This window comes from Rhinatrema bivittatum, chromosome 1, assembly GCF_901001135.1.
Source record: "Rhinatrema bivittatum chromosome 1, aRhiBiv1.1, whole genome shotgun sequence".
Classification (NCBI taxonomy): Eukaryota; Metazoa; Chordata; class Amphibia; order Gymnophiona; family Rhinatrematidae; genus Rhinatrema; species Rhinatrema bivittatum.
The window spans coordinates 593,755,738-593,877,633 of record NC_042615.1 but is presented as its reverse complement, the minus strand read 5'-3'; the positions used below and the strand labels follow the sequence as shown (position 1 = coordinate 593,877,633).

Below are 121,896 nucleotides of genomic sequence, written 5' to 3'. Positions count from 1 at the left end.
CATGGAAATCAGTTTTATAATATCAAAGAACGATCCAATAATTACTGTAAAGAATGTTTATATTGTAGCTTCAAGCAATAAAGTCATCATATCAAATCCATCAACAGGAAAGCTACCGCTGAAGTTTTTAACAAAATCCTTGAAACAGGGTGCAGGTAACTCAGCACTAAAAAAAACTCACTTCAGGGAGAAATCGCAAAGGTCAATAAACACAAAATAAGGTATTCCTTTTTGAGCACTGTAAAGTCCAACCGAGGGCAAACGACCAAACGTGTATAGTTGAACAAGCATACCAAAGTATTCCACTGATCACCATAATAATAGGTGAAGCAATTCAAGAAAGATTTATAGAATAAGGTCTCCAGGATCAGCATAAAGCAAACATTTCTTCCTTTTTTTGTGAAGATCACAGGTCTCCCTATGCAAAAGATTTGTAATTTTGCAGGGAACAAAACAGCAAATGTTATCCCTTTTCGTATAAACTCTTTGCAGATTGGATTTAGGGCCCTTCATTTAGAGGAGACACGTGCTGAATAATCATATAATAAGAGTTTATTCCCTTGATCTCCTAAACTGCCTTTTTTATAGGCTTGCATTAATTTAGCTTTAAGTGTATAGTTTAAAATTCTAGCCACTACCAGCCTGGGACAGGAGCCCAAATCACTGGCTTGGCCTACTCTGTGAATGCTTTCCATGAGAACCTGTCTTCAAAGAGAATCCGAAGATTTCTGGCAGCCAGATTTGAATTTAAATGCATCAAATCAGAGTCCTTAATCTGCCCAGAAAGTCCGATATTATTTCTTCTACCTCAATTCTCTTGATCTTCAGCTCAGGTGAGTAATGCTGCATTTTCTTGTTTCAGCGCATCCATTTGAGTAACGTTTCTGTCATTTCTTGTGGTACCATCAATTCTGGTAGTATGCCATTCCACATTTCCTTTTATTTCCTCCAAGGAAGTCTGGAATTTATTTAGCCAGCAGTCCATAATTGCTGAAACATTTTTTGAAATGTCTCTAATTAATCAATCTTTGAATGCCAACAACATGAGATCGTTTTCTGCTGCCATTTTGGTGTCAGCAATCTTTGTCTAGTCTCGAAGACCTCTTGCAGATTTAATGGCTATGCTAGGACACCACAACTTGATGTTGACGCTAGATGTATAGAGCGTTTCAGCTAGATCCTACGCTTGAGGAAAACAAATAATCATTGGAGATGTAGAAAAAATGACTTGTATAAACAACGGACCCCAGGAGTATCTGCGTCCTGCGACTTCTCAGGCAGCCTTCTTCGCCAGAAGGCAAAGATATTTATTAGTTTTTGCCTCTTTGGCAAGTTTCTTCTCAAATTCTCTCTTGACCTGCCTTTTTACTGCTTTACATATATCTTGAATGTGTTTATTGTCCTCATTTGGAAAATTGTTTTGGCTTCCACAGCTTCTTTTATCTCATTTAACCATGCAGGCAGTTTCTTTCAATTGTTTTTAGTATGTGGAATACATTTTCTCTGAGCACCAGGGATGGTATTTTTAAACAAACTGCTAACCTTTATAACTGCTCCTTATGATTTTAAATACTACACTGTATCATAGACTTTTTTTTTTTAAAGAGTTAAATGCACTACATCCGTCACCAGAGATATCTTACTAACTTGACTTTTAATTAGACAAGTGAAGCTGGGATATCAGAGATCTGGGAATTCTATCTAGATAAATTAGTACTGGGGAGTGGGAAGAGACTTTCTCTTATGAAAACATTACTGCTCTATACATCCCGTTACACGATTCTACCCACCTCCTATTCTTCTACATTACAAACACACCTCAGGACGTAATCCTGCCGTGCCCCGTCCACTCCCACACGCCGCAGTGTTACGTGGCAAGTTCCTACGTCATCAAGCCGCGGCCATCTTGCCTCCCGGCTGGAAGTCGTGTGTACCTGCCTTTTCTGTTCCAGAGTGAGCTGAGTCGTTCTTTGCGTGTGAGGTACGTGAAACCCTGGGGTCGGCAGCGAAACTGTACTTTAATTTTTGTCAACGTTATAAATAATGAGGTCAGGGCAAGGTAAGCGAAGCCTTCTCCCCCCCTCAGTGTAATGGACTGTGCCGCCGCCAGGGTGCGTGCGTTGGGACTCCGGCTCTGTCAGTTAGTTTGGGGGGGGCTAATATTGCCTGAGAGTTTTCGGTTAGCAGCTAAGCCCGGGCTTTTGCTTTGTCTTCCTTTAGAATGCGGTTGTGAGCCACACGGAGGAGATGAGCCTGTTCTTGGGAAGTAGCAGGGACTGAGTGTGAGGCTGACAGGTTGCTGTAGTGGTGGGGACTCGTACATGCGCGTTTCTTTCACTCGTTCGCTATGTCTGTGGGGGGGATGTGGTGTATTCTCTCGGTGGGTGCACCCGTGCTGTGGCGGTGTTTCTGTAACCGATGTCTGTTTTCGGAGCCGCTTATCTCAGGGCTGGGGGGACGTGGCAGACCGTTTGGCGCGCAGGCGCAAGGGTTGTGTTTGCAAGCTGGCAGATGAAGTCGGGAAAGGGTGCTGAGGCGGCGGCGGCGGCTTTGTCTGTGTTTTAATTGTTTCGGGGGGATCTCTTGCCTACTGTTCATCGCTCGCAAGCTTGTCGCCGCGAATTCTCGTGCGTCATGGGAAGTAAACGTAGCCCTCGATATTTAGTAGCGGCGTTTCACGTTCCTGAGAAAAACCGTTCGACGTCACCTGGTGGCGCTGAGGTCACGGAATGCTGCATCTCGGGGTGCCGCGTGAGCGGGCTCGCTCCGTATGACGTGGCGGATTCTGTGGTCCCGTATCAACAAACCTAATGAGTTGATAGATCAGGGCTTCCCAAACATTTAGGCCCATTTAAGCATTTAAAAGTTGCATGCCCCTCTAAAATCGACCAAAACAAATTGGCAGGGGTGTAGTCCCGTTTAATTACACACCATTCTCACTCTCCCTACTTTCCAGCCGATCCCTTCTCTCAATCTCCATTCTTTCTTTACATTTGATTCTTTCTCTCAACATTTATCCCCCTCCAGAGTTTCTCCTCCTTCAGTGGACCCCTCTCTCTCTTAATCTCCAACTGAGCCCCTCTTAAATCGTCCACTAAATCTCACCTAACTAGCCTATCTCCATCTTTTTTTTGCATCTCCCCAGTTGACCCTCTCACCCCAAGCCCTAACCCCAACTGATCCTTTGACATTCCCTCTTTCTTCCACTCCAGCCCTTCTTTTACATTCCTCAACAGAATTCTTTCACCCTAGCTCCTTTCTTAACATTCCCAGTTGACTTTCTGTCTTTACCCCATCTCCATAGCCAGTCCCTCTCCACCTGACCCGCCCCTAAAGCCACACTTGTATCTATTCCCTTTCAACAGCCCCTCCAAACATCTCCCTGGTCAGGGTCAGCAGCCATATTTTCCTTTGGGCCCCAGAACAAAGGTGAATGACAACTGGTGGGAAGAGAGGGCAGGCTGAGAACTGGGGCAGCATTTTTCCCTTGGGTAAGATCTGAGGTGGGTGAGGGAAGGATTAATGGCAGTCTGCCATCCCTTCCTCTCATGGCTGGTCCCAAACCTTGCGGTGAACTGCAAGCAGCAGCATCATTAGTGGGGTAGTACAAGTTTACAGGCCTTGCAGTGGCCCCGATATCTCCTATGTTCTTTCCACAGAAAGCAGGAGAGTAGCCCACTGTAGGGCCTGTGTGAGTGCATTCTAGTTCATAGGCCCCATGCAGATTTCTACTAGTACTTCATTTTGCTGGTGCCTGAAAACTGCAACTGTTTGAGGCACTTGTGACCCCAATTAAAAATTCTGTGGCCCCATTTGAGGTCCCAATCTACAGTTGAGGAAGCCCTGTCTTAACCTTTTCCTCTCTGGCGAACCCCCTCTTTCGGTCTGTGTACTCCATATCATCCCTTTTTACATCCCCTCTGTCACACCTCCAAGCTTTTTTGCATTATTCCATATGTTCCTTCCTCACCCTCAACCCCTTTTTATAATCCCCAACTGATCCTTAGTTATTCCCTGACTTTCACCTCGTGTCTCATTGCCTCCTCACTTTCATCTCCCATCCACTCACTCTTGCCTCCACCCCTTATCTTTCACACCCACAGATGATCCAATCTCACCCCTAGCTTCTCTTAAATCCCACAGTTTGACCTTCTGTCATTCCCCTTCTTATCCTCCACAGCTAATCTGTCTCCACGTAATCCAACCCTTAAGTCTCTCCTGCATCGGATCCCTTCCTTAACCAGAGTAGAATCAGACTACTGGCACTAACCTTTAAAAAGAATAGGGCAGCTTTTAAAGTAGATGATGTGAGCCAATAGTCGCGCAAAAACCCATGTTTTGGAATGATGTATCTTTGAAAGTTACTAGCAAAACAGGGAAGTTAAGGTATCCCTGTAGGTTGCAATAAATATTAATGTAACGCAGTTGCCTTTAAGTAACGGGCAAACAGAGTTGAAAGATTCCAAATTACTCCTGTCAACTGATAAGCAGCTTATTAATACAAACAAACATACTTTGAAATGTCTGTATACAAATACTGAAGTCTAAAAAATAAGATGGGAGAGTTTGAATGTATAGCACTGAATGAAGAGGTAGATATAATTGGCAGCTCCAAGATCTGGTGGCAGGAGGATATCTCATAGTATACTAATAACAGGATACAAATTAAATTACAGTGATTAAATTGATCAGATTGGTGCAGGGTGGCGCTGTATTTTAAAGAGGGTATAGAGTCAGACAGGTTAAAAATTCTGTGTGACACAAATTGCGCTGTAGAATCTTTATGGTTAGAAATTCCATGTGAGGGAGGTGAGGAGGAGAAAAAAGAACTTTTCCTGCAGCCAGTTAAAGATTTTGTTACCTGCTTCCTGCTTTGCTGTTCCGGGGGTGAAGAGGTGCCTTACCCCGACGGCTCGGAGTTGCTGCTTCCGGTTGGTGATGTCATCTGGGAGGGACCGGTAGGGTTTAAAACTGGACCCTCCTGCGGTGCACAGCTGCTGCCGGCGCACTGCCCAAGCCGCGCATGCCTAAGGGGCGCTCGGCTTTGACTGATTCTTATTGAATATAGAAGGACAAGATAATACTTTGAAGGAACAAATCAAACTACATTGGATATGTAGTTTCATACAACCAACAACTGTGCCGTTCCCTCCGAGGCAGGCTGCGCAGCTCGGTGCGCGCAGGCTGCCGATTTTGCGCAGCCTTGCATGCACCGACCCCGGATTTTATAAGATACGCGCGTATCTTTTAAAATCTGGTGTACTTTTGTTCGCGCGCGCGCGTATGTTTTTAAAATCTACCTCATAATGAAATGCTAACCAAAATTAGGTGAGCTAACTGACAGGCCAACGCAGAAAGGTGCATTCAGCCAAACGCACAGCTTTACCCTCATTTAAATGCCGATCAGCAAGGAGTTTTAGGTTCACAAATTGTGTTAAAAAAGAGTCCTGTTTAGCTCCCTTGCATAGAAATCCCATGCAAATGAGGGCATTAAGCCGTACTCCCTGATGCAGGGAGGTGCGCTGGCTTAACCTGTATTTTCTTAATGCTGGAAACTTTACTCCTGGTCAGAGGTGGAGTAGTTTCCACTGTTGAAGGAAAACAGGCTGTTTACACCCAAATTGTCATCATTTACTTAAAATATGTGGAAGCAAATAGCAACAGATCAACAGATAATGCCCTGATTCAGCAGCAAGTATTGCTTTAAATTTTAAGAGGGGCGGTGGAGCGCTGGGAGGCTCCGCTGCTGCTCTCATTTCCTCTGGTAGTGCAAGGGAGGGAGGCAACTGAACAGTTATTGCTGAGCTGGCTGGGAGATGCAATCTGCAGCCAAGTCCTCCCTGTGTATCCACTCACTCTGCTCACTAACGGGCTGATACAGTAAAAGTTGCGGGAGAGCGGGCGAACGCACAGGCCACTCTCCTGTGCGTGCGATTCTGTATTTAAATGAGGGCCTGCGGCAAAAAGAACAACTCTCCTCAAATACCACCGCTCAACTTCATGAACCAAAATTCGATCATATCTCCAATCAACCATGCCCGCAACCTCGGAGTAATAATGGACAGAGAACTTTCGTTCAAATACCATATATCAACAAAAATCAAAGACTGTTAACATAAACTACTTACACTCCGTCATCTCTCCAACAATGACTTCAGATCAATCCTCCAATTACTAATTTTCTCCAACATAGACTACTGCAACTCTCTTCTTCTCAACTTACCTCTAAACACCATTCGCCCACTCCAGATCCTGCAGAACGCAGCTGCAAGAATCCTCACAGGAGCAAAAAAGCATGACCACATCACCCCAACACTTATTTCATTTCATTGGTACCAATAAGATACAGGATTGAATACAAAGTCCTATCCATCCTACATAAAATTATATATGAAGAACAAGAAAATTGGCCAAGCCCCTACATACAACTACATACCCTAAGCAGAAACCTTAGATCAGCAAATAAGGGACTCCTAAAAACACCACCCACGCACTCAAATCAACTCACCTCAACCCAAAAAAGAGCAATCTCCCGTGGTAGCCCAAAACTTTGGAACTCCCTACCGACTAAGCTCAGAACTCAAGAAAACCTAAAAACCTTCAAAAAGGAGTTAAAAACGTGGTTGTTCAACAAAGCATATCAACTCACTCAATGAACAACACAACATCATCGCCTTCCAATCCAACCTCATGAATAAATAAATGAAATTCATCACATCTAGGTTTTCATAAATAAGAAATGAAATAAAAAAGTGAACTAAATCCTTACACATGTTATCCCCTATGCTTAATAACAGTTTGTACTTTGCATCCCTTGTTTAAACCCCCTTATCCCTGTAAACCGTTATGATGGCATTATTTTGACGTTTCCGAATGACTGTACATAAAACTCATTAAATAAATAAATAAAAAAAGAGGTGCTAAGGACACTAGCACATCCCTAGCGATTCTTTTTGGACAGGAGTGGCGGCTGTCAGCGGGTTTGACAGCCGATGCTCAATTTTGCCAGTGTCTGTTCTCAAACCCGCTCACAGCCACGAGTTTGGAAACTGGACGCTGGCAAAATTGAGCATCCGGTTTTCGAGCCGCGAGCCGATTTCAAATTTATTTTTTTTTAACTTTCGGGACGTCCAACTTAATATCACCATGATATTGAGTCGGAGGGTGCACAGAAAAGCAGTTTTTACTGGTTTTATGTGCACTTTCCCAGTGCCCGGAGAAATTAATGCCTACCTTTGGGTAGGCGCTAATTTCTGAAAGTAAAATGTGCGGCTTGGCTGCACATTTTGCTTTCTGAATCGTGCGGGAATACCTAATAGGGCCATCAACATGGATTTGCATGTTGCGGGCGCTATTGGGGGGGGGGGGGGGGGGGTTGGACGCCCGTTTTCGATGCGCTATTACCCCTTACTGAATACACTGTACTGTATCGGCCTGTAAGTTGTGCAGGATACCTGCTGCTTCTCAGCATGCAGTGAACTGGTTTTTGTCTCCTCCCCTCCCTGCTTCTGAGTTAAAATGTACATTTTCCATCGATAAGCAGGGCTGAATTAGCCATGATGTCTGGTAGTGCAACTCCTGGCAGCACTGGACAGAAAACTCTCAAAGCTGTTAGAGCTTTTTGCTCCACTGTGCATGTGTGTGTGAGTTCCCATGCGCAGGTGTCGTCGGCATCCCCTCAGTCTTTTTAGTGTAAAACGTTTTTATTAAACAAACAATTGGGCATACAATTGGATCTGAGATGCAGTTTTTCTGATATCCCGGATCACAAGCATATACAACACTTAGAAAGAAAGTCCACTTCTCCCTCTTCCCCCAAGCCAAACCCCCACTCCCCCCCACCCCAAGTCACCAAAATATAAATATAATATAGTCACCAAATATAAAATACTCCCATTTTATATCCACGGGCACCAGGGCACGTCCAGGTCCATTCAAAGGTTAAAAAAACAACAAGGAGGCAACCTTATATCATGGAAGGAATTTTATTTCAAAGCCCGACTCCGGCCGAGTTTTGCCAAACAAGGCTGCATCAGGGGCTCAAACCACAGTTGTTGGTTGTATGAAACTACATATCCAATGTAGTAAAGAAAGACGGCAAACCAAGACCTTGATTGTTCTCTCACTGCTACATAATCTAGTAGGTCAACCTGGGTATAGTATTCCCACCGTCTTCAGTTTTAAAATTTAAAGAAACTTTTAAAACCGCAAAGATTTACCACAAGCAAAGACTTGCTTAGAGTGTCTGGAGACAGAAAGAAACTCTTGCTTATAGTGTCTGGAGACAGACACTATAAGCAAGTCTTTGCGGTTTTAAGAGTTTCTTTAAATTTTAAAACTGAAGACGGTGGGAATACTGTACCTAGGTTGACCTACTAGATTATGTAGCAGTGAGAGAACAATCAAGGTCTTGGTTTGCCGTCTTCCTTTACTACATTGGATATGTAGTTTCATACAACCAACAACTGTGGTTTGAGCCCCTGATGCAGCCTTGTTTGGCGAAACTCGGCCGGAGTCGGGCTTTGAAATAAAATTCCTTCCACGATATAAGGTTGTCCCCTTGTTTTTTTGCCTTGGCTACGTGGGACCGCCTCCCGATTTGTTTTATTGGCCATTCAAAGGTTAGTCATTCAATACCAGGCTTCTTGCGCGATGTGGTAGCGCTTGCAAATACGCATCCCAAATTTGCAAGAACTTACGTCGGCGTACTGGAGACGATCTCGAGGCCAGATTGTCCATTTGCATCATACGATGGAGGTGTAGGCACCAGGTCCAAAAGGATGGAGGAGTTGGCTCTCGCCACTGCAGCAAAATAACCTTCTTTCCCACTGCACCATTTTTTTTAAGAAATAGATGCAGACCCAGACCTCGAACCAGCGGACGAGGAATGCAATCAAATAAAAACATATACGGAGACAGGGGGAGATGTAGATTTAAAAGCCCCCGCAAATACCCCACAATCTTCCCCCAGTATCTTTGGATAACCGGACAGGCCCAAAAAGCATGTGACAAGGTGCCTATGGAAATATGACAACGTAGACAAGTCGCTGTCGTGACCAATTTAGCTTGAAAGGCAATGTGTAGGGACACAAATGCACGCCTCAGGAATTTTAATTGCATTTCTCTATAGTACATATTACCTGTGAGATCAGGCAGGTTCCTCATACAGGCAGCAAAGGCCGCTACAGGTACTGTGACCCTCAGTCTTTTTATCTGCGCTCTGCATGGATGGGATTCTCTTCTCTCTCTCAGGCATTACACCCCTGTTTTTGATGTTCAGTGAGCCCCAAAATAGCACTTTTCAGTGCTAATTCCCAGCTGGGAAGAGGAATCTGTCATGGCAGAAAGAGCAGCCAGTGGTATCAAGACCTGCCTGTGGGGCCAGATCATATCACTCTCAGATGGCCATGACCAGTGTTATTTATCCCGGGCCCCAACCATGATCAGGAATTGTGGTCCATGTGGACGGATGATTCTGCAGGCGAGGAGAACTAGGGCGGTGAAGATTAAATCCTTGAAATTACAAGCACAGTCTCGGGCTCCATCGATGTCTGGGAGCACCCACAGTAAGTCATACAGCATGGTGATGCTCCAGGTTAGGTATAAAGACCGTTCCCGATGCCACATCGAGATGCATCGGAAACAGTGTTGGAATGACCTGAAGTTGAAGCATAGAGAGGCCTTGACACATTTGACACATGTGGCTTTGGTACCAGCTAGAAAAGCAAAACCATTGAAACAGCTGTGGTTGAAAGACTCTGTAATCCCTGTCGTCATCCTCATCAATGCAAAAACATGAGGGATTGACGTGCCCAATACACTGAAAGCATCGAAAGCCCATGTGCGCTGCACCGAAGTTGATGCACTCATTGAAGCAGTTGATGCAGAAGCCCAAGACACACACTTCCATCAAGTCCATCGAACAGTATTGCAGCTTATGACTCCTACTAGGCAAATCATTGAAACTGCATAGTGGCCTGAACTGCCTCTGATCCATCTCCATGAGTTCAGATGACCAGGACCTGCTCCCTCTGTCACCTTGTTCTTGAAGCCTCAGAGAGATCAAGGAGCGGAGATCACCACTACTGTCTTACCATGTTACTCAAATGAGGCTGAGGGAAATTCTTTGGACTTTCCTTACCCATCAAAGGGTTTACTGCCCAATTGCCACGGGACCCATCTCTGCACCTTCCACCACTGATCACCAGGGCCGTGTCTGTGCCACAGCTTTTTTTCACAAGGTTTCTGCCTGAAGACTTCGGTCCCCTTATGTTCTCTTCTGCTACTCCCATCTTTCGAGGGGGAGCCAATACTGGTCTCTGAGGAGTATGCCCTGCCCTTAACTCCAGAACTACGCTCTTGGCAAGCTGTGGACAAGATCACAGATGCAGTCTTCACATTCTTCTCCTCTCTGTTTCCAGTCCTGGAACCTCTCACTTTTCCTCCAGCCTGTTCCATTTGGCTAACTGTTCTGGAAAGTGTAAAACTGGGAGTGCCTCCATGGTCACTCGCCCCCTGCTCAGACCCCCCCCCCCCCCCCCCCCGCCATCCAGGGGCAAGAGCCTAACCTCACATCCCTTCTCTGTGAAGCCCACCAAAATCACCTTTGACCTCGTGGTTGATTCCTGTATCACCAAGGGAGTCCCAAGCAGCTCTACTGGCAGCTCTACTGGCATCCCTTCAGTCACAACTCTGGAACTGCCGAATTTCTCATCTCCGCCAGAGGATCTCATCTGCTCTTGTTTTATTAAGAAGATGGAAGCTGTGCTAAGTGGATATTCAAAAAAACCCACACCCTAGGTCGGAGGTCCTAGGTATTCTAAAAATTTTGGGTATCCCCTCTGAACTGTTGGCGCTGCCCACATACTAAGTGCTTGATGCAGTACTGCTAAAAATGTGGGCAACACCCTTCATGGGACTTCGAGTGGCTTGGAAGACTGATTTAAAATTCTGCATGCAGAAATTGCCTGGATATGGGGTTGTCCAACTTCCCCGTAGTTAAGTTGTTGTTGAGTCTGTGATGAAGCGGGCAAAGAAGGCCCACCATCGTTCTAACACGCCTCTGGGGAAGAATAATTGATTGCTGGAAGAGTTTGGCAAGAAATTGTTCCAGGGTTCTATGCTTACGGCCTGGGTAACCCAGGATCAATTTTATATGGTCCTGTATATATATGAATGCATTCAGAGTCTCAAGCTTCAGGAGGGAGTTGGGCAAACCACTACCGGTAACTCCCACAGCCCTATATGACCTGGAAGAGAGAGTTCGCTATTTGCTGCAATCGGTGTATGAAGCCTTTGACACATGCATGTATGTCATGGGCCTCCATAAATGCTCATTGCATGGCTAGGCTGCGGGCCAGCACCATCTGTGTCAATGTCCATGAAAATTGGCTGACCTACCTTGCTTGAGGAATAACCTCTTCGGCAAGAAACTCAAGGAGACAGTATTCCAAATAAAGGAGCAAATGTTTTTCGTCCAGTCCTTATCAGCCTCTGGTGACTTTCAGCCTGCACCTAGACGGCCATACTTCTCATACAAAAGGCCTTATTACCCCAGGAAATTGTACAGGCCTTAGCACTATAGATTTCCTCCTTTGCTGTAATTCAGACAACATTAGCAAACCTCATCTTCCTACGCCTTCAATAAAGGCTACCATCATAATAACAACTTGCAATGCCAACACCCACTTTTTGACTCCTTCCCACCAGCTCCATTCTCTTGACTGTGGAGAAGGATCCAATTCTTCCTTCAAGCTTGGAAGCAAATCACAAGTGACCAATGGGTATTGAGCATTGTGGAGCAAGGCTACACCTGGATTTCATGGTGTTCCTGTCAGCACCTTCTAGTCCTCGAGGTTCAGAAGCTCCTACTACAGGATGCAATCCCCTGTTTGGATGCACATTTTGGACATGTGTTCACAAGCCCACCAGTCACAGGGATCCTCTGCACAAACTATTGTTAAGATGTCCGCAAAATGCAACGACATAGACATAACACAGTGCTTTGTCTTCCCTAGCTGGGGACTCCCAGACAGCATGGCTAATTCAGCCTGCTTATCTGCGGGGTAAAAAGCAAGTTTGCTTGCTGTAAACGGTGTTTTCTGTAGATAGGATGAAATAGCCATGCGTCCCCACCCTCCTCCCTGGACAGTCTCTGTCTTTCTGCCTGTACTTATTCTTTCTTGCGGTTTGCTACTTGGCCGTACTTTCTCAACAACTGAAGCGATGCAGGCAGTCACGCAGGAACAGCCGTGCAGGAGCACAGCTCTAAATATTCTAAGAGACGTTCCCGCCTTTGGCTACCGGGTAATTTTCCCAGGCAGCATGGCTATTTCATCCTGCTATCCTCGGAAAACACAGTTTACTGTAAGCAAATTTGCTTTTTTGTTTATCATGGTAAATGGCTCACAAACTCAGCATGTAGTCTATTAACCTAGAAACCATTTAGAGAAAGAATGAAGGCAGATAAAGACCACAAGACCTACCTATTCTGCCCATTTTCCCTTCTGGATTAATGCTGCAGACTACTTGAACTCCATCTTTCACTAAGGCGCAGAAAATCCTGTCTCATGCACTCTCTCAAATTTTCCTTCCACCACCATTCAAAAGTTTGCTCTGAGGTATTAATTGATTTAATTAGTCAGACGTTACCCCTTTTAACAGCATTTATCACCCTTCCCTTTTTTATGACCCAGCAGAGTTCTGGAAGGTACTCTCATGCATAGCCCCTGGCTGAGGACAGTCACTATAATGAACTAAAGGGGATATAAAATAGGGAAAAAATCCCCAGGCATTTTTGAATGAAGGTTCATGGTGTCAAATCCCAGGCCTTGTTCTCATTAAATTGGAAGCCCAAAGAAGCAGGTGGGCACTGCTTAAAAGTTGATTCTCTGGGGATGCGGGTTCAGTAGCGCTGCTTAGGCTTAGCGTGCTCTTGTGAGTCATCATTTCTTCTCCCAACACACACACACACACACACGTGCACATTTGTTTCTGTAGGGAATAATATTGAAATCCTTTAGGTTATATATAGTGCAGTCATTACGGGCATGCTTTTAATATGTTCGGTTGGTAAGTGTAAACAGTCTTTTTTTTTTTGTTTTGTATTTTAAACTGGAAGTTTGTCTTTTAATTTGGCAATAGTTGTGTAACATGCCCTGATGGGTTCAGGTGGCGCAGGACATTATCCTCCTCCCAATAATGTACAGGTACTTTAATCTCAGCCACAAGGCAAATAAAAATCCATCTCTCTGCTCATAAATAGACATTGCACTTGGATTATAGCCAAAAACGGAACAGGAAGTGTAAACAGACTTGCACATGAACAGGACACTGTGTAGTAAATCATTAAAGTAAGTTTCAGGTTTGGTAGGTATGCTGGAAGGCCATATTTCACATGGTTTTAGCTTTTTGAGACCTTTAACTTCTCCAAGGACAAGCAGGATGGCAGTCTTCACATTCATGGGCGATATCATCTGATGGAGCCCGGCACAGAAAACTTATGGCAAAGTTTCTAGAACTTTGACTGAGCATACTCTGGCATGCGATTATACCACACTGGGTCCTCTCAATCTCTTCTTTTTTGCGGAGCCCAGTGTCTTACGGCAAAGTTTAGTCTCTCTAAATCAGGGATGGTGAACTCCAGAGGCCGCAAACAGGCCAGGTTTTCAGGATATCCACAATGAATACCATGGATATACCGTGGATATCCACAATGAATACCATGAACCGGTATGATGTACCCACTAATGCCGGTATATAAAAGTTTCTAAATAAATAATGTTTCCCTGAAAATAAGCCCTAGCTTGATTTTCAGGATTTTTGGAGTAGGGCCTATTCCAAAAATAAGCCCTAGTTATAGGTGGACGCACGGTTGCACCCCAAGACTTGCCTGACCCCCCTCCCCCAAGACTTACCGAAAGTTCCTGGGGGGGGGCCCGAAACCCAGAGGGGGCAGACGGGGGGTTGTAAAAAAAAAATAAAACCCCAACTCTTCAAATTTACTTCATTGCAACCCACTCCCCCCACCCTCCTGACCTCCCGCCAAAACTTGCTGAAATTCCCTGGTGGTCCAGCGGGGGTCCCGGGAGCGATCTCCCGCTCTCGGGCCGTCGGCTGCCAGTAATCAAAATGGCACCGATGGCCCTTTTCCCTTTCATGTGTCAGGCTATCGGTGCCAATGCTCCTACCATGTGACAGAGGCCAGTCAATGGCACCGATAGCCTGTCACATGAAAGGGCAAAGGGCCATCGGCGCCATTTTGATTACTGGCAGCCGACGGCCCGAGAGCGGGAGATCGCTCCCGGGACCCCCGCTGGACCACCAGGGAATTTCGGCAAGTTTTGGCGGGGGGTGGGGGGTTTGCAATGAAGTAAATTTGAAGGGTTGGGGTGGGTTTCGGGTATCGTTTCGGGGGGCAGCTGAAATCAGCTCGAACTGCGGGAAAACGAAATTTCCTGCGGCGGGCCAATAACAAAGGCCGAACCAAAAGGTTCGGCCGAAAATTGAATCTGATCGGTGAATGAAAGAGGAGGCGGGCTTAGCCTTGTCCTCATTCGCCAATCATGGAAAAAAATAAGACATCCCCTGAAAATAAGCCCTAACTTTTTTTCGGAACAAAAATTAAATATAAGACCTGTCTTGTTTTCAGAGAAACACGGTATGCATGAGAAAGATCTCCATGTACTGCCTCCACTGGATGCAAATCTTTCTCATGCATGCTCACTGTGGATATCCTGAAAACCTGGCCTATTTGCGGCCCTCGAGGACTAGAGTTCGCCACCCCTGCTCTAATTATTCTCCTTTTGGAGTACTTTTTGCTGTGTGTTTACACTATTTGCATTGAGGGATTGTGCGATCAATGCTGGGTACCCCTGGTTCTCCCCTCTCGTTTCATCAGTTTTTTCAACATTTTGGTAAGTTTCCTTTCGTAGTCAATCCCCCGGGGTGGCAGTGCACTCAGTGTCCATGGGCCGTCAGTTGCGCCACCATCAATTTTGACATTGTGTCTCCCTTTTTTTTCGTGACAGCATATTATTGACTGGTTTTAAGCAATAAACTCTCTGTGCGAAGACTATATCTATCATGGATTTCCATCATGGATGTATATTCTGCCGGGGGGGTGTCACATAATGTCTGGGGTTGCAGCAAGTGTGCACAAATGACCCCAAAAGGACACCGGGCCAGGCTAGACAAGATGGACAGTCCACCTAGCTTCTTGTTTCTTTTGACCAGAATAGGCTGGGGATCACCGTTGGCTAGCAGATTTCTTCTCCTTCTGTAATACCCAAGCTGGATTGCATCTTGGCTCATTCTATTCAAGCCATTGCAGCATAGGTGGTCCACTTGCAAGCAGTTCCCATGGAAGAGATCTGTAGAGCTGTGATGATGGCGTTCCATCTACTCATTCACATCATATTACTGTTTGGACAGGGATCTCTGACATGCAGCAGATTTAGCCAATCTGTCCTTTGGAAATTGAGGTTTAGAAACCAACTCTGTTACTGCCTAGGGCCTGTCATTTCTGTTCAGGCTGCCACCCCCCCCTCCTGTTCCAACAAAACATTGTTGCTGTTGTGCCCATAGGCACCTGTTTTATTTGAATTAGTTTGAATTAGTTTTGTTATGTAGAAAAACATTCTTTTAGGGGACTGTAAATTGAATAAATCCCACATAAAGGCATCATCATTACTGAACACATATCTACTATAATGCAACAGAAACCTTCCATCTACCTCATTACTCCAACTGGCTTGAAGAGCCTCCACAATCCAAATGGTCAAAGCGCCTCACTAGAGCATCCAACAAGGGGACCCTGCAGGTGCCTTCGCTAAAAAATGCACACCTTACATCCACTAGGGAACGCACCTTTTCTATAGCCGGACCAACACAATGGAACTCGCTACCGACCAACCTACGGCTAGAAACATGTCCGTCCAAATTCAGAGCCAACCTAAAAACATGGCTCTTTAAACAAGCCTACTCTCAATAACCTTTATCCTCCGCCCACTCCCCTACCTCTCCTGACTGTTCTTACTAGAATCCTTGTACATGGTCCTGTTATCATCATTCAGGTGATTTTCACTTTAATATGTAAGCATTTTAAGTTTCTGTTTACTTTATATATTCTGACTTGCACATGTATTATGTTTTGAAGTTTTCTGTTACTAATTTTTTACCTCTTCTGTGCTTTTCTCTGTTCCTATTTCGTCCCTTCCCTCTACCTGTTCAATGTACTTTCCTTCTCTTGTTACACTGTAAACCGATATGATGTCCCCACGAATATTGGTATAAAAAAAGTTATAAATAAAAATAAATAAATTACCAAATACCGCATTTTTCGCTCCATAAGACGCACTTCCCCCCCCAAATGGGGGGAAAATGTCTGTGCGTCTTATGGAGCGAATGTAGCATCTCTCCCTCTCGCGCGCCGTTCACCGCCTCCTCCCAACTCAGCCCAATCAGCATGGTGGCGCAGGTGTGTCATCTTGAGCTCCCTGCTGGTCTGCTGTTCCCCAGGTGCATCTTGCTGCGAAGGTCGGCGTGGCATAGGTCAGACATCAACTGTTTGAATCACGTGGGCTACGGAGGCCCCTCCAGTTCAGATGGCTGGCATTTGACCTGTGCTGCGCCGGCCTTCGCAGTGGGATGCACCCTGGGAACAGGAGACCGGCAGGGAGCTGTTTGAACTGGAGGGGCCTCCGTAGCCCACGCGGTTCAAACAGGTGATGACTGACCTGCGCCACGCCGATCTTCGCAGTGAGATGCACCCCGGGACCGGCGGGGAGCTCGGGCTCTGCCGGCGGAGGGCGATACATGGTCAATTGTTGACCTCACTTGCAGTCCAAAGTAAGAACTTCACTGTTTGTGGTTTGTGGTTGGTGCCATTTCCTTCTAATTTGTTTGGATGTATTGGAGGGTCATGGGGGTGGTATACTGCCTGGGATGGAGGACACAGACCAGCAAATAGAATTACTGCCTGTGCTGTGGCTACCTGTTGAAATATTAGGAGCAAGTTGCTCTCCTAATCAATGTAATATAGCCCTGACTATTTATTATTGAACTTTGGAGCAGTCATGAAAGTTTAAAATAACTGGTGTGAAAGAGCTGTGTGTATGAGGGAGAGTCTGAGTGTGTGATTGTCTGTGGGTATGTGTATATGTGAGGGAGAGCCAATGACTTGAGTGGGGGAGAGAGCTGGTGAGTGTGAAAGAGCTTATGTATGTATGTATGTGAGGGAGAGAAAACCAGTGAGTGTGAGTACCTGTGTGGATGTTCTCTGCCTTACTATAAAAAACAAAACCAAAAAAATATCCCACGGATGGCCACTAGGGGGGAGCTCCTCCGTACAGAGCCCATCACGTGGACAGAATTTTTTTTTCTTAATTTTCCTCCTCTAAATCCTAGGTGCGTCCTATGGTCAGGTGCGTCTTATAGTGCGAAAAATACGGTATGTAAAATCTGTCATCAAACGTACCTCGAACATGGAAGCAAGGTCTCTGGGTCCAGTCAGATATAGAGTAAAGTAAGGGAAACGATCCTAACTCTAAGCCAGGATCCAAGATGTGGCAACTAAGGAGCTGATTAATCCATGAGTGTGGTCGCAGGGAATGAGTCTGTACCACATAAGGTTTTTCTCAGGATACCAGTTCATTTAATTGCGAAAATAGCTCCACAGGATATATATATTTTTTTTTTTGCATTGAAGTTCGCACAAAATTGCAAACGTCAGCAAATAAAATACACAACTTAGCCACATCTCAAGGAGGAATAGTTAAGTATTGTGGGAAATCACCACTTTCCCTGAATGTACCAGGATCAGTCCAGACCGTGGGTAAAGCCCCTGTTCCAGCAGGTGGAGACAGACCAGAGTTCTGAGGCTTGTCCATATAAGGACGGAACCCACCCAGGAACCCTCAGTATTTGTCTGTCTCCAGCAGGTGGAACAGCTCACCCTTTGGTTCCCTGTTTAGCTTGCCCTCTGTAGTCTTTCTTCTTCTTTCTCTGGGGCAAGCTTACGCAAATACATTTTTAGTTTACTTCTTAATTATTATAATAAAAAAAAAAAGAAATTCTTTTTGTCAGTTTTCTCTAATTAACTGTGTCAGGGCAGACAGTTTTGTCTCCCTCGCTCTTGGGGTTCCTAGGGGAGCGAGTATAGCTAGGTTCCCTTCCCGGTGACCTAGTGTGGGTGATACTGGTGGTGCCAGTCCCTCTCCCCACGTTTACTGCTACCGTGCCCCGAGATGCACATGCCTCGGTTGAGCCTTCAGGGATGACTTTCATGCCCCTGCTTCTGTGAATTATTTATTTACAAAAAAAAAGAAAACTCACTTTCATAAAATATACATTTTATATACTTTATTTAATCAAATAAAAGGCAGCAGTTTATTTTGTGAGGAGGGAGTGGGGTTCAATCTCCCGCCCAGCTCCTCAGGGGCTCCCTGCTCAGCTGTTTTTAATTACCTTAGCGGCTGCTTCCCTGCTCTATGCCGCGGCCATCTTGCTGTTTAGTCTGTGGAGAGTCGGCCTCCCGACTCTCCCGCGAAGGGGTATGTTCAAGGTGCATTTCAAGGGTTGAGGGCTCCTCTATTGAACTGCCACCTTTTAGACCTCGGGGAAGGGCTCCCCGACGAATTTCAAAGCCGTTCCCATCCCGGGAACGCGCGTCAGCAGCGGCCGTTTTGGGTGTTTCAGATGAAACACTTCCTGCTTCTCCGGGGGCTGGGGATCCGATTTTTTTTCCCCCCGATTTGAGCCCAGTTTGCTCTCGGGGGGGGGGGGGGGTGACTCGGACCCCCCCCTCACCTCTCCCGCCCCCTCCCCCCCCCCCCTTCCACCAAAAAATCAGCATGGACCCGTTTTTCATTGGATTTTTTGCTTTTATTACATGTCTTATTTAGCAAGTTTACAAAGGGAGGTAGACCCCCCTCAGTGGTTTCCCTCCCCCCTGTGCGGTCTCCTGATATGGTTCCAGACCCATAGGGTCCGGTTAGGGTTCGGGTGGTTCCGGGTGTCGTCCCCCCCCCCGCCTCCCTCTGACCCGCTTGATTTAGGGGATATTGATACTACGACCCAAGCTGCGGTAGACAGAGTTTTAGCCCTTCAAACATCTCTCGGCTGGATAGTCAACTACTCCAAAAGCACTCTTCGGCCCTCACAAGAGCTAGAATTCCTGGGCGCTCTTTTCAACACTCGGGTTGGGAAAGTTTTTTTTCTTTCGGACTCATGAACACTCAACTTGATCGATCAGTTGAACACTTTCGTCACTCTTCCGCTTCCCACGGCGTGGGATTACCTGCAGGTTCTAGGGACCATGGCATCCACGATCGATCTCGTCCGCTGGGCGTTTGCTCATACGCATCCCTTACAGAGAGCATTGTAGTCCCGTTGGAAGCCGAAGTCGGAACAGTATCAGGAGATTCTCCCTCTCTTCAACTCTTCCATCGCCAATATACAATGGTGGTTCTCCCCGGCTCACCTTCTCAAGGGGATGCCTCTTTTGACTCCCTCCTGGGTCATAGTAACGACGGATGCCAGCCTCTCCGGATGGGGGGCTGTCTACCAATCCCATGTGACTCAATGTTTCTGGTCCCTGTCCCAGTCTCGGTGGCACATCAATTGTCTAGAAGCCCGAGCGGTTCGCCTGGCCCTCAAGTTTTTTCTTCCTCTGATTCGCCACAAAGCAGTCCGAGTGCTATCAGACAATTCCACCACGGTGGCTTACATAAATCGACAAGGGGGGACTCGAAGTCGTCTAATGGTGCTAGAGGCCAGCAAGCTTTTTCTCTGGGCAGAGAGGCACTTGGATCGCCTGGCGGCTTCCCACATAGCAGGCAAGGAGAATGTCCAAGCCGACTTCCTCAGTCGACAACATCTCGATGCCGGCGAGTGGGAGTTGTCTGACGTAGCGATGGATCTAATCGTGCGCAGGTGGGGTCCCCCTCACCTAGACCTCATGGCAACGCTAGCCAACGCCAAGGCTCCCCGGTTCTTCAGCCAGTGGAGGGAGCATTGCTCAGAGGGAGTGGATGCGCTGGTTCTTCCCTGGCCCTCCGATGTTCTTCTTTATGTGTTCCCACCGTGGCCGTTGGTGGGGAAGGTTCTTCAGAGAATAGAGCTCCATCGCGGACCAGTCATTCTCGTGGCCCCCGAATGGCCCCGACGGCCGTGGTTCGCGGACCTAGTGAATCTCACTGCGGACGGCCCTCTTCGTCTCGGTCATCTGCCCCATCTCCTGCGTCAGGGTCCCGTATTTTTCAACCAGGTGGATCGCTTTTGTCCAGCGTTATGGCTTTTGAACGGAGACATTTGAGACGCAGAGGATATAAGGAAGAGGTCATTGCTACCCTCCTTAGGGCTCGTAAGCAGTCAGCTTCGCTTACCTATGTCCGGGTCTGGAAGGATTTTGAAAACATCTGCGAGGATTTGGGCGTTTCCGCTCGTTCTCCTTCTGTTCCGGTGATACTCTCTTTTCTTCAGCGAGGTTTCTCCAAGGGTCTTTTGGTCAGCTCCCTGCGTGTTCAAGTCTCGGCGCTTGGTTCCCTCCTGGGTTCCATTGAAGGTCGGCCGGCAGCCTCTCATCTGAATGTTGTTCGTTTTCTCAGAGGCGCTAAGCATCTAAAGCCGCCTATCCGGTCTATTTGTCCTTCGTGGAATTTAAATTTGGTTCTTCGAGCTCTTTGTACGGCTCCGTTCGAACCTCTTCGTCGTGCCACTCTCAAAGACTTGACTCTCAAGACTGTTTTCCTGGTTGCTATCTGTTCAGCCAGGAGAGTGTCCGAGCTTCAAGCTCTATCTTGTAGAGACCCCTTTCTTGCGTTTTTCGGACTCTGGCATCTCTCTCAAGACCCTACCTTCTTTCTTACCTAAGGTTGTTTCGTCTTTTCATATTAACCAGTCCGTTGAACTTCCCGCTTTTTCTCCAGAGGATATCGCAGCCTTTGGTGGTGGTGATCTTCGTCATCTAGATCTTAAGCGAGCCTTATTGCTTTATCTTGAGGTCACCAATGATTTTCGTGTCTCTGATCATCTTTTTGTCCTGTGGAGTGGACCCAACAGGGGGAAGCAAGCTTCTAAAGCTACGATCGCTCGCTGGTTGAAGGATGCGATTTCCTCTGCTTATATTTGCAAGGGCCGAGCAGTTCCTGAAGGCCTAAAAGCTCATTCTTTGCATTCTCAAGCGACCTCTTGGGCGGAGTCTCAATCTGTGTCGCCGCAGGAAATTTGTAGGGCGGCTATATGGAAATCCCTTCATACTTTTGCTCGTCACAACCGCCTCGATGTTCAGGCTCCAGTCTTTGGTTCCTTTGGTCAGCAGGTTCTTCTAGCGGGAGTAACTGGGTCCCACCCTTTGTAGGGAAGCTTTGGGACATCTCACGGTCTGGATTGATCCTGGTACGTACAGGGAAAGGAAAATTAGTTCTTACCTGATAATTTTCGTTCCTGTAGTACCAAGGATCAGTCCAGACACCCGCCCGTTCTTTTCTGTCCGCTCGAATCTTTTTCCAGGTATTTTTTGTCTCTTTCCTTCTTATAGGATTTCTTTGATTCCTGCATCGTCTTCCTGGATTTTGTTATAGGTACCGGAAGCATCGTTACGATGATCAAGGGTAATTATACAAGAGCGTTTAGTTTACACAGTTCATTCAATTGTACTATTATTTGTTGGTTTAAATTACATTTATAGTTATCCTGTTACTTGCTTGATATTATACCTTTCTGCTTTGACAATGGTTATATTGAGGGTTCCTGGGTGGGTTCCGTCCTTATATGGACAAGCCTCAGAACTCTGGTCTGTCTCCACCTGCTGGAACGGGGGCTTTACCCATGGTCTGGACTGATCCTTGGTACTACAGGAACGAAAATTATCAGGTAAGAACTAATTTTCATTTGTGTGATTTTCTGCACATAATTTTGCTCTGTGAAAATCAGAACTGATTTGCGTGACTGCACACACACACACACACACACACACACACAGAGGTTAAAATTAAGGTCCTGATTCCTCTAAGGAATTTTTCGTGTTCTGTATCTGGGGTGGGGGGAAGAAAACTTAGTAAATGGGATCCCTGTCCCTGGTTTATTTGTAGCATCCGCTTAACGCTCTGCTCATTTAATGGCTGCGTCTTGCCACTAGACTGGGAAGTCCGAGGTAACTGCCTGCCACATTGCGCCTCGAATCATGCCAGCTGTGTTGTAGTCTTCACCATTTTTTTTTAATCATATCTGTTAACTGAAAAACATTTATGTAACAACATAAAAGGTTTTATATTTGGACTAGGAAGGGCCCTTTTTTTGTTTGTTTTGTTTTTAAAGTGCAAAACAAGCAGATATGTGAGTAGACTCACTATCTCGGCCGCCCCAGTTCCGCGCCATCTCCCAGGTGTGGAACTGGGGCCGGAGGGTACAAGTGCTGTTAACATAGCTTGCAAGCTTTAACCCGCAGGGAGGCAGGGCTGTGTCCCGAAGCGCAGTTTGGGAAATGTGTAAAAGTTTTGATGAGTGAATCAAATTTGATTTTTATTGTATTTTTCCTTTACATCCTGATTTACTAAGGCTTTTTTCCCAGTCCCTGCCAATGGGGAAAAAAGGTTTAGTAAATAAGACACTTCATACAATTCCTAAAGGATCATTTTGGGTGGGACATGAAAAGGAGAGCCTAAGAAACTGGAATCAAGCATCAAATGGCTCAGAAAGACAGCATAAATATGCATTTGTGCGTGTTAGGGCCTCACTTGCTAGCTTTTCCCCTTTTGGGATTGGTTTTGTAAGGAGTTTTTATGTTAACTTTATCACTGTTATATTTCTTACATTTAGTGCTAATTCTTATTTGGTATTTGATTACAGTACTCAATTTTGAGCCTGTAGGAACAGTGGGTTATAAACTAATAAAAAAAAAAAATATATATATATATATTGCTTTATGTTGTCAAACCATGTGCCAGGAATGGTATCATATAAGGCTGTATAATTAAAGAAAAACCAGTAACATTTGGTGCTAGTCTTCTAATTATGCTTTACCTTACTATGCAAGTCTGGGGATATATATGGAGTCCCACATCCATGGGTTTGAGCCTCATAACGCTGCCAAAGAGTGTTGAAGGACCCGGACTAACCTGAGCTCTTTAGACCTTTAAACCTAATCGAGTGCAACACTATCCACTATTTCACAGCCCTCCCCCACTCCCTAGTTTCTGCTGTCTTTGTGATGAGCCATGTGGATCTCTCTGAGATCTATACCTCTGTACATTTTCAGCTCTATTTCTGAAGACTTTTGAATAAACAAATATCCCCGACTACTTCTCTTCACAGTGGCAGCTGATCGACTATAATGATGGAAGAGAGCGGCATAGAGACAACTCCACCCAGTACTCCCCCACCAACCACTGTGGGCTCCGGTGCCGGCATTGCTGCTACCACTGCCCCAGCGCCCATCCCACCAGGTATGGATCACAGCGCGTCTCCAGATAGCTCTGTCACAGTTTACCTGGATTTATGCAGTATGTAATATTTCATTTTTCCAAGGTGCTTGCCTTACATACCCAGTTTCCATTTCCTGCTGATTGTTTCGATATGGACCAAGAGTGATTTTCTGTTCGGCTACTTCAGGGGTGGCCACAAAGAGGCTTGATTTTCAGGATATCCCCAATGAATATGCACATGATCTATTTGCATTCAGTGGAGGCAGTGCATGCAAATCTATATTATGTGTATTCTTTATGGATATCCTGAAAACCAGGCCTGTTTATGGCTGCTGAGGACCGGAGGAGCCTAAAGCAGTTTTCAGGGGCAGCCTTATAAAACAACATGGAGTCAATTTTCAGTGGTAAGCTGTCCAGCAAAGCTATCCAGATAAGTTTATCTGCATAAACTTAACTGGGATATTAAGCTGTGCAGGAATTTCAAGTGCCTGAAAAGCAGACTATAAGTAAAAGAAATATACCCACTGGTGTCAAAGTTAGCTGCATAAGTTTATCCAGCTAACTTTAGCACTGCTCTTCGGCAATCTCAAAGTTAGTTGGATAAGCTCACTCTGCCCTAGACCATCCCTGACTTTTTAGTTGGTTTGTCTGGTTGAATCTATAGCTTAGTTGGACATGCTGCTTTCAGTATCAACCTCCGTGTCTTTAGTCTATGGTACCACCCTGATCACCAGAAAATCTCCCAAAAAATGGAATTCCATACTGTGGTTCTGAAGAACATAGTGTTATATACAGAGGTTGCCAGATTGCGATGCGCAATTATTCATTGAATTCACTTCTCTTTTCTCTTCCAGTGTTGTCCAGTCCGCTCCTTAGGCCTAACATACCCAACATGCAGCCCTTCCCACCTCCAGTTTTCTCTTCTGCTGCACCTCCCACCTCTCTCCTTCCTCAGATATCTTCAGCCCCTTTGCAGTTTGCCTCACCTCGGACAGTTTCCGACTCCCATGCTCCTATCAACACTTCACCTGCTGCAGCTTTCGGTAGTCCTGTCCCCTTCTCATCCCCTCCTCCTCCTCCTCCTTCTCTTCTTCCTCCTCCTCCACCTCTTTCGAGCTCTACACCTGGCTGTGCTCTTACTGCACCTCCCCCAGGCCCTCCCATAGGAGGATTTTCCATGGCATCGACATATGACATCACCAGAGGTCACGCGGGACGAGCACCACAGACCCCGCTCATGCCATCCTTTTCTGCACCTGCAGTCACAGGTGGTATTTCTATGTTTTTCAGTCTTCTTTCATTGTCTTGTACTTAACATTGATGAAAATGTGAGACTCAATTCCCAAGGCGTGTGTTCACTTCAAGCCTGCCTCCAACTTAAATACTATGATAAATCAACATGTCCATAAATTCCTAAGTCAGTTTAGTAGACTACTTAGCCAGGCAAATATTTATGAAATATAAAAAGTTTATTAACTACAATTTCTTGCACGAGTTGTTAAAATTAAATGTCTGCAACCACCAGATGGCAGGAGGTGGTTAATTTAAAGGAACAAGTTTGTTTTATTTTAAATTGAGATTTTATTTCTAGAAGATTTATAGGTTAAATATTCCATCAGTAATAATAAGATTTATCTATCACAGTCTCTTTGATATGAAGAACAATTATACTAGTTAAATACCTGCAACTTTTGTTTCAGAATCTTTTTTAGAAGAAATATACTAATGAGAAAACAATGTTTTTCTTTTTTCTAGTTTTTAAACTGAACTTACCGATAACAGGAATTTTTCTGTGTTGTGGGGTGTCTGGTCTTTCTGCACTCTGTGGAGCCTTTGTGCTGGTCATGATCTCTGTATCTTGCTGGTGGTTTCTTTTACAGGTGTCTGTGTGTGGAGCTCAATCAGTCTGCATCGTGTGTGTGTGTCTGTGTGTGTCTGTGTCTGTCTATCTATCTTCTGGAGCATTTTAGTCTTGTGGGATTGTAGGGACATAAGTCATGTGCAGTGACCCAGTCGCATAGGAGGAAGACAAGAAACTAGCTTTCTCTGGTTTTTGATGTGAAGGAGAGGTAGAACTAGTCTTGACTGCTCAAGTTGGTTATGCGTTTCCTTGCAGGTGAGATGGTCGTTGGCTGGCTGCGTCATTTCCAGAAACGTCATGTGATTACATCAAAGATTATCCTTACTTGACTCTTGGTTGTACGCTATTGGCAGGAAAGATGCATGGGCATGATAGGGAAATTGGTCTGTTCTGGTAAACGCCCAATCTCTCTCTGTTTAGGTCAATAACTGATCATTTGGATCTTTTATTGATGGTATCTGTCCAAGAGATTGTTCTTTCAATATTAATTTCTTCAACTGACAGGCTTTGCTTTGGGTGGGGGAAGTTTACAGTATCACATGAATAAATGTACTTATTTATAAGACCTTGCTATTTGTACTGTAAACCGGTGTGAAGCTACCACGAACACCGGTATACAAAAATAAATAAATAAAATAAAAAATCCCATAGTTTTCAATATTCCTTATTAATTTCTTCAGCCATTTCTGTTATATCTGGAGCATGCAATATTTGTTCATTAGTAAAATTAATAATTCAGCACAAAATATGTCACTCACCCTACATCTTTTTTTTTTTTTTTTTTCTTTCCTTGAAACTATAAGGAGCAGTTTTTGTCAGATGACTGCATCTTACAAGGGCTCTCTGGAATTACACAGTGCCATTGACTGGAGGGCACTTCTGTTTTGTGGGAAATGCTTGAGTCCCATATTTTCTTTCCGCGACTAATGAGTTTTTATTTTAGTTTAAGATATCTATAAACTACTCTTCCAAATCAATACTGCCCACAGCGGTGTACAGAATGGCTTGCAAACAATGAAAAAACCAAGGAAAAACCATAATTACATATTGAAATACATAAATTAAAATGAATTCTGTATAGGATACAGACTTCTCAAGAACTCAGTTTTGAAAGTCCTTAATGAAAAAATGGCACTACAAACCTGTGAAGGATGAAAAATACAACTTAAAACTAGAGCTGTTGTAGCATTATTTATAAAACACCATCAGTTTGGATTGTGTTGTGTGAAAGAAAGGAAAGGTGATGTGAATTTTATATAAAGCAGACAAAAATGAACAAGTTGAAAGTTATAGGACCCCACCCTGAAACATTGATTACCCTAATGGAAAGATGATCGTGACCTAAAAGATCTGGGGAGGTGAGGATGGGAAACAAGGGGCAATATCTAACTAGGAATTGGGGAACCAGGGACTGGCAGGCACTAGCAGATAACTGTAGAGCCTTGCATCCTTATTCTGGTATTATCCTGACTTTAGTATCTTTGTTGCCATTGCACAAATAGCGCAAGCTGTTTGCTAATGATAAATTGGTAATGTGCTAGGATTTGATATATGTGGGTTCCATAGAGACCTTCCTGAGCTGGAGGTTATACCAGCTACACAGGTTCCTGTGTGGTGTTCTATTGGATTTGGGGAGAGATTGCTTTGATTAGCATGACTTTCAAATAACCAGATAACATTGTAGAATTGGGGATGTGCATTCATTAGGCTATTCGTATCGTGGGTACGTGCGTACCTCGTTAATAAAATATACACGTACCATCCGTTCTTGTGCATGTACCAGTGAAATGAATGGCCCAACGAATGCACATCCCTATTAAATATGCAAATAAATGACTTTTCTCTCATCAGGAGTTTTGTCGAGTCCCGTCACTCAGCAGATCTCTGTGCCACATGCAGCAGGGAGTGGGTCTACTATCACCTTTCCTGAACAACATGAGGACCCCAGGATTGCTGTCGGGCAGAGTGAAGGACCAGGGGGAGGACTCTGGGGTTTTATTAAGGTAAGTAATGCTGTGTTTCATGTCTTAGCAGGAAAAGAAGTTGGTGAATTGCTTATTACTCTGTTTGGTTTGTTGGTAACTTTCAGGACAGACAATTTATTTGAGATGACAATACCAATGTCCAAATGATGATATAGTCCAGAGACTGTCAGTGTCTGAGCTACCACTCGATTTTCTGCTTTGGTAAAACTTGATTTTGGCATAATTGCCAAAGTTTTTTATTGCGAGCCTTGAACAATGGTAAAGCAGCTCCCATTCATCTCTTGGGTTAATATTTAGCTGTATGCTAGTGATAAATCTTTCTCATCTTGTGGCCAAATTGTTGAGCTGTCTTGAGTGTGATTTAGAGAGTTTCTATTGTTTTGGGGCTTTTTTGTCCCCTCCCACTACTTTGGTCTCCCAGCTCAATCAGAATCGGCCTCTGTGGTGCTACAGTACCATGAGCATTCATTTGTGGCTAGCCAGGGATTTTCTCCCCTATTTGTATAACACACCTAGCCCCCTCTCTCCCTTCCCCAGTCTAACCTAGTCATCACAGTGACAGCCTTCCACCAGGGTCCACAAACTGGCTCCTTCCAAAAGCTGGAACCATGTGCCTTCTGAGTCCTGGCCACTATGTGTCATTGCTGTGTGGTGGATGAGACGCCCATCCCTTGTGATCTATTAGTGCTGCCTCAGCAGCATCCCCAGTCTGGCTATATCTGCCTGGGGAGCAGAAACCTGGCCTGGAAATTAAACCCAAGGCTTCTACATGGTAGCGCACAGCTCTTGACCCACCAAGCCCAGCCCAGAGTTTTATTTGTGCATTATAGTTAACGGGGGGGGGGCTTCTGACAAACCTACCACAAAGTAGAAAAAAAGTTCTCGTAGGATTTTTGCTCCTCCTCAGCTCATCAAGAGGTGTTTCTGGAACCATTTCACTGAAACATAAGAGACACGTGGAACTTTCTGTAGCATATTTAAAGGTAATGTGCAGTGAGAAAGGGAAGGAATACACTTAAGATAAGCATAGTGGTTATGCACAAGGTTTTCAAGCTGACAGTTTGGGTGAACTGTTGGAGGTGATATTGAAAGGGCAGTTTCTCAGCGTCCAAGCAGATGAATCCAGAACAAGTGGGTTTTAGACGCCAAGGTGTCAGATGCCTAGGCTTTTTTGGTATATTACAAAAGAAAAGCTAGGCGCATGCCCCTGACCGCTGCTCACGCGCTCTGTCAACCATATTGGCGCCTGTGCCTAAGAAACCTAAGCGCCTTTCTGTTTCCACTGCCTGTCGTATTTGGGCATTTCAGCCAGGAGTGCCCACTAACTTGTGTCAGCGCTGTTTGGAGGCTCAGGGAGAATTATGCTCCTCTGATTTCACTAAGTCTGGTTCTTCCCAGTTGGATGTAGCTCTGGGTTAGGATGGCTCAGGTTGGGCGCCTGAATTTGGAACTCCCTAACTGGTTCCTCAGCAGGGGATGTTGCTTAGTGATTACAGCTCAAGTGCCTCCAGGATTGGAAGCGCCTACTTTTTATGGGTAGAGTTTTTCCAGGGATTGCAATCATTTTTTTCTAGTAGATAAGCAGCATGAATTAGCCATGCTGTCTGCTGGGAACATCCTCCGTGCCATTAGGTGGTGGAGGTCTCAAAGCTGAAAACTTATCTTTCATAGTTAGGCGCGCATTCTTGCATGATCCCGTGCTGCCTCAAGTCCCCTCAGTCTGGTTTTTTTTTTCTGCACGGCTGAGTGCGCAGAGCTCTCTTCACGTTTTTTGGTTTTTAAATAATAATACAAAAAAAAAAAAAGGAAATAGAAGAAAATCAAAAGAACAGATTCTTCAGGAACAACATAGAAGAGCTGCCCTTAGGAGAAGTGAATAATCTTCTCTGGGCATTCCCCCCCCCCCCCCTTCCCAGTCGTTTAGGGGCCTTCATATTGAGTATCCTCGGTGGACCTCCTGGTTCGCCGGGGCCAGTGCCAAGGAGAGCTCTGGGGGGGGCGCTACGAGTCAAGTCAATCGATCCACCGGCACGTCGAGGCACCGACACGAACTTCACATTGAAGCATGCGCCGGTGCGCGGGCACCCCGAAGTACCGAGTGCGCAGGGGCGCCAAGGTACTGACGTGGGCTCGGGGGCATTGAAGCTCCAAAGTGGGCGCACCGAAGCCCTGATGCGGGCTCGGGCGCGTTGAAGCACCGACTCGTGCGCAGAGCACTGAGACACCGTCGCCTCCGCGGCAAGCCGAAGCATGAGCGCATCCGGAGGCTTGCCGGCACACTCACAACGGCACCGACATGTCTGCAGACACTAAGACGCGTTCACCGGCACGCCAGCATGCTGCCGTGTACGTCGACTACCCGGCCAATCGGCGGCGCTCGGACGTGTGACTCTACAGTGTTGACTGGTCGGCCCTACATTGCGATGCCAGCGCACGTGCCATCGGACGACCAAGCGGCTTGCTGCCAAAGTTGTCGCATCGTGAGCAATGCCTCTGGACTGCCCAGAGATCATGGGTCAGGGTGTGGGCACTGCGGATCCTTCTTCCAGTGGGTTGGTTAAAAAAAAAAGGGGGGGTCCTTCTTCTTCAGACACTGGCGCAGGGTTCAAGACTCAAGGACCCTTCTATGAGGACATGCTTGGCTTCGGGACACATCCTGACCCAGAATACTACACAGCGATATTCAGCTGACGTCATTGCACCTAATGGGCACTGCAGCTCAGCTGTGGTACTACATTCAGCAGACAGGATCCCTCAAGAAGTTTCCATCTACCAGGGCTCTGGCAGCTTGTAACGTTTGTAGAGCGCAAAGTTCAACAGCCACCCGAAGGGACTTGATCACCCTGTGGTTGCCATCTGGCAGCCTTCTACGATGCTGTCTCTCCTCCGCTGTCTTCCCATACAGCAATCTTCTCTGAGCACTCCTATTCATAGGGCTAGTTTTCCACGGAGTGCTTCTCACACCCTGCTGCACTACGCTGTGACAGGTCTCTCCTTCAGCGAATCCGTCTCCTTGACTTCTGAAAAAAAAAAAGAGGGATACAGTCTCAACGTGGGAACTCGTAGAGTCCGTGACCCACACAGCAGATGTTTGGAATACTACAGAGTATTCCCGACACCCATGAATCGCCTTCTATAAGAACCAGGTCGGGGGCATCCCCCTCCTGAGGATGGCCGGCTTCCTATCAAGTAGACCTAAAAAAAAAAAGAGGGGGAAGGGAGATGTGGGTCAAGAACGTACAAAATCTGACCTTCATCCAGTCCCCCGGCAGGGAAAGTGTATGTCTTGGCCCTTTCGATGGAAGGGCACTCCAATACACAGTGCTAAATACGACAATGGAAAATCACATGGTTTGTGTGATGCAGTCTTCCACATATGTCTCCAGTCTCTGAAGCCTCTGTCCCAGGACACTCAATTTCAGCACTACATGTCATAGCCAAAACTTCATGATATCTTCTTTAATTAATTATGTGAAGATTTAGATGTTTTCAGAGAAATCCACTGCCAACACCATGACTGCTGGTCGCTGATCTTCCTTTACAGACAAGCACAGCTGTGCTATTAAATACAGAACCATCCTTATCTTTCCGACCATTTTTATTGGTGACAAGCTGACGGAAACAATCAAGGTTCTAGTGTAAAGTCACACCTAGCGATCAGAACAATGAGCCCTAAGTAAAAAAATAAAAAATAAAAATCTAAGTTTCAATCTCCACTCGAAAATCACCAAAGGCAAATTGCCTCTCCCTCTCGCAAATTACATGCGGTGAGCAACCTTTTCCACCTATGGAAACGGAAAGTAAAGGTCATGTCTCTGTCCGTGGATGATTCATCAAAATCATATTACTGGAAGACTTTTTTCTACATCATCTTACCGACCATATTGGGTTTACTGACCCACTGGTGTTGACTTCAACCTTCACATTCGCAGGGGAAGTGGTGGCGTTCTCAAGCCCCCTGCCAGCCTCCACGAACCATCAAGTTTTCTAGGACTCCCTATTCCCACCATCTTTAGTAGGAAGCAGGCTCTCCCACTTCATTCTATCCCGGGGCACAGGTCAATTGACCTTTACTCTCGGCGTTATACAGAGGCACTCTCTCTCTCTCTCAGCTTCTTTCTTGCTGCACATGTACTGCCTGCCCCACAGCAATCCGCACGACAGGCTTCTGTTACAGGAGATCAATCCTCTTCTCCCACCCCCTCCAACCTTCACTGGTGCTACTCCCAAACCTTTGTTCTCTCAGAAGGTACCCAATGAGGAACGGATCCTCGGAACCACAAGTTTTGTCACCAAGGATTCCGCGGTGGTACTGCTGCACCCTTTTCGTCGACATGGGATCCGAATATATTTCCTACCTGAATGACTACCTGCAGGTGGCCGCTAGCCAATCCACCCTGCGACCAATCTTCTTCTGGCCTGATCCACACTTCTCGCATTCGCAGAATCCCATCTGCGACATACACAGGCCTTGCAGTTCATTGTGACCCCCTTTCTTTCGATCGTTCAGATCAGAATCCTCCTCCTTCAGCCCAAATGCAGGCCCTGCAAAGCGTATTGATCGCACTACAAGTGACCACCTCAGCCTGACGAGTCCTCACCATTCTCTGTCACAGGACATCCTCATTCTATCTCGCACCTCATACACGACCGCATGTGCCATTCACACTGGACCCAATAAAGTCAGTTCTTCATCTTCCCGCTGCTGCTGGCTCACTCCCTCCCAGAAGCCGCAGAAACTCGAAGAGATAGCAGGACACATCGGCGTTACCTGCAGGCATACCCCATCCCACATGATACCCATTACATTGGACAACAATTCCTATTTCACCTACTTACAGATTCACAGATTGTACCCACTTACAGCAGGTGCGATACATCACCCACCCGGAGCTTCGGGGCCTAACCCGCTCTTCAGACATTCGAGCGGACCCTTCATACGCTCATCCTTATGCTCCGCCTAAACAATCATGGTTTCCCATTCTGCTTCTCCAAAGCAGGATGGCCAAGTTCCAGATTCCCTGCAGAACTCCGGTGGGAATCCTGGAACAAGTAGGAAGCAGATCCATCTCCCTGTGTTCCTATTTTCTACCTGAAGTTAATAATTTCTAGGCATTCACCTTTACTTTTTCATACCCTCGACTGGTATTTTCAAGTGGCGTCAACTAAAAAAAAACCCAAAAAACAAACAAGGAATGGAAAGATGCACTAGGCAGTTTGTTTTTTTTCTCCATCTCGACCTCTTCGCATCTGAGCAGCACAATATACTCGACCTATTTTGCTAACGCTGCCCAACCGCCCGTCCTCTCTCACAGGTCGCAGTCCTCATAGACTGAGAGAGTCTACTCCCATTACTGGCCTTCTAGAACTACATCGCAAATTGCGTGAACCTAATTTTAATGTCAAACCAAGCAGTCATGATGCGCCTCCCTAAAGCAGTTATCGTTGGCCCACCGATCCCTTGGGGGAAAAAACATCTAACACCTTCTCGCCCAAGCGGTAATTGCTACACCGCTTCACCCATTTAAATTGAACGGCTCAGATCCCAGATCCGGGGTTCTTTCCCTAAGCTTGGAGTTCTTCTGCTCTTGTCGCAGAACACACTCTCCTTCGCATAAACTACCAAAAAGAAAAAAAAAACCCACACTGCACCTTCGGGTGTTTTTTGCTATCACACCGTCTCCAGTCTTCCTGCACCTCCTTTGCTGGAGCCCTCTGACCAGCATCGACTTGGGCATACCTCAGTGCCATGGACCTTGCCATTCCCCCTTCAATCTGTGTCTGCTCTCTGCCCCGCTCACCTCCAAGTTCATGTCGGGGATCTTGGGTTTCCGGTTACGGCCCGACAGCCTATAATTCCATGGGACATAAACAGAGTGCCAAAGCACATTCATGCTCCGACCTCGGGGACCCCTACATACTTATCACCCATGTTCCCTCGCCTGAACTCAGCCTTTTCGATCGCCTCCACCTCCCCATGGCACATTGGCGAACTGCAGCCCATGTTGGGCTAATCACCCTGTCAGTTTTTCACCAGGACAGGGTTGTACTGCGTCACATCCCGCCTTCCGCACACAAATGCTTGTCTGCTTCTACATCAACCAATCCACCGCCTCCTGGTTTTTCCCAAACACCTCAAGTCTACCATGGCGAGCTTACCCTCCATACTCTATTTTTGTACCCAAACATTCGCTTTTTCACAACGTCACAATCCTTCTGACTACAGAGCCCCACAGGTCTATGTCTTCTTTAACCTGAATACCCAAGACCGCCTATCTTCAATGACACTCTCTTGACTTGGATCTCGGACTACTTTCTTCTCTGCTGTCAGCAGCATTCAAAGACCTGTTTATAACCTATTTCATACATCACGTCCATACTGTACTTGCTTCACTGGACCATCTCCATGAATGACCTACCCTGGTGCTTGCAACACAACCCCAGGATCCTCGCTATATCTGATAAACTCCCGGTACTGCTTCAAGAGCAGACTGTGGATGACGCACACGGGACAGACACAATCCTCGGGTTACACATATCTAAACCACTACAACAGCACCATCATAAAACTGTCAGCCTATGGTCTAAGCCTTGAATACATTTTCCTGGTTACATCAGGGCACATGATATGGGCTATACGCGCTCAATACATTAGCTGGGGACTCCCAGACAGCATGGCTAATTCATGCTGCTTATCTACGAGAAAAAAGCAAGTTTGCTCGCCGTAAACGGTGTTTTCCATAGATAGCAGATGAATTAGCCATGCTGACCCTCCCGCCTCCCCAGACAGTTTGTCACTTTGCATTTCATCTTGCTTTGATACAGACTGAGGAGACTTGAGGCAGCACGGGATCATGCAAGCAGGCGCACCTCACTATCAAAGATAAGTTTTCAGCTTTGAGAGCTCTGCCACCTAGTGGCACAGAGTACTTTCCCAGCAGACAGCATGGCTAATTCATCTGCTATCTACGGAAAACACCGTTTACGGTGAGCAAACTTGCTCATCCAGATGCAATCTTCAGCCCTCTCTCTAAAACACCTAGAGCAGATTCGCAAGTAGGATCCTTGCCAGGACATACTGTTAAATGTTGGAGTACTCCCTAGAGTAGCGGTGGGACTTGACTATGGAGGTCCGGATGGTATGGATGATGACGCCGATCCTGACTCTCTTGAGGATGGTGAGCTTCCTCCAGGATTAGAACTGTATAGAACTATACTACGGTTTCATAGAGATGAACTGACAGCTGTGGTTTCCCAGACCTTGAAAATGATCGGAGTTCCTAGGTGTCTGAGCCAAAGAGATGGAGGCTATTCAAGAATTGATTGATCTTGAGTGGGGCGCTCCAGAGTCTAATTTCAAAGGGGGTCAGGTTTTAGAAGGCCTGTATTCTCTGGATCCAGTGGCAAGAGAGTGTTTAATGTTTTTCAAGGTAGCTGCACTTGGGTGTGCTGTCTCCAAGCGGACCACTATTCCTGTGAAAGGAAGAGCGGCCTTGAAGCATGCGCATGATAGAAGAATTGAGACTATCCTTAAGCAAGTATTTAATGCAGTGGCAATGACCTTGCAGATCATTTCTTGTTGTTCCCTGGTGGCTTGCTCTTGTTTGCTTCACTCCCAGGAGGTTGATGAATTCCAGGGCAGTTATGGAGCCAGCTGCAGCTTTTTTAGGCAAATTTGAGCTGTGATTTGGTTTGCTCTTCAGCCAGAGGAGTGGCTTCCATAGTAGCGATCAGGCGTCCATTATGGCTGAGAAATTGGTGGGCTGATGTAATCTCCAAGGATAATCTCACCAAATTGCCCTTTAAAGGCCTGCTCTTATTTGGGAGTGAATTAGAGAAACTGGCCAGTAAGTGGCGAATCTCCGGTTCCTTGTTTGCCAGAGGATAAGAAGCAGACACCACACTCTTAACATGAGAGGTCGTACTAGAGGATCCAGGCGCTTTTGTCCCTAGAGAGGAAAGACACTTCAGAGGATTCAACCTTTTGGTGGGTCTCAGTTCTTTCGTCTCCAACAGCCAAGAAGGGGCATGGGTTCGGGTAGTGGAACCTCTCGACCCTCCCAATGAAGGTTTGCCGACCCACCCCCAGGAACAGGAGATAGAAGAGAGAGAGGCACCCCCTTATCAGGTGGGTCGAGATCACATGGGATCAATGGATCCTGGAAGTGATACGAGAAGGATATGCACTGGAGTTTCGCAGTGTTCTTCGGGGTGTGTTCATGGTGTCTCCCTGCCACTCGCCACAGAAGAAGCAGGCAGTGGAAACTACATTGGCAAGGCTCCTCAGTCTGAGGGCTGTGGTTTCAGTGCCCCTGTCTCAAGAAAATATGGCTCGATATTCCATTTATTTCATTTTGCCAAAGAAAGATGGCTCCTTTCATTCCATCCTGGATCTCAAAGGTATCAACAGTCATCTGTGGGTGACGCATTTTTGCATGGAAACATTGTGCTTGGTAATAATAGCCTTACAGTCGGAGACGTTTTGATCTCTTTGGATCTGTCCAAGGCATATCTTCATATTCCCATCCAACTAGAGCATCAATGCTTTCTGCAGTTTGCAGTTCTGGGATGCCATTATCAGTTTTGAGCCCTGCCCTTTGTGCTGGCCACCGCCCCAATGACCTTTTCCAAGGTAATGGAGGAATTGGCACCAGAATTGAGAGAGGATGGGATCCTTGTACACCCGTATTTGGACAACTGGCTGATTTGAGCCAAGTCATTGGAAGAGAGCTGTAGAGTGATTCGCAAAGTGATCTCCCTGTTGCAGGAGCTTGGCCGGGGGTGTGAACCTCGCCAAGAGCAGTCTTCAGCCTGCTCAATCATTGGAATATCTTGGGGTTCGGTTTGACACGAAGCAGGGTGAGGTTTTCCCGCCGGAAGCTCAAATTCAGAAACTTGATGACACAGCGAGTACTTGGCTTAATGGCATCAGCCCTGGAAGTGGTCCCTTGGGCGAGGATGTATATGCGTCCTCTTCAGCGCTCCCTGCTGTCTTGGTGGAACCAACAGTCTCAGGTCTATTCGATTGGGCTCCTTCTGCTGATGGAAACTTCTCCCAACTGCAGTGGTTTCTGCAGGCGGATCATCTAAGGAAAGGAGTTTCCCTAGCACTTTTGGACTGGCTAGCACTGACCACAGATGCCAGCCTCCTTGGTTCGTGTGCTCACTATCATGAGCTGATGGCACAAGCGCTCTGGAATATTAGGCAGCTGGAAGCCAGGGTGGTCCTATTGGTATGTTTGCAGTTCAGTGACAGGCTGCAGGGTCATTCGGTCAGGATAATGTCTGACAATGCAACGACTGTGGCTTACATCAGTTGGCAGGGAGAAATCAAGAGCTAGCAAGTTTTGCTGGAAATAGATCAGAACAGAATGTTGGGAATTATGCAAACAGAATGTTGGGAATTATTAGAAAGGGAATGGTGAATAAAACGGAAAATGTCATAATGCCTCTGTATCGCTCCATGCATCGCTCCATGGTGAGACCGCACCTTGAATACTGTGTACAATTCAGGTCGCTGCATCTCAAAAAAGATATAATTGCGATGGAGAAGGTACAGAGAATGGCTACCAAAATGATAAGGGGAATGGAACAGCTCCCCTATGAGGAAAGACTAAAGAGGTTAGGACTTTTCAGCTTGGAGAAGAGACGGCTGAGGGGGGATATGATAGAGATGTTTAAAATTATGAGAGGTCTAGAATGGGTAGATGTGAATTGATTATTTACTCTTTCGGATAGTAGAAAGACTAGGGGGCACTCCATGAAGTTAGCATGGGGCACATTAAAACTAATCTGAGAAAGTTCTTTTTTACTCAACACACAATTAAACTCTGGAATTTGTTGCCAGAGGATGTGGTTCGTGCAGTTAGTATAGCTGTGTTTAAAAAAGGATTGGGTAAGTTCTTGGAGGAGAAGTTCATTACCTGCTATTAAGTTCACTTAGAGAATAGCCACTGCCATTAGCAATAGTAACATGGAATAGACTTAGTTTTTGGGTACTTGCCAGGTTCTTATGGCCTGGATTGGCCACTGTTGGAAACAGGATGCTGGGCTTGATGGACCCTTGGTCTAACCCAGTATGGCATTTTCTTATGTTCTTAGTTTATGGAATGGGCAGAAGTGTATCTCTAGATGATCTCAGCCTCACACATAGCAGGAAAAAACAATGTAAGAACAGAAGGGAGAGTTTGGACCCGGGAGAATGGGAATTGTCAGACGAGGCATTTCAACTGATTCTGGATCACTGGGGTCCCCCATTTCTAGATCTGCTGGTGACTTCTCGGAATGCAAAAGTTCCGTGATTCTTCAGTTGCAGGAGAGATCCAAAGTCGTCTGAGATCAATGCCGTGGTGCAGGAGTAGCCAGAAGACAAGTTGCTTTATGCTTTTCCTCCATGGCCCATGTTGGGCTGATTGATCTGAAGGATAGTGCGCCATAGAGGAATGGTGCTCTTGGTTGCTCCAGATTGGCCCAGGAGGCCATGGTATGTGGATTTGCGGCATCTCCTGGGGGGGACTCATCCTTTGATTTCCGGTGCACAGGAACCTGTTAAGACAGGGTCCGGTTCTTCACAAAGATCAAACTCTGTTGTGTCTTGCGGTTATGGCCCTTGAGAGGTCTCTCTTGCTGAAACATGGATTCTCAGTGGCTGTGATTTCCACTTTGCTTAGAGTTAGAAAGTTCTCCACTTCCTTGGCCTATGTGCGGGTTTGGTGAGTGTTTGATGCCTTATGTGAGGATCGAGGTACTCTTCCTCATTCGACCAAGATCCCACTCAGTTTGGAATTTTTGCAGAAAGGCTTCGTCTAAAGGTTTGGCCCTTAATTCCTTAAAGATACAAGTAGCGGCTCTTGCCTGTTTCAGGAGCCAGATAAATGGTGGTTCCTTGTTGGCTCATCCTGATGTGGCCTGTTTCCTGAAAGGAGTAAAACATCTTCGTCTTCCCTTACGGTTTCCTGTACCCTTATGGAGTCTTAACTTGGTCTTGGATTTATTAGTGGGTCCTATGTTTAGACCAATGTGTAACTTGTCCTTGCAGTTACTGACCTTGAAAACTGTTTCTTATGGCAATTTGTTCTGTGTGGAGAGATTCTGAGCTGCAGGCCTCGCCTTGCCGGGAGCCATTCCTTTAGGTGACTCCAGGGGCGATACAGCTGCGTGCTGTTCCTTCCTTTTTGCCGAAGGTGGTCATGAATTCCACTTGAATCAGTCCATCTCCCTGCTGTCTCTGGACAGAGAGAGAATTGTTGAGGAATATCGTCTGTTGTGACCCTTGGATGTCAAGAGACATATCGTCCGGTATCTGTAGGTTACTGAGCCTTTACGGAAAACAGATCGCCTGTTTGTCCTTCACGGAGTACTAAACAAAGAGAGCTGGCCTCGCGAGCTACAATAGCTGGCTGGATTAAGGAGGTAGTCATGGCAGCATACGTTGATGCTGGCAAGCAGTTTCCTAGTCAGTTTAGGGTTCATTCCATTAGGGCTCAGGCGGTGTCATGGGCAAAAGCTAGGTTGCTATCTCCTTTCGACATTTACCGAACTGTGATGTGGTCCTCCTTACACATCTTTTCCAGGTGTTATCGTCTGGATGTGCAAGCCCAGGACAGGGCGCAGCCTTTGCACGAGCGGTTTTGACACAACTGTGGGCAGCCTCCTGCCCTATTCAGGAGTAGCTTCGGGACATCCCACTTGCTTCTGGATTCATGTGACTAGACTCTTAAGAAATGAGAAATTACTACTTACCTGATAATTTCCTTTTCTTTAGGACAGTCAGATGAATCCAGCTCCCCTCCCTTGGCTGCCGAATGATCGTGATATGGTCTTTTTGTGTGACTATGTGTTACAGGGATTACAGATAAGTGTTAGCCCAGTCCCTAGACTAGTGTTAATACATTTCTTATCCGAGCTCAGTGTTTGCTGTTGGCTGAGTATTGACATGGTTATCTGTTTTTAAATAAGTTTTTTTGCTAGTCTGTCCACAGTTGGCTTTTGAAGAGAATATTGGCAGGCTGGTGTCACTGCAGGGGTGTATATACTGTGACGTCAGTTTGCTCCATCTCCATCTGCTGGTAGAGGTGCATAACCCACTTGTTCTAGATTCATCTGACTGTCCTAAAGAAAAGGAAATTATCAGGTAAGTAGTAATTTCTCCCTTTTATTGTAGCAGATGATCTTCTGCTTTAGCTTTAGTATCACTAGGTAGAGTTGCATAGAATGGGCACTCCAAAACACTTATATACTGTATGACATCTAGTTTATGGATAAATGTATTGCACCCTGCCCTGAACTACGGAAGGACGGGTAATAAATATTTTAAATAAAATAAATAAAGTGCAGTATTCCTGCTGCCACCATTAGGAGAGCTGTTTAGGAATGAAAATGGAACCCATTTCCTTTTTTTGGACTCTTTTTTTTTTTTTTTTTTTTTTAATAATTTTCAAAATTACAATTCCCGGCACTTTGCCACAAGAAATATATCATCTTGAACATTAGTTCACAATTTGGGGATGGGCAATGGGTGAAGTTAGCATTAAAAAGAAAAGGGAAAAAGACAGAAGAAAAGTTGGCAGCTAGCTACCGAGGTAGCAAATCTGTTCCTGTGTCCTTGACAGTGGCTTCCCAAATACGAAAGAAGAAAGTTGTGAAGGTTCAAAGAAACTATACTTCACCCCATGAGATATCTCAGCCCATTTGCATGGGTACATAACACAGAAGTTTGCCCCCTTTTGCAATACCTATGATGTCAAAATGTTTTCTCTTTTTTTTTTTTTGTGTTGCAAAGGCAACATTGGAAATATTCTTATTTTATGATTCTTGAATAAAAAAAGTCATGATGTTTAAAGAAATATCTCAAAAGGAAGTCTCTATCAGTATCAAAGGCCAGTTGTAGAAGTAAAGGAGCAGTCATCAAACTATCCAAGTCCGATTTTTCCAAGATTTGTAAAATATCAAATTTAGCATTTGATGAGGGATTCTATCAATCTCCAGAGATCAACTTCTTATCCTGGGAAGGTGGAAGGTAAATCCTGGAAATTGGAGGAAACGCTGCCTCTGGAACCTTCAATACTGCCAAACATTTCTTAAACATAACATAGGTGGTGGTACTGCAATTTCTTTAGGAAAAATTTTCAAGGTTATGTAGCGACCAAAAATAGGGAGATCGGTAAAAGAAAATATTCTTTATTCTCACAGTATGTAGGCCCGACTCTGGCCGAGTTTCGCTCTGTTCGTTGAGCTGCCTCAGCGCTATTGTGTGGAGTATTCAGCTTTTCTCAAAACGAACAACGAATGTCACATCCAATTTTCTCATAATTCCTCGACAATAGGCCGTGTTGAGTGCTCGCCTGTCAGCACATTTCATCCTCTATTTGCACATGTTTCTTTAACGTTAACAAGCTTCATGTAGTTGTTTGCACTTATTCTCTTAATTTCGGAGTCGCCGAGAGTGTGCTTGTCAGGTTTACTGTCTTTATGTCAACACCCACTGGTGATACTTAAGGATCTAAACAAAGTTGCGTCGAGATAAAAAAGTATACTTTTCAGCGTCTTTCCTGCTGACATTCTGGAGCTAGGGCCAGCTGCCTCTTTTTGATTCGTTGGCTCAATGTTTATTTTGTACTTCATGTATAAAGATATTCCTCTCACATTTTAACTTTTCCTATCCTTTCTGCAAAGAGCAGTCTGTTATGTTTACCTGCCAGTTCTGATTCTGTTATAACTAGAGCAGTATTCTCTTCCAGGGACTCTACTGATGAGCTAAATATTTTAATCATAAGAACACAAAAACATAAGAATGATCAAGCTGGGTCAGAGCAATGATCCTTTTGCTGAAATGCCAATTTCCTGTACCTGTTCTTCTCTGATCCAATAACACTCACCCACTTATTCTTTCCCTCGCTACTAAAATCTTACAGGATCGGAGTCTTACCCCCCTTATTAAGATTACCATTAACTATGGAATATGATTATCATTAGTTTAATTGTTAGATATACTTAATATTTGTACTTAATGTTGTTCTTAATTTATTGTTAATAGATTTATTATGTACACATTATTTCATTTTGATTGTAAAGCTTGTTGCTGGTTTATCGTTTACTGTAAACCGAGGTGATGTTATTAACGTGCCGCGGTATATAAAAAACTACGAAATAAATAAATAAATAAATAAAGGAGCAGCTCCCCTAGCTGTACTAGTAGGAGAACCCTGTCAATTTGTCAAGTTCCTCATACCCATCCCCTTTTTACTTAGCGCTGTCACAGTAACTGTACACCAGCCCTTTTCCAATACTTCATTGCCATTATTACCATGTTTCCTAGTTACTTAGGCTTTCATCACTTTCCCCTGATGAACCAAGCTTAAAGCCCTCCTCACTGGGTAGATAAATCTATGAGCAAAGATACCACTTTCAAGAAATGGAAAGAGTATCCCATCATAACACTCCATTTTCTTGAAGTATGATACTGGGATCCAAGAAATTAAAGTCTGGTCATCAATGCCATCCCTGCAGCTCAAGCTTTCCATTGCTATTCCTTTCCCCTTGACTTGGAAGGACTGATGAAATCACCACCTATACTCTCAGTGCCATGTAGTCCTTCTGATCTGCTCAGGGTGATATCATTGGTGCTTGCTTAGATGTGGTGGTCGGAGAACTTGAGTTCCAGCAAGCTTTCTGTTGTGTCTTGAATTTGGGCTTCTGATAGGTAGCACAGTGTCTCTGGGTCCCTGTGCCATTTGGAAGGTGGACACCAATAGCAACAAGTCTCCTATTGTGTTCTATTTCTGTACTTTTGCATGTTGTGTCTTCCTGCTTTGGTTATTCTAGGTCTGCATATAAGTCTTGTAACTGATGGATTCTCAAAGGTGGCTTGCTCTTTGCTCTTAGAAGAGGCTGTCTTCTAGTTTTTGTGTAAATGGGATGGTTTATTCCTTCTCCATTAGTTGCTCTTCTCTAACTGGCTGTTAATCATGGACCTTGACATCTTCCTGCTTTGCTATAAAATCTTCCTGAATGCTCATCAGTCTGGTCACCACCCCCTGCAGCTACCTTGCCTGCTCCCTGAGAGATTTCACCAGTTATCTCTCACAATGGATATAATCCATAGCCTGACACGTATTTCCTGGAGCATACATGTCACATTCCCAACAAACGGGCCGATACAGTAAAGTCCGCGGGAGAGCGGACGAACGCCCGCTCTCCTGGCGCGCGCACCGGCCCTTCGCCAGTGCGCGCGATTCTCTATTTAAATTAGGTGACGCGGTAGATCCGGATAAAAGGAGGCGCTAGGGACACTAGCATGTCCCTAGCGCCTCCTTTTTGACAGGAGCGGCGGCTGTCAGCGGGTTTGACAGCTGACGCTCAATTTTGCCGGCCTCGGTTCTCGAGCCCGCTGACAGCCACGGGCTCGGAAACCGGACGCCGGCAAAATTGAGCGTCCGGTTTTCAGCCCGACAGCCGCGGGCCGAATTCAAAATTTTTTTTTTTTTTTTTTTTTTTTTTTTTTACTTTTCGGGACCTCCGACTTAATATTGCTATGATATTAAGTCGGAGGGTGCACAGAAACGCAATTTTTACTGCTTTTCTGTGCACTTTCCCGGCGCCAGAAGAAATTAGCGCCGACCTTTGGGTCGGCGCTAATTTCTGAAAATAAAATGTGCTGCTTGGCTGCACATTTTACTTTCTGTATCCCGCGCGCATACCTAATAGGGCCATCAACTTGCATTTGCATTTTGAGGGTGCTATTAGGTGCCGTGGGTTGGACGTGCGTTTTCCTCCCCTTACTGAATAAGGGATAAGGGAAAACGTGCGTCCAAGAGCAGGCTAACAGTGCGCTCCATCGACCTGTAAGTGAGATCAGAATCTGGGCGGAAGCATCCTGTGTAGAAGATCCAATTTCAGCGAGGATGAGTTGACAGTGATGATGGGCTTACTGACTGCATATTTCTCCCATTATGGGTGCTCAGCAGCTGACATATTACCTATTGCACCCTGAATTTAAAGAGTAAATCTGAACATAAGTAAATTAGGAACTACAGCAATTGAAAACACTCTAAATATACAATTTTCATGCCGAAAAGGATCACCTCTCTTCCTACTCCTTCAGATTCTTTTCTGCAGTCCTGTGTGCTTGTTACCATATCGCAGGAGTACCATTTTAAAAACATTGGATAGCTTCTCATCCTCCTGCAGCTGTGTAAAAGCTTTTCACAAATCACTGATATCAGGTCTAACAAAGCCCACAACACTCAGACAAATCTGTAACTAAAGTGCCAGAGAAAAAGAAATATATAAATACTCACCAAATAGTCTCTAAGAAATACAACCAAAGATAATCTGCAATACCATCTTGAACTTCATTTTCTGCAGTCCTGTGGGTTCACTTTTGTGGACAGTCACGTTGTACTTGGGTGAAACATAAAGCAGTTTGTTGGTCTTGATTCTGTCTGTGGCATTAGAAGGATTTAGAAGATGATATAAAGCTTTCAAAATGAACGTAATTATACGTGTGTGTGTTGTTTTTATTGGTAGGGTGTGGCGGGGAATCCTATGGTGAAGTCAGTACTGGATAAAACAAAGCATTCGGTGGAGTCCATGATTACCACACTGGATCCAGGCATGGCACCATACATCAGTAAGTATTGCGGAACCAATGTCTTTGCTAATTCCTGGCATAAACTTTACTTGCAGATGTCCAGTTTGCTGAAGGGCAATACCCTAGACACAGAAGATCTTTTTCATGTCACAGTTTATAATTTTATTTTTTTTAACTAGTTTGTATGTTATCCTCAAATAAAAAAAAAATGTTTTAAGTTTTATATTCCACCTTTCATGACTGATCAGCCATTTCAAAGTACAGTATTTTCCGCTCCATAAGACGCACTTTTTTCCCCCCAAAAGTGGGGGGGAAAATGTCTGTGCGTCTTATGGAGCGAATATAAAAAAAAAACACAAAAAAAACCTAACTACAACCCCCCCCCCCACCCCCACCCCCAAAGACCTGCCAAAAGTTCTTGGTGGTCCAGCATGGGTCCAGGAGCGATCTCCTGCACTCGGCTGCCAGTATTCAAAATGGCGCCGATAGCCTTTGCTCTTATTATGCCACAGGGGCTACCGGTGCCATTGGTCGGCCCCTGTCACATGGTAGGAGCAATGGACGGCCGGCGCCATCTTGTGCTCCTACCATGTGACGGGCCGACCAGTAGCCCCTGTGATATAGTAAGGGCAAAGGCTATCGGCGCCATTTTGAATACTGGCAGCTGATGGCCCGAATGCAGGAGATCGCTCCCAGGCCCCCGCTGGACCACCAGGGACTGTTGGCAAGTCTTGGGGGGGTCAGGAGGGTGGGGGGTTGTAGTTAATTAAATTTAAAGAGTTGGGATGGGTTTTTTTGTTTTTGTTTTTCCAACAAAGAGAATGATAAAAGTTTTCTGATCCGGGGAGTGGACAGAAATGGCCCTCCCCAGACCCGAAAATGAAATGGGGACAAAAAAAAACTTTTTATGCCCTCCCCTAATTTGCTCCATAAGACGCACAGATGCCTGGGAACAAAGCCAGTTTAGCACACCATTATTTATTTATTTGTTTTTAATTTTCCTGCACTAAATCCTAGGTGCGTCTTATGGAGCGAAAAATATGGTAAATTACATTCAGGTATTGTAGATAATTTTCCCTGTCCCCAGAAGGCTTACAGTCTTGTATATACCTGAGGCAAGGAAGGGTGAAGTGACTTGCCCAAGAAGTGCCAGTGGGATTTGAACTCCTTGCTTTCTGGTTCGCAGCTTACTGCTCTAACCACTAGACTGCTCCTCCTCACCATGCTTTTCAAAACAGTTCATTGTCAGAGTGGATGTTTTAAACCATGTTTGCTTATATTGAGTCCTTGTAGATAAACTTGAAAGTATTTCTTCCAGTTAGAGTAAAACCCCACAGAATTAAATGGATGTTACAGTTTGTTTTTTTTGGCTTGTCCCTTTGTTTTAATTCTTGTGCCTTCAATCCCTGCTCTCTAGCCTGCATGCTTGGTCAGCTCTCTTGCTATCTGAGCAGCAGCCATCGTCCTGCTCTCTGTGAATTACGTAGGCCCACTAGTGCTTAATGCAAGGGGGATCTGACTCCAGATCCCCTGTGCTGCAGTACACAAGAGCCAGCCTCATTAATACAAATGTTAGGTGGCTCACATATCTTAAAGAATTCTGTAAGATAAACCAAAATAGTTTTGTAGTTTGGAATATTTCAGCTAAAATTCTATTTTAATATAGCTTTGTATCCAGAATCAACAGTGTCCATTGAAGTCAGAGAGGTATAATTAAACAGAGGCATAATAAAACAGAACACTGTAATTTATGCAGTAAAAAAAATTCCATCAAACTAACTACATGACAAGAAATAAATGTTTTTGAGCAAATTATTTTCTAAAGATAATTTTAGAGTAAGAGTCATTCTTATTGTTTTAAGCAGGTTTGTTTTTTTTTGAAGACACAATACTTTTTCAGTCAACCATCTTTTTAAAACTGTACACCTCACCAGCTGGGCCTATCCTTGTGTCTAGGAGCAATGCCATATCATCCTGAGATGGGGATGAGTTGACATTGTTATTTATTTATTTAAAAAGTTTTATATCCCGCACAATTAGGCATTTACATGTCCGTCTAGGCGGTTTACAATCAAACACAATTTAAGACAAACTTAGCAAGACAGAAAGAACAAAGTTTTTATAGAAAGTTTAACATCATAATGGTCCAGCCAGAATAACGTGTTGATTATTGTACATGGTAAGCATCCTTAAATAGATAGGTTTGGTCTGGTCCTGGTACTTGGCATGAGATGGATGCTTGAGGGGTGGGAAACAAGAAGACTCCTCCCTTTACATGGAAACTGTTGATATGCTGGGAACTCTTGCGTTTAAAAGCTAATATTTCCTGTTTATACCCCAGATCAGTCCAGACAAATAGGTTTTGCATCCCTACCAACAGATGGAGACAAAGAATAAAAACTTTTCAGACACTGCTATATAACCGGGAGTGACACCTGCAATCCCTTAGTATTTCTCTGTCTCTAGCAGATAATAGAGATGCAAACCTGCAGTCTGGGGGGTGGGGGGAAGAGACAGAAAAAGCAGAAGAGGATGCTGCCTGAATTGTTAGGTTCCTTCGTGGGCCATCCCTCATGTAGAGCCAGGCAATAAGGGGGTTTTGATCCTTTTTCTGGCTCGGCCTGCAGCATCCGGAGGGGTTGAAACTAGGGGTTCTGGTTCCCTCATCCCCTCTGAGCTCTTCTCAATTGCAACCAATGGCCAGAAGCAAGGAGTATATTTTGCTCCTATGCTTTGATAAGATATGCAGCGCCTTTAATAAATAAAAATAGCCTAATAAGGGGCCAATCAGTTTGTGAGTGCTGGGGTGAGAGAAAGTGCTGGCGTCTTGGGAGTAGCACTGGGGGCCTGGGGCAGCTCTGAAGGGGGTGACTTGTACTGATGGTGGACTCTCTTCAGCTAACGGCAGAGAGTGCAAGAGTGATTGCGTCACATGCGCTCCAGGCATGGTGCTGACCGTGGAGCATGGGAGAATCTGTCGGGCCTAAGGTTAGAGACGCGAGCATCTCAGTTCAGCCACGCTTTGCTCAGACTGTGCCTCTGGGAGGGGAGAGAATCTCCGCTGAGGCATCATGCGGCAGGCATCATTCAGTTGGCAGAACCTGTTCCCTCTATGTACCAGGATCAGCCCAGGCCGTGGGTTGTTTCCCAGAGGCCATTTTAAATTCATGCAGCAGAAAGCAGGCAGCTGCAAGAATCCAGGGACTCCCCTTCCTTGCTATCACTGATGGTCCAAACTGCTGGGAAGGACCAGGAAAGTGGGGGGCTGACCAAGGACTTGGTGGATGTCGGGCTCAGTGATTTGGAGGACTTCTCCATAGATGTTGTTCTGCTTCTCCACAAGGCTTATCTGGCCAGCAGGGGATGAATGACTCCTGACTCAGAAGTCTCAGTGCCTCACTAAGGAGGGCTAAGATGAACCCGCATGGAAGATCGGGGGTCTTCTCCACCACTTGGGTCTTGGACATCCGTCGGGAGATGCAGATGGGGTCTCCATGGATTCTGATGGTTCTGACGAACCGCAGGAAGCTCATGGAAGTGATCCTGGAAATGACCCTGTTGAGATAGATCCGGATGTGAACAAGGATGTGTCTGACCCGAGGAGGTTCCGGCCACAGAAGGGTTGTCCGTTTATTCCAGGAGGAGGAGTTGCATTCTCTTATTTCCCATGTTCTGGAAGAACTGGGGATTAAAGTCACTCAGGAGTCTGATTATGAGGGGGTGGACCTGCTCCTGGAATGGTGTACATGGACCTCCAAAGGCCTTTTCTTTGCTGAAGAAGGTAAAGAAGCTGGTGAGCTGGGAATAGGATACTCCTGAGGTAGGCCTCAAGGTAGGCAGGGCAATGGCAAAGTTATATCCTTTGCTAGAGGAGACTTTGGATGGATGCTTTTGGTTTCAGCAGTGACTAAGAAGGTGACCATCCCTGTAGCGGGGTCAGCTGCATTTAATGGATGTCCAAAACCGAAAACTGGAGATTCAGTTGAAGAGGATGTTTGAGGTCTCAGCCTTGCATCTTCAGCAACAATCTGCTCTAGTCTTATGCAAAGGACCTGTATGCGCAGGGTGCAGAAAGCGCAGGAGAAGGCACCTACCTCTTCGGCCGATTCCAACTGGGCAGCCTGGTTGGCGTTTGGGGTGGCCTATATGGCGGATGCGCTGTATGATTTGGTCTGCACGTCCACCAGGAATGTGATCTCAGCGGTAGCAGTGCGAAGACATCTATGGTTGTGTAATTGATCAGCAGATGTGTGGTCCAAGTCGCAACTGTGCAATCTTCCTTTTAAAGGGAAACTTTTGTTCTGGAGCAGCTATTGAAACATTTGGAAGAGTCTGAAGGAAATAAGTTACAGGAGGATAAGAGCAGCAAGAAGGCTTTTCCGTCTTGATCATGCTTCTGTGATAGGAGGAGATTTCGTTCCAGCACAAATTCTTCAACTTCTGTGCAGAAGCAAAGCTTGGGAAGGTAGCAGTTCTTTCAAGATTCCCATAGAACTCCCCAGGATAATTCCAGTCAAGGAGCCAGAGGAGGAAAGTCCTCACAATGAAGTCAGGCTGGTTCACTCTTCTGTGAAAGCCATTGGAGGGAGTCTAACCCTTTTTTACGAGGAGTGGAGCAGGATCTCGTTGGACTAATGAGTCCTGGAAGTGATAAGAGACAGCTATGCTTTAGAATTTTTTCATCCCATCAGAGAAGTCTACATGGTGTCCCATTGCACATCCCACACCAAATGAGAGGCAGTTCAGAATACATTGCAGCGACTGCAAAGTCTAGGCATGATTGTGCCAGTATCGCTGAAGAACCAGGACCAAGGAAGGTACCCAATTTACTTTGTGATTCCCAAAAAGGAGGACACCTATTGGCCCATTCTGGATCTACAGAAGGTCAATGCAGCATTATGGGTGCTGTATTTTCACATGGAGACGTTCTGGCTGGAGATAGCTGCAGCTCACAAAGGGGAGTTTCTGCATCGTTGGACTTAATGGAAGCCTATCTGCACATCCCCATGCGATCAGAGCATCAGAAGTTCCTATAGTTCATGGTGCTAGGGCAGCAATTTCAGTTTCAAGCTCTTCCTTTTGGGTTAGCGACAGTGCCACAGACTTTCACAAAGGTGATGGTGGTGGTGGCTGAGGCACTGAGAAGGGAAGGGATTCTAGTTCACCTGTACTTGAACGACTGGCTCATCTGAGCAAAGTTAGGATTGGAGTGTCACTGGTCGATTCAGCGATTCATAGAGCTGTTACAGTCTTTGGGCTGGGTGATAAATCTAACAAAGGCAATCCAGTGTCGTTCCAGTCGGAGTACCTGGGGGCACAGTTCGATACTCATATTGGCAAGGTATTCCTTACCTCGAAGAGGGTGGTAAAGTTGCAGGCACAGGTGGATCGGCTGCTGCGGCTGGCGGTGCCCAGGGTATGGGATTATTTGCAAGTCCTGGGTTCTATGGCGTCTACACTAGCATTAGTTCCCTGGGCATTTGCTCAAAAAAGTGCCAGAGGGCACTTTTTTGTCTTGTTGGAATCCACTGTCGAAGGAGTTTTACCTCCCTTTGCCACTTCAGAGGTGTTTCAGATCCAGTCTCTCATGGTGGCTGTTTCACCCCAGTTTGGAGAAAGAGGTGGATCTGGAGGTTCCGGACTGGATGGTGGTGAACTCGGATGCCAGCCTCAAAGGTTGGGGAGCTGTTTGTCAAGGACGGACAGCTCAAGGTCTGTGGTTGACAATGAAAGTGTCCTGGTCTATCAATTGTTTGGAAACAAGAACTGTTCACAGGGCGTTAGTTTCTTTCCTTCTGCAGGTCCGAGGCAAGACTGTGAGAGTTTTCTCGGATCATGTAACGACAGTAGTGTATATCAGTCGTCAGGGTGGGCCGAAAAGTTGCTTTGTAGCTCAGGAAACCCAGGAACTGTTTGTCGGGGCAGAGCAGCATCTGGCAGGGTTAGCAAAGTCTCATGTGGCCAGAGTGGATAATTTGCAGGCGGATTATCTCAGGTAGTAGTTAGACCCGGGGGAATGGAAGTTGTCCACAGAGGCCGTAAACCTCATTTGAGCCAGTTTGGGGGCAGTCCCCAGCTGGCTTTTATGGCATTGGGAGGCAATGCCAAGGCAGTTTGATTCTTCAGTCGTAGGCAAGAGGTCTGGTCCGATGAGATGGATGCTGTGGTCCATCCTTGGCCAATTAAGATCCTGCTGTACATGTTTCCTCCATGGCTTCTTGTTGGCTGAGTGTTGCTTCGCATAGAGCAACACCAAGGAAGGATTAATCTGGTAGCACTGGAGTGGCTGCGCCATCCGTTGTTTGTGGATCTGGTTCATCTTGCAGTAGACAGTCCCATAAAATTGACTCATCTGCAGGGGTTACTTTGGCAAGGGCCCATCTTGTGGATCGGGTAGATCACTTTTCTTTTGCGGCTTGGCTTTTGAGAGGAAGCGGTCACGATTGAAAGGGTATTCAGAACTGGTTATTTCTACTTCTTTACAGACTAGGAGGCTATCCAGTTCTCTAGTTTATGTCCAAGTGTAGAGAGTGTTTCAGTTGTGGTGTTTGGAGGAAGATCTTGAGCCTTTGCGGGAGATCTTAGCTTTTTTGCAACAGGGCTTAGGAAAGGTACTGACCTATAATTTGCTCCAGGTGCAGGTGGCAGCCTTAGGATGTCTTCAAGTTAAGCTACGGCTTCTCATCTGGACATCATGCAGTAGACCTCTCATCTGGACATCATGCGTTTTCTAAAGGGGGTGAAACATTTGCATTCGCCATTTAATAGGAAGTGTCCATCGAGGAGCCAGTGGACTTCCTTTTGAGCTGTTATGACGGGCATTTCTGAAGGACCTCACCTTGAAGTCTGTTTTCCTGGTGGCATTGGTCTGCCAAGCAGATTTTGGAGCTTTAAGCTTTGTTGGTGTAGAGATCTTTTCCGACGGATTACAGATGCTGGGGTCTCGTTGCATACAATGCCTTCCTTTTTACTAAAGGCCATCTCCTCGTTTCATCTGAACCAGATGGTGGAGCTTCCTGAGTTTCCGCATTTGTTGTCTGAGGCGTTGCATGCAAGGGAGCATCACTTATTGGATGTTCATTGGACTCTGCTATAGTACCTTAAGGTCACAAACAGTTTTCGACATTCGGATCATCTGTTTATCTTGTGCAGTGGAGCAAAGAAAGGAAGTAAGGCGTCTAAGGCCACAATTGTTCGATGGTTGAAGGAAACATATTTTGTGAAGGTTGGGCAGTCCCAGAAGGGTTGTGTGCGCACTTTACTAGGGCGCAAGCAGCCTCTGGGCGGAATGTCAGCTCGTGTCACTGCAGGAAATCTGTAGGACAGCAACATGGTCATCGTTCACACTTTTACCAAACATTACTAATTTGGATGTTCAGGTGCTGGAGGAGGCTGCGTTTGGGGAGAGTGTGTTACAAGCGGATCTTTCAGGTTTCCGCCCAGTGTGGGGAAGCTTGAGTATATCCCACTTGTCTGGACTGATCTGGGGTATGAACAGGAAAGGAAAATTTGGTTCTTACCTGCAAATTAAATTTTTGTTCCTGGAATACTACAGATCAGTCCAGAAGCCCGTCCCTTTGGTTTCAAAAGACAGTTATTGCTTCGGTATATTTATAATGCAGGACTTACTATGTGTATATAGGTTGAACCTATAGGACTGAAGGTATTCGGTTCCTTTGTTAGATGTGAGGGCTTCAGTTCAGGGGGCTCCAACCTTTTGTTCTCTGTTCACCTGAAAGGGGGGAGAGTTGATTTGAGTTTTGATAGTTTCATTCTATTTTGGCTTGGGTATAGGTCAATGCTGAGGGACTACAGGTGGCGCACTCTGTTATATAGTAGTGCTTGAAAGGTTTCTATTCTCTGCCCTCCATCTACTGGTAGGGATACAAAACCCACTTGTCTGAACTGATCTGTGGTATTCCAGGAACGAAAATTAGCAGGTAAGAACCAATTTTCCTTTTCTGCTCCCTTGTTTGTTTTTTCCAGCATTAAAATGCATAGTTTCTATGAAGGAAAGTAATTGTCAGATTAAAAAAAAAAAAAAAAAGTCAGTCCATTTTTCCCTGCTAAGCCCTTCCTTCCATGACATTTATTTCAAGAAGTATCCAGCCTTCTTAAGCACTGTCTTGTAAAGGTCACCTAATTTATGAACCTTCAAAAGTGATGATTAAAATCACCATTTGCTGCTACTTTTCTCTCAGCATTTTTGTGGCAGGCCAGCATAACTCTGTATGAGGCAGTATCTTGCCTTTTGCTCCTAAATATTTTTCATTTCACTAAAGCTCAAAGGATGAACAATGCTCAGAATAAGAGATGAGATGCATCACCTAATCTAGCAATGTGAATGTTCTCCAGTGCTTTTTGATTGACAGGATAGTCACATCCACCTTTTCCCTTCAGCTGGAACTGATCCTCGCATACACATTTCTAAAAGAATCCCCAAAGCTCTCAACGTCTGCTGATGCGGTGTGTGGTTTAGAATTTGGATTGTAACTTAATTTATCTTTGGTGTTTTTCTATGCATTGCTCTGCCAGAAGAGCACATTACATATTAGAAAAAGAAGCATAGAGGTTGCTAACAAGGGCCATGATCAACAGCTACCTAAAATGAGGCCTAATATGGAATATTGCATTCCAGAAATAGAAGACAAAAAGCCTACTGGTTGAAACATTTTACCTTACAGCTAAATTTAAAATCATCACATTATCTAATTTCAGCCACTTTCCGTCTTTGATTGCTCCATATGCTTGTTTTTACTAGGGGGATAATTTTCTAAATAGCAAAGGTATTTGCTGCGCCTGTGGATACTTTAACCCCTTGGACTTTGCACAAGTTCTCAAAGAGAATGTACGCGCGCAATTTCCCTTTTTGAAAATTGCCTAGAGAAGAGGAAAACGTGCCTGCAGAGATTTGCATCTGCCTTTTCTGCGGGTACGTCCCCCCCACCACCTTCCAAACACGTGTAGTTTTGAAAGTGTTGTAGTATTCCGTGCCCTAACAGCCCTCCGGGAGCATGTCAACTCAGTGGGGCTGATGCAATATAGTGCGCACAGCTTAACGTGTGGTTGGACGTGCGATTTGGATGTTCTAAAATAACTCCTGATGCAATAAAGGGATTAGCGCGTCCAAAACCTGCGTCGAAACAAGCGCGTAGCTAATAGCACTCATCACATGTAAATGCCTTGTAGATGAGGCTACTAGCTATTGCCCACGATGCAGAAATCCCCCCACCCCCCTCCCCGTGCCCAATGGGCACTCGTTAATGCAGCAAGGGCTCAAGAAAAACAAAAAATCCCGCTGTCGGTGGTTTCTCCTATGTAGTGTTGTTGCAATACTAAGATCCATTGCTTACAGGGATTGAAATTTAAAAAATGGGAAGGGCTCAATGACAAAAAAAATTTGTGGGCATACAATATACACGCAGGCGTGCTTGTATATCGTGTGTGTGAGTTATCTGTGGTAGGATAAAACAGACGCAAGTATTGAGTATCCATTTTCCTAACCGGGGCACAGCCACATATCCAGGGTATATACTTTATCCCAGGACAAGCAGGATGCTAGTCCTCACATATGGGTGACATCAGTAATGGAGCCCTATGTACGGAAAACTTCTGTAAAAGTTTCTATGAAACTTTTGACTGGCACCAGAGTGCCTACTGAGCATGCCCAGCATGTCATGATATTCCCTGCCACAGGGGTCTCCCTTTAGTCTTCTTTTTTCCGCGAAGCAATTAGCCTCGCGGTTATCAGGAGTCCTGTGGGATTCTCCACATATTTTTCCTTACGGAAAGCTTCAAAAACTTCAACCGCAAAGGGTCTCCCTTAGTTTAGTCATCGCGGTGAGTTTTTACCGTTCTCGCGGTTCCATTCCGTTTTTTGATTAAAAATAAAATTTACCTGAGTCCTAGGCCGTCGACGGCTGTCCGGCCACAAAATGGCTACAGGTTTTAAAAAATGTCCGAAATGCGCGAGAAATATGTCTATTACAGACCCTCACCAAGACTGTGTACTTTTCCTTGGTGAAGGTCATGATGTAAAAAATTGTCCCTTATGCGCTACGATGACCTTGAAAGGTCGACGTCTACGGATGGACAAAATGGAGCAACTATTCAAGATACAGCTGATTACTGCTCCGCCTACTTCCACACAATCGTCTCCGGCTGGGGCGATTAGGAAAGTAGTATTGAAGAAACTTCACTCAGGTGAGTCGGGAGACGCTCCCTTTTCCTCCCCCTCGCCATCGTCCAGAGCGTCCACATCAAGTAGCGAAAAAGGGCGCGAAAAAGATAAACATCGCCATCGGCATCGCAGGCCGCAAACAACAACCACCGCTCCGATACCCGGCGAGCCATCGGCGGAGGACGGGGCACCGAGTAAGAAAGCCCGGCTCCAAAGTAAGGCTTCCGAGCCACCGACAGGCCAACCCTCGCCGATTCCGGCGGAAGGAATTGTACCTCCTCAGGGCCCTGAGGTCGTACTACTGTCGCCACCACCGCCTCCCCCCATGGGTGCTCTGTTCGCATCATCCATGCGGGCGGAACTTGACAGTTACATACGTCAAGCGGTTAAGGATGCCTTTCTCGAGGCGATGCCACGGCCTGCCACTCCGGTTCTGCCATCGACACCGGTCATAGGAGGATCTCCGGTTCCATCACCGATTCCTTCACTACCGATGCCAAGGAAATCACCGCTCTCCTCGATGGCGCCAATTCCATCACCGGTTCTACCTAGGCCGCAACCACCGGATCCAGCACTGCCGATTCCCCGGTTATCATCGATTCCACTACGGCCATCGACCCCGATGGCACCCTCGATGCCTTCTCAAGAGTCCATTTTTCAACCATTAATGGACAAGCTGGACTCACTAATCCATTGCTTCTCATCTTTTCCACAACCTATAGATGTAGATGACAGTCAAGAGCCAATACCAGGTCCCTCGGGTGTCCCGCCACCCCTCAGACCTCAGACTCCACTATCCGAAATGCCAGCTAAGCCTACTAGGCCGTTGGAGCATCCTCTGGATGATAGTGACCAAGAATTCTCATTGGATGAAGACCTCCTTTCTGAGCCTTCTCCGCCAGAAGATAGAAGAAAGTCACCACCGGAGGATCTGTCTTTCTCCAACTTTATTAAAGAAATGTCTCAAACAATTCCTTTCTCTCTCATTTCTGAAGTAGACAGCAGGCAAAGAACCTTGGAGGTGCTTCAATTCGTAGACCCTCCCAAGGAAATTCTTGCTATTCCTGTTCATGAAGTTTTACAAGAACTTATGTACAGGATATGGGAACACCCTGGTTCGGTGGCAGCTGTAAATAAGCTGGCGGATGCCACTTATCTAGTACAACCCATCCCAGGATTCCAAAAAACTCAACTACCACACCAATCAGTGGTGGTTGAGTCGGCTCAAAAGAAAGCCAAAAGATTAAAACAACATGCCTCCATACCTCCTGGAAAGGATAATAGGTTCTTGGACAATCTTGGCCGGAAGATCTTCCAAGCTGCCATGCTGGTATCTAGGATAAATTCATACCAGCTTTTCATGAATCAATACCAGCGTGACCTATGGAAACAAGTTGAATCCCTGTCTCATCAGTTACCTGACCATCTTCAGGAAGGATTTCACAACCTCGTACATAAAGGCCTAGAGGCAGGGAAACACGAGGTTCGAGCCACGTATGATTCATTTGAAACAGCATCCAGATTGTCTGCATCCGGAATAACAGCTAGAAGATGGGCCTGGCTCAAATCTTCAGAGCTGAGACCAGAGGTACAGGAGCGCTTGGCGGACCTGCCTTGCTTAGGGGAGAACCTCTTTGGCGATAAGGTGAAGGAGGCGGTGGCCACCATCAAAGACCACACAGAAACCCTCAAACAGCTTTCTCAGCTGCCACAAGAGGTACATCAACCTTCAAGGAGACCTCCAAGAAGGGAACAAAGAAAGCCATATTACCGCCCTAGGCGGTATTATCCACCAGTAGCCAGGCCCAGACAACAAAGACCTGCTCAACGGTCTCAGCCTCGCCAAAGACCTGCTAGGCCTCAACAACCTCCGCCTGCGGCGTCCACTTCCGGATTTTGAAGTACAACCAGAGGGCATGAGTCATTCTCAAAATCCTTATCCACAAGTACCGGTTGGAGGCCGAGTTGCTCACCATCTTCAAACTTGGACCTCCATCACTACAGACCAATGGGTACTCTCAATCATATCTCAGGGGTACCACTTGGACTTCCTCACTGTACCAAAAGACAATCCCCCTATTCCGTCTTGGACAGTGTCTCATCATTACACAATCCTGCAAGCAGAATTATCTACCCTCCTGACTGCCAGGGCCATCGAAAGAGTTCCCAGGCCTCAGTGGGGCAGAGGATTCTACTCCCGATATTTCCTCATTCCAGAGAAAACCGGGGGTCTACGTCCTATCCTGGACCTCAGAAATCTCAACAAATTTTTAAAGAAGAAAAAATTCAGGATGGTGTCCTTAGGCACCATGCTACCTCTTCTTCAAAAAGGAGATTGGCTCTGCTCTCTGGATCTTCAAGACGCTTACGCTCACATTCCCATTTTTCCACCTCATCGACAGTACCTGCGATTTCTGGTACAAGGTCAACACTTCCAATACAGGGTGCTACCATTCGGCCTTGCATCAGCACCTCGAGTATTCACAAAATGTCTAGCAGTAGCGGTGGCACATCTTCACAAGCAACAAGTGCATGTGTTCCCCTACTTGGACGATTGGCTCATCAAAAGTCATACACAGAGCGGAGCTGTCACTTCTCTCCATCTCACAATAAGATTGCTTCACTCCTTGGGATTTCTCATCAATTACGACAAATCCCATCTCACACCATCTCACCAGTTGCAGTTCATAGGTGCAGATCTCAACACCATCACAGCAAAGGCCTTTCTTCCGAAAGACCGGGCTCAATCGCTCGTTCTCCTAGTACATTCTATTCGCAATCAACATACAGTCACAGCTCATCAGTGCCTCATCCTACTCGGACACATGGCCTCAACAGTTCACGTCACTCCCATGGCCAGACTGACCATGCGACTAATGCAATGGACACTGAAATCTCAATGGATTCAAGCCATTCAGCCACTGTCCACTCACATCCAGATAACACCAGAGCTGAAGTCTTCCCTTCTCTGGTGGACATCACCAATCAACTTGCTCAAAGGCCTACCTTTCCAGCAACCAGTTCCACAAGTGACTTTAACTACAGATGCGTCCACCTTGGGATGGGGAGCGCACATTGCTCATCTGAAAACACAGGGCAAGTGGACAAATCAAGAAGCCTCCTTTCAGATAAATTTCCTGGAGCTTCGAGCTATACGCTATGCTCTATATGCATTCAAGGACTGCCTTTCACACAAGACTGTTCTGATCCAAACGGACAACACAGTAGCCATGTGGTACATCAACAAGCAGGGTGGTACGGGCTCGTACCTCCTTTGTCAGGAAGCAGCTCAAATATGGGACTGGGCCCTAGCACACTCAATTCTACTACGGGCCACCTACCTAGCAGGCATCCACAACACAGTAGCGGATCGCCTCAGCCGTCACTTCCAACCACACGAGTGGTCCCTCGACCCAGCGATAGCAACCAAGATATTTCAACGCTGGGGTCAACCAACAATAGATCTCTTTGCGTCACATCTGAACTACAAAGTGAACAATTACTGCTCTCTCCTCCGACAACAGAACAGCCTACCAAAGGACGCGTTTGCCCGCCATTGGAACTCAGGCCTGTTATACGCGTATCCACCAATACCGCTCATAACCAAAACATTAGTAAAGCTACAACAGGACAAGGGGTCCATGATACTCATAGCCCCATATTGGCCTCGACAAGTATGGTTCCCCACACTGCTAGATCTCTCAGTCAGGGATCCAATTCGCCTGGGAGTAGCTCCCACTCTCATAACTCAGGATCAGAGACAGTTGCGCCATCCCAACCTTCAATCCCTGTCCCTGACAGCATGGATGTTGAAAGCTTGATCTTGCAACCATTCAACCTTTCAGCTAATATATCTCAGGTACTAATAGCTGCACGTAAACCTTCCACTAGAAAGAATTATTCCTACAAATGGAAAAGATTTACTTTATGGTGCACTCAGAAAGATTTAGATCCTTTCACTTGCCCCACTACCTCGCTACTAGATTACCTTTACCATCTCTCAGACTCTGGTCTTAAGACATCATCTGTAAGGGTACACTTAAGTGCAATCTCAGCTTATCATAACAAGCTAGGAGATGCGCCTCTATCCACACAGCCTCTCGTCAGTAAATTCATGAGAGGCCTAACTCACATTAAACCTCCAATTCATTCCCCAAGCATTCAATGGGACCTGAACGTAGTTTTAACCAAGCTTATGCGTTCTCCATTTGAACCCATAAATACCTGTGACCTTAAATTCCTTACTTGGAAAACGGTATTTCTCATAGCCATTACATCAGCTAGAAGCGTCAGTGAACTTCAAGCACTAGTAACTTACGAACCCTTCACGAAGTTCCTTCATGACAGAGTAGTCCTCCGTACACATCCAAAATTCCTTCCTAAGGTTGTCACGGAATTTCATTTAAACCAAACCATAGTTTTACCTACATTTTTTCCTAGGCCTCACTCTCACCAGGGAGAGAGAGCCTTACACACTTTGGACTGTAAACGTGCGTTATCTTTCTATTTAAACCGCACTGCAGCCCAAAGAAGATCAAATCAGCTGTTTGTGTCCTATGATCCAAACAAACCAGGTAAAGCAGTGGGTAAGCATACTCTGTCAACCTGGCTAGCAGATTGCATACAATTTTGTTATAAAAAAAGCAGGCCTTACTCTCCAAGGGCGAGTAAACGCACATTCAGTCAGAGCAATGTCAACCTCAGTAGCACACCTTCGCTCTGTACCTATTCTGGACATTTGTAAAGCAGCAACATGGAGTTCTCTTCACACCTTTGCAGCTCACTACTGTTTAGACAAAGAAGGAAGACAAGATTCAGCATATGGACAATCCGTCTTAAAGAACTTGTTTCCAGTTTGATCCCAACTCCTTCTACATCCAACCTGCTGTGATTTCGACTGATTCATTTCAATAACAATACCTTACGGTCATTTCAACACTAAATGACTCAGCCTCTAGCTTGCTAATCACCCATATGTGAGGACTAGCATCCTGCTTGTCCTGGGATAAAGCAAAATTGCTTACCTTGTAATAGGTGTTATCCCAGGACAGCAGGATGTAGTCCTCACGAAACCCACCCGCCACCCCGCGGAGTTGGGTCCGATACGTTTTATTGTTTTATTTTTGGCTAACGCTATTTGCTACAAACAAAGACTAAAGGGAGACCCCTGTGGCAGGGAATATCATGACATGCTGGGCATGCTCAGTAGGCACTCTGGTGCCAGTCAAAAGTTTCATAGAAACTTTTACAGAAGTTTTCCGTACATAGGGCTCCATTACTGATGTCACCCATATGTGAGGACTACATCCTGCTGTCCTGGGATAACACCTATTACAAGGTAAGCAATTTTGCTGTACCTGTATGTTACAAACAGGTATGTAACATACCTTAAGCTTTGATTTGGAAAAGGCAAATAATTAAACCTAAAATCCAAATAACCTTAGCTTGTAACAGTCAACTTTAGTAAGAGTAACTTTTTTGTAGTGGTGTGTTTCAAGCTTAGGCTTGTGTTTCAGAGCATATATGGTGTTCCGAAGAGCTTTTCAAAATATTTTTTTTAAGTATGTAAGAATGGGCTACTTCGGATTCCTTTCTTCACATATACAGCCTTCCTTAGGTGCTGACTAGTGACAGGCATAGCTTGGAGCACCTTCAGTCCTTCCTACAGGGAGTTGGGTTATAAGTGACAGACAGGTTGTGTGGATTTGTGTTGGGTTATCTAGCAAACGGGAACATTTTTAAAAACTTTGAGAATTTTTGGTCCATTTCTTTTAGAATTTATTTGCTTTAGGTCTGACCCAGTACACAAGCTTTGTACACATTTACAGCATAATTGTATAAAAATAAGCAAAATTAAGGGAAAATAGCAAGAACACAGCTACAACTGCATGCTGTGTGATTTGCAGTTGCATTGCAGTGCTTTTTTTTCAGTGGCTCTCTTAGAAGTAAGGAAATCTCCTTGGTAGATACTGACTGCATGATGTGTGATTAAAGAGGCCTGTTATTTTTATCATTGGATAACTGAAAAGCACACTGTTCTGAGCAATATGTTCATGTTCTGTTTTCCCTCTTTCCTTCAACCCATGTAATTTTATTTTCTATTTGCAAGTCTTGGGTATATTTATTGTTCTCAAGGGTACAGCCAAATCTGTGTGAAAAGATGTACTCCACATCACTGTTGTGAGTGTCCGATTAAGTTCTTTTGTCTTGCTGTGCACAGATCATAGCTAGAAATAACTCTTAAGTCCAGTTTGTCCCTAAGCTTTGCACGACTCGCTGCAGCTTACGTGAGACACCAGAAACCTTATTTAATAAAGAATTTTCTGTAGGCATAGATTGGGTAATATGTCTTTTTGACTTTGGCCTGAAAAGCTATTGCTGTAAAGCAAAGGGAAAGCTTATTTTCTGCTGACTTCCATAACAGAAGCTTACCGTAAGTCATGGTTGTGCTCTTAATGTCCCTGCGGCCTTCTGTCCCTCAGAAGACCTGTGCAGACTGTTGTACTGAAGAGCAGTGAAATGCACTTAAAATAACATTCTTCTTCAGTCTTTTTTTTTTTTTTTAATTTCCTTTGATAGAAACTGGAGGGGAGTTGGATGTTGTGGTCACTTCAAGTAAAGAAGTAAAAGTTGCTGCTGTTAGAGAAGCTTTCCAGGAGGTGTTTGGGATGGCTGTGGTAACTGGAGAAGCCGGGCAGTCCAATATTGCACCACAGCCTGTGGGCTATGCTGCTGCATTAAAAGTGAGTACTGGATGGGATCCTGACTTGGGGAATGCTGTATCCTTTCCTTAGATACCACAAAGATGTATCTGGAAAAGCTTCTGTGATAGTGAGCTCCTATTTCTCTAGAAATCTAATCTTATTACTGTACTAAGAGAACAGTTTCCTCACTAAAGATTCCTGAATATGGGCCTCTGTGTGTAAAGCAGCAAACTGATAACTTATCCGGCATATCCAATGGAGTAAATGTCCCACTGGATATACTCATTTTATCTAGGTATGCCTATCTTGGGTAACTTTCAAACCTAAGTGATTAGGTTATAAAGTTATTCAGGTACACATATCTAGGTAACTTCAGTCTTAATCGGTTATATTAACTTAGCCTATTAAGTGGCAGCAACTGAAAGTTAAAAAAAAAAAAAAAAAAAAAAAGATAAAGGTTTGCAGTACTGCAGGCCAATAATATCTTCCCAGTTTTAGTCATGGGGTTGCCGTGAGTTCATTCACTGGCGACATAACCATGTAGTCTTGAGAACTGCTCATAAGGACTTTAGAGCAGCTATTGAGGATTTAATTGCAAAAAGAAAAGAAAAATTCACAGGGCAAAAATCAGGTAAATAATTAAAACATTGTGATTTGCTGAATTCAAATGGCTGTCTTGCACTATGTATGATACCAGCATGGTGGACTATTATTATTAAGTCCCAAATTTAACCAGACAAAACCTTTGAAATATTGACCTCACACTAGATATCTCCATTAAAGAAATCTGACCTACCCAGTTATTTATTCAGTTGGTAAAAACAGCCAAAGGGAGTACCTTTTATTTTATATTAAACCAAAAAATAACAAGAACTTTACTATGTTAAGAACATACATAAAAACATAAGACATGACAGACTGGGTCAGACCAAGGGTCCATTAAGCCCGGCATCCTGTTTCCAACAGTGGCCAATCCAAGTCACAAGTACCCAAACATTAAATAGATCCTAAGCCACTTATCCTAAGCTACTTATCCTTATTGATTAATAGCGGTTTATGGACTTCTCCTCTAGGCACTTATCCAAATCTTTTTTAAACCCAGTTACACTAACTTCCTTAACCACATCCTCTGGAAGTGAATTCCAGAACTTCTCAGAGGACAAGCAGGATGATAGTCCTCACACATGGGTGACATCAGATGGACCCCAACGCTGAAAAGGTTTCTAGAAACTTTGACTAGGCACCCTATACCACACATCCATATGCGGTTCCTCTTCAATCTCTTTTCTTTTTTTGCCGCGGAGCTGTCAGCCTCACAGTTGGCTTGAGCTCTAAAACTTTTGACTTTTTTCCTCATGGAAAACTTTGTTGCGTTTTTTCGTTGTCTGCTTCGAAGTCCATCGCTGAATCCCTCTCAATGCCTCCCCAAAATTCTCCCAGTCAGGGTTTTCAGCGTTCAGGTAAGTTTCCTTTCACATTCGGTTCCCCCTGTTGTGGTGGTGCCTCAGTGCCAGTCTTCCATAGGCGCCAGCCACCATCATTTTGTATTTATTCCCATCTGTTTCGCCATGTCATGGCCACATCTAGCTTCCGCCGATGTGCCTTGTGCCCGAGGACCATGTCGATCACTGATCCTCATGAGGTTTGCATCCTCTGCCTGGGGGCATGACATGATATCTGGGGGTTGCCTCTTGTGCACCCAGATGACCCCGAAGAGATGTCTGCTTCAACTCGACAAGATGGACAAACTCTGTGGGTTGAAGGCATAGGAGGACCTTGGAGCTGCACTGCTGTAGACCACACCATTTACATTGGTGGGGACCATCTGTTCCATTAAGGTAGCCGGTGGGTAGGGGTGCCGGAGATTGACCGCTGTCTGACTCCTTCAGGCTGAGGAAATCTGTTTCATCGTCCTTGACCTCAACACCGGAGAAAGACCGGGCTGAGCATCATAGAAAACCAAGAAGCATCTGCACCGGTCTCTGTTGATGCACAGTGCTGGGCTCGGGGACGCACTGGCTTTTGCTGTGAAACCCCCGAAGCGACCCCCGTGGTGAGGAGCACCAAACCTCCATCGATGCCCAGGGTTCGGTGGCACCCATGCTCATACCGCTTCTGGAGAAGCTCACTATGCTCATCGGTGCCTTACCAGCCTAGCTGGCGTCTGTTCCCGGGACAGCACCGGTGCTCGATGGGGCACCGAGGCCTTCCCCTACCGATACGGTGGTCGTCGCAGGTTCTTCCGGATGAGGGTCCCTATGTTCTCTGGGGGAATGATCAGATGGATTCCTCCGAGGATTCGGATGGTCTTCTGTCAGATCCTTCTCCTGCAGAGGAGCGAAGATAGTCCCTGTCGTGAAGAAATATTTTCAGATGTTGCTACTGAGTACTTCCCTGAAGCTTCATACCATAACTTCTTATTATAGTGCATTCTTTCCTCTGAAAAAGGGTTGATTCTTGTGCCTGATGTATATCTTTAGAGGTTATACATGGATAGTTCCTTCATGCCATATGGTTTATGTTGGAGCCCCTGCACCACTTTGGTAACCTTCATTCTCCCTCCTTTTCTTCCACAGGCCTCAACCCCCTCCCCTCTACCATCATGGTCTCCTTTGTCCTTCTCTTTACCTGTTCATTTCATCTCCTTACTGAGTTGGGGAAATGCACAGGATGGTCCTTTCCCTGGCTGCTATGACAAAGTAGCAGCTGCTTGGGGCATATGGGGACTGGGAGTTGGTGTATGCTCAGTCTCTGCAGCATATGATACAGACTTTCAGATACTTGAAAGGTTTTAATGATCCAAAATCAACAACAAACCTTTTCCGTTGGAAAAAATCAGCAGAACCGGGGGTCACGCTGTCATAGCAACTGAACTTATGATGATGTCAGCTGGGATAAGAAAAGGGGTGGAGGAGGGAGGGAATAGAATTGTTGAGGAAGAGATGGGGGTGTGGAGAAAGTGATTTTGCTGCTGGAGAGGTAGGCAGTTAGAATGTTAGCAATTTATATTGCTACTATTAACGATCCTACCAGCTTCTGGCTTCCCTTGATTAAATGCTAATTGGTTGGCAACTCTGATTGCAATACTCCTTTTTTTTTTTTTTTTTTTTTGCACCTGTGCCATGCTGTTTTGGGTTTCAGTACTGTTTCATGCCTGTGTTGTGTTTTCTAGGGAGCCCAGGAAAGGATAGACAGCTTGCGTCGCACAGGATTGATTCATGAGAAGCAGCCCGCCGTGTCTGTGGAGAACTTCATTGCAGAATTGCTTCCCGACAAGTGAGTGGCTTTGATAATTATCTAATGCTTGTGGAATAGTTACTTAGTATCGTCTCTGCTAGGCATGCCTTCAGGAAGGAGGCTTTATGTGTGTGCTTGGTATGGATTATTTTTAATGCTTTGTTCATGCATGCCCACCAGATTGGGCATGCATGAACAAAATGTGAATATCTTGGATGAGTTAAAAAACCAGAAACATTTAGATCAATATTTTCAGAGAACTCAACCTCCACAAAAAAAAAAAATTCCTCATTGCTTTCTAAGGGAAGCTGTTAGAAGCTGTTTGAACTGTTAGAATGGTGACCACCACTCTGCCCACCCTACCAGCACTTTGCCACAGAGCAACACAGGCAGAGAGAGAGAGACAGAGACAGGGAATATAACTGAAGCCGCTGGTGATGGATGCTTCCAAAATACACACACCCACCCTCACACTGACAGCCCCTCCTCAACACACACACACTCACACGTACACACATGCACCCCTCTCTCCCTCAGGTAGGGAAAATAAATGACTAGTCATACTATTCAGATTTCTTTACAGAGGTGTGTGTTTGTCTTGCATGGTCTTATTCATTGTTTTTAAAACTGCCTTTAATACCTGCACATCAGGATTTAATGCAGAGATTTTTAAGACAGAGCAGACAGTTCCCTAGGCTGCAGTTAAGTTCGGACCTTCTGCCTAAGTTTAGATAATAGAATTAATTTGAGAGAAGGTTAAATGAGAAATGAAACATGCGTATAATGAGAGGACTCATTCAGTGATAATTTTCTAAAAATAAAGGTACCGGGTTGGATTCACTTTGTGGCCTTTACCTTCCACTTTTTCCCAATAGGGAAAAGAAAACAAGTCCAAAAAGATTCCGGGTTAGTGATCCCAGTGGAAAACCACCATTGAACTTGTTTTGAAGAAGCATTGTAGCCTTGTTAGAGGATAACTCTGTCCTGCCTCAAAGCTATGAAAATAGCTTTGAAAATCTAAAGCTGTTTGTGTAATTTTAGGCTCTGCATGTACCAAGCAAATTTTTCTCTGTGCTTCCTGATAGATATTGCTAGGTGGCAGAGGAAAGCCAGAAGCAAATTTTACAGAGATCATGAGTTTTAATATAGCAAATTTTGCCTTATGAAGGGTTCCCTGTACGTACCCAGATCGGTCCAGACTCCTGGGTTTTGCCTCCCTTCCAGCAGATGGAGACAAAGTTTTACTGACACTTCTACTTAACCACGTGTGCCACCTGCAGTTCCTCGGTATTTCTCTGTCTCCAGCAGTTCTGCAATCTGAGAAGTTTTTTGGTTTTTGAACCTTCCTCCTTGGGGGGTTTTGGATCCTGGTGGGTCCTTCCCTGTCTGGCTGAGGAGGACGAGCTGATGGTTGATGACCCTTTGGTACGCTCGATCCTTGCGCCCATGGAGTGTAAATCTGGTGGTCCAGATCCCTCCCCTTCATGAGGCCACTCAGGCGGCTGCAGGCTTGGGGTAATTTTTCCTTCTGAAGTGCTTTATTTTTGTGTTCTTGAGCCGCTCTTCCCACCTTGGAGGAAATTAGAATAAAGTTTAAAAACCAACTGAAAACAGAGTCTCAGGCAACAGCGCTGCTCTCCTGTGCGGGTGACTTCCTCCTCTTGATTTGGCGGCTGGGGTGTTTGCCTAGGATCCTAGCTTGTGTTGTTTTCCTGCTCTGAGGTAGGTTTCCTGGCGCCAGTAATGGGCTGTGGGCTGACATGCTGAGCATGCGGCTCGACACAGTTGCGGCTTAATAGGCTTGGCTTGTGTTTCAGCTGTTTGGCGGGCAATGAGGGCTTGTCCGGCTGGGTATACACAAAAAGGAGGCAGAGAGCTCCTACTCCAGCATCGCTGCAAGGTTCACACCAGGGTAAAGATCCCTTCCTGTGCAGCACAGGAGTAACAGCAGGAGGGAGGGGGATTGCCCCCCCCCCCCCCATCCCCGTGGTTGTCTTTGGTGTGTTCAGGCTCCAGGGAGGATCAGGGAGGCTCGGATGGGGAAGAGGTTCCCATGCTGCCCTTCCCTGGTTCCTTTCCTGTTGGGGCAGGGGTTTCTAAGCTGTTTTCGGCTGACTTTGTGCTGCTGCTGCTGCATGAGGCGTATTTGGCCAGGCAGCAAGCAAATTATTTTAGCGTAGATTCCTGACTCCAATCGTCAGAGGGGTGTGCTGTGTGGCCCAAGCCAAGTTCTTCGGCTATAAAGTGCGTTTCCCCTGTTGAGAAATTGTTGGTGCTCCATCGGGTTCAGGGCCAGCTGGCAACAACTCTGAAGACTCTGAGGATGCCCAGTGGGGACAGGAGACCCTGCAGACCCTGCTGGCAATAACTTGTCAGTAGATCCGGCAGCAGGAGGTGTGGGTCTGAGAGATGACTTAGTGAATCCTGGTCCCAGAGGGGGATGACCCGAAGATAGTTTTTCTTTTTAGAAAAGAGGAACTTGCTTCGTTAATTCCTCAGGCTATTCAGGTACTGGGAGTTAAAGTTCCTCAGGAGGAATTTGATTTGGAGGGGGTGGATCCGGTCCTGGATGGGCTACGGAGTCCCCCCGACAGCCTTCCCTTACCACAAGTTGGTGAAGAGGTTGGTTGACAGTGAGTGGGAAACTGCCGATTCAGGTTTAAAGGTTGGAAGGGCCATGATGAAGTTCTATCCATTGCCTAAGCAGACACTGGAGCTTTTCGCACTTCCTAAAGTCGATGCGGTTTCGGTGCTGCTAAAAAGACTATCATCCCGGTGGTAGGATCCATGGCATTGAAAGATGTGCAGGATCATAAACTGGAGATACACCTCAAGTGAATATTTGAGGTGTTGGCCCTGAGCTTGTGCGCTGCTATTTGTACTAGTTTTATGCAGCGTGTTTGCCTGCACTGGGTACAGCAGATGCAGAAAGGTCTGCCGAAGTCAAGCAAGGAGGCAACAGGACTGAGGGTGTGAGGTGGCAGTGGCTTATGGAGCGGATACTCTGTATGATTTGGTTCAGATGTCCTCTTGGATTATGGTGTCTTCGGTTTCGGCCAGAAGATTGCTTTGGTTGCGTAATTGGTTGGCAGATGTATCTTCTAAATCTCAGCTAGGTTCGCTGCTCTTTAAAGGCCAGCTCCTGTCTGGGGAGGACCTGGAACAGTTGATGCAGTCTCTAGGTGATAATAAGGTTCTCAGATTGCCAGAAGATAAGCCTAAGGGCAAGAGAGTTTTTTTCCGGTTCATTTCTGTTTTTGGGTTTTTCGGAGGTCTTGTCCAGCAAGGGTAGCGCAAGGTCCACAAAAGCAGTATTCCCTTCAGGGGACAGTCCTGGGGTCAGTCCTTTCGAGGTGCCCGGAGGCTGTTCAGAGGCACTGCTGGTGCTAGTGCAGCTGGAATTAAGTTCTTGCAATGAGGCGAGTCTGGTCCACTCCATCGTTTATATTATAGGGGGTCACCTAGTGTGATTTTACTCTGACTGAGCCAAAATTACTCATGACCAGTGGGTTCTCAGTGTGGTAAGAGACGGCTATGCTTTAGAATTTGCTCGTCTGGTCTGAAATTTGTTTCTGATTTCCCCTTGCGGCTCTGTAGCAAAACAAGTGGTGATTCGAGAGACCCTAGACTGGGTGCTAAGACTGGGGGCAGTATTCTGGTTCCTTGCAAGGAACTAGGCTTGGGAAGGTATTCCATTTACTTTGTGGTTCTGAAGAAGGGAGGCACCTTCTGCCCGATTCTTGACTTGAAAAAGGTAAATGCAGCACTCAAGGTACCACGTTTCCATATGGAGACCCTAAGGTCGGTGATTGCGGCCGTTCACAAGGGAGAGTTTGTGGCGTATCTGCACATTCCCATTCTTCCAGACTCCCAGCGTTTTATGTGATTCATGATTGTATCACCATTTTCAGTTTCAGGCCCTTCCTTTTGTATTGGTGACAGCATCTCGCACCTTCACCAAGGTGATGGTGGTAGTGTCAGCAGCTTTGTGTCAGGAAGGTGTTCTGGTGCATCCTTATCTGGATGACTGACTTAGGGTGAAGTCTGAGGTTCTTTGTCGCTGATCTGTTCAGTAGGTGATCGGTATTCTCAAGTCGCTCGGATGGGTAGTAAATTTGGCGAAGTCACATGCAGCCATCACAATCCCCAGAGTATCTGGGAGCCCGATTCGACACTCTGGAAGGCAAAGCATTTCTCATGGAGGAGCGTATTCAGAAGCTGCAGGGACAGATTCAGTGCTTTAGGTCTGGGACTATTTTCAGATTCTGCACTCTGGAATTGGTACCATGGGTGTTTGTTCATATGAGACCCTTACAGAGGGCTCCTTTGGCACGGTGGAACCTGGTCTCTGAGGAGTTTTATCTTCCTTTGCCAATCGAGGGTGTCGCACTGGAGAGTCTGTCCTTGTGGCTGCTACGCTTCAGTCTTATTCTGGGAGGTAGACATCGAAGTTCCGGATTGGGTGGTGGTTACTGCTGATGCCAGTCTCTCTGGTTGGGGAGCAGTTTGTCAGCTGCAGTTGGCGCAAGGTTGCTGTTCCGTGAAAGAGTCTGCTCGGGCTATCAGTCATTTGGAGACCAGAGCGGTCCACTTAGCCTTACAGGCTTTTCTGCCGTTGGTGAGAGGCCATTCAGTGTGGGTCCTATTGGACAATGCAACAGCAGTAGCTTACTTAAATCGACAGGGCGGAATCAAGAGCCGAGCAGTGGCCCAGGAGACGCAAGAGTTGATTCTTTGGGTGGAGCAACACCTGGAGCAGTTAGCGTCGCACAACGCCGGGGTAGCACAACACCTGGAGCAGTTAGCGTCGCACAACGCCGGGGACAAAAACATTCAAGTGGATTACTTGAATCGCACGATGTTGGATCCAGGTGAGTGAGAATTGTCGGAGACGGCAATGCAGCTCAATCGCGAGAGGTGGGGGCTCTCCTTACATGGATCTCATGGCAACTTGTCAGAATGCCAAGGCGTTTTGGTTTTTCAGTCAGAGAAGGGAGCACGGGGCTGAGGATGTTCATGCTCTAGTAGTGCCTTGGCCTTGGGGGGGGGTTCTACTTTGTCTTTCCTCCTTGGCCGCTCATGGGCAAGGTGTTGAGTCGCATAGAGAGTTATCAGGGTGAAGTGTTGGTAGCTCCGGAGTGGCCATGTTGCCCACGGTTCGCGGATCTAATCAACTTGGAATTCTATGGCCCGATTTGCCTAGGTCACCTAAAGGGCCTGCTTCATCAGGGACCCATATTTTCAGACCAGGCTGCTCGCTTTTGTCTAGTAACATGGCTTTTGAGAAGTGACTTTTGAGACGTAAGTATTATCCTGAAGCGGTGATTACTACATTGTTACAGGCCAGGAGAAGGATCTACTAATCTTTTGTACGTTCGGGTATGGAAGGTTTTTGAGTACTGGTGTTGCTCTAAGGCAGTTTGGCCTCTCAAATCTTCAGTTTCTGGCATTTTGTCTTTTCTGCAAGAAGGTTTGATCAAAGGGGGTTGTCTTTGAGCTTGCTTAGGGTCCAGGTGGCAGCTGTGGTTTGTCTTCGAGGCAAAATAGAGGACTCCACTTTATCGTCTCATTCAGATGTGGTTCGCTTTCTTCGGGGGACAAAGAAATTTCGCCCACCGGTATGGAAGGTTTGTCCATCCTGGAATCTTAATTTGGTCCTCAGAGGTTTGTGTGAGGCTCCCTTTGAACCGCTTAGAAGAGCTACTCTTAAGGACTTGACTCTTAAGGTTGTTTGTTTATCTGGCGGCCATATGCTCAACTAAGAGAATTTCCGAGTTGCAGACTTTGTCTTGTCATTCTTCAGATTTCGTATTCAGGGGTGTCAGTGTGGACAGTACCTTCTTTTTTAACTAAGGTGATTTCTGCGTTTCACCTGAATCAGATAGTGGAGCTTCCTGCGTTTCCTAAGATGGACGTTTCCACCCCTCTCGTGAGGGAGCTCAAGTTGTTGGATTTCAGGCCAGCACTGTTAGATATCTTAAGGTGACTAATGAGTTCAGAAGGTTGGATCATATCTCTCCTGTGGAGTGGGCCAAATAGAGGTTTGAAGGCATCTAAGGCTACTATTACATGTTGGCTTAAGGAAGATATTGGATCCACTTATTACTATGGGTTGACTGGTTCCCGAGGGCTTGCAAGCTCATTCTACTTGTTCTCAGGCAGCCTCGTGGGCGGAGGCTCAACTGGTTTCTCTGCAGGAGATTTGCAGAGCAGCGACGTGGAAGTCGCTACATACTTTTGCAAGGCACTATCAACTGGATGTGGAGGACACGAGTTTCCCATCTTTTGGCAAAAGTGTTGTGCGAGTGGGACTCTCCAAGTCCCACCCTGTGAAGGGAGCTTGAGTACATCCCAGGAATCTGGACTGCTCTGGGTGCGTACAGGGAAAGGAAAATTGGTTCTTACCTGCTAATTTTTGTTCCAGTAGTACCACAGATCCGTCCAGAACCCACCCGATCTGTAAAGAGGGAGCGTCATCCTCTTATTCTGTTTTATAATATTGAATTCAGACTTGTTTTTAAAAAAAAAAGAAAATAAAGAAAAAATGTTTTTAAGGTTTTGAAAGTTTTGGAAAGATTTTTTGATTGCTTAGTTATTTGCTTGGTTCAGTTAAATACTGAAAAACTGCAGGTGGCATATGTGATTAAGTAGCAGTTTCAGTAAAACTTTCTCTGTCCATCTACTGAATTGGAGGCAAAACCCAGGAGTCTGGACTGATCTGTGAAATGAAAATTAGCAGGTAAGAACCAATTTTCCTATATAGCATTTTTGTGTTAGTACTGTATGCACCCCTAACTAATAGATCGAAATGCCTCTTTAGCAAACAATTCCTGTCACTGTGAAAATGTGTTTATAAATGTTCCTCTGACACTGTACTCCATCACCTGAGCTTTTCGTCTTGTGTGCCCTGTACAGGTGGTTTGACATTGGCTGCATTATTCTAGATGATCCTGCCCATGCCATTCATCTGGAAGCCTTTACACAAGCTACACCAGTGCCTTTGGAGTATGTACAACAGGTCAGTTTTATGGTTTTGTACAGGCAAAGTGAAATGGATAGTAAAGGCCTGGGTTTGGTATCTCTCTCTATGTTGGGTTATTTAGCTCGGGCCAGCTTAGTTTCCAGGTTAATGTCCTTTATGTGGCTTCACTGAAAGTTTTTGGCTGTTCACTTTCTGGGCTGATGCAGCTCCATATCTGCATCATGGGGAAATGTAGTTTTAAAAGGCCAGAAGAGATCCTGGAGCACATAAGAATAGAGGGAGAATAATGGAATGGTGTTCAGTAGAGAGGTGACTTTGCCTTCTTCCTGGGCACTGGTATGATCAGGTGTGCCCCTCTCACTGTGCTAAATAGCAGGGGCCTGGGCAGTTTCCTAGCTCCCCTTATCCAAAATGGAAAACAAAGGCAGGCTTTACCTTCCTCTGCCTCTGGAGCTATGTCCTGGTTCCCATTTTTCATGTCATCTTTTTAAATTCTCCTCCCATCTATTACTTTCTCATTCCCAATTATCATTAACTCAAAAATTTGTCACACTAAGTAGCTTTTGTTAATAGCATGGACAGTACAAAAAAAACCCTCCTGGAATCCCTCTGCTGACTTATTGACCACTTGTGCATTGAACTAATTGTTCTCATTATCTTTCAAGGTACTCTGCACATCTGCCTCTCTCTATTTTTCAGCCTTCATTTCTGGTTATATCCCCAACATGTGCCCTTTCTGCTCAGCATGGGCCTCTTTTTGTCCCTTTTGTCTCAGGATCACTCGCCTCCAAGCCTTTCCCCTTGCTGTCCCTAGTTCTGGAAACTTGCATGCTCTTGCAATACATTTGGCCCTCTTGTGAGCGCTCTCGTCTTTGAGAACCATTTGAAGACACACCCCTTGAAGACACTAGCTTCCACAAAAAGAGCAAACCCCTCTGTCATATTCCACCACACCACTGCTTCATTAGTCTCGCACCTCATGGTCTTCTCCCTGTTTTCCCTCGCTGACAAGTTCTTTTTGGCTGGAAGCTCCCTTTCTGTTGTATCTGGCCTGTGTTAATTATTCATTGTGTTGCTCATAATACAAATTGTAGCATAATGCAGAATCAGGCAAAATGCTGTTTGAAAGTTCAAAAGCAAATACATTTTTATTGAATGGTATAAAAGCACACCAGTGACAAAACAAATTTGTGTAACGTGACCAGTGAGTGTAGTTTGCTTCTGCATCTCTCCCTACTTTAGAACAAGATGAAGTAAGGTCTGAATTACAGAGCTGTGGCTTGGGACAGTACAATGCAGGCTCTGTCATACAGTGTTCCATCACCAAATGTTGCCAGATAGGGGGCGCTAGTGAGCCTTGACAAAGACGGCTGCTTAATCCCCTTGCTCTCCTCCTTTCCCCAATAAAAGATTTAAAGTTGAGTAGATTCAAATAAAAGGGACTTTAACAAGCCATTGCAATATTGGCGTGCATTAAACAGCGCCCACTCCTTTAACGCTGGCCGATCCACCTCTCCTGGGCACCCGATTTAATATTTAAATCGGGTGCCACGGTTAAAAGACACTAGGGGAAATTGTGCACCCCTAGCACTGCCTCAGCAGCGTGTGCCTGGTAGAAGTGGCTGTCAGCCGGTTAGGAAAATGGACGCTCAATTTTAGAATGTCCGTTTCCCTAACACAGCCACAAGTTAGGAAAATGGACACTCATTAATTGAGTGTCCCTTTTCCTAACCTGACCACAGCACCTTTTTTTTTTTTTTTTACATTTTTTGGGGGGACATTTCTAATTTTTTAGTTCCTCCGACTTACTATCACAAAGTCAGAGGAAGTACAGTATTTTTCTGTACACTTTTTGAGTTCCTACAAAATTAATGCCTACTCGGGGCAGTCATTAATTTTGGCGAGAAAAAATAGGTATGTCTGGTGCACACACACTCACACACGCACATATATATATATATTTTTTTTTTTTATTTTATTTTTTTGTTTTGGGGGGGGGAGGAATACATAATAGCACTCATCACATGTAAATGCTTGTTGATGAGGCTATTACCTATGCGTGCAATTTGCTAACTCCCATTTTGTATTGGGGTGTAAGGATGCGCGTCCAATTGCAAGTTGAGCTGTGCGCTGAAGCCAGTGCATGGTATTGCATCGGCCTGAATATGCTGTGAGCAGCTATTTAAATATTCACCCAATCCATTTTAGAAACAAAAAATGCTCTTTGAGTGGATTGGCATGTGCCTGAGAATTGAGGCTGGAGAGAGGAAATGCAGCATGATGCAAATGAAGCCAAATTAGATGGCAGAATTAACCTGCTGTTTAATTAGCAATTTGAAAAGAGAGAAATCATAGGGAACCCTACAGTGAATGTGTAATGTTGAATTGGGGCAGTGAATTTTAAATCTGCTCCTGTTGTTGCTTCAAGAGTGCTAATGATTTGAACAGGATTGCCTGTAAGATGACACTTAATTGTGAAGTACATCTTTTCCCCCTCATCTGAAGAGGGAATAGTGATAATGGTGGTGGTGTAGTATCTGGTCCCCAATGGCATCACCTGGCTGTTTCTGATAAGAGACAAAATTGCTCAGAGAGGAAGCTTCGTGAATGTTCGTTTTTTCCCTCAATCCTAGCAGCAAACTGACGTCGCATAAAAGTTGTCTTATCACAAGCTTGTTTTTCATTCAGCACTGAAACCTCACCTTAAGCACTACAAAAAAGGAGACATACAAAGGGGCTGATGTAATAAAAGTGCACCGAAAACGGGCGGTCAGTGTTGAATGCCTGCTTTCCTAACGTGCACTCAGGCACCTCTCCTGAGGGTGCCATGCAATATTTAAATTGGGGGTCACGCTGCCAAGGAGGTGCTAGAGTCTATTGCACACACCTTTAGCGCATCCTTGGCAGCGTGCACCCAGGAGAGGTTGGCGGTCCATGGGTTAGGAAAGCAGACGCTTAATGTTACGAGCATCTGTTTTCCTAACCAGTGCATAGCCATGGGTTAGGAAAATGACCACTCATTAACTCAGCGTCTGTTTCCCTAACTTGACCACAGCACTTTTTTTTTTTTAACTTTTTAAACTTTTGGTTCCTCCAACTTAATATCACCACAATATTAAGTCGTAGGATGTACAGAAAAGCAGTATTTTCTGCTTTTCTGTACAATTTTTTGGGATGCTCAGAAATGACCGTCTGTTCTGGGCAGGCATTCATTTCTGAGCGTAAAAATGTGCAGATACGGCGCACATTTTTTTTTTTTTGTATGTGAGGTGAATAACTAATAGCCTCATTGACATGCATTTGAATGTGGTGAGTGCTACTAGTTTCACGGCACATTGGAGGCACGTTGTGGATGCGCTAATCCCCATATAGCATAAGGGGCTGTGGATGCGCCTCCACAAAACACTTTGCTAGCGTGTAACCAGATGGACTCAGGACCAATGGGTTATGTGCTCTTCTGTTAGCAGATGGGAGACGGAGTCAGATTTCAATGCTGACGTCACTCTAGATATACCCCTGCTGTAGCCTCAGCTCTTCAGTATTTCTCTGTCTTCTAGCAGATGCGGACACTATCCCACACACTATTTATTTATTTATTTAGCATTTTTATATACCAATATTCAAGTAACATAGTTACCAATCACGTCGGTTTACATTCCAACAATAACCATGACATGAGAATGTCTTACATTAAACCAGGGTAATCAAACTTGGATACAAAGAACTGGGTTTAACACAGTATATTGCTATGGGAGAGCCCTTAACAAACAATGGGCTCCCACTCTATGCCTCCCAGGGGTCTAATATAATTGGCTTTCAATAATGAATAAAAAAAATAAATTTATTCTGATTAAAACTTGGTACTGGACCTCTGTACTAATGGCACATAAAAAATTAATTAAACAATATAAGCAAGGTGGATTGACCGGCGAGCCTAATGCTTGCTGGTGTAGTGTTCAGTGACTAGGCATAGGGCAAAGGTATTAAGTGCATCTACCTCGGGTTTATTAAAGCGAGAGTACCATTAAGGAGATGCCAAGGACAAAGTCTACTAGTGGGAGGTATGATGAGGTAGATGAGTTAAGAGAAGGCTTGGTTGAACAACCAGGTCTTGAGTCTTTTTTTAAAGGTGATTGGACATTGTATGAGCCTGAGGTCTGGAGGGAGCGCTGTTCCATTGCTTTGGTCCGGAGGTAGAGAAAGCTCTTTTCCTTAATGCCGTTTTGATAGGGGGGGGGCCTGTAGAGTGCCTCCATATGCTTGTCTCACTGGTCTGGAGGAAGTGCGAGGCTGAAACAGGATCATGAGGTCCAGAGGGGTGATGTTGTGTATGGCTTTGTGGATGATTGATAAGACTTTGAACATAATTCTGAATTTGATTGGGATCCAGTACAGGTTCTTTAGGATGGGTGTTATATGGTCTCTTTTGTTTGTTTTTGTTAGGATCCTTGCTGTAGCATTTTGTAACATCTGTAAAGGTTTTATAGTGGTAGCAGGGAGGCCGAGTAACAGTGAATTGCAATAATCGATTTTAATGAAAGTGATTGCTTGTAAGACTGATCGGAAATCTTGAAAGTGGAGGAGGGGTCTCAACCGTTTTAAAACTTGAAGTTTAAAGAAGCAATCCTTTACAGTGTTATTGATGAAGCTTCTGCAGTTCAGTTGGTTGTCCATGATGACTCCCAAGTTTCTGACTTGGGGGGATAGGACTGGTTGAGAAGCAAGGTGTGAGTTGGACAACAGGCGATTCCCATCTTGGGTGATGAGGAGGAACTCTGTCTTGTTGGGATTGAGTATCAGGTTGAGGCTTGTTAGCAGGTTGTTGATGGATTGTAGACAGGAATTCCAGAAATCCAGGGTTTTGTGAAGTGAATCGGTAATCGGTATGAGAATTTGAACATCGTCTGCGTATAGATAATGGGTTAGATCTAGTTTGGTGAGGAGCTGACAGAGTGGAAGCAAGTATATGTTGAATAAAGTTGGAGATAATGAAGAGCCTTGTGGGACTCCCAGAGTGGAGCTAATTGGGTGTGACTCTTTACTGTTGATCTTGACCTTGTAGTACCTGTTCTGGAGGAAAGATTTGAACCAATTGAGGGCGATGCCTTTGATGCCAATGTCAGAGAGACAATCTATTAGTATAGCGTGATTCACCGTGTCAAATGCCGCTGTTAGGTCAAGGAGGATGAGCAGACAGGGTTGTTTTTTTTTTCAAGGTTCAAGAGGATGGTGTCCGTTAGTGAGATTAGGAGGGATTCTGTGTTTCGTGCTTTACGGAAGCACGACCAATTAGAATCCATCCTTAAGCAGGCCTTCGATGCAACAGCAATGACACTGCAGATTGCTTCCTGCTGCGCACTGGTGGCACGTTCCTGTTTGCTCCTCTCTCGAGAGGCAAACAACTCAGGAACATATACCGGTGAAACAATTGAACCGGCAGCAGCCTTTCTGACAGATGCAAGCTCAGATCTGGTGCGGACCTCAGCCAGAGGAGTAGTCTTGGTAATGGTGGCCAGAAGACAGTTATGGTTGCGGAATTGGTCTGCAGATACGACCTCTAAAGCGAATCTCACAAGGATGCCCTTTAAAGGATCTCTCTTATTCAGAAGCGAATTGGAGAAGTTAGCCAGCAAGTGGGGCGAATCTCCAGTGCCTTGGCTACCGGAGGACAGGGGTAAAAGATCCCAGCGCCCCTCCTCCAGAAGAAATAGTGGCAGAGGCTCTCAGCGCTTTCGCCCCTACAGGAATTCTCAGTTCCAGGCACCTCATCCCTCAGGAATGTCTCAGCCCTTTCGGAACAGACAAACCAAAAGAGGAACAGGCCCAGGGGCAGGATCCAGCCGTACTCCCCAATGAGAATGGGATGACCCATCAATGGGAAGAGGAAATAGGGGGTCGACTTTCACTCTTCTGTTATTGATGGGTCAAGATCACGTCCAACAAATGGGTACTAAACATCATTCGAGAAGGTTACTCTCTGGAGTTCCGCAGCATCCCTTGGGACAAATTTATGTCACCCTGCCACTCCCACACCAAGAGACTGGCAGTGGAAGCCACTCTAACAAGACTACTCAGTCTGAAGGCAATATCTCCAGTTCCTACGCTCCAACAAAATACAGGACGATATTCCATCTATTTTATTGTTCCCAAGAAAGAAGGATCATTCCGACCCATCTTGGATCTCAAGAACGTCAACAGTCATTTGTGGATACTACACTTCCGCATGGAGACTCTTCGCTCCGTAATAATGGCAGTACAACCAGGAGAGTTCCTAACCTCCCTGGACATCTCCGAAGCTTAATATTCCAGTTCAACAAGATCACCAGCGTTTTCTACGCTTTACGATACTAGGTCACCATTACCAGTTCCAAGTGCTATCCTTCGACCTAGCAACCGCCCCCAGAACATTCTCCAAAATTATGGTGGTCATGGCGGCAACACTAAGGAAGAAAGGGATCTTAGTACATCCTTACCTGGACGACTGACTGATCAGGGCAAAGTCTTCGGAAGAGAGCCGACGGATGATCAACAGAGTCAAGAAAATACTGCAGGAGCTCGGTTGGGTCATGAGTACGGTCAAGAGCAGTGTGCAGCCCTCTCAGTCTCTAGAGTACCTGGGGGCCGTTTCGACACCAAATAGAACAAAGTCTTCCTCCCTTCCCCGAGGAGAAGGAAGCTGATGGAACAATTACGACGATTGATGACCAATGCATGCCCCAAGGTATGGGACTATCTTCAAGTCCTCTGCCTCATGGCATCAACCCTGGAGGTCGTTGCATGGGCAAGGACCCACATGCAATCACTTCAGTGCTCCTTACTGTCACGCTGGAACCAACTGTCCCAGGACTACTCAATTCGCCTCCAACTACCAGCAGAGGTACGTTCTCAGCTTCAATGGTGGCTACAGGAAGACCACCTAAGCAGAGGAGTAAGCCTATCCCCTCCGAACTGGATCGTGCTCACCACGGATGCAAGCCTGCGAGGGTGGGGAGCCCACTGTCAGGAACTGACGGCCCAGGGACAATGGAGCAAGGAAGAGGTGGGATGGAACCTAAACCGCCTGGAAGCTCAAGCAGTCAGACTAGTGTGCCTGCGATTCAGCCACAGACTCCGAGGCAAAGCGATTCGAGTAATGTCGGACAACACTACAGCGGTTGCCTACATCAATCGCCAGGGAGGAACCAGAAGCCAGCAGCTGTCTCTGGAGATAGATCCTCTCATGGCATGGGCAGAGATAAGCCTACAAGGGATCTCGGCCTCCCACATCACAAGAAAAGACAATGTCTCAGCAGACTTCCTCAGCAGAGAGAGCCTGGACCCGGGGCAATGGACGCTGTCGGCCACAGCCTTCCAATTGCTGGGGCCTCCCAGCCATGGACCTACTGGCCACCTCTCTGTGCCCAAGTCCCCAGGTTCTACAGCCGCAGACTAGAGCCACACTCCCAAGGGATCGACGCTGTTGTCCAGAGTTGGCCAGAGGAAGACTTTTACTGTATGCCTTCCCCCCCATGGCCACTACTGGGCAAAGTCATCTGCAAGATAGAACACCACAAGGGACTAGTTCTACTAGTGGCCATGGATTGGCCAAGACGCCCATGGTACGCAGACATGCAAAGAATCCTTGCGGGGAGCCCTGTGTGCCTACCTCCACATAGGGACCTTCTCCAGCAGGGCCCGATTCTTCACGAAGATCCATCTCGATTCTCTCTTACGGTCTGGCCCTTGAGAGGACTCGCCTGAAGAAGTGCGGTTACTCGAAGGCTGTGATTGACACCCTGCTTCCGCGCGCGCAAGTTCTCAACATTTCTGGCATACATACGGATCTGGAGAATATTCGAAGCCTGGCTCCTCCCGGACAAGTTGAGCCGTGGCGTAGATCTCAATATCCCGGTCTGGACGATCGTCACCAATGATGCCAGCCTTTTCGGCTGGGGAGTGGTGTGTCAGAGCCAGTCCGTAGAAGGTCATTGGTCGTCGGGGAAGCCTCCTAGTCTATCAGTCGTCTAGAGACGAGAGTGGTGTGTTTGGCACTGCTGGCATTTCTACCCTTGGTAAGGGGAAAGCCGGAAGGAGTCTTGTCAGTGCGACAACAGTGGCTTAAGTCAATCAACAAGAAGGAACCAAGAGTGAGCTTTAGTGTAGGAGGCTTGTCTTTTGGTCGCCTGGGCAAAGCAAAATCTGGAACGCCTGGCAGCATCACACATAGCGGGCTTGGACAACATGCAAGCAGATTTTTTGAGCTGGCAGCAGCTAGACTCCAGGGAGTGGGAGCTGTTAGAAGAAGTGATGCATCTAGTCACTCGCAGGTGAGGCTTACCATGTGTGGACTTGATGGCAACCTTCGAAATGCCAAGGCCCCACGATTCTTCAGTCGTTGAAGAGAAACAGGGGCGGGAAGGGGTAGATGCTTTGGTTCTGCCCTGGCCAACGGACCTACTGTATGTTTTTCCTCCTTTGACATTAGAAGGCAAGATCTTGCAGCACATAGAGGTTCATCCGGGCAAAGTGATTCTGATAGCTCCAGAGTAGCTGAGGTGTCCATGGTTTGCGGACCTAGTCAGCATTGCCGTGAACGGGCCATTATGGCTTGCTCATCTACTGAATCTTCTGCATCAAGGCCCCATTTGGATCAGGCAGATCGATTTTGTCTAGCAACTCGCTTTTGAAAGGCAAAGGTTATTCTGCGTGGTCGTCACTACCGTCTTGCAATCTAGGAAGACCTCCGCTTCTCTCACCTGTGCGAGAGTCTGGAGGGTTTTTGAGACCTGATGTTCCAGTCAGTGAGTGGATTCTAGGCGAGCTGCAGTGGGGCATCTTTTGGCCTTTCTCCAAGACGGTTTAGTCAAAGGGTTATCCTTTAATTCTCTCAGAGTTCAGGCGCAATTTTTAGTCTGGAAGAGGCCGCTGATGCCGGCAACACAGCTGCTGGGGTATTGAGACCATGCTCCTTGCAGACACCGGTGCGTCAATGCTCCTTTCAGACACCAAGGTGTGGAGCCACTCTGCTGACACCGGTGTGTCGATGCACCTTATTGGCGCGCTACCTTGACTGTGCCAATCTCGTCTAATCTCGGACCACCTGGGAAAATGGAGCGGGTTGGCTCCCAACATGGAGGGAGAGCGCCCTGACTTGATTATTCAGTTGCAGCACTGCCTCCCAGGGGCATTCCAGGTATTGGGGACATGTGGAGGCATTGGGACATTGGCGGAGCCAACCTACTTGTCTGCATATGGTGCGGGGGGTAGTGACGGTGGGGTGCAAGAACCCCGCAACATTTAGTAAAACAGGCCTCAAGACCAGACAAGTCCCACGGTTGCTGCCTATGCCTTCGAGGCCAGTCACCAAAGAGTGTTATGGCCCCTGACAGAGATGAGTCTGTTTACATTCGACAGCATAACCATTTCCTGTTTTGGTACAATCAGAATAGAAACTTCTTACTGGATCATGCACACCTTCGGGAGAGGGCGACTCCACACGGCATCCAGTTCAGGCAGGCACCACGGTGTTGTAGGAGCACCTTAGATTCTCAGGAGCCAGGTCACTACTGCCGCTCTGAACACCAACTTTAGGCAGCAGCACGCTGTGAGGGAAGGCCTGTGCCATCCAAGGAGCACTTGTCACATCTGCAGTATTACCGTAGGAGCCATTATGACCAGGACTGTGGACCAGTAATGGCAATCTTTATTTATCAGTCCGGAGACGCAACCACTTGCAACCCCCCCTTGCACACGGTTTTACAGGGATAGTGCAATGACAGCCTGGGCCCGAAGGACCCAGAGTGTGCCATCAGTGCTCTACCTGCCGAGTTCCAGCTTCCCAACGGAATTCGGGGTTCCATTCCCCATACTTCTCGTTTCGGATTGCCTCACCGGAGCCTTCAGGCTCAACTCCAGGGAAGGTTTGGGATAGCTCCCTCCAGCAATTCAGTGACTGGGGTTGCGAGCTGACTTTCAGGCCCATTCTCCCGCAGCCTGTCTGCCGGTACTGGTGGGCAATGCTCCCGATCCAGATCAGGGAACATCAATTCTACCCAGAGGTCCTTCATCAGGTAGCCCAGCGGTGGTAGCAGCCCACTTTAAGGACTGGGAGGTATAGGGATTTCCTTGCCAAACAGCCAACTGCTGGGGGCCCTGGTCCCTTTCACCCTGCACCACAGCCCATGGGCCACCATCAATGCAGGGAAAAGAGGGACTCACTCATTAACTATAGGACGACCTGCAAGGGACGCTATCTATAGTAAGGCCTGTACCCTTGGTAGAAAAGGACCCCAGTGAAGGTTGCACCGGGTGTGCCTGATCAGTCCGACCACACACACCTCCTTCGAGCAAGAGGATGCCCACATGAAGGAGTGGCACCCCAAGACCGACATTCGGACTGGGAGAACACCCAGCGTGTAAACTTTCTGGAGCTGCAAACAGCAAGGTCGCATGGCGCACAACCCACAACTCCCTCCATGTGAAGGTAATCATTATCCACTCGACAACCGAGGCGAAGAAGGGAAGCCCGGTTCCTAGGCCTGCCAAGAAGCCACATGCAGCTTGAAGGGGGCAGAGAAGAATTCAGCCAAGATGCGGTGGACAACCTTTCCAAACCTGGGGTCACTTTCATAGATCTTTACCATCAACAGCAATAGGAAGGCCCCCGGATTCTACTCCAGAGACCCAGCGACCAATGCAGATGGAGAACACCTTCTTCAATCCGCGGGGAGACTGCTGTACGTCCTTCCTCATCCCACTCCTATCAAGTACCATTCAGAGGTACATCATGGAGAGAGAAGAATTTCATACTCATAGCTCCAGTGTGCCAGCAACCCTAATACTCCGTCGGACCCACCTACCCATCGAGCAGCTAGCGCCCTCAGGTATGCAAGGGACCCACCGTAGCAAGGAGGAGGGTCCTTTTTTTTTTTTTCTCTACCTCATACATAACCCCCTATATTCATAGGTGTGGAGGGTGAAAGGGTAGTATTGACGTATCTTCACTTGCTGTTGCAGATCCGGGGGTGTTCATCTTCAAGATGGTCCACTAGGAAGAACTACTAGGTTGAAGGGATCAGACATTCACAGCAGTGCATGGCAGCCCCCCTTCCCTCCCTCCCAGGAATGCCTGTCGAAATACTTCACTCGCTCAGGATTGACAATGGCATCTATCGGAGTTCATTTCAGTGCCGTCGCACATACCGCTATCCCCTTATGAAGTCCCGGTGTTAAGTCATCCGGGGGTCTCTGGGTTCATGGGGGCATCTCGAGGCTGCACCCACCCGTCAGGAACCTCAGTCCAGTAAGACCTACACCTAGTCCTAGAGCAACTAATGCTCCCACCTTGGGTCTTTGGACAGTGGTCGAATGAGAGACCTCCTGGAAAGTTCTCCTCCTGGTCACCCTCTCCTTCAGTTGGCGAGTCGGATACTGCAAGCGTAGGTCCACTATCCATCACACCAAGAGTCTCACCATTCGAAGGTGATACCAAGAGCATATCCTCCTTCCTCCCTGGGGTTGTCTCGGCGTCTCAGCTCACATGGACGATCACCATACCGATCTCCTTTCCAAGATGACTTCATGCGTCAGACTGCAGACATACCCACCTTGTTGCAAGCAGTGCACACATTTTGATGGCCAGAACTTGCCATCTCTGCGGTTCTTTAGCCTGGATGCCAAGGCTTCCGGTCTCCAAAAGGTTCTCGCTTCGGATCGCTCAATGTATTCTGTTCTGCTCCGACAAAGTTCAGAAGCTATCAGGTCATAGTGAGGACGACGTCCATCGTCTACCCTAGACACATACAAGGCCGCCATGAGGCCGTCACGGCATACCTGCACGTCAAACCACGATCTCGACCAGCAGGCGGTTACGAATCCGGATGGGGGCTGATCCATTTCCCTGTCACAATCACGTGAAGAGATTGTCCGCAGCCATGTGCCAGATTGAGCGCAACTCCTTGAAACCGGTAGGGATGGTGCACCACTTCCAGACGTCCCTAGGCGGAGTTCAACCTTCCAGTTAGGGACACCCCAGAAATCATGGTTAATTCAGACTGCTTATCTGTGGAAAAAAGCAAGTGTGCTTACCGTAAAAAGTGTTTTCTGTTGGTAGCAGGATGAATTAGCCATGTTATCCCCCCTGCCTCCCCAGACATTCTCCATTTCAGTTCCACCTAAAGCTTGGATAACAAACTGAGGCAGGCTGGGAGTCACATGGTTATATAGTGCCCATTATGCACACAGGGTAAAGCTCTGTGTGCTTTGAGGAGCTCCGCCACCTAGAGGAAGATCCCAGAAATCATGGCTAATTCATCCTGCTGTCCACGGAAAACACCGTTTACGGTAAGCAAACTTACGTTTTCCCTCTGCTGGGAATCCAAAAAGATTCTTAAATGCACAGGATACAAAATACATATTTCAAATCATTAATCATTAATCATTTCGTTCTCTGTACACTGACGTGATATCTCTGATGAGCGGCGGTATATAAAAACCAATAAATAAATAAATAAATTAAAGATCGCAGTGCATTTGCATGGATAATGTGTAACACATGTAGCTCTTAAAGATAAAGCCATAACTTCTGAGTAGACAGGATAAAACTGGAAATATCCATAACTTTTGTCCTTTAAAAAGAGCTTGACAATTACAAAAATACAGAGAGGACTTCACCTATGCTGGATTTATTTAGAGAATGGCGGATGTCATTCCATTTATGTTACAAAAGGAGGAAGACTCCCGAACAAAGGTGCTGGACATTCTCCAATCTGTAAAGCACCTCCTAAGGATATTATAACGGTTCCAGGCCATGAGATCCATCAGGAAGTGCAGATGAGGATGTGGGAGAGTTATCTTTCTGTGGCTCCAGTGAGCAAGAAGGCAGACACAATATATCATATTCAGAATGCACCAGGATTTGAGAAGCATCAGCTGGCACTCCAATCAATAGTGATTGAATCCACTCTCAAGAACGCCAAGAGTTACAGGACCCATTCCGTGGGGAAGGATTCTCATACCCTGGACTCAGTTTTTCTGGGAGCCATGCTCAGTGCCTGCATAGCATTCTATCAGCTCTTCATAAACCAGTGTGTTCAGAACATTCAGAAGAAAGTGAAAAAAGTGGCAGAGCAGTTTCCTGTAATGCAGTGCAATGACTTTGAAACGCTGGTGAACAAGGGCATGGAGTGTGGAAAATGCACAGTGCAATTGACTTTTGATGTTTGAGATGGCATCAAGAATCTCTGCAATGGGTATTGGTGTCTGCAAACTTACCTGACTTCAGACCTTAGACCTTCAACCAGATATCCCGGAAAGACTCGCAGACATGCCTTGCAATGGATAGAATCTCTTTGGAAATAAAATCAAGCAAGTGGTGGCTCAAATTAAAGATCACTATGCTATGCATCAGAACCCACTCCACTGCCACTCTACACCCAGCCTTCTCAATTAGGAGATACTTGAATGGAGCCCCGAGAAGACAATTTCCATCATCCTGCTGCCCTCTGAGTACAAGTAAGCAACTCATTCCCTTACCACAAACGTAGATGCTTCTCCAGAACTGTACGCAGGTGATGTTTTTTTTCTCTTCTTACAGCAAGGTGTTCCATTTATATGGCTCTGCTGAACAGATGCGCTTCACTGCCGCATTTGCATGTGTGTGTCAGCATTAGAGGAGCCCTCTTCAATCATGTTCTTGATCTGTCAGGCTGCGTGCACAGGCAGGTTTTTGTTTACCCTCCTCCAGTGCCGGGTCACTTTTTGTGTCTTTGAGTGCTATTTAACTGTTTCTGTTCTGTAACAAGCCAGCAGAGGGTGCTATTCCCTTACTTTACTTCAGAAGCACATGCAGTCACATTATCTCTTTCCCCATTTTCCATGCCCAAGGTACACTGCTTGTATTCAGTTTTCTATTGACCTTTTGTATAGTAAACCACCTCTTTAATCTATTTTTGCACTGTTTTTTAAAAATGTAGTGTTGTAGAGAGGTTTCAAAGAACCCCCATGTGACGCTCTAGCCTCAGACTAATGCTCTTCTATTGAAAACAAAAACTCTTGTTAGTGCCATTTTGTGTTGCCTGCATGTTACTGTTTGAAATCTTGGGATTTTTTTACATTTCTTTACTGCATACCAAAAAATGTGATCCAAAGGTCAGGCTTTGTTCTTACTAATTGCATCTTTGAAAGTATAAGTAAATGTGGATATTGGTGAGCTAGTCATATAGTGAATCTGTGTTTTCAGAAGGCATGTGAGAAATTCCTCATGAGAGATGACTCAGAAAATGAAAAAGCCTTTCAAGTGGAAGCAGTTATCCTATTGTTAAAGGAAAGGAAACAGAGGGTAGGAGCGCATGGTCAGTTTTCCAAATGGACAGAGGTCATTAGTGGAGTGCATCTGTATTGGGACTATTGTTTAACTCATTTGTTTAATAATCTTGAAAAGGGAGGAGTAAGTAAGGTGGTCAAATCTGCAGAATTGTTCAAAGTAATTAAAACTGCAGGGGTTGCAGGAAAATTGGAGAAACTGGGCCGCTATGAAATACAATGTGGACAAGTGCAAAGTGGTGCACATGGGGAAGAATAATCCTGTGTACATAATGCTTGGTTTCCCCATTAGGAGTTACCACCGAGGAAAAGGATTTGGGAATCATGTTGGACAATACTTTGGAATCCTTAGCTCCATGTTTAGCAGTAGCTAACAAAGCAAATAGAATGTTGAGAATTATTCAGAAAGGAATGGAGAACAAACCACATCTTGAGGATTGTGTGCAATTCTGATTGCTCCATCTCAAAAAAGGATATAATAGAGCCAGAAAAGGTACAGAGGACAGCATCAAAAATGCTAAAGCGTATGGAACGGCTCCCTTATGAAGAAATGTTTACCATATTAGTGCTCTTCGGCTTGGAGAATAGATGACTGAGAGGAGGAGATGACCGATGTTTATAAAATCATGAGTGGGGTGGAACAGATAAATAGGGAATGGCTGTAATCTCCAGGTTTCCTGGTGTCGGTCACGAATACAGCTCTTGGTTCCCAGAAAGACACGGCTACCTCTCCTGTCTCTCAGCACTTCAGGAAGAACTGAACAGAAAGATTAAGCAGGTCTTGGACAAGACACAGCAAAGTCTCAGTGCTCCAGCATTGAGGGCATTGGGACAAACACGGACTGAAGATGAACAGCTGTGAGTCTCTCCAGCTGCCTGGATGTCTCTATAGTGCCAGTGTCTGTTTCTGGAAGGAATCAATCTCCATAATGCCTACTTTGATGGTAATTTCCAATCTATCGGGGGAGAACTTCCCCAAGATAAGAACATAAGAACATGCCATACTGGGTCAGACCCAAGGGTCCATCAAGCCCAGCATCCAGTTTCCAACAGTGGCCAATCCAGGCCATAAGAACCTGGCAAGTACCCAAAAACTAAGTCTATTGCACGTTACCGTTGCTAGTAATAGCAGTGGCTATTTTCTAAGTCAACTTAATAGCAGGTAATGGACTTCTGCTCCAAGAACTTATCCAATCCTTTTTTAAACACAGCTACACTAACTGCACTAACCACATCCTCTGGCAACAAATTCCAGAGTTTAATTGTGCATTGAGTGAAAAAGAACTTTCTCCGATTAGTTTTAAATGTGCCCCATGCTAACTTCATGGAGTGCCCCTAGTCTTTCTATTATCTGAAAGAGTAAATAACAGATTCACATCTACCTTTTCTAGACCTCTCATGATTTTAAACACCTCTATCATATTCCCCCTCAGCCCTCTCTTCTCCAAGCTGAAAACTCCTAACCTCTTTAGTCTTTCCTCATAGGGGAGCTGTTCCATTCCCCTTATCATTTTGGTAGCCCTTCTCTGTACCTTCTCCATCGCAACTATATCTTTTTTGAGATGCGGCGACCAGAATTGTAAATAGTATTCAAGGTATGGTCTCACCATGGAGCGATACAGAGGCATTATGACATTTTCCGTTTTATTCATCATTCCTTTTCTAATAATTCCTAACATTCTGTTTGCTTTTTTGACTGCTGCATCACACTGAACTGACGATTTCAATGTGTTATCCACTATGACGCCTAGATCTCTTTCTTGGGTGGTAGCACCTAATATGGAACCTAACATTGTGTAACTATGGCATGGGTTATTTTTCCTTATATGCATCACCTTGCACTTATCCACATTAAATTTCATCTGCCATTTGGATGCCCAATTTTCCAGTCTCACAAGGTCTTCCTGCAATTTATCACAATCTGCTTGTGATTTAACTACTCTGAACAAGATGTCCAAGTTCCTCTGGTTGCAGGCCCAAGCAGACAAGTGTACACTTCTCTGAGGCCTTGTCAGCCAGACGGGTATCATCAGGGTCTTCACCACTGGCCTACCAGTCGGGGTCTGACTCGGAATTATCGTGGGGGTATGACTATAGATCCAGTGATGCATCTGATGAAAAGGGATCGCTGGTTCTTTCTGCTGACACTTCTCCCCAGAGAGAAGGAAGTCGTCTCCTGAGGACATCTCTTTCACTGGTTTTATTAGATGATTGGTGGAGATCATTCCCTTTAGTTTGCTAACAGAGGATTAAACCAGAAATAAGCTGCTGGACATCTTCCAGTTTCTGGAGCCCCCTATGGAAGTTGTGGCACACTCTGTGCACAAAATTCTTCAGGAGGTGCAGATGAAGATGTGGGAAATCCCCCTCTCTGTGGCTCCTGTGGACAAGAAGGCAGATGCGATTTATCTCATCAAGGAGGGTCCTGGATTTAAAAAGAGGCCGCTAACACACCAGTCTGTGGTGGTCAGATCTGTTCTCAAGAGGGCCAAGAGGACTAGGACACATTTGGTGCTCCTGGGAAGGAAGGTGTTTCAAGGGGCTATGCTGAATGCCCACATAGCCTCCTACCAGTTCTTCATGGGCCACTACATACGGACATATTGAAGCAGATGCAGGGGTTGAATAAGCAACTTAAAAGCAGGAAAAGGAAACTAGTGGAAAAAACTAGGCTTGCTCGACCTTTGTTTTTGAAATGGCATAGAGTGTCTCTGCCATTAGGATTAGTGCCCAAAGCCCCCCCCCCCCTCGGGCTCCGGGCCTTGGATCTCCAACCTCAAGACCAGGAAAGACTCTCACATGTGGCTTGCACTGGAGAGAGAATCTCTTTGGAAATAGGGTTAAGGAAGAAGTAGAGTGTATATATGTAAACACTGCAATGCTGTATCAGCTCTCCATATTCATTCTGGACATACCCTCCTCTTCTAGAAAGTATCCAAGAACAGGTCAGTGCTTGGAACAAGCATTTGACGGGATTGCATGGAGCATAGCCTGCATTTCCATACCCATGCTGGAGGACTTTCTCGTCAAAGGCAAGATGAGGTTTACGAAATTCGTTGACCTAGTATAACATCAGACGTGTGGCTCTTAAGAGAAGAGTACAAATTACATTTATTGGGTCTTCTGCCAAAGAGCTTTCTGGACCCCAGTTGGAGATCACTTGCCACATCAGAAAAAAAGGAACTCTCTCCTTCTTAGAGGCCAATGTGGACAAGCCCAAGAATAAGGGTAGAGGTTCTCTACTCCAAGAATTTCCTGATTCCAAAGAAAACAGGAGGACTCTTTTCCTAGATCTAAGGGCCGAACAAGTTTCTGAAAAAGGAAAAATTCAAGATGTTTTCTGTTGATAAACAGGCTGAATTAGCCATTACATGTGGGGGTGATGTTATCCAGCAGGATCAAATGGACTCATCTCTCCCAGCTAGTAGAGCTTTGAGCTCTATTGAGCATGTGTGGAAGTTGACTTATGAGTCACTTTTTGTTCGAGTGTGGCATGGGCATGTTCTCCAGTCTCTCCTCAATTTCTTTTGTTTCCTTCAAGTTTTTGTAGTTCAATTTTTTTTTTCCTTTTTCCTTTTTTCAGTTCCTCACTGCTTTTACAGCCGCACAAACATACTTTTCAGTGATGATACAAAAAGAAAGTGGTTCCTCACTGTCTGTCAAGAAGAACCCACAGTGACTTGTTTCAAAACCTATATTTGTAGAAAAGTGGTGTCCTTCATGAAACTATGCTGATGCCTCGGACTGAACAGGGCTTACGAAATGGAGGGACCTCCTTCTGCAGTGCAGCATCGTCTACCTCACCAGGAAAAGTTGAGCAGAAGTTCCTCAAAAACTCCCCTGCCTATGCACCAGGTCAAAACTTCAGAGTTGAGTAGTACAGACTGCTCTGCGTCAATGAAGTGAATATGACGTATTGTCGCAAGATGCACATTGACGCATATGTTTCAACTTGCTGTTTCTGCATAATCCATGTATCATCACCTACATACCAAATGCTTCTGCATCATTGATTCATCTGCACTTTAGATACACGTGGATCCATAATGCACTTGAAGGCATAGATCCATCTATGGAATCTATACCTCTGCACCGGTGAGGTGTGTGCAGCTTTGCTGCTCTCAATGCTTCTGCATCATTGATACCAGTGCTAGCTTTGATGTAGATGTATGCTTGATGCAGCTGCGCCATATGTACATTTACATTGTTGGCACACTCGATGCTCCTGCTTCATCAATGCTTTCTGCAGCGGGGCTCCCAGTTCGAAAATGCCTCTCTGCATCAGAGAATGTCTGATCTCCTAAAGTAAATAGTCCAGATGGGATCTCCTCCATAGAGCCTCAAGAGGATCTTTTCAAGAAATGAGCATAGGGCTGTCCCAATAGAAGGGAACCCTACTCCGGGGTGGGGAATCTTGTTTCAGTGATAGAGCTCTGTATGTGCATACATATCTGCTTGACGCTCTACGTCTGGGGTGTCATTGTGTGAGGGATCAGAGGCACTACAAAATGACAGGTTGTTTCCATGGGAGCCTCCTTTTTAATTCCCCGGACATCAGCAGATCCTCTTATTTGCCATCTTTTTCGGGACCATGGTCCCCTAATCTTAAATTCTAAAGAGACCCATTTAGTTACTGAGGAAGAGCTGTCATCCCTGTTAATAGACTTCTACCAGAATTCTGGATGAATATGTTTTCAAAATGGCAGTGACCTTGTTGCTACAGTAGTTTACTGACCACCTTAGGCTGTCGTAGTATGGCAGACAACATAGTGTTTGTTTGTTTTTTTTGTTTACCACTTTCTTCAAAAGGTGTTGGGGGACAAAGTCCTCCAGAACCCTCTGTGGAATGCTTGTATAGCAACTCATCAGATTCATACAATCCAGTGTTCACATGGCAACAGGAAGCCCATAGACAGTACACACAGCTTTTTATTTCTTTTGTCACCAATTAACTGGATTGTTGCAAAACATATATCTAATTGGCTAGCAGATTGCATCTCCTATTTTGCCTAGGCGGGATTGAATCTGGTAGGCCATGTCAAGGCTGACGCTGTCCAAATCATGGCAACATTAATGGCTCATCTGTGATCAGTCCCCCATGGAAGAGATCTGTAAGGCTGCGATGTGGAGTTCTCACTACAGTTTGGGCAGGGACTCCCAACATGTCAGTAGGTTTGGCCAACCTGTCCTGTGGAATTTGTTTGAAGTGTAGAACCTGACCCCTTTCCCTAATAGGGCCCATTGGTTTTTGTTCCAGTCTAGCCCTCATCAACAAGTTATAAAATGGAAAAAGGCTTGTTGCCAACAAAAATATTTTTTGTGCCTGTTGGCAGCTGTTTCTTCCTTTTTTTTTTTTTTTCATTCAGGGTATTTGGTAGCTAGGGATTCCAAACTTGTGAGTACTGCCATCCTGCTTGTCCTTGGAGAAAGCAGAGTTGCTTCTTTATATAACAGGTGTTCTCTGAGGACAGCAGGATATCAGTCTTAATGAAACGCACCTGACTCCCCTTGGAGATGGCTTCTTATTATGTTAAGGAAGTGTAGTAGAGGAGCTTGCTAGGCATGCTCAGTTGAGGCACAGTCAAGTTCTAGAAACTTTGACATAAAAGTTCCGAGCTGAGCTCCTTTAGATGATCACCCCTGTGTGAGGACTGACATCCTCCTGTCCTCAGAAAACACTTGTTATAGGTAAGCAACTCTGTTTTCTCTCCGAGAATAAGCTGTTAGTGAGCAGATGGCTCTACTGCAGTGCTGTGCTCTTTATAGTGTAGGAGAGCTGTGCTTGACTTTCCAGCCTGGCTTCTGCTCCTGCACAGACTGGGATTAGAGCAGCTGATTGGATTAAGATGCCCTTGGGCTGGGCTCTGGAGAGACCCCACCATCTGTGCCTATTAGCCTGTTGCTGCAACGGCTGCCAGGGAGGACCTTTAAAAATGGAGTGGGTTGAAGGGAATCTGGGGTAGCAGCCAATGAAGCCCTAGAAGAGGTTGTGTCTGAGTGAATGGGAAGCTTAAATGAGCAGGAATTGGCTGCTGGGTCTCCAAAAATACAATGTAACATGTTCCTGGAATGGAGTTTTTAAAAATAAATTTGTAGGAGAGAGATCTAAAATGGCTACTAGTCTTTTCCTTTTAATAGTAAAATCTTGGTTGCAACAAATGGGAAATCTTTTTTCCCAAAAAGGTCCAGCTCTAACCTGCCTGATTTGAAAAAATATGTTGCATACTCCGTTATTGGTAAGAGGGCCATTGAAAGTGACTTAAGAGCTAGATCTTCCTATGACTCATATGGTAGATGCTGTGTTAGGTTAAATGACTGTCTAGAGTTTTTTCAGTTTTATGTGGTGTGATGTGGGCCTTGCTTGTATAAAAAGTAACCATCCCTTTTATTATTTCCCAGGCTCATAACCTCACCCCTCAGGACTACAACTTGCGCTGGTCTGGTCTCTTAGTGACGGTGGGAGAGGTGCTGGAGAGGAATCTGCCGCATGTGAGCAGGACTGACTGGCACATAGCTTTCACTGGCATGTCCCGCCGGCAGATGATCTATAGTACAACCAAGGCTCTGGCGGGCATGTACAAACAGCGGCTACCAACCAGAGCAGTATGAAAGCTGACCCACTAATGCCCTGAGCAGGACTATTCTTAGCTTTCTGTCAGAGAACTATGTCTTCAGCTCATTTGTAATTGCCGGTGGCTAGAGCAAAGATTTGTAATTTACCTGTAAACTGTAACTTTGTCCAGAAAGAGAATGTTAGTCATCAGGCCAACCGTGGCAGTGCACACCTTTTTTTTTTTTTTTAATAGATGGACTGTGCCTATCTGCATTTTACATAATATTTATGCAAGTCAGATTTGTTGACAAACTGAGAACTGTAAGAAAATGTGGCATTATCATATCATGGGCATAATCTTCCTTTGCTGAGACCTTTTGTTTTTGTTTTGTAACTTACAACTATTAACCCTAATCCTGTTTTGTTTTTTACTTTTATATTGAAAAAAGAGTATGCATTGGATAGATTCGTTATAGCATCAATAACTCTTTGATTTGTATGGTAGTTGGCACTTCCACCTAGGGGATGAGAAGGGGAAGCACCCTTCTAGGTGAGCATTGTCTCTGGACTAATGAGTTTGTTATGTGTGTGTCTAGCTGAGCAATTCACCTGCCATATGCACTATTTCTGGCACACACAAAGTGGAGATCAGTAGTGCTGTGCACTTTTGGAGGGAAAAGGTCATTTATGTTTATCTGGCCTGGACCTTTACTGTCCTACGACTAGATCTAAACTGCCTAGTAGGGGAAGTACAGACCCATTGTATGTATGATATGAATATATATATTTAAATTTTCTTTAAATTTGGCATTTTTTCCTCTTAAAGTATGTAGCAGAACGTGCTGCATACATACAAAGAAACACTGTTTCACCTGAACAGACAAAACAAAAACCCCCAAGATTTAAGGAGAAACACCAACTCGCATACCGTGTCCAAGATTTGTCCTAGAACTCGTATTGCCAAAAACTACCTTCTGAACAATCCAAGATGCTCTGATGCATATAGCTCAAGTAAGCCTTCATAGGAATTTAATGATGTTTTCTATAAAATTGGTCATCCCTAGTCTTTGTGCACAAATGTCTGGGTTTCAGCATATTCATGAGATGTATTATTATATCATGTCTGACATAAAGAGAACATATGAAATTCAAGGTAGGTTATTATCCATCCACTTGAAAGTGCCTTAAAATGTGTTAGGCCCAAGCAGGTTGTGAGCTGCCTTACCTATAAGAAGCCCCTTCTCATGCTTCACCACTCATTCTATGTAATTGAGCAATCCATGCTGTCACCATGTCCTCCCTGTTCCATGATATAGATCATGCTATTAGGATTTTATAATTCTTTATATGCTGATAGCACTGTATATGATAAATGTAGATATTTTGAGGATCCAATGAAAGGTTAGCACAAGCTAAACTGGTGCAACAGCTAAAAGAGGTCCCTGGGCCAAAGCACGCATATTCCCAAGTGAAAAAGAAACGTACAAAAGAGAGATGAGCTTGAGGACAATTTGTAGGAAATAGTGTTCCCCGAGATTAGACAAGATGGAGTTTTTTGTGGGGATTAATGGAATGCTCCTTTACTGAAGATTTTCTCTGGGTGGGCATTTCCAGTAGTGATGGTTAGAGGGGACTTGGTGCTCATGACATTTTGCTGCTTCTTCTACCAGCATCACCTAAGAGCTTCCAGGATATGCTCTTCAATGTGTACTACCACAAAGCCCACTTATTGGCCCTTCTGACCATATACTACGTTTAAAGCCAGAACAAAGATATGTGGGTTAAATCTCTAGGAGGATTCATCTTAGTGCCCAGAAGCAGGAGCAGTAACATGAGGCCAGCCACTCTCTTCAGCATAATAGAGAGTGAATGGATGTCGGTGTTCCTGGTTGTAGCTTGGATGGGCCTAAGGAGAAAAATCTTCAAACCAGTTTACTTTATTCTGTATTTTGTTTTGTTGTAATGCAAACTAGCATTCAGCCAGGAAGGCACGTGTACCTGATTGGGTCCTAGGCTGGCCCTCATAGCATGAAAGTTGTTTCAAAGATAAGAACTAATTGATTTATTACATATAGCTGTTCTGAAAACCAAACTAGTTTGTAGTCCTTAAGGACCCAAATTGATCATTTCTGATTTGATTGAAAAAGATAGGGGGCACTGATGGTTAGAGTTTTGATATTTTGTCAGCAAGTCACCTTGAAGATTAGCACTGCAAGCTTATCCTTTTTAAAGGTGCTGCATTACTGCTATCTTAAAATTGTAGAAAACCAAAGCATTAAGATTTTCTTTCCAGTTTGATTTTTGCTTTAATACTGGCAAGAATTAAATATTAAAACATTTAAATTTTGTTTCTAGTAATGAGCAAGTACCCTAAACAAAGGTGGTACTGTGCATTTGTTCTTGCTATACCATTCACAGTTCTGTTCTGTTACGCTTGCTTAATTGTTCATTTGTAATCACCAGTGAAATGACTTGTGGCCCTCTACAATTAGGTATGAACTAGTTTGCATGAGATTGTGGATGCTAAAATGGTCCATGTCAGGTTTTCTGTGGAAAAGGGCACCCCACCACTACCAAAGCTGCCAGGAAGCATCCAAGAGAAAAGAAGCTTGTCATATTTTGGGACCTTTGTTTTTCTTTTTATTTTTTTTCTTTTTCCTGGGAATTTCAATGTTATATCAAAAATAAAACAATGAAAAAATGACTTTTCCACTAATTTTTCTCCAAATAGAAGAATTTTTTTCCATTGATATTTTTTGTTAGAAAATAAAAATTCTCAGGAAAAATAAAAACTGAAAATGAAGGTTTCTAGTCTTGATATAATTACTAAGATTAGCACACTGTTCACTCTCTCTTTGCCTTATATGCTAGTTTAGCATTTTGTGCTGCTCTGGCTTTATCTTTTCTAGTGCTTCCAAAGTGACTTTATTTGTAATTTTCTTTTTTTACATATATTCTTCAGCCAACTTAATATATTTGTACCTGGGAGAGCACATCATCTCTTCCTAATATATTTTGCCATTATTGGCTAGCAATGTAAATCAGAAGAAATAAATGTTTTTACAAATACTTCTGTGCCCTTGTCTCTCCCTTTGTTTGCTTTTATTGAACTCTAGAAAGTGATGCTCTGCTTTAAGCCAAACAAGTGATGACCTGAAATATTTTCCTCTATTGCTTATCAGTCAATAGAAGTATTAAAACAGTATGTAATGACAGATACCTCAGAACATGATGGTGGTATGTACCAGTTTCATTAAGGTGAACTGTTGTAATAATTGGAAAGATACATTCTCTAAGACAAACAGGATGTTAAGTCCTCATCAGTTGTTATTTGATGGAGCCAAGTTCAGAAATTTTACATACAAGTTTCTAGAAGCTTTTTAACATGCTCGGCTGAGTATGTTCAGCCTAGTTCCATTGTAAGGAGGTGCCATAGAATCAATGAGCAAAAACATCTGGGTATTGAAACTATAAAGGTTTATCATAAACTATCCCAAGTTCAATTTGAGTCTGTCATCTTATTTGGAATTTACGGGAGCTTTGCTGGATATGATACACAGCAAAGTATCTTCACATTGATATCAACAGTAGAAGGGAGAAAAATGAGTCTGACATCAGCTTCTGTCGTGGTGAGGTTCTTGGCCTCATGGCATCAATGAACACATCACTTCCCTGGCATGTCTTCATATGAAATGAACCCAGTGGTCCTTAAGATCACGGTGAACTCAAGAAAATCCCCAAGAATATATTCTCATCACTCAGTGACTTGGGGTTCCCTATCCTGGTGGCTGATTCTATCAAATCTGGCTGAAGGAACATCCTTCCAAATTCCTCCAGTGCAAATTGTCCTAATTTAATATACACATGTTCATTTGCTACTACTACTTTAGGGCATTTAGGGGTAGATTTTCAAAGGGGTATGCGCGTACCCCCCGAAAACCTACCCCAAACTCCCCCTGCGTGCGCCGAGCCTATTTTGCATAGGCTCGGCGGCGTGCGCAAGCCCCGGGACGCACGTAAGTCCCGGGGCTTGCATGGAGAGGCGTGGCGCGGCGTTTCGGGGGCGTGGTGCGGGTGATGCAACGTTTCGGGGGCGGCACCGCGGGGGTGGTTTCGGCCCGTGGGCGTTCCGGGGGTGTGGCCGCGCCCTCCAGAACTGCCCCCGGGTCGGGTGATGGCTCGCCAGCAGCCTGCTGGCTAACGCAGATTTGGGCAGCCTGCGCGGCTCGGCGCGCGCAGGCTGCCCAAATCGGCAGCCTTGCGCGCGCCGATCCCGGATTTTAATGGATACGCGCAGCTACGCGCATATCTATTGAAATCCCGCGTACTCTTGTTCGTGCCTGGTGCGCGAACAAAAGTACGCACTCGCACAAAATTATAAAATCTACCCCTTAGTAATTATTCCTACATAACTAACAATTTCTTCCTCAAACAGTTACTTCTTAGAGAAAACATCTATTGTAAACTGGCTGTGACTAGCTTGGATATTCAGAACTCTTAACTTCTGCTCATCTGAGGGTCACTACTGTTCACAGCATTAAGACAGTTTCTGGCTAATTTTAATTCAACACAATTTAGTATGACAGTTTAAAAGCACAAATATAGGCTAGACAAGGCCTTCTAAGATTCTATGCCTCAGATTCATTCAGCTTTGGCTGGGGAGCTCACCTAGAACAATTTCACACCCAGGGCCTATGGTCTGCTCAAGAAAGCCTTCATCGGATATGCTTCCTAGAGGTAACGGTGATACGATACACGCTAAGCTCTTTCAGAGATCTGTTGGTCAAGTAAATTGTAATCCAGACAATCTGGTAGTGATCTATATCAACCAGCAGAGAGAAACAGGTTTGTACCGCCTGTGTCAGGAAACCTATACAAATGTGAGACTGAACCATTTCTTGGGGGATGGTCCTGGGACTTGCATATCTTATGGGCAAGGAGAATCTCCTGGCAGACAGGTTGAGTCAGGTCCTGGAACATAAAAAATGGTCCCTGGATAGGGGAATAGCAAGCCAGATATTCCATGAGTTAGGACGCACATGAGGTATATATGTATCTCCTTTGAACAGAAATATCCTGAGTTGCGCCAAAAAGTGAACACAAGGCAAACTAGTCTCGAGTACCTTTTCCCTAGATTCAGGAAGGAGGTGTACTGTATGCTTAATGTCCAGGTCCTCCGGTGGCAAGAATCCTGCTAAAACTTAGAAGAGACAGAGGAACCATGATCCTCATAGCCCCCTATTGGCTGAGACAGATTTGGTTTCCACTCTTTTTTTTGGGGGGGGGGGGGGGGGGAGGGGGGGTTGTCAGTTGGAATCTGAACATGTTGGGAAATTCCTCGTCTGTTATCACGCAGGATCAAGGAATTTGGTGACATCCCAGCATCAGATCTGTAGCCCTCACAACCTGGATGTTGAGAATGTAGCATTGTTTTCCCAAAACATATCTGTGGATGTGTGTCGTATTCTGGCTTCTAGGAAGGATTCCACAATGAAATCTTATGATTTGAAATTAAGAAGGCTTGTCTATTATTGTGATGAAAAGGCACTAGACAATTTTTCCTGCTCCAAACAAAACTCTTGAATACCTTCTACATCTTTTAGAATCTGGTGTGAAGATGAACATGGGTCCATTGCAGTGCAACTGGTGTTTATTACCTCCATATAGAAGGAAAACCCATCTCTGTAAAGTCTAGTTGTTTGATTTATGCAGGGCATGCTTCATTTTGAAGCCTTCTATCAACCTTCCTGCTGTGTCATAGAACCTCATTGTGGTATTGGCCCAGTTAATGAAAGTGTGTCTCATTATGGTATTGGTCCAGTCACTAGAGTCTTGTGAGCTGAAGTAATAGAGTTGGAAGGTCATAATTTTGGTAGTGGTTAGTGAACTCAAGGCCTTAGTGACTTACCCACTTTATACAAAGATGTTTGGGGGTTTTTTTTTTTTTTTTTTAACAGTTTGGTCGATCATCTTTCCAACATTCTTTTCCCAAGTGACATGTTCACAAAGGAGAACAAGCATTGCACAGTTTGGATTGCAAAAGAACCGTAGCCTTTTAGCTGGAGCAAGCTGAAGCCCTTAGAAAGTCCACCCAGCTTTTTGTTCCATTTCACCACAACAAACCGGGACCTGACATTGCCAAGCGCACCCTTTCCAATTGGCTAACAAGCCTGAGTCTAGTAAGGTATTTCAGGACTCGCTGTGTTAGAGCCATGCTAGTGTCGGAGGCCCATCAGATCAGCTTTCAGGGAGGAGATTTGCAAGGATTGCCACACATTCACATCTCACTATTTGGACAGGGACTTCCAACATGACAGTAGGTTTGGCAAGTCTGTCCTGCAGAATCTTGACATGTAGAGCTGAAATCCATCCCTTCTAGGGTCTATAATCTTTAATTTTGTTTAAAAAAAAAAAAAAAAGAAAATAGTTGCCACAAAAAATATTTTGCCTGTTGGCAATGCTTTTCGAACTTTTCCCTTTTTTTTTTTTGTTCAGGGCAGTCTAGCTAGGGATTCCGCTCTGGTGAGGACTTGGCCTACTGCTTGTTCTTGGAGAAAGCAGTTGCTTATCTGTAAAAGGTGTTGTTTGAGGACAGCCAAATGTATGTCCTCACAAAACCCATCCACCTACCTTTTGAAGTTGGTTCTTTGTATTCACTGAAATAGCTATGAAAGAACTGAGGGGGCCCTTTGCAGCACGGTGACGTGGGTTAGGCTGCATACTGTATGCTCCAACAAGCATGCTTCTAGAAGCTTTCGTGTAAAACTCTGCACTGGGCTCAGTCAGATGATACCATCCACTGATGAGGATTTATAACCAGCTGTCCTCAGAGAACATCTGTTATAGGTAAGCATATTTGCCAATAGGTAGCTAGTGACTCCAAGAACTAATAATATTTTTCTTTGACAAGGAGTCAGGGCAGCTGGGTAGTGCATGCAGGCTATGTTACAAATTATAAATGAAAAATACATTTTTCTCATTTTCAGAAGAGGCTAGGATAAATGTAGAGCAGCGAAGAAACAAAGAAGATCGGTATGTAAAGGGACTTTATTAGAACTTGCCCGACTCTGGCAGAGTTTCGCTCACATATGAGCTGCCTCAGGGGCTGTGTAGATGGATACTTTCCTATCAAGCAGGCCGATACAGTACAGTGCGCTCCAACGGAGGGCACTGTTAGCCTGCTATTGGACGTGCGTTTTCCCTTACCCCTTATTCAGTAAGGGGAGGAAAACACGCGTCCAACCCCCGGCACCTAATAGGGCCATCAACATGCAAATGCATGTTGATGGCCCTATTAGGTATGCGTGCGGGATACAGAAAGCAAAATGTGCAGCCAAGCTGCATATTTTACTTTCAGAAATTAGCGCCGACCCAAAGGTCGGCGCTAATTTCTTCCGGCACCGGGAAAGTGCACAGAAAAACAGTAAAAACTGCTTTTCTGTGCACCCTCCGACTTAATATCATAGCGATATTAAGTCGGAGGTCCCGAAGAGTAAAAAAAAGAAAAAAAGAAATAACAAAAATTTGAATTCGGCCCCACGGCTGTCGGGCCGAAAACCAGACACTCAATTTTGCCGGCGTCCGGTTTCCGAGCCTGTGGCTTTCAGCGGGCTCGAGAACCAACACCGCAAAATTGAGCGTTGGCTGTCAAACCCGCTGACAGCCGCTGCTCCTGTCAAAAAGGAGGCGCTAGGGACACGCTAGTGTCCCTAGCGCCTCCTTTTCCCCGTTTCTACGGCGCCACCTAATTTGAATACTGCATTGCGCACACCGGCGAGGGGCCGGTGTGCGCACCAGGAGAGCGGGCGTTCGTCCGCTCTCCCGCGGACTTTACTGAATCGTCCTGAAGATTAGAGGTTGCCCCCCCCCAGCCTTTCTACCTCTGGTTCATGGCCCTCCTGCATAGTGTGGATACTGCAGAAGTGGGGGTGGGGGAGTAGTTGCTTCAGGGGATGAAGTACAGGGAGCTGGTGTAAATCGCCTTGTGAGAGTGACTGAGCAAATCACCTTGACTGGAGCAGAAAACTGCACTGACTCCAGTCTTTTCAAATGCACTTTCACTTGAACAATGACTGCCTACCTTTGCAATACAGTTCCCACTCCATGTGGTTTAAGTCAGCATAGACTTTCAGGAGACCCAGGGGCCTCCTGAGCCCAGCTGAGCTTACATTCTTATTCTGGCCCCAGCTGATCCTGCGCTCAGGTCTCTCCCTACCCCAGCAGGGTCCTGCCCACAGAGCTCTTTCCCTCTGTGGGATTTAAAGAGGACCATGACCCATGCCTGGCCCAAACAGGTTTAAAGGGGGGGAAACAGAGTCACTTTGTCACACACTTGAACTTGCTTAGCTGGAGTCTGGAAATGGCAATTGCTGTCTTTGCTGTGGCTAATCTGTGCATTAACAAATTCTAGGCTTCAGCATGAACAACTTTCAATGTGTCATTGCTACATTAACACTGCACGGTGCTCATAAAAGTGTGTGTATGGTGATAGGGAAGAATGGCTGGACACTGCTGTCCTACTGACTCAGGGCTGGCACATTTCCTTCCTTAGCATGAATGAGATGGATGTACCGGGGCTGGCAGAGGCACCTTCTGATGCTAGTCCCTCATAGTGCTTTTTAAGCCATGTGCTTGTGGTCTGGTTTGCCCTCTCCTAGAAGTCTCGAGGAGAGGGCAAACCACCTCTCCTAGGCTACAAACACTCTCCCACTTTAGTCCTCAGCCCTACCAGGCTTATTTTGATATAGATTTTCAGCAGGGAGGCTGAGCCCTGAGAAAAAGGGGACCATGCATGTCCAGTTTATTGTGTGCTTGCTATTTAGCGGATGGAAGCTACAATTTATGGAAGCCCAGGGTTCAAATACCACTGACACTTCTTTTGACGTTGGGCAAGTCACTTCTCTCTCCATTGCCTCAGATAGAAACTTAGGGCCCTATTGCTAACCATTTTTCCAAAGACCCAGAATGGGAGAAGGCCTTTGGTAAATGACCCCCTTAGATTGTAAACCCTCTGGGATAGGGAAATACCTGCAGTAGCTGAATGTGATTAGTGTTTGGATAATTGCCAGGTTCTTGTGGTCTGGTTTGGCCTCTGTTGGAAACAGGATGCTGGGCTTGATGGACCCTTAGTCTGACCCAGCATGGCAATTTATGTTCTTATGTGATCTGCTTTGAATTTTCATGAAAGGTGGAGCATGATTATAGTGTTCATATGCTACGGAGATAATTTTTTTTTGCACACATATATTAAAATTTAAGATATTGCCCATTTAGTAGCATTTTAGCTTGTAGATAAGGAGAGTAATTTTCAAATAGCCTGCATACTAGTAAAGTCTGCAGTACATTGTACATATGGATTTTCCCAAGCTCAGGGGCTTGTACCTCCTCATTTTTGGGTCAGGCCCCTATTTCTACCGGCAGGATCATGTCCTATCTGCATCAACCCCTTAAAGTAGAGGCGGTACAGGAGTTAAAGGGTCTGGGGGCATTGAGATGATGGCAGTAAATGATCCCCTGTGCCTTTAAGGGGGCTAATTTGTATGGGAAATACCATTCCCCTTGGGATAGACATGTAAAGGTCTGAGGCCATCAAAGTCTTTGTTTACTTTTGACAGGTAATTTTCCCCTCTCATCTCAGCCCCTTCAAAGTTCAGGAATGTCTGGGTTGGATGGGAGCCATTTTACAGCAGTTGACTACGGGTGGCTATCTCCTGTTCTCAAGAGTCACAAATAGGCCTGATTTTCAGGATCTCCATATCCATCAGGAACAGTTCCATAATACTAGGCCGGCCATACCAAAAGTTGTGTATGGGTGTCTGAGTCACCAATCTCAGAGCCCAAGGAGGGTTATAGATTTTCAAAGTTACGTTTATACAAGTGATTGCATCAATATAAATTGCTTTATGAACCAACAAGGCTAATTTCTAATTTACTCCCCAATAAATTGGGAGCCAGTGTAAGCTGTACAGCGTCAGGCTGAGGCAGCCATGTTGTGAAGCTCTGCAGAGGTGTCAGAAGCAGAAAATCATTAGTGTCCCAGCTACTCCTCTGAGACAGGCACAAAACGCAAAGAAAAAGGGCACTGCATAAAATAAGTTATGCATGTAAGTGCCATCTCCACACCAGCTCCACCCTGTGGAAAACCTTTGCTCAATTTGCATGTAAGTGTGTGAATAATCAGGTTTCATATAAACAACGTGAACCTGCATCAACTATAGTTGTGTTTCTTCCATAGATCAGTCTTTCTTTCTTTGAGAGCTCAGAAAATGGGTTTCATTCAATCTAGTGCATGTGTGAAATGTGGAATATTAGGAGCCATGCTTATTCACTAGGGGTGTGCATTCGGATTGACCGCATTAGTAAAACGCAACTCATATTTTTTTTTTACTTAAAAAATTGATTCGACATAAACGATCGGATTTCCCACATATCGAACATAGATATGTTCGATATGTGGGAAATCGCGATTGTTGAGCCAAAATAAAAATATAAACCCCCTCACCCTCCTTAATCCCCCCCCCCCCCCCGACTTACCACAACTCCCTGGTGATGGAGCGAGGAGTGAGGACGCCATTTCTGCAATCCTTGGCGAGAAGCATGTGACGTCGGCGGCACGTCGAGTGACGCCGGCGTCACGTGATTCCCGGCTCGTTCGCGCCGGACGGCTCGTTCGGCCCAAAAAGAACTTTTGGCCAGCTTGAGGGGGTCAGGAGGCCCCCCCAAGCTGGCCAAAAGTTCTTTTTGGGCCGAACGAGCCGTCCGGCGCGAACTTGCCGGGAATCACGTGACGTCGCGTCTGAGTGACGCGGCGCCACGTGATTCCCGGCGAGTTCGCGCCGGACGGCTCGTTCGGCCCAAAAAGAACTTTTGGCCAGCTTGAGGGGGTCAGGAGGCCCCCCCAAGCTGGCCAAAAGTTCTTTTTGGGCCGAACGAGCCGTCCGGCGCGAACTTGCCGGGAATCACGTGACGTCGCGTCTGAGTGACGCGGCGCCACGTGATTCCCGGTGAGTTCGCGCCGGACGGCTCGTTCGGCCCAAAAAGAACTTTTGGCCAGCTTGGGGGGGTCAGGAGGCCCCCCCAAGCTGGCCAAAAGTTCTTTTTGGGCCGAACGAGCCGTCCGGCGCGAACTCGCCGGGAATCACGTGACGCCGCGTCACTCGACGTGCCACCGACGTCACATGCTTCTCGCCAAGGATTGCAGAAATGACGTCCTCACTCCTCGCTCGATCACCAGGGAGTTGTGGTAAGTCGGGGGGGGGGGGGATTAAGGAGGGTGAGGGGGTTTAAATTTTTTTTTTGCACATATGTACATATACCCAACTCATTGGATTTTTTTTATGTCCATATTGGCCGCAAGTGGGACCCCCTTTCGGACATAAAAAATATGAACATAAAATTTTGCTCTGCACATCCCTATTATTCACTACCTCTGGGAATGTACCATTAAAAGATTCTGTGAAGATATAAGACATGAGTTGTTTCTTATGATGAAGAGAAATGTGCCATGGTCTTACTCTTTCAGCATTTGGGGTTATAGTAGGTAAGGTAGTTTTATAGAAAAGGGTCACAAAATGTTCTTGTTGAAATCTTGTCGAATTGCAAAAAAGGTATATTTTGCATAATTGGATACAGTCTGCTCCTCCTACATTGTCAACTTGGAGGTCTCAAATGATGGAAATGCTTCAAATGGACTACTGGACTGTGTCTTGCAACCTGGGAAAAACAAAAACAATTTTTCAGGAAAATTTGGGGTCCTTTTATGCAGACTTTACTTGCTGCTCCTTGTTTTCAATTTTCAAACATATCCTCAGTCCTGGAGAGCCTATGAGAACCATCTGCCAACATCAGCAGACCGTAACCTTCCACCCAACCACTTCTAAACTCTCCTTCAACTTTCATATTGTCATAATGAGTGAAGACTCCAGCATCTTGGAACTTACCCTGAACAAACTCCCTTCATACCTTGAGCCATCTGGGAAGGTCAACACTCCACAGCTATTGAATAGTCCTTTCTCAAACTGCCCCACACAGATGCCCCCATCTGCAAAGGTTAGCTGGCCCATGCCGTGCTTGTGGCCTTCCTTCCCATACTCTTCCCCATTGGATTAGGTGAAGGAGCCTTTTGATCAAGGTCATGATTACAGGGTCAGGCAGAGAAGAATGCCAGCTGACTGGGCTGTGCAACAGCAGCTAAATCAGGCACAGCAGCCATAACCCCACCCCCATCTGCAGTCCCTGCTAGCTGCAGCAGACCCAGGATTATGTCCAATTTTCATACTGACTATGTCAATTTTCATATTGGATGTACTTAATTGCTAATCTTGCCATTTCCTTGTTGTATTTGTTTGGTCAAAGTGCAATTAGTTTATAAGAGGTGTTGGATCAATGTTGCTGTTCATGGGTATTTCTGCTCCATGTTCTGTAGAGTTAAGGGGAGAAAAAGGGGTGAAAATGATGGTACTTTAATTTCTGTGCATTATGGATTCTGTTTCAATTTAACAATAAAGACATTTTTTTTAAAAAAACTGGATTTCATGCACCTTAATGGCTTTTAAAATGACCCCCTAAATTTTTAACATTATGCCTGCTAAAAAATTTTTGGTATGAGTTTTAGTGCATAGACCCCTATATTTTCATAATTTTTAGATTAACTAAAAGTACTGTGAGAAAGTATGACTAGAATTATATCTATTTCATTTTTTACTGTTAATGTGTGATAATATTGTAAATCTATCTAAACTTTTATTCTACAGTATTGTCTATCATAATTTAGTCTAGAAAATTAAAAAACCTGTTCCAGAATAATAAAAAGTCAATTATTTATTCCTGCTTTATGACTTATTTTACTTTTGTCTCAGTTGTATGCATATATGATTAGGAATTAAATAGTAATTTAAGGCTCCTATATATGCATCCCTGATGTAAGTGCAATTCGTCCCATCTCCAGCCAAGCACAAGCAACATTGATCACTTTTTGAAAGGTCAATTATTTGACTCTTACATCTCTTAGTTAAAAGTGATTCAGAACTATGTGGACATTGGCTAGGAAGCAGGGCCTCATTACAATCCAGACAGTGACTATGAGCATATGTGAGGGACAGAAGCAAAGATCTAGGCAATCAGGTGTTTTCTCTTCTCTGTTCAAGCAGAGACAAACATGGCACGGTTTGTCAGCAGCCATTTTTCTTAGTGGTGATGCAAGAATAATATTAACCTGTACGGGACCACGCAATTAGACTTGTCCACCTTAAATCCTTCAGAGAGATAGAGAGAGCTCTTTGGGTGGGACCCTGCTTAGACAGGGATAAGAGTCTAACCCCAGCTGGGATCAAGAACCCCCCCCTGTCTCCAAGAACAAGGAGCTCTGGACCCTTTCTGAAGTGTGTTGGAAGTATACTGCAAAAGTAGGCAGTTATTGTTAGTGTGATTTTCTGTTTATGTTAATAAAAGTTGAGATTACATTGGAAAAGGCTGGATTCACAGTGCTTTTCTACTCCAGTTCAGAAGAGTTGCTCAGTCATTCGCACAAGACCAAATAAAAGAAAGTATTCATAATGGAAGATAGGATAGACAGATATAGAGTCTGCAATATTACAACAGGAAGAGAAAGTATATAGATTAGTAGGGATGTGCAATGATTTTTTTATATTTTCATTTTGGGTCATTATCTGTTCGATTTCATTTTTAAAATGGTTCAAGAGGTGTTTATTTTCGGTTTCCCTAATTTTGGAGTTAGTGTGCACGAACTGAAAATGTTACCAATCAATTAAAAAGTGTCAATTTGGGAGGAATTTGTTAGCTAGAGGTATGGTTCTGTATTCCAACTGGCTGCCTCCTTAGTTACTTGTTTGTGTTGCCATGATTGCAAGGTGGTGTTTATGGGGGTAACAAGTGTAAACAAACAAGTGATGTAACAATAACATCAACGAAAAGACTGACTGGTTAAGGAACACCCTTCATCCATACAACTCTCAAATAAACCTACGTTCTAAAAACACTGGACTCTTAAACATCCCTTCTATCAAACAGGCACACTTCATCTCTACGTGAGAACGCGCAATTTCTATAGCAGGCCCCACACTGTGGAACAAACTATCAACAAAACTCAGAATGGAACCCTCATCACAGAACTTCAAGAAAGCCTTAAAAACCTGGCTATTCTGCAAAGCGTATCCTGACAACAATTAACCCACACTACTGGGCTCCTACCCCAAGCAATCAGCCATCTAACCCCCTCACTTAACCCACCAAGAGAACCCCTTAACACCACCAACAAAGGTTCTCGCAATCTTGAAAACATCAGCTATTACAATGATAATGCCAAGAAACTAAATAGCGTTTGTCAGTCAATGTTTTGTTAAAATGTTATAACTGTTAAACTTTTCACTTAAATGTAATTTTCACAATGTTACAATGTTACAATGTAAAAATATGACCGCTGTCACATTATCACTCAAGTTCTCATGTAAACCAATGTGATACCCATGTTTGAATGTCGGTATATTTATTTATTTATTTATTTATTATTTTTATATACCGACATTCATCTCAATTGAGATATCACACCGGTTTACATTCAGGTACTGTAGGTATTTCTCTATCCCCAGAGGGCTTACAATCAATCCCCAGAGGGCTTACAATCAATCCCCAGAGGGCTTACAATCAAACAAACAAATAAATAAATAAATACATACATAAAATAAGTTCTAGTCAGCAAAAGCATGTAATGCAAATGCATATTTAGAATTCGCCAATCCCTTTGTATTTTAGGAAAGGGCCCTAGCATTTTGGAATATGCATACTTTGAATTCCCCTGGTATGAGTCTGTGTGTTTGGGTGTGTAGGGAGTGACTGGTGAGAGGGGAAGTGACTTGGGTGAATGTATGGGGTAACAGTTGGGAGAGAGTTTGGTTGGGATGGTGACTGGAAAGAGAGAAGCAGCCTGGTGTGTGTGTGGGGTGACCTGTCACCCCATACAGTAATCGCAGTCACTCCCCCCCCACACACACCAGACTGCATCTCTTTCCCACATGTCACCCCAGTCACTTCCCCTCTCACTAGTCCCACCCCACACACAACAGGCTGTCTCTCTCTCACCAGTCACTACCCCAAGCAGTCTCTCTCTCAACTGTTACTTCCATATAGATACCCCAGTTACTCCCCCTCTCTCTAGTCACCTCCCACATATCAGGCTGCATCTCTCTCACCAGTCACCATCTCAACCAGTTTCTCTCTCCCACCTGTCACCCCATTCAACCCAGTTTCTCCCCCTCTCAAAAGTCACCCCCACATACCAGGCTGCCTCTTTCACCAGTCACCACCCCAACCAATCTTTCTCCTATTTATCACCCCAGTCACTCCCCCTTTCAAAAGTCACCCCCTCATACCAGGCTGCCTCTCTCACCAGTCATTACCTCAACCAGTCACTCTCCCACCTATTACCCCATACAGTTACCCCAGTTACTCCCCCTCTCACCAGTTACAACCCCCCCCCCCCCCCCACCCAAATAGACAGACACAAGGGAAATTAAAAGCATGCATGTACCAAAATGCCAGGGCCCCTTTCCTAAAATACAAAGGGATTGACAAAATCAAAATATGCATTTGCATTACATGCATTTGCATTTTCTGAGTAGAACTTGATGGTATTATTATATCGATTGTTTTTTTTTTTTTGCATTTGTTACCAGGCACTGGCTTTCCCCCCACAAATACCACCTTCCAACCTTGGCAACACAAACAAGTAACTATGGAAATGCAAACCATAACTCTAGCTAACAAACTGCTCTGCCAATTGACACTTTTTAATTGATTGATAACATTTTCAGTTGTGCACACTAACATGAAATACTAATTTTTATGAAATTTCAACATTTTCTTTTGTTTCATGGTGTTCCCAAAAAGAGATGAAATAGACAATTTTGTTGCTATTATCTGTTTTGTTTAAAACAAATGGACCCCTATAGATTAGAACAGGGTCACAGTCCTTATCTGCTATTATAATCTAGATTTGTTTCATTCAGAGTGGACTCAAATTGTTTTTTTTTCTTCTTATGACTAAAGAATGAAAAGAAGATCCTGGCAGCAGATTCCATCCAAGAAGTTTTTGTTTTCCAGCATAATTCTGGGAAACAGATACTACAGGGGAAGGAAACTTGGAATAGTCTTCCAGCAGAGCATAGACTAGAGCTGAATTACTTCCTCTTCAGAAAGAAGCTGAAGACATGGTGATTTCCAGCTCATAAAGCTGATTTATTTCTGCTAGGGGCTAGTGGCACTGTTTGAGAGGGGGCAAGGGGACATTCTATTCTGTCTTATTGTTTGGTAGCAGTGAATAACTGAATTAGATAGGAGCTGAGATTTTAAAAAAATGTCACGCGAGCCAGGAAGCCGAGCAGGCATTGGGGAGTCGGAGTGGGTGGCTGATGAATGTCGTGACCGCTCCGAGATTCCCTGATGTGACCATACTGCCGCTAGGCCCATTATAAATAAATAAAGATCATGCTATCACGAGGGTGGTCTCAGATGGCAGCTGCAGCCTTGGGAAAGCTGCTGCTAATATGGGGGGGGGGGGGGGGGGGGGGGGAGGTGCATACAGCGCTGGGAGCCTTGGCAAAGCTCCCGATGCACTGCTGAAGTGAAGGCATCCTGATGTCATCAATTACATTAGAAGCTGCCTAAAACAGTTCCTGAAGAGATTTTTCATATTAAAAATAAAAGATTTGGGCAATTTTTCAGTTTCAAACCCTGGTGATTCAGGTGGGCAGCTGGTGAGGAGTCTCTCACATGAGTTTGAAACCCAAATATATACAATTATATCCCTGATGTTGGCAGGGGTGAGGGGGAAGCACTATTGAAACTCATAAAACTGGTTCTTTTGCTGGTGGTGATCAGGTGAGAATGCTGTGAGAACCTAAACCATGTAAAAATTGGATTTTGAAAATATTTATTTTTGAAGTTATCTCCTCAAGTACAAAAAGAATTCCCTAGGAACCATACAAAGAGTTATAGACAAGAAAACGTATATGTTCTGAGATGGTGATCTTTGGAGGGGGTGGAGATGCATTGCCTCTGCTCACACTGAGGCCTAGTTAAAGCACTAAAACTTTAAGAAATAGCTGGGGAACACTTGTGATTGTATGAATGAATGAGTGGAACCCTAGCAATTGATAATAGGACCAGGAAAAAGGTAGGAAGAGTACCTGGTGATATAAATATTTAATCTAGCTGACCCACAAAACTTTTGTCAGCTTTGATAGTTTTGACTGAAAGAAGGATAAATGAGGAACAAATGATAAGGAAAATATATTTAAAGTTTAGTATTTATGGAAATACTAATTGTTGACGATAAAGATAAATCTGAAGTAAATAAATCAGTAGTTGAATATAAAAGAATAAAGCTGATGTACATAAACCAGTAACTCTGTAATTGAACCATTTGATATATGGTGATGTAGAATTTTAGATAATTTATGCCCAAATAATTATTTTACAGGTCCAACATGTGCTTACTTTTTACCCCTCAGGGGGAATGTTGAGTTCCCTGCGGGGTCTCAGTCCGTTATGTTTAAGGAATGGGTGGCCAAAGACATTACACACGTGGGACATCTGTGGACTCGTGAAGGGGAATTCATGGAGTTCGCGGCTTTTCGAGACTTGTACCATTTAAGGGCTCCCCATATGTTCCCATACTTGCAAGTCCGCCACTATGTGAATACTTTGCCGGCGGCGACTAAGGAGCTTTCCCTGTTTACTACACTAGACAGCCTTTTTCACTTTGAGCAGTCTAGGGCTCCTTCCTTATCTAGTTATTATAAATTTTTGCAGAACCGGCTCCGGATGGATGTTTGTTCCTATCTCGTAGAGAGGTGGAATAGGGATGGGGATTTTTGTCTTACAAGCCTGATTTTACGCAACTGTTTCCGGCGCATCGCCAGGATCTCAGCTAACATGTACTTTAGGGAAATGCAATTTAAATTTTTAAGTCGGGCATATATTTCTCCCCAGATGGCGTATAACTCAGCCGTAGCTACTTCATCTTCCTGTGTTCGCTGTCCTGGGACGGTGGGCACGCTGTCCCACGCCTTTTGGTCGTGCCCGCCGGTCCGCAAATTTTGGCGTAAAATAGCAGACTATCTGGCAGATTTATTGGACGTGGCTCTGCCCTTTTCGCCCATGTGGTTTTTGTTTGGTTGCATTTTCCCCATCAGAGTTCGAGATCCTGGTGCGCGCCTTTTATTACAAAAAGCTAGTTTGGTGGGGAAAAAAACTATTTTGTTGATTTGGCGTTCCCCGGAGCCCCCATCTTTTTGGGGGTGGAGGAATCAACTACACGCCATGATGACCATGGAGAGTATGGCGGCTCGGGGTTCACTGCGGCGGCGCCACCTATTCTCCAGTATTTGGAATCCCTATCTTCAGCGACTTCCTCCTTGGGCGCGTAGCCTTGCGCTGAATGACTGAGTGGGGACTGCCGCCTCCTCCTCGGACTTGCTTATGGATCCAGACAAGTTGCCCGGCCACTCCGTCTGTCTTCAATATTATGGACTATACGGTATTTCAGGGGGGATGGGTTGGGGGGGAAGGGGTGGGGGGAATTTGGGGGGGGGGGAGAAAAGTTGTATCTGTTTGTTGGTTTGACTAACCTTTGGAGGGCTCAGGAACAACCCTCTTTGTTCTGTATTTTTGTGCAAAACCAATAAAAATTGTTAAACATAAAAAAAAAAAAAAAAAAAAAAAAAGAAGTCAGAACACTATTGACCTTAATAATAGGGTGCACCCTAAGTGTGTATGCAAGTGATAAAAGGAATTTGAGAAAGAACTAATATACTTCTTTGGTATTGCCTGATGCTAAATAATTTCTCAAATATTTACAATAAGATAGCTAGATTATCCTCTCTCCCCTCTGAAAAGATAGGGTATTTAATTATCCTTGATTTTGATAGTAAGTTTATCTTATTGTTCAATAAGGTATGAGATACAATAGCAAGACATTAACTAACGGAAGAACTATTGGTGATAGGAAGGTAGTTTTCTTTTATTGATTTATTAAAGTTAGAGAAGTAGGTAATAGACATGATCAAGAGGTGGACTGATCTTGAGGACTGTGAGAGACCCAGATCCTGCCCACGAATGCCAGCATCGTAAGCCAGCCTCGATCTGCTAGCACCTAAAGCATCTCAGCTTTGGGGTATCCTGATAAATCCACATACGCCAGCCATGTAAACAAGCTCTGTCCCCCATCTTCAAGTGATTGAAGAAACAAGCTAGAGGGTGAAAGATTTGCTCAGTGGACACCGATGTATCTGAGATACCAGAACTCACCACTGATGGAGACCTTTTGGACCAACCCTTACACCTCGAGATGAGGGACCCATTGTGAGCAGTTCATAGCCACTTGGTGAGAGAAACAACTTGTTTAAGGAGTCTCATGGACAAAGAATTGTGGACAGGAAGGTCCAAGGGATGTTTGAGCTTCAATATCCCTACTCCTGGCTGGCAGAACAAGCACACTTTTTTTTTTGTCTATTTGTTACTTGTATTTTGTTGGCTTGTGTAATAACCTAAGTTCTTAGCTTCTTTTGTTTTTTTTTATATGATATTCTGTAAAGCTATCCACTACTTTGAGTGGCTTTTACTGAAAGGCTAAAGCATTGGTTAATAAATTACATAAATAAATAAATGTAGGATTCCATCTGGAGAGACTTGGGCAGGATTTAAGGAGAACAGTATGTCTTAATGGATCACTTTTAGGCCAATGCAATAAAGTGCACCCAGCCTAGCATACAGATTTATGCGCAGTTGGATGCGCATTTTGAATGAGCTAGACTAGCACCCAATGCAATAAGGAGATTAGCGCATCCAAAACGCATGCCCAAACAAACGCGTGGCCAATAGCACTGATGACTTGTAAATTTCATGCAGATGAGGCTATTAGCTATTACCCCCGATGCAGAAATTCACTAGGTGCCCAATGCACACTTTTTAACCCCAGAGCTGGCATTAAGTAAATCTGAGATCAAGGACTCAGGAGAAATTTAAAAATACTGTCCTCTGTGGCTCCTATTTAGCATCATTGTGATACTTAAATCTACTGCTTGCGGAGTTTAAGACTAATGGTATAATGCAATGGCTTGATGAAAAAAACAATTCTGGGTGCACAATAGACATGCTTCAGGGCAGTTTCGACCCTTGCGTGTATATTGTGTGTGTATATTGGGCGAAATTAACCTGAAGCGGGAAAAAATAGATGCTTGTATTAAGCGCCTGTTGCAATTGTGGGTGCCTGATGCATTTGAGTGTAAGGGATGCACAATTCTTCCCTAATGTATCCTTTTGAATACAGAAGCTCATTTAAATTTTGCATTGGGTGCCCAGGAGACGTGGCTGTGCCCACGTTAGGAAAATGGGCGCTCAATACTAGCGCCCGTTTTAACGCACGTCTTATTGCATTGGCCCCTTTAAGTGGTTATTGTGCTCAGCACCCAGCTATCAGCCAGAAGGGGACAATCTGGGAAGAAGTGGACACAAAGCATGGAACCCTTCCCAATATTTTTCTCAGAGCAAGGAAGCCTCTAGCTTCAATAATCCTGCATCAGCAGCATAAGAATGCAGATTCTTATAGTTTAGGGAATCCAGTTCCCAGAAGGTCACAAATCTTCCAAACTGGCTCATTGCCATTCCTAGAGGACTCTTTGCAGGAAGTGTTTCACATAAGAATTAGTAACAATAAATGTTGTTATGCATGAGCTTTTGATAAAACAACATATTTATTTTTCAAAGTCAATTGAGAAACAGAACAAGGCCAGTCCTTTATAAGGTCTGGAAAGTGAGCAGAGCTAGAACTGAACTGATCCTGGTCAGCAAGCAAAGTGGGTGCTCAAAAAAGATATGGGTAAGCCTATGAGCACATATCCTGGCACTTGTGAAAAACATCTCTTATAAGGGGACTTATGGTCTCTCCCAAAGATATAAACAATAACACCATACCCTCTAAAGTAGGGAAATGAATATGCATGAGATAGATTTGCATACAATGGAGGCAGTGCATGCAAATCTACCACATGCATATTCATTGTAGATATCCTGAAAACCAGGCCTGTTTGTGGTTCTTGAGGTCTGGAGTTGGCCACCCCTGCTCTAGTGGTAAACATGAGCACAAATTCCTGACTAGCTGGGGTCCTGAAGCTAGTCCTGAGGGACCCGCAGCTTATCAGGTTTTCAGGACATCCACAGTGAATAGGCATGAGATACATTTGCATGCAATAGAGGCAGTACATGCAAATCTTCTCAATGCTGAAATATGCTGATCTAAATTGACTACTGTAACTGGCTGAATTCAGTGTAAATGAGCAGCAGGGATTTATACTGAAATCTCTCCAGATACAATATGGATTAAAAAGTAACTGCATTATTGAACTATTTCACTATTGAAATGCTACTTGCTCTTGTAAGCCAGGGGTTCTCAAGATATCCACAATGAATATACAGAGAGATAGATTTAAATAAAATGGAGACAGTGCATGCACATCTATCTCCTGCATATTCATTGTAGATATCCAGAAAACTTGACTGGCTAGGTGTGTCCCAAGGTGTAAACTGTTTGCTAGGCCAGAGCTACATAGCTAAACACTAATCCAGGCAAACTTGCTTTCAACAGCCAGAAGCTAACGCTCCAGTTGAACAAAATATCAACAGGGCCTTTGTATTCCTAGGAATTCCAAGAAAACAAATGCAACTCCCTCTTGGGTTCCCTAGTCCTAATGCAGGGACTACAGCAAAGGCCAGGGCTTAAGTCCTGGATCTTTTTCTTGCTCATCAGACTTCCAGCCCTGGGTGCCAGGGTTCCACCAGCAGGGAGGAGGTTGAACCTCTGGGGCCCTAGATGCCATGGTGGAGATTCAGAGAAGCTCCCAAACACCTTTCTAATCTCAGTTCAGAGGATACTCAAAATATGAAAGAGGTTTCAATGAGTTGAATCACTTGGAGAAACACAGCAGTCCAATGGTGATGTTCAAGAAAAAAACAAACGGTTTACTTCAATTTAAAGAATAGGATCCATGCCAAAATGGAAAAAAATTGTTAATATAAACAGAATAACAACTCCAGGGGGCTGAAGTTTCTTTATCCATAGTGCTCGTTCTATTAACTCTTCTTCTCTAATCTGAAACAATGTCCAATATACCCTTCCTGTGAAGGGTGGGAAAATTCTCCTTTTCCATGACAGGAAAAAAAATGGGTAAAAAAACCCCTCCTTATTTCAAAACTTCTTCTATACCAGTTGTCTCTGCCCTCACTGTAAACTGATAACAGGGGTGAGGTAACTGGAAATCCAGCCCTTCCAGCAAAGCTGTAACTGGCCCTCCTGTTGAGGACAGGTCAAGGTCACCAAAAAATCTAAATCTGTTTATTTATTTGAAATCTTATAGTCCACAAAATAAAAAAATATATTTTTCAATGCAGATTACCAACATTACATACATAAGAATATATAATAACAGTGTAACATTCTACATACATAGACACAAACAATAAATAAATAGTGATTAAAAATAGTCACCAAAGGCTTTATTAAATAATACTGCCCTAATCTGATGCCTGAACTCCTTGCTATCTTCTTTCTTTCTCAGTTGTTCTGGCAACAAGTTCCTCATGGTTGGTGCTACAAAAGAAAAAGCCCTGGACCTGGTCTGTTCAAACATTTAGCACTGTGAATTCGGAACTTGTAATAAACCCATTCCTGACAAACGAAGACTTCTTCCTGGCTTATACCAACTCAGACGTTTATTCAACAAACACATCTCATCTGAATTCAACAATTTGTGGATGATCACCAACAACTGAAACTTGGATCTACTCTTCACAGGCAGCCAGTGAAGTGATTTTAAAGCCGGGATAATGTATTCATGCCAAGACATTCCCGACAATACTCTGGCAGCAGCATTTTGTATTAACTACAATACTTTAAGTAATTTTTGTGGCAAACCTATCCAGAGTGTACTGCAATAGTCTAAATGTCCCAAAATAAGGGACTGTAGCACTGTATGGAACATTTCAGTAGGAAGGTAATATTTTAATGGTCAAAGGAGTTTTAATTTATAAAATGTCATTTTTGCAGTAGACCAATTTGAGGTTTAAAACTGAGTTGCGAGTCTAAAATAATACCCAAGCTACACATTTCTGTTACAATTGGAAGCTGATGACCTTCTAACCAAACAGCTTTGACATCATTTTCTGGAATTCCTTTTCCTATCCACATAAACTTAGTTTTCTTAATATTTAAGATCAACTAATTCATACTTAACCATTCCTGAATATGTCTCATATAATTTTGCAAGTTCTCTATGGGTATCACATTGAGCTCAACACTAGGTATGAATAACTGAGCATCATCTGTGTATAAAAAAATACGCCAACCCCAAAGAATTTAACAATTGCCGTAAAGGAACAGGATAAAAATTAAACAATATCTATGAAAGCCCAGAACCTTGTGGTACACCCGAATCCAAACTCTGTCATGAGGAGCAATTTGCTCAAGATATGAACGAAACCAGCTCAGCACAGCTCCTGAAAACCCAAAACTAGCTAGTCTTGAGATGGCCAACCTGTGGCAAACATTATCAAAAGCAAATGTGAAATCAAATTGCACCAGATTTCCACTCCCACCATGTTGAATATTTCACATTAACGTATCAAGCAGGGATATCAATAACAACTCAGTATTATAACCTTTCCGAAAACCATATTGGCATTCATCAAGGATATTATTGTCAATCAGGTAAGCATAGAATTGACCAAGAACACATTTTTCCAGAACCTTGGCCAAAAAGGAAAGGTTGGATATAGGGCAATAGTTAGATATCTTTATAACTGAGATTGCTATATCCTTCTGCACTGGCTTCATAGTTGCCCTCTTCAAAGATTCTGGAACCACTCCTTCTTCTAAACTTTTATTCACCATTGTTGATATAAACTGGAGTTGTTCATCAATTTTAGATAAGAAAATGGGCATGAATCCAAATCTGAAGATGTAACTTTAAGACTAGAAATAACAGAAGCCACTTCTTTCACTGATACAGGGTCAAAACTAGACCATTCTGCATTAACCACTGGCCTCTGCTGACTAACATCTATTAATCTATCCACAAAATCTTCAATAGGTGAGCCATTGTTACAAATGTAAGGGATGAGACATATATCTTCTCCAAGGAGTAACTTCTTCACAAACATATCTGAATCTCTTTTGTTGTGCCATGGCAGTGCCAAATGTGTAAGAAACAGCGTGAGTTTGAGCCCTTCATGCTGTGGCACAATTGATGCTGCCTCGCAGGCAGGCCCACAAGGCCTGCTCCAACAGCTGGAGAATACAATTTGACATGGACCAGGCTAAGGTTTTACCTGAACCAGCCACATCCCCGTGGGTTGGGTTCCGGTGGCTGGCAGGTCTTATAAGATGCAAGAGGTGAGGCAGAGTCTAGAGGTAGTCCAAGAGTAAAGGCTCACAGCAAGGTGTGGTCCAAATTCATGGCTAAGGTCGGGTCCAGGTGACAAGCAAGTGGTAGGCCTAAGTCCAAGGCCGAGGTCAGAACTGGAGAGACTGGCCAAGACAGACAAGACAATGAGAGATTGACAGGACAGAGACAATAAGACAAGGCATGGCAAGTCTCTGAAGATAAGAGTAAGACAGACATATAAGACAAGGAACCAGAGATAGGGCAAGGCTGGAAGGTAGATTGGGTGAGGCTAGGCTGGAAGGCAGGCTGGCTGGATGAGGCAAGGCTGGAAGACAGGCTGGAAGAGGCAAGCCTGGATGCTAGGCAAAGGACCTGTTGCTGAGGCACTGGTAAGGCATCCGAAGGACCCTCATATGGGAAGGGCCTGTTGGCATCATCAGCGGGCACCGTGGGGATTCTCCCGTCATGGGCCCTTTAAACCTGTGTGCTGCGTGTGTGCCAAAAGGAACCAATGGTCAGAGCAGAATAGCAGAATCTCTGGCTGCTATGGCGACAGTCAATGTTGGTGCTGGATGAGCTGCGAAGAGCTGTTGGCAGAGCAGGATCGGCCAGGTCAGCATGGCATTAGGATAAGTGAAGCTGTTCACAGGACCACCCTGCAAGCAATAAAACATAACAAAATGTTACCCATTTTAGTAATAGACTTTATGAGGCTCATTCTCAACAGCTCGCATAGGGCTAAATTCTGGGGGGAACAAGATTCTAACCTGAATTTTCAAAACTGATTTATGCACTTAAGTCTGCTTTTGTGCCGCAATGCACATGGGCATACACATGGCAAGTTACACTTGCTCCTAAGCACGTGTAACTTTCTGTGTGTACATTTATATGCATACTTTAGAAAATCGGAAATATGCATGTAAATGCTTCCCCAGCAACTGATCCACCCCCCTCCCCAAACGGAATACCTATCACTTAATTATAAACAAGCTATGTTACCGTAAATTCTTGGCACCTGTTTAATGATAGATTTTATTATGTTTTCCAATATTATTATTTGTGCCTTATTGTAAACCGTTATGATGGTACCTAACTTAATGACGGTATAGAAAAGTTTTTAAATAAATAAATAAAATAAATCACAAGTGTGGGAAACAGTACACACACAATTAATTAATTAGATTTATAAACCACCTCTTCCATAGGGCTCTAAAGTGATGTACAATTGAAGCAGAGACGGTTACACAATCACAATATAAACATTAAACATGATAAAATAACACAACACAGAGTAAACCTATGTAAAAGCATTTATAGAATACCAGCTTTTACATTGGTCTTGTGACACCCCTACGGGTTGGCCACTAGATGTTCCTTCTAGCCCATTAACCAGCTGGCAGGAATACCACATTTCAGTTCCTCCATTAGAAGCTGCTTGAGTGGGTGGACCATGCCTATAAGTACGGGCTAGAGTAATAGCAGGTGTGGTATTTGTCTTTGGATTTTGTAAAGGAAGGATCTCTCTTGTAGTTTTGTTCCAGAGTGAGGCCTACCCCCTCACTAAGTAGCTTTTTCTTTTTCAGTCTATTCCTTTCTGTGTACTCCATGACTGATTGGATTCCTCTCTATTCAGAGTCAGAGATTTTATTAAGAATTTTACTATTTTTGAGAGTTTTTCTTTCTCTGGCTTATAGCCTGGGTTTTTGGAGATGGTCATTCACTATATGCAGAGGCCAGAACACTGAGGACCTGCCAGATACCTTCTAGGTCAGAGAAGGGCTACAGGGACAGTAGCACTGCCAGAACAAGTTTTAAGGACAACATTTTTTAAGTTCATTTTTCCACCTCTCTTTTATTTAAAGACATCAGAAGACCCTCCAGGCTAGGTAACTGTTTGAAGTCTACTGGAACTCAGGTAGGACTTCTAAGAGGATTTCCCTCACAGCATAGGATCTTTCCAGAGTCTGGGACACTGAAACTCTCAGTTCGGAAGAGTTAGGAACCACCCAGGAACCTGAGTCACTGGCACATACACAGAGAGAAAAGGACACTCATCCATATATGTATTTATTGCGCATGCACAGTGATTAACTTTCAAGAAACCAGTCAACTGTTTTTATTATTTGAACACCCAGACCTGTGTCCTGTTTCATCTGTCCCAGCCAAGCACCATCGCATCTCCATTTCAGCCAACAACCTACACACTTCAACACCTAGGCCAGAAACACTGACTCCCCCCACCTCAGAAAGGACTCACCCCTAGAATCACAAGGAGGAGGAAAGAATCGGTAAAGGAAGACAGCCCCAATTTATAAATTATTTTTGTGTGACTGGAAGGAAAAATGCCCCTTCCAAGAAAATGCGTACATTTGCAAAACATAATATAATCATCCAGTTGCCGGAGATTTACTGGCAAAGCCTTCCATGCTGTCAGGCCAATGCAAAGAAAGGCTCTTCAATTTGTTTCAACTAATCTAACCATGGGAGTGGTAAGCAGCATTTGCTGTGATGAACACACAACTCAGCTTGGCTGGTACCTGGAAATGGTATTAGAAAAATATTGTGGAGCACAATCATGAAAAAATACAAAATATGATACATAGCAGCGTAAATTCTATTCTGTAAACAATGGGTAACCATAATCGAGTTATGTGCGTATTTATCCCCCACACAACCCCCTGGATAACTTTAAAAAGCTGATTTTCACACATAAACCAGGGTTTATATGTGTACACCTTTTTAAAAATTCCCTCCATTAAGCACTGAAGTCATTCCACTCTGTGGAATTAGCTGAGGATGGGTTGCCAAATGGCTCCAGATGTTCAGGACAGGCTGATTCATTCCTGGTTATATCCCATGGCAATCAGGGACTTGTAGTTTTGCTTTTCTTAAGGCATGCATAGTAGGTGAGAACTACAAGTCCCTGCTTGTATTGGGGTAAAACCAGGACTGGATCAACCTGCCCTGAAAATGTGGAGCCAGATAGCAACCCTAGCCAAGGTGTCTGCTGCTTCATTTTGATGTTCTTCAAGGAGGATTACGTGATATTACAACATTAGGTTATGCTTTAAGATGCTCAGGCTTTGTAGAAATGAAGAGTTTAGAGTACAGATGAAATGCCCAGGGCTATAGTTTTTCATACTTCTCTAAACAGTGTTCTTAAGATATTATTATGTTGACTCCTTCTGTAAAGAAAGAGAAAATCAATAAGCATAAATTGAAAAAACACCCAAACAAGAATAATGAGAGCGGTTACAGAAAAAGGATAAAGGAGACTCTGGGATTACAGTTGACTTTTTTAAAGAATGCCTTGAGATGACTCTTGTTGCCAGTATTTTTTACAATTTCATTTCTTGCCCATCATTACCAAAACCCTTATTCCTGAAATTAAACAGTAATGACTAGAGCAATATTTCCTCAATTTTTTTTCTGGTTCTATGCATGTGTGCATTACTGTTGGACATTGAATTTCATCTTTGAGCAGAGAGGCTTGGATGGTGGCGGCGGCGGTGGTGGTGGGGGGGGGGGGGGGTGTTACAGAGGTGTGTGCACAAGGAGTGGGAAGAAGAAATATTTTTGTTTCACTTTTCATTTCGTTTTTGGGGGGTTGATTTCCTACTAATTTCTTTTGTCAAATGTTTATTTTGTTTATTTCATAAAAAAAAAAATAAACATTTAAATAAAAAAAAAAAACCCTAAAAAGAAAAAAAAGAAAGAAACAGGGTCTCCTGAGGCCTCCCAAGCACCTCCCCATCCCTCCCACCCGAAAATATGCCAGGGCCAGGATCCTCCCCGGCCCCTACTTTCTTAGTCCAGGAGGGATCCAAATCCTGGGTCTTGTGTAGGGCATAGGCCAAGATTGCAGAGACCTACCATGTCCTAGGCCTACACAAGGCCAAGGGCTCAGCATGGGCCTAAGCATCAGGAAGATCCCAATGCCAAGGATCAGGCTGAAGCCTCGGCGTTGCGTAGGCTTATGCCACAGTAGGTCTCTGTGATCTCGCCCTACGCAAAGCCCAGGATTTGGCCTGGGTCTATGCCTCAGCATTGGATCCCCCCTGGACTGGGTAAGTGGGACCTGGGAAGGATCCTGGTCCTAGCATTTTTTGGCAATGCTGTACAATGCTGTTCATCAAAATGGTGCCGACCAGTGGGGTGAATGCACTTGTGCGACCCCAGAGGATAGCATCAGTTGGCTTCAAGAGCCAAAGAAAAGAAGACAGAAGAGGAGTGCTCCAAGGCCTGGGCTCTGAGGCCTGAGCCTGACTCTGGGCCGAGGCCCAAGCTTTGGGACCTGGTCTCCGGGTCAGGTTCCAGTGTTGGACTTGGGTCTGGGTTGAGGGCCCTGCATCTGGACCCAACCTCCAGACTGGTCATGACATCACGCCTGGGCTTGGGCCCATGCCTAGGCCAAGACCCAGGCTTCGGGACTGAACCTCTGGGTCATGCTTTTGGCATTGGGCCTGGGCCTGGACTGCAAAACTAGATTCCCAGAGCAGGTATTTTTTACATTTTTGGGGTCTCGGCCTAGGCCCTGGTGTTAAGCCTGGGCCTCAGTCGAGACCCTGGCATCATGCTCAAGCTAGGCCACAGCTCGTATGTTGGGCCATGGCCTATGCCTATGCGAGGCCCCAACCTTGGGCCTAGGTATAGGCCCATGCTCCGGCATCACGCTCTAGCCTAGTCTGAGGCCCTTACTTTGGGTCTCGGCCTATTCCATAAGCAAGGCCCCAATTTTGGGCCTGTGCCTAGGCCTGACAGATCAATTATGTTTTCAAAATGAAATGTGAAATCCAATTAATTTTTTTCAGATTTTCAATCATTTGCTTTGATAACGAAATGAAATGAAATAGAAAATTTTGTCTATTTTCCTATTTCGTTTCTCCCAAATGCCCATTCCTAGCGTGCACTACTTCTGTACACATAACTTTACATGTGTGATTAAGGTTGGGGGAGGGGGGAGGGGGAGAAACAGGACTATTGTGTGCTGTTTCTACTCCCCCCTCCCCAAATATCTACTATACCTCACCATCATTATTTCTACTAATAGGGACCCAAGCTCTATCTGTCTCCATTTTTATCAGCTTCTATATCTTCACTTCATTTCCATCTCTTACTCTTCTCACTCCTCCTTAACTTTTCTCTCATCTTTCAATTCTCTCACCTACCTTTCCACTCCCATTCCTTTTCTTTGCCTTCCATCTTCTCTACCTTCTTCTCTTAGTCCTTCAGCTTCAAGTCACTCCTTATCCTTATAATGACTCTTTTTCCATCTCTCTTCTGTAAAGACTTCCTGGTTCACTATCAGTTTAGTCTAAATCAATTCCTGTTTGAGGTGGACCCATGATAAGAGTGTGGGTTCTTAACTCTCCCATATGGGAGATAGTAAATGGTGAGATCCTCTGATATAAAAACTCTGACAACCATTTTACCTTGTGGATTTTTGTTATCTTTACTCGGGGTAGCAAGCCATGGCTGTCCTTAGTGGGTTTATTTTTAAGAGCTTAGGCCTCCTTGAAGATTTTGGGTTTCTTTTTAGATATGGGAGTTTCTTCAATCCTCTCTATCCTTTCTACTTTTGAGTTTCTGTTGACTGATAAGATTGTATTGTTTCCCTTTGATTCAAT

The 121,896-nt window shown here is 45.0% G+C and overlaps 1 protein-coding gene across 4 annotated transcripts; it reads left to right on the top strand.

The window, feature by feature from the left end:
• The first annotated feature begins 1,849 nt into the window (after positions 1-1,849).
• Positions 1,850-94,886, top strand: PRRC1 (proline rich coiled-coil 1). Of its 4 annotated transcripts, none has more exons than XM_029619263.1 (9): positions 1,850-1,981; positions 23,314-23,444; positions 24,278-24,691; positions 27,136-27,287; positions 43,797-43,899; positions 60,620-60,783; positions 63,917-64,020; positions 70,897-70,999; positions 91,664-94,886. In XM_029619263.1, the coding sequence occupies exons 2-9, from the start codon at positions 23,333-23,335 to the stop codon at positions 91,871-91,873; spliced, it is 1,362 nt and encodes a 453-aa protein (XP_029475123.1). In that variant the 5' UTR covers positions 1,850-1,981; positions 23,314-23,332; the 3' UTR covers positions 91,874-94,886. The 4 variants fall into 4 exon arrangements, with proteins under 4 accessions (XP_029475123.1, XP_029475146.1, XP_029475131.1 ...); XM_029619271.1 differs by having other exon boundaries at positions 1,926-2,059; XM_029619280.1 differs by lacking the exon at positions 1,850-1,981 and adding an exon at positions 2,223-2,307.
• The last annotated feature ends 27,010 nt before the right edge of the window (positions 94,887-121,896 follow it).

Coding starts and splice junctions, on each gene's coding strand:
- PRRC1 (XM_029619263.1), top strand. CDS start 23,333: ATGATGGAAGAGAGCGGCATAGAGACAACTCCACCCAGTACTCCCCCA. Junction 23,445..24,277: donor CCCAGCGCCCATCCCACCAG/GTATGGATCACA, acceptor TTTCTCTTCCAG/TGTTGTCCAGTCCGCTCCTT. Junction 27,288..43,796: donor GACTCTGGGGTTTTATTAAG/GTAAGTAATGCT, acceptor TTTTATTGGTAG/GGTGTGGCGGGGAATCCTAT.